The sequence below is a fragment of the Phragmites australis genome, chromosome 2 (genome assembly GCF_958298935.1).
Source record: "Phragmites australis chromosome 2, lpPhrAust1.1, whole genome shotgun sequence".
NCBI lineage: Eukaryota > Viridiplantae > Streptophyta > Magnoliopsida > Poales > Poaceae > Phragmites > Phragmites australis.
Genome location: NC_084922.1, coordinates 15,444,230 through 15,588,408, shown reverse-complemented (window position 1 = coordinate 15,588,408; position 144,179 = coordinate 15,444,230). Strand labels below are relative to the sequence as shown.

At 42.7% G+C, this 144,179-nt stretch overlaps 8 protein-coding genes, 1 long non-coding RNA gene and 1 pseudogene across 11 annotated transcripts; 5 read left to right on the top strand and 5 right to left on the bottom strand.

Annotated features, from left to right (window-relative positions):
- Window positions 1-17,633: 17,633 nt before the first annotated feature.
- Window positions 17,634-21,875, top strand: LOC133909901 (dnaJ protein ERDJ3B-like). Its single transcript, XM_062352438.1, has 10 exons — window positions 17,634-17,884; window positions 18,343-18,491; window positions 18,596-18,731; window positions 19,744-19,858; window positions 20,016-20,132; window positions 20,379-20,465; window positions 20,710-20,769; window positions 20,864-20,941; window positions 21,167-21,238; window positions 21,402-21,875. The coding sequence occupies exons 1-10, from the start codon at window positions 17,811-17,813 to the stop codon at window positions 21,558-21,560; spliced, it is 1,047 nt and encodes a 348-aa protein (XP_062208422.1). The 5' UTR covers window positions 17,634-17,810; the 3' UTR covers window positions 21,561-21,875.
- A 1,150-nt stretch (window positions 21,876-23,025) lies between these two features.
- Window positions 23,026-24,090, top strand: LOC133903236 (uncharacterized). The gene is made up of 2 exons (XM_062344548.1): window positions 23,026-23,080; window positions 23,183-24,090. The coding sequence occupies exons 1-2, from the start codon at window positions 23,026-23,028 to the stop codon at window positions 24,088-24,090; spliced, it is 963 nt and encodes a 320-aa protein (XP_062200532.1).
- A 4,422-nt stretch (window positions 24,091-28,512) lies between these two features.
- LOC133909900 (uncharacterized) lies at window positions 28,513-29,247 on the top strand. Its single transcript, XR_009908456.1, has 3 exons — window positions 28,513-28,626; window positions 28,711-28,884; window positions 29,012-29,247. It is a non-coding gene; the product is annotated as an uncharacterized LOC133909900 (long non-coding RNA).
- Window positions 29,248-29,951: 704 nt separating this feature from the next.
- On the bottom strand, window positions 29,952-32,231 carry LOC133909899 (transcription initiation factor TFIID subunit 13-like; annotated as a pseudogene).
- Window positions 32,232-56,106: 23,875 nt separating this feature from the next.
- On the bottom strand, window positions 56,107-56,855 carry LOC133903225 (uncharacterized). The gene is made up of 2 exons (XM_062344540.1): window positions 56,757-56,855; window positions 56,107-56,619 (listed from the first exon to the last, which is right to left on the bottom strand). Exons 1-2 carry the CDS (start codon window positions 56,853-56,855, stop codon window positions 56,107-56,109), a joined length of 612 nt encoding a protein of 203 aa, XP_062200524.1.
- Window positions 56,856-60,010: 3,155 nt separating this feature from the next.
- Window positions 60,011-62,564, bottom strand: LOC133900908 (GTP-binding protein SAR1A). The gene is made up of 3 exons (XM_062342194.1): window positions 62,202-62,564; window positions 61,955-62,086; window positions 60,011-60,594 (listed from the first exon to the last, which is right to left on the bottom strand). Exons 1-3 carry the CDS (start codon window positions 62,328-62,330, stop codon window positions 60,274-60,276), a joined length of 582 nt encoding a protein of 193 aa, XP_062198178.1. The 5' UTR covers window positions 62,331-62,564; the 3' UTR covers window positions 60,011-60,273.
- A 2,108-nt stretch (window positions 62,565-64,672) lies between these two features.
- On the bottom strand, window positions 64,673-78,388 carry LOC133900902 (dihydrolipoyl dehydrogenase 1, chloroplastic-like). The gene is made up of 15 exons (XM_062342184.1): window positions 77,934-78,388; window positions 76,120-76,266; window positions 70,091-70,225; window positions 69,459-69,576; window positions 68,753-68,877; window positions 67,301-67,426; window positions 67,129-67,209; window positions 66,358-66,420; window positions 66,215-66,289; window positions 66,025-66,103; window positions 65,836-65,936; window positions 65,482-65,595; window positions 65,220-65,333; window positions 65,066-65,137; window positions 64,673-64,976 (listed from the first exon to the last, which is right to left on the bottom strand). The coding sequence occupies exons 1-15, from the start codon at window positions 78,222-78,224 to the stop codon at window positions 64,929-64,931; spliced, it is 1,689 nt and encodes a 562-aa protein (XP_062198168.1). The 5' UTR covers window positions 78,225-78,388; the 3' UTR covers window positions 64,673-64,928.
- Window positions 78,389-93,558: 15,170 nt separating this feature from the next.
- LOC133900883 (uncharacterized) lies at window positions 93,559-114,949 on the top strand. Of its 3 annotated transcripts, none has more exons than XM_062342157.1 (25): window positions 93,559-93,879; window positions 98,070-98,150; window positions 98,876-98,975; window positions 99,059-99,143; window positions 99,237-99,286; window positions 99,365-99,430; window positions 100,093-100,172; window positions 100,830-100,889; window positions 102,101-102,200; window positions 102,277-102,354; window positions 102,476-102,558; window positions 102,638-102,706; window positions 102,818-102,895; window positions 102,981-103,076; window positions 103,729-103,799; window positions 110,289-110,366; window positions 110,457-110,550; window positions 111,026-111,124; window positions 111,752-111,945; window positions 112,031-112,145; window positions 112,793-112,924; window positions 113,051-113,158; window positions 113,345-113,454; window positions 113,598-113,693; window positions 113,891-114,949. In XM_062342157.1, the coding sequence occupies exons 1-25, from the start codon at window positions 93,799-93,801 to the stop codon at window positions 114,402-114,404; spliced, it is 2,718 nt and encodes a 905-aa protein (XP_062198141.1). In that variant the 5' UTR covers window positions 93,559-93,798; the 3' UTR covers window positions 114,405-114,949. The 3 variants fall into 3 exon arrangements, with proteins under 3 accessions (XP_062198141.1, XP_062198156.1, XP_062198148.1); XM_062342164.1 differs by having other exon boundaries at window positions 93,560-93,879; window positions 102,491-102,558; XM_062342172.1 differs by lacking the exon at window positions 111,026-111,124.
- A 353-nt stretch (window positions 114,950-115,302) lies between these two features.
- Window positions 115,303-120,236, bottom strand: LOC133900880 (pyrophosphate-energized vacuolar membrane proton pump-like). The gene is made up of 7 exons (XM_062342143.1): window positions 119,774-120,236; window positions 117,270-118,224; window positions 117,107-117,193; window positions 116,677-117,007; window positions 116,177-116,587; window positions 115,888-115,947; window positions 115,303-115,704 (listed from the first exon to the last, which is right to left on the bottom strand). The coding sequence occupies exons 1-7, from the start codon at window positions 120,051-120,053 to the stop codon at window positions 115,504-115,506; spliced, it is 2,325 nt and encodes a 774-aa protein (XP_062198127.1). The 5' UTR covers window positions 120,054-120,236; the 3' UTR covers window positions 115,303-115,503.
- Window positions 120,237-131,091: 10,855 nt separating this feature from the next.
- Window positions 131,092-134,018, top strand: LOC133900870 (disease resistance protein Pik-2-like). Its single transcript, XM_062342130.1, has 2 exons — window positions 131,092-132,067; window positions 132,183-134,018. The coding sequence occupies exons 1-2, from the start codon at window positions 131,253-131,255 to the stop codon at window positions 133,789-133,791; spliced, it is 2,424 nt and encodes an 807-aa protein (XP_062198114.1). The 5' UTR covers window positions 131,092-131,252; the 3' UTR covers window positions 133,792-134,018.
- Window positions 134,019-144,179: the final 10,161 nt, after the last annotated feature.

The window sequence follows — 144,179 nt, the reverse complement described above, 5'->3', positions numbered from 1 at the left end:
CATAAATGTTGTGTTTTATTTTTACCAAACAACTTATATCTTGCGTTTCGATGTCCTGCTATAGATGGAAAGAATAGTCTGTGTGCACTATGATGGTGAATTTTGCAAAATGATGATGGAAGTGCTAAGTTTAGCAGTAGTATGAGATTGAAGGTTGTAGATTTCAAGAATCGTCCCAAGTTTGTTGAGTTGGTAGAACGAGTGAAGGAGGCGGTGGGGTGGAATGAATCGGATATAGTTATTGAATTGCAAGGAAGGTATGATGTGGGTCATGGCTATAGTCACAAATTAATGCTTGAGTTGGAGGGTGATATAGAGTGGAAAATATATGTGGACACGGTGAAGGAATCTCAGTGGAAAACTCTTGAGGTGGTTGCTGCAAGGAAGGTGGTTCAAACGCATGCTAAGGTTGGATTGGATTTAAACCGGTCTCTATGTCTTGAAGCCATCGATGCAATGTGTTGGGCAGACGAGTGATTAGATACCGAGGTTGAAGTAGGTGCAAGCCAGCCTTTGCCCTGGGATGGTGATTCTCAACCTGCAATTGAATATGCTTGTGAAGAGGAGGTATTGAAGAGTGATTTAGTGCGTTTGGCACAAGAGGTTGGTATGATCAATGCATCAGCAGTTGGTGGTAGGGAACAAGCTGATTTAGAGGAATCAAATTGTGCATCCAAGAGGGAGTTGGTACGGCATGATTTTGATCTAGCAAGGGTATCCGATGAATTGGGCCCTCGTGTATTTGGCAACATGACAGCGGACGATGTCCCTTATGAGGCTGAATACGAGGAGGACTCCGATGATGATGGTCCCATTGGTGACATGAGGGAGGAGGATTGTTGTGTTTTCGAGTCGGTGATTGGCTGCCATCCTCGTGTCTCTGAATTTAGGGACCGTAGTGGGATCGAAGGTGACGTAGTACATGGAGGTCATACTACGGCCTTGGTACCTGATGTTTCTCAAAGACCAGTTGTGCAGAAAGGTAATGAATTCCCCACAATGTTATCCTTGAAGACATGTTTCCAAGAGTATTCAGTGAAGCACAACCGACCGTCTAAAGTAGCTCACTCTAATTGTAATGTGCGATACACTGTGTAATGTGAGAGAATTGGATGTGCATGGATGGTCTGGGCCCGCAAGACAAACCGCGGCACATGGAGAGTCACTAGTGTTGTGGAGCCCCACACATGTGTTGATGACGAATGTTCGGACAAGCATTTGCAGTTGAATGCCAGATTCATTGCATATCGACTATGCAGCACTGTGAAAGCGGAGCCTAACATTACTCCTAGAGCTTTGATTAAGATCGTGGATGAGCTATTTGACTACAAGATCAGCTATGGGAAGGATTGGAGGGCTAGGGAGATGGCAAGGATGATGATTTATGGTGATTGGAGAAGCGTATGTACGTCTTCCTACCTTGTTCGAAGCAATTAAGGAGTGGAACTCGAGCACGATGTACCACATAGAGCTGCATCAGGAGAAGTTCGTAATGGTTGATAGTGTTTGAAAGCCTATTTTCGATCATGCATTCTGGTGCTTCGGGCAGTGTGTGGAGGCGTTCAGGCATTGCAGGTCGCTCCTCTCGGTAGATGCCACATTCTTGACGGAAAAATACAAGCGCACTTTGATGACTGCGATAGGTGCAGATGGGGAGGATCAGCTGCTTGCTCTTTCTTTTGCTCTAGGAGGACAACAGGAATTGGGCATGGTTCCTGCACTTAGTTAGGATTAATGTAATCAGGCCACATTGTGAAGTTTGTATCATATCCGACATGCACCAAGGTATTCTGAATGCTATGGAGATGGACATCCCTGGTCATTGCAATGTGCACCATAGGTGGTGCATGTGGCACTTTGCGGCCAACTTCCACCGGCACAGCACTACAAAGGGTCAGACGGAGGATCTCAGATGTATTTGCATGCTTGAGGAGAATAAGTTGTTCTTTGAGGAGTTGAAGAAGTTGGTTGTGTTGCTTGATGAAGGTCCTCATAAGTGGTTGGAAGATCATATGGCCGAGAAGTATAAGTGGGCTAGGGCATTTGACAGGGAAGAATGCCGATATGGTATGATGACTAGCAACATGGCTGAGGTTTTCAACAAAGTGCTTAAGGGAATTAGGTCTTTTCCCGCTACAGCAATCGTGGCCTACACCTTCGAGAAGCTGAATGAGTACTTTGTTGACAGGCTAAGCAAAGCTAAGAAGTTGGAAAATGTGGACAAGCGAAAGTGGGGAAAAGTGGTTTTGAAGAAGTTAACCCAACAAAAGACTAAAGCGGCCCATCAACGTGCGGTGTGTTTTGATAAGAATTCACGAAAGTATGAGGTAACTGAGTGTGGTGGCACAAGTGTGGGTGGTGAGCAATATGACAGTCGAGCATTCATGGCCATTCTCTCTACAAATTAGTGTAGTTGCCAACGACCCTAAATATATCGCCTTCCATGTTGCCATTTGATAACACTTTGCCGTATCCATAAGTTGGACTATCAGTCGCCTTTACGTGTGCCATTCGAGTTCTCCTTAGATGCTGTCATTGAAACATGGTCACCTCGTTTTGAACCGTACCTTGATCCTACGCAGTGGCCCCAATACGAAGGTCGCACATACGCGGCCGATGATACTCTCTTGGTCAGCACTAGGGGAAGATGGAAAACTAAGCGGCTGTGGAACAACATGGATAGGATGGGGTCATCACGGAGACAAAAAAAAATATGGATAACTTTTTGTACGATGGCACCCAAGACGAATGCTCACATTGCCATAAGAAATGGTATAAAAAAACCAACATGCCCTGAACGTGAGAAGTCTAGGAGGGGAAGAGGGGGTAGTAGGCGTGGGGCACGCCACAACAGGACGTCTAGACAATCTTTGTGCTTCTCATCTACCGTAAGAGTTATAATTTGTAAAATGTCCTCCAATTATGTTTATTTCTTATGATTTTGTCATCTACCGAAGTAGAGGGTGCCCGAGTTGTAGACCAGGTGGTAAGGCTTACTAATCATCTCATTTGCACTTACATACTTTTTGTGTTACCTACATTACATATTTCATGTGAATTTGTAAATAGGCACACAAGCTGCTTAAGACTGTCAATGAGGCCGGGCTTGTATTAGGTACACCCATTGGAACTCCCAATGAGTCGATTACTCTTAGGCATTTCGTTGAGGTACGTCAACGAACACGTGTTTTTGACCATGTGTTCTATAATCATTATTTGTAGTTCTCACTCCATACATTTTGTGATTGCATCGTTTGCGTTCTAGGTGCCGCAAGATGGCTGCCCATCTTGGATGTCGTGGCCCCGTCAATGATGTTGTCCTTCCCCTACATCCAACAGCCAGCGGGTCGAGGTCACGAGGTCCTTCCCGTTCAGCAAGTGCCACCACCTCAGAAGGTTCACGCCACAAGGGACCCGCAACGAGTGAGTACGAGGAGGAGGAGGGAGAAGTCAACGTGTCCGAGCATGAAGAGACTGAGGAGGAACAAGATGTAGAAGGCCCTGAGAAGATAGGACCATCCCAGATTGTCGATGCACCATCGGGCTCTCAGGTGTCGTAGGCACGTCCTCGCAAAAAGCCCCATGACCGTTACATCGATCTGTCTCTAGTGATTCAAGGGGAGCGTCGTCATAAGCAGCCCAAGAAGTACACTCCTGGTACACATGCTCTGGGACGCTGCCGCAGGCAATAGGTGAAATGCATGTGCTATGTGTATGAATATGTCACTATGGCTATGTATGAAGTATATGTGCATGACTCTGTCGGAATGTGTATGACTCTGTATGAACTCTGTGTATGACTCTGTATGAACTCTGTTAAAACTCTGTGAACAATCCACTATGTATGAACTATGGACTTGAATTTGTATGAAGTCAGTATGAAATCTGTTAAAATAATGAGCTATGTAACTATGCAATGTTTTGGCTTGAGAAACTATGTCTGTGACTCTGCTGCTGCTTCCAGAATTCTGTGTGACAAGTGCCCGGAATGTGCCTTTGCCACGAATGCAAACTAGCGAGGATTTGTCTGGAATACAGGAATTCTGCGCCAAAGAAATTGGCGTGGTTCTGCGGATGCTCTGCGCCAAATACTCTGGCGTGAACAAATCGACCAGGCTACCCCCCCCCCCACCAAACTCTATGTATCGCTGGTGCTGGACTGTGAATACTCCACGCCAAAGAATTTGGCGCGGAAGTGCTACTGTACCCAGGCGTGTGCATGAGGTTCCATGGTATTTGCGCGGGTTATGAGCAGTCCAGGGCCAAAGGTATTGGCGTAGGCTATGAGTAGTCCAGCGTCAACGATACAGAGAGTTTGGTGGGGGCTGGACAGACGACCTATACGCGCCAACGATACAGAGAGTTTGGTGGGTAGCAGGGCGGGCGACCTCTCCGTGCCAAAGTTTTTGGCGTTGAGATTCCATTGTTCCGCGCTAAGGAGATCGGCACAGAGGAACCAACTCAACCAGCTCAGCATGCGCCAACCCCACGACCACAGGATACAAGGAGTTCGTAGGCTGGTGATTACTCAAGGGAGCAGAAGTAGTGGCCAAGGTGTAGCAGGGAGTGCACAAGAACCATTCTAGGAATCAACCAAATTAGCCACATTGATCAATCAAACTCGTCATGCAAATTAGGGATAATAGATTAAGCTCACAAATCGTCGATGATATGGTTAACATATGTTTCACATAGTACAATCATCGACGATTACATATTAAGCTCACCAAATAGTTTACAACATTACGCCTAACAAATAATAGATAGGTTCAACGCAACCACATACCCCAACGAACCCATAATACTAATCACCCGCCCCATTATAGATCAACTCATCATCAGCGTCATCATCATCATTGTCCGAGATAAGCACAAGCAAATTAGCAACAAGTGCCTTCATTATCTCCATTTGCACCGCCTTAGCCACAGCCTCTTGACCCTCCATAGTTCTCTTTGGACAACATGGTTCTATCACCCTTTTGCCTTTCCCTTTATCCTCTTCCTCCTCCATCCATTCACCATCAGGACCGTACAACAAATCTCAAAAGTTACAAGTAGCATCATGGCGCTGCATTCAAATTCATGATACAAGGTACATGACATCTAATTATATCTCATTCAAATTGTAAACAACCAACCATGTCCAGTTTTTACCTTCGTTATCCCTTCACAATGGAAGTAAGGAGATCCCCTTGAAGGTTCACAAAGCACGCTTCGCTTCCCACAGTTACACAACGGAGGATCCGCTACACGTTTTCCCCTCAAATCCGATTTCTCTTTATAGGTCAGTTTTGGTGGATTTGGTGGAGGAGGAATCTAACGAACAAACTTGTCATATGGCTTCGAATACTGAGTAAATCGTTTCACCTTCAAAATCCTCAGGTCATACATCTCAGGCCCATCAATCCATTGGAAGAAGTAGAATATCTCCCACTCATGTAAATTATTAAAACATCATATCAGCGAAAGTAATGTCATATGCTTCTACCCTAACCCAAAACAAATATACACTCACATGATAATCCTTGCACATGTAGTACGCGCGGCCAACAGTATCTTTATGTAGGGACTGAAGGACCATGACAGGCTTACCACAGTCACAAGTCGAGACGGGAAGAGCGGGAGGAACGGGGGCATCCTTACAACTAACATCAGGATACTACTTGCCGATGTGTGCCCACTTTTGCTTACGCCACAAATGGTTAATCGTATCATACAACTGCATAAACACAAATCCATTATGAATTTGACATGCACCAAACATTTTTACATTCAACTCTACCAAATCATACGTAATAAACTTAGTTAACATCTTTAAAAAAATCATTGCACACAATTTCAACCCACAAATTCACTGTCCACTACTTCAACAAGCAAATTCATTGCACAAATTCATCAATTAGTTCTATGCCAACACTGTAACCCATCACAACATCATATTATACGGGCATTTAAAAATAGTATCAAATTTTGTTCCAGAACAAATATTCAATCATATGCAATCTACACTGCATTTCTAACCATTCCAAACCATAATTCATCAACTAGAACGACCAATTTCATACCACAAATTACATCTAGGGTTTCCACTCAAACCCACATGAATATGGTAGAATCGGAGGAGAAATTAAGGGAAGATGGACAAGTTTACCTTGACAATCCGATTCCAATGACAAATCATGGTTAAAACCAACAAAAATACGGATTTGAGAGGGGTGGTGAAGAGGGAGGGAGAGGGGAAACCGTCCTGTGTGCGGCTCGGTTCAGGGAAGAAGACTGGAGAATAGAAGGAGGACGGGCCCGCATGGGGCTTTATGTGTCGTGGGGGTCCGCGCCAGAGCTTGTGGCGTGGGATATGAAAGGACCGCGTCGGAGTTCTTGACGCAGAGTATGGGCCACGTTGGATCCCCGTCAGCATCGCTCCTCATAGCATGCCACGCTGGCACCGATATCTGTGCCATTACTACTGGCGCGGACATGGATAACATCCACGCTAGAGCCTCTAACGCTGAGCTGGAGGGTCAAAACTGAAAATAGTTTTGCAGCTGGTCCATCAAAACTGAAAATAGTTTTGCGGCCGATCCAATTTCCAAAATAGTTTACAAAAAGGGTCAAAATGGGGGGAAAACCTTGCTATGCAATAGACAATTTTGCAAACCCTGCCAAAGAATTGGCAAAGCCATCATGAATGTGGTAAAATATCAAACATTCTGACATCTCTAGGGTATCAGTTAGTGTTGTGTGTTATAGCGTCTCTAATAATATAGATAGTTTGCTAGCTATAAAAGTGTACATGTCATCTACAAACTATATTAAAGATAATTTCTCTAATAGGCTATCTATAAAGTTGTATCTTCATGTTTTTAATGTTCACATATTATGTCTTGTTTTTTGTTATACACTATCTCTTCATCAAGAGGTGGTTGTGTTCTATCTTCTCGCTCTTTTCCTGCACATAGGAGAAATGCTGGCATGGACCAACTTATAGCTAACTAATATATCCTTGTGGGAGATGCCCTTACAACTATAGATTCTTTGAAAATTGCCCCTTCTTTCATTTTTCCTTCCTCTTTCTCTATCTGGCTAGAGGCAACTACTCCCTCTAGTCTGATTTAAATGACATTTTAGCACTTGGAATAATGCCCAAAAATAATTGACGTTTGCCACTACTACCGCATGAGTTAATTCCCTAAGTGAGTTTTGAATGCATGTGCACGTTCCCGAAGCATTAAAGCTTGCATGTAGTAGTTAATGCCATGCATGAGTACTACTCCTACCCCCGCATAAATAGGAGAACATTGTGCATGCTCGCCGGCAGGAGCACGCTATACAGCCGGAGTCGCCATGGATTGTGAGGCAACCAAAGCCAAGACTTGTGCGATGGGTAGGAAGATGGAGGAAAAACACGGTGAATTTGATTAGTTTTGATTTCTTACTTGATTGATGTTCATAATTCTAGTCATTTAAATGTGTTTCTTTCACAACGTGTATAAGACTATAAGTGGCGCATCAATAGACGGAGAGGGGTGTTGTTCACAGAGAAATGGTGCTTTTCATAGTTGAACTAAGGAGAATTTGGTTTCCAGTTTGTGAATCAGGTCCCTCTTCGTTACTAGGATTTGGTTCAGAGGAAGCCGTGCCCTGTTCAATGGATAGTGAAGCCGTGCCTAATTCCATGGTGAGTGAAGTTATGCATGATTCCATGTTGAGTGAAGTTGTGCCTGATTCCATCGAGATCGAAGTAGTCCCTGACTCCATAGAAAACAAAATAGTGCCTGATTCAATGGAGGTCAATGCTAATGTCAACATATTTATCTCCAAAGAAGAAGAGGCAATGGGTCATATCACAGATGAACTACTAACAATTTGGTTTCCTATGTGTGATCTTGTTTTGAAAAAGAAGTGAGTCAAGATCTTCAACCCACAAGTACTCAATCCTTAAATCTTTTGGACGACAGATTATCACTACCTCAGAACATCATAATAGTAACATGTGATAAACGTCATTAGTGACGGATTTTATATCCATCACTGCGGACACGTCACTAATGATGACACATTAGTGACGAGTGTGAACCTATCATAACTAGTTATTAGTGACAGGTTATAGCTATCACCCGTTACTATGATTTAGTTATTAGTGATGGATGTAGCTATCATCTGTCACTAATTTTGTTATTTTTGTTATTTTTACGTATGCGATTTTGTTATTCTAGCCTGGGCAGAGCACGAAGGTTCAGATGACTACATTGATATGATGGCACTGCAAAGGACATGACAATATGACATTGCAAATTATAAGATTATGATGCAAAAAATTAACATCAGTAAGTGAGCTGTTAATAACATCCACTGCTGATCTGAAAATGATGTGCTGCAAATATCTCAATACTCCAAACTTCTGTTGTTGGGGTTACCGTTCTGCTAGAAGAAGATCTGATCTGTTTTCTTTTCATCTTATTCTCTTCATCTTGAAGTTCCTGCAATACGTATACATAAGCTAAAGAAAATGCAACAGACATTGCCAATACATAAACGGAATATGGTAGCATTAAAACATAAGACTTACAAACTGCTCTATGCTCCTTTCCTCCTTCGTCTTCACACCACGATACTCCACAACGTAATTGGGAGTTTTGCAAAATGGGCATCTTCAATGGTTAAGTACTTTTCAATTTTCATAACAAGGCCCGTGGATTAACAAAAGGTATGAAATAAGACAAGAAAGCACTCTGCAAAAAAGTGAAACGGGGTGTACAAGGATAATTGCAGCTGATGGATGACTGAATCACTATTAGGGTAGGTGTATTACTGGTACATATCCCCTTCGAGCAACATTTTGAACGGTTCAGGCTTGGGTAGTACTGCAACACATGAAAATATTTTTTAGAGATGTGGAAATCAGAGAATGGTTGCACAAAGCAACTGAATTTTTTATCTAACAAGCTCAAAGTTCAAACCCTGACAAACCAGAATGCTAAAATATTTTAAGAATGCAATAATCCATCTTATTGTTCGCTACCATTAACCAAATTCCTCAAGTGATATTGAAGCTCTAGATAGGATAATAGTCTAACAAACCAATAGATATTTTAACTAATCTATTTTAACATCCCTGATCTTGTGCAATCTCTGAGCAACATATCAGTACATTTTTCATAATGTATATACACAAGCATAGCAGCAGATACCAACACATGCGCACAGAACAAAATACGATGCCATTGTTACTGCACTTTGCAGAACAAGTTGACAAATTGTGCTATTAGTTTAGAAACATGCCTATGTGTACGAAAACTCTGGCCCTGAGAGCTTCCAGACCACCATCTAGGATCACATGTACACTCATCGTACTCTCCCGATGAGAGGATAATGATGTCGTTTAGAGAGGTGAATAGATGTTTTTTATAAAAAAATGTTCTTTTTTACAGTTAGTCTAAACTTGCAACGAAAAATAAACTAACGGATTTTTCATATTCTAAATATGCTAGGTTCAACTAGTGCATAATCACCCTAAATAAATATGAAAGTTACAATCCTAATGTGATAAAAATTATTCAATTCTAGTAAAGGATATGCAAAAAAAACTTTAGATGAATATCCTGAAAACACTATTCACCAGAGTCTCCGGGTTGACCCCGATACTCTGGGTTCAGAACTGATTGTATAATATTCGGAGTATCCGAGTTAAATTTAGAACCTCCAGGTTTAGCAAAAAATGAGCTCGAAACTGAAATTAAACAACGCTTAAAGAGTTCTAGCTCAGACCAAATGAAGTCGTGTGTTCCAAGTGATGATTTAAATAGATCCACGGAGAACCAACAATCAATTTCACATGAGCAAGTAGATCGAGCAATATGTATAAATATTGTGCAAAAACCAGACTTCCAAGATCCATCTCACTCAGACCCGAAGGTCCAAAGTCAGATGCTTAACCCATGCCATTCATCATTATTCTATTTATTCTGACCTCCATACCCCTCTAGAGGCGGAGGATGAGTGCCTGATGAACCTGCGGCAAGGGAAGATCATCCCGAAAAGGCAGGTGCCAAAAGCTCCAGTCCCCTTACGAAACTTTCGTTATTGGGGGCCTTGAGGTATCCACTTCAAAAGAAACTTCTCTCAAACTACCTATAGGTGACAAGCACTTGCTGCAATCGGCCGTGTAAACCAAAAGCCTATCCTCGACCTGGGAAATTCACAGCAGGAAAGACTGGCGCCGATCTGTTTACCGAAGTTCAGACACCTCCTCTAGAGGTTCCTACGCCTCTGTTGAGGGGCTTGGTCATACTTGAGTTAGGACTCTCTCAACACTTTTCCTATTCAAGCTCAGTCACACTTGAGTTTGGTTTCCATTCTTGATTTATTCCTTTACAAAGGCGAAATCAAAGCCTTCACAAATTTTTCACGGCACACCACAACCTTGGGTGCTCACCGGCGACGCCTAACCGCTTAGAAGCTTCAGGCTCCAAGAGTAATAAACGCTTCGCAAACTTCTTGCAAATGAACTCGAGTGCTAAAGAATGGATTTTAGCTCAATTACACTCAATCGTTCAATCTCTCAACCCAACTCACTTTTCTTCTCAAATCTCTTACTAAAATGGAGTGAAGAGTAATTCTTTTGGCTCTAGAATATTTTTCTTCCGTGCCCAAATAATAGCAACAAAGAATCAGGGTGGAAGGGTATATATATCCAACCACAAAAACTAGTCGTTACATACCTTTTTGTACCAATCCGGAGTATCTGGGTCAACCCGGAGTCTCCAGGTTGACACTAGAATGCGTAACCGAGAGCCTTGGTCAGAGTACAACTCGGAGGGTCTGTAACTCGAAGTCTCTGGATCAACTGGGGATATATAAGTGAAACACTTAGGCCCTAACAGACCACTCGACTCGGAACCTCACTCGGAGACTCTGGACAACCCGGAGTATCCGGGTCAACCCAGAATGTGCGAGTTTAGCACAGCTTACCCTCTGAAATAGTGATAACTTTTGATCATAAAGTCTGATTTTGATGATTTTGAACTCTACGGAAAGCTTATTCAGAGGGTTACATATCCCAACTGAAATTATGATATCAAACATATTGGATCAAACTAGAAACACTCCGAAACCTAATTCGGACACTTCCACACTTTTCGCATCGGGCTCCTTAAGCTAACGTACTCTCACTTTGGGTTGGTTACAAAACTCTTGAGCACTGAGACACGACAAATAGCTCACGGTGCATCCCTCTTAATAGTGCAGCATACCTATACTCAATTTCAAAGATAAAACACATTTGAATTACATTGAGCCTTTGAATACCTTCATGTATCGCTTCTTTCCTTCAAATTTAGAGGGTTGTCAACTTTTATATCATCGTCACTTCATCTATTCTTGATTCTTCATGTGATTTATGTGAATCACAGGTAGCTTCATATGACCTCGCACGGTATAGGCGCAAAGCCTTCACTCGCTCTTCACCACCACCTTGGTCCTTCGGCTTCAAGCCATTTGCTTGCCTTTCACCACATGATGGTCCATCGCAGTCGAATCTTGCTTGCCCTTCACCGTCTTGCCATAGACTACTTTGTATTCGGCATCTTCAATAATTCACTTTATCATATATGGAGTCCAATCTTATTCTTCACTCTTGTCATATAGAATATCTCAACTCAACGCATGCCTTCTTATGGATCCTAACCTCAACTCACTCTCAAGCATAAAGCACATGGGTTAGTCCATAAAACTCAATTGACAACTTTTATACCTTAAGTTACTTAATCTCCACAAGTAACTTATTAGCCTTCATGCATATTGTCAATCTTATTGAGCTTCTCCTTCTACTCATAAGCATCACCTAGCATCATTAAAAGCTCATTCATCTTGATGTACTTTCAATTTCTCCATTTACCTAGAGCTCATACATATCTCTCCTCCATGCATCACCTATGTAACAACCTACTGATAATTTTTCAACAACGTTGTTAGTCCATATGTATTATCATTAATTATCAAAAACCACATATAAGGACTAGATGCACTTTCACCTATAACAGAATCACAGCAACAGCACATGAAAATCCAAAAAAAGCAACTGCTAATCGACCAAATAATCCATACCCATTAGTGCACCAAGAGCTCCCCCTCCATCCAGACCACCTGCAAGCCACGACGCTCGGCACTTGCACCACAACAATAGCAAACGAAATTCGCATGAGGAGAAAGCGAGTGAGAGGGGGCATTGGGGAGATCTCCCCCAGCGTGGTTACCAGGAAGTAGATGGGGCACTCCTCAAGCTCCTCAAGCAGGGCGCGCTGCTCCCCATACCCGAGCCTAAAAGGGGAGAAGGGGTAGAGATGTCAGGAAGATTCCAGAATGGAAGGCACGAGGGGAGGAAGATACCTAGGCGCACCAGGCGTCAAGGAGGAGGAGGGGGCAGCGGCGTCGGGCATGCGGCGGGAGGAGGAGGGCGTGGCGGCGGGCATCAAGAAGATGAGGGCAGCGTCGTCGGGAGGAGGAGGGCACTTGGGAGTTAGGCAAAATCGAAAGAGGAGAGGTCATACGCTAAGGTTTGAGTTATATATATAGACTAGTCATTAGTAATGGGTTATAATTATCACCCGTCATTAATAATTTAATTATAAGTGACGAGTATAGTTATCACCCGTCACTGATAAGTGGGCTATCTTTTGTGATGTGTTCTGTCTCTACCCATCACTAATGACTCTGTGTCATTAGTGACGGGCTTTCACGTGAGCTGTCATTGAGGTCTTTAGTGATGGCTGATTTTCTCTCTCGTCACTAATAGTGTGTCATTAGTGATGAGTTTTAATCAGGTGATAGCCCGTGATCACATTAGTGATGGGTCGTTATTGGATCTGTCACTAATAGAACATTAGTGAGGATTTGTGAGCAGCCATTAATAATGTAGTGTTTCTTATATCGGTTTCGTAATAATGTAGTGTTTCTTATATCGGTTTCTTACGTAGTGTATGCACTATGTATCATTTTTATTAATGGAATAATATTTTTACTGTTTATTCAAGTTACCGTTTGAAGATGGCTGTTCGTGGCCAATAATATTTCCTTCGTGCTGTTCCAGCTTCAAATCTAGACCACGTAATGGTCTTCGGCACTCATGACCTGGCTCCATCTTTACTCTAGTGTCTAAACTCTAATGCTTTCTCACATCCGTTATGGTTGCTTTGTCGCATCCAAATGAGAGTGCAGCTCTCTCTCTCTCAAACTCTTTGCTTTTGACGCTTTATTTGTCTGCTTTGGCTCTACTGCCCACCAAAGGAAAAAAATTGTGGCACTGCTGCACATTAAAAAGAAAGAAATTTCGGGAGCTGCTGCCGCCAAATAGAAACTCAAAGTGCGTAGGATGTATGGTCGCATATAGCAACCAGGATGCATGGCCGCATGCAGCAACCATATAACGCTTTGAATGTTGTACCGGTGAAGTGCACCAAGCAAAGATAGTAAGGATAGCATGATCACAATATTTACCTCATCATGACACTTTGATCTTTGAGATGAAGGTTAAATGTCACTTACATTGGACAAGAGGGAATACCTCTCAACCACCTTCTTTATTGCTCCGGTATCAGAGGTGAAGTCAGGAATTAGATATAGAAGAGATCAATTAGATATGAAGGAGACTAATTAGATCAGAAAATAGACTGAACTGCAGTTAGCACATGCTGATTAGCACTTTATTAACTAGATGGTAACGTTATTGGGGTGTCAGGCCACCTCCAGCCATACCATGGTTTCGCCACTGTCCACCATGTCGCTTGCGTCAAGGTCAAACATTCATCTATCACACAAAATAAATTATTTTATCTGCCTATTTTATCTTTTCAAATCATATTAAATAGAACTCAATAATTTATAGTTATATAGAGAGAGAAGATGACGGATACCTATTACATGGTTTGAAATTGCTAGTCAAGTTCTACATGTTGATGATAGAAATCTCCGCTTACTTCAAGCGTGTGCCATTGAGGCCTTACTCAGTTATCTTGTTATTGTGTTTGTACAATAAAAAATTATATTATTCTAGGCATAGCTTATGCCGCAAGGAATCCTAGTCTGGTGTGTCTGAAGAGCTAAGGTACGTTGTAGACCGAGCGAAATTACTGAGTTGTGACTTTGGTGACCCAAAAATCAACAAACAAATCCTGTACAGTAATGTGGCGCCTCCTAGAAACAATTTCTGCATGCGGCCAGCTAACCTAAAAATTGATCTTTCACTACTATAGAATTAGACTTATATATTGGTTTATCACTGCTGGTTTCTTATGGACCGACAGTGATGGAGCATGACTACCAGTTCATAAGCCACACGGAAAGAATCAATTATCATGGCTTATGAACCGACAGTGATAAGGGTCATCACTGCCGAGTGATAGATTGAGCAGGCAGTGATACCCAACACCCTCGTTACTGCCGGCAGTGATATATGTACATCACTGTCGATAGATTATATAAGCCGGCAGTGATGTCCTTATCTTCCACACCTTCTTATACTTCGAGCTAACAGAGCTACCTCGGCGGATTATATGTCGGCCTATCACTGCCTTGTAATTTAAATAAATATGTATTAGAATTTTAGGTTAACATAATATTAATAAATATAGATAGTAAAAAATCAATCGAAAGCATTCGAGTAGTACAGCGGCTTATTCGATTTTACTTGGAGCAAGTCGTGGTTTCAAGTCTCAGCACACATGCAGCCAAATCAAATGTTTTTTTGCTCCCCGCACCTGCAGTGAAAGGGGTTTCGCTGCCGGTGCACATATCTGACTGGCAATGAAACCACTTTTACTACCGGTGGACTTTGGGCCGGTAGTGAAACCCCTTTCACTGCCAGTTGTCCTATTGAGCCGGCAGTAAATGTCACCTTACACTGTCGGTGGACTTCTTCAGCCGGCAGTGAAAGTCCCCCCTATAATACTGCTGGACACCTCGTGCCCTCTGACACTTACAAATTTTTTTCCCTTCCTCGCGCTCTCACCGACGCAGCCTTCCCCGTCCCAGAGCCCCAACGCCGTCATCCCCGTCCTGGAGCCTCGACCTCCCCATCTTGGAGCCCCACCGTCCTCTCCTTCTTTGCTCCTAAGGTTAGTGACGACATCTCCTGCCATCCTCCTCCTCTCCTCTCTTCTCCTCTCCTTTCCTCTCATCTTCTTGTTCATCAGTTTCCCACGACCTAATACTGATGTAGACTACATGTCGTTGCTTGTACAGATTTCCTGAATAAATGCTTTTGTGCACTTATGCATGTTCGATGGATGTTTTTCCATAGATAGGAAGATGAAAGTCATCTTTAATAGCACATCGAAATCATGAAGTCAACTGTATTTTCTTGCCTGTTGGGTGATGGATGTGTTCATGATATTCATTGTGTCTATTAGCCTAATGGACAACTATTTGCACTCAGAGTTAGATTTTGCGGCAATTTAAGAAGTAGGTAGAACCATAATTTGTAAAAGTAGTCCAATTTCAACTAAACATATGCATGTGTCCTATTCCAATGCTCCCCTATTCTTCATAAGTGGTGAACTTGAGTGTCAGACTATTACAATGTTTAGTCTACTTTTTAATTTCCTCCATATTTATTTTAACGCTCTATCAAACTAAGTCCTGCTTGTTAATGTAAAGGATGCATCAATGTTCTCAGTCAAAAAGAGCTATATGATCCGTTCAGCAATGAGAAAGTAAATATGGGATTACTTGCTTATATTATTGTATATCTCAAGTTATGCAGTTGCTTAGGACATGACAGGAAGAGAACTTCAATCAACTAGCTAACATGTTTTTTAAGTTCATTCAAAACTCAGCCATTAAAAACTGCACTGTTTTCTTACTTGTTTTAGTTTTTTGCAAATGATGAAATTGGAGAACTATTTACCATACATATGACTGCAATGCTCGATTAGAATGGTTATTACACATGCACTTTGCACGTCTTTTCACTATCCTAGTTGAGATTGTAGTCGTTATAATCTGATGCAGACCAATCAAATAATAATTTTTTTGTTGGATGGTGGTTGCATATGATGCTGGTGATTTTTTTTTTTGTATTTGTTTGTTGCTTTTCTTCTTTTGAAATATAATAAAATAGTGACGATGATGATGATACGGCTCGAGGCTGTATTTTTTTATTACTTCTAGGACTTCGGTACTGATTACCTGTTCGAAGAGGAAGCATTCTTCTCAAGTCAACATTTATATGCCAGTCCTACTAGTTCAGAGAGTAGCTTCTCTCAAGATGAGCTGGACGCCCTATCTGAGATTGACCTTAAGAGTTTTCTTTTAGCCCAACCTAAAAAAAAAACTCTTTAGGTCAACCTCAGATAGGGTGTCCAGCTCATCTTGAGAGAAACTAGTAGGACTGGCACATAAATGCTGACTTGAGAAGAATATTTTCTCTCTAAAAAGGTAATCAGTACTGAAGTTCTAATAAAGCTATTTGCTAGAGTCACTGTGCCTAATAGTTTTTTGCAAGAACATTCTTTGGTGTTTGTGTGGTTTGTGGTATATCATTTTTGCATATTCTCTGAAATTTAGGACTGCTATGATATGGTATGTTGTTCATCGTAGTTGGCAAAATGGAGTGTTCTTCAGTTGGGAGGAATGCCACATATAAGTTAATGGATTCAAATGAGCATGTTACAAAGGATATAAGTCCAAACATGAAGCTTTTGCGGTATACAATAGTCAAGTTATCCAAACCGAGCAAAAATTGGCTAACTTCGAAAATACGAAGAAGTGTGATTTCACGTGTAAAGATGTCATAATTCTAGTTCTGTTTGTAATCATCATTATTTTGCTATGTAAGATGATGTTACTTGTAAGATCAATGTGTCAATTGCCAGTACCTTTATGCCTATTTTGTTACGTAAGATGTAATTTTTTTTTGTTAAATGTGGTCGTAATGTACTCATTTACAATATTATATGTGAGAACTATTATGTATATATGTGTGACATGAATTACTATGTATTAATAAAGATGTCTTTATTATTGATCTACATTATATATATCTCATTGTATGCATGTATTGAGTGGAAGAGAGATGGAGAGATCGAGAAGAGAAAGGGAGGACAGAGAGGGAGGACAGGACCGGAGTAGAAGGGGGTGGCACAACACTGCCGGCTGAAACCACCAACCAGCAGTGATACCTAAGAAATCACTGCCGGTCGAATCCTTCAGCCAGCAGTGATAATCACTTTCACTGTTGGTCCACGGAGCCAATAGTGATAGTCCTCGACTATCACTGCCTGTTACCCACTGTCGGCTCCAAAACCGACAGTGAAGGGGATTTTAGAGCCGACAGTAATGTCCTGTTCTGTAGTAGTATTTGCACAAGATAGCATCTATATATCGATTATATAACAACAACAAATGCTATAAAAAGAAATTAATGGACCAACAACAACAAATGCTATAAAAAGAAATTAATGGACCAAGCTTGCTCTATTGGTAGAGGGTGTCGTGGAGCGTAAGGCTAAATCTCCTAGCATAATAATTTAAGAAAACGATAATAAAGCCTGTAAAAGATAAATTGGCGGCGTTCTATAGACGGAGGCCGAAGCCGCCGCCGAAAGCCGAAAAGTTCCTCCGGAGCCGCGTGGACTCTCTGCCATTGTCCCGGCCTTTGTCACGCCACACGTGCACACCAAAGGCGTTATTCTTTCTAGAAATTGCCGACGCGCGTGGCGAGTCGGCCTGGAGCAAGCGCTGCATCTACTACGCTCTCTCGTCTCGCCGTGCGACCTCTAGCCCAGCCAAGGCGGCGAGGCGCCTGGCGGGGGTCAATGGCGGCGCCGAGGAGAGCGGCGCTGCTCGTCGCCGTCCTCCTCCTGCACTACTCGGTGCCCACGCTTGGCGGGTACGGTCTTGGGTCCGTCACGGCTAGGTTTCCGATTTGTCCTTTTTTTTTCTCGTGTTCTTGGGGTCCATATGCACCGGGCTTGTTGCATAAGATCGGTTTATTCAAGAAAAATCTCATCTTGAGTCGATTTGCTGCGGATCGTCCTTCCCTGCGGATCACGTATACTGCTCAAAATCGCTTCTTTTCTCTGCGGCATGCTCAGAGTTGCTGCATTTGATCGTATATTTGCTTACAAGTTATTGCGGTTAATTAACTGCCAGTATTTTCTAGTTCTTCGAATCCTAATTGCTCAGATCAAAACCTTGTGTTCGAGAAAAAACTGTTTGCTCAAATCCTTGAGCAGTTTTTATCCCTTTTGTAACAATATTTCTCGGGATTATCTGTAAGCTAAGCATCGGATGAATTTGTAATGATCATACTGATAATCTCTTTGCATATGTAACCAAATGGATTAGGAAGAGCTACTACGACATCCTACAGGTGTCGAAAGGCGCAACGGAGGAGCAGATCAAGCGGGCGTACCGCAAGCTCGCGCTGAAATACCACCCTGATAAGAATCCCAACAATCTGGAGGCCAACAAGCGGTTTGCTGAGATCAACAATGGTATGCACCATGGAGAACAAAAAGGAAATATTTTTTAGTGCTCATGCTCGAGCTAAAAAAAAAATTTGGTGTAATTGAGTTGTGAAGTTATTGTCATCTTGCAGCGTACGAGGTCTTAACGGATCAGGAGAAGAGAAAGGTCTATGACTGGTACGGTGAGGATGGGTTGAACAACCAGTTCCAACGCGGGCATGGTGGTGGAGGTGGTCGTACAATGAACGTCGAGCACGTCTTTAGCAAGTGAGAAGAAACTTTTATCTTATGTGTGTTGTTTTGTTCATATCATCTTATCATGCGTTCACGCCCTACTACAGAAACTGCACGAGACTTTTCTATGAGAAGCATATATTATTGTTCACAACATAGAACGACGAACTTGCTGCAGGCTATAGTCCATATTATACAAATACCACTCTCTTTTTTAAATCAAAATGCAGGGTTCCATTACTTTACACGAGATCTATCTTGTTTGCAGAAGAAGTGGAACAATGTATTTTTATTTTTCCTAAGGCATTTGTTGAGAATGCATGGATCGGATTAGGTTAAAGTATGTGTGGTTGGTCAACAAAAAGTGAAGTAGGTAACGAATTTTTTTGGTTGGGTCCCTAGATATTTGAAACTGAGGATTGTAGAATCATAATCTTGATGCTCCTGACCAGCAACTCATTTTGTCTATATGTGAATTTTTAGATTTGGTATATAATGAGATATATCCCTTTAGGACGTGGATTCACGTGAGGCCTTTGATTCGTTCTTTAGCTGAGGGAATAGAAAAAAACTTTACCATGATTTGATTTGAAGATATTAAAAAAATTGTCTGTCAAGTCTATGTTGCAAGTTCTAGGCTGTTGGAATTTGGTGATGTGAAGAAAAGAACGGAGCCATATGATGTGGTACAGTGGTGGTGCATGTCTAGTTGTACCTGTCCTTTCTGGTTGTTGTCCTAACAATCAACAAACTCCGCATGCTAAAAACAAATTGTAATGCAGATGTACATTTGTGCATTCCGTCATGCACATTAAGGGAGTTATTCATTACAAAGAATTAATTATATTTATTGTGAATGGTTCACTGGTTAACATGTCATTGAGCAGATATCCCTTGTTATTGAAAAAAATTATGTCATTCAGCTTTAGCTGAATGCAACTCAATGTTGAAAAAAATATCTCATCATGTTCCTATTGCGCTAAAATATTTCAGTTATCTCCCACTGACAACGATCTTTTTGTACCCTTTCTCAATAAAACTTCAGTTTTTTTGGTGGTGGAGGGATGGAAGAGGAGGAAGAGCAAATTATAAAGGGTGATGATGTCATTGTTGAATTGGATGCTTCACTAGAGGACTTGTACATGGGTGGTTCCTTAAAGGTAACAACTGCTTGAAACTCGTGACGAAAAACATTAGAGTCCAGATAATATTCTTTAATGCATTCTTGAAGTACCTTCAGGTTTTAATGGAAATGATTTGCACTTATTGCAGCTGATAATTATTCACTTTGACTTGGTATTTCCTTGTTGCATATAGGTTTGGAGAGAGAGAAATGTGATGAAACCAGCTCCTGGCAAGAGGCGATGCAACTGCAGGAATGAAGTCCGTCAACGAGAAATTGCTCCTGGAATGTTTTATCAAATGAATGAGCAGGTAATTTATAATGTGTCAAATGTTATTCTGCAGTTGATATGATTTATCACCTAAATTTTTTTATATTAATATAATGGAATATGTGTTGATATATTTTCTTGTTTTTCTTTGGTCTTTTCATGGTTTTTCATGATGAAAAATACTGATCTTCCATTTCCATTTTAAAAGATGCTGGCATATGATTCAGGTACTAGATATGGTTTGCTAAACTCTGCAATGACATGAGGATACATTTTTGTATTCCAGGTTTGTAAGGAATGCCCAAATGTGAAGTACGCACGAGAAGGTGATTTCATCAATGTTGACATTGAAAAGGGAATGCAAGATGGACAGGTACAAAGCAACTGCATTATATTTTTCTTCCGGTGATTTATCTGTAGTTGTTGGCATACTGCAACTCTTTGGAACAACATGGCTGAACACCCTGGTTTCCACATTACTAAACCGACAACAGATTATGTACAGACTAAATAGCACCTTTGTACAAGCACCTGCAGTGACTGAACTAAACTGCTTCAGAATAAAAAGAACGAAGCATCTATGGGTGTTTTTAATAGATTGTCTTATCCGGTTTCAGGAAATTTTGTTTTGCGAGGACGGTGAACAAAAGATTGATAGAGTGCCTGGTGATTTGAAGGTTGTTATCTACCTAGTTCTTTTGATGCAAATTATCCGAGGGAATTGATCAGCTTGGCAACATTTATCATTGATAAATTTTCACTTCCTAGCAGTTTAGGATTCGGGCAGCACTGCATGAGCGCTTCAGAAGAGAAGGCAATGACCTACATACGACAGTAACAATCTCACTGGTACTGTTCGCTTCTTCAGTCTTATGCTCTCGTTAACAATGCTACCTAGACAGAAATTGAAGAGATCTTCCACAAAGGGCCTTCGATTGAAGACGATTTGGTTGCATTGTGAGAACCAAAAGAAAAATTTGTCCTTATTCCTGGATGAAGACTGAAGACAGTGCTAAATGTTAAGCTCTTTTATTAGTTCTCTTGTAGACCACTGAGCTCACATTTCTATTGCAGCTCGAAGCTCTTATTGGTTTTGAGAAGAACTTCAAGCATCTTGACAACCATCTGCTGGAAATCGGGGCCAAGGTAACTAGGCAGTAAATTTGAGTGCTATTTAGTCTGTACATATTATGCGTACATAATCTGACTAAATAGCACCTTTGTACAACAGATTATTTAGTCTGTACATATTATGCGTACATAATCTACGTCAATTTGTAATTAACTTTGCGTTGTCGTATTATTGTAGGGGGTCACCAAACCAAATGAGGTTAGGAGGTTCAAAGGTGAGGGCATGCCGCTGTACCAGAGCAACAAGAGAGGAGATTTGTACATCAAATTCGAAGTGACCTTCCCAAAAACCCTAACTGATGACCAGAAGGCCAAGCTGAAGAGCATTTTCACTTGACACTGTAAATTTTGGCTCCTGAGCTAATTGCTGGGTGCCTAAGCCTAGCTGTTTGAGGTGAACAACCCTAGAGGAAATTTTCCAACCATCTTTCAAGGGAACAGGAGAGCAGAAGATTGACTTACTTTTTTCCTTTTAATTATTGTTCCTCACAGGCAGATGTAGTCCTGAAAATTGGATGTATCAGGAGACCTGTATTATTCGCACTGTAATCTGTAGGCTGTAGGCTGTAGGCTGTGGGGAACATAGTGAGTGCATAGAACTTGTAGTTCCTTTTTTTTTTCCTGGCTGTAAATGAACGGGCAATTTTTCTCCGACCGGAAATAGAGCACTCAATTTCATCTATTATCTGATTCAACGCGAATAGAAATGCCTGTATTTCCGCATTGAGAATATGTTGAAAGCTCGGAAACACGAATACTGCAGTCCGGTCCTGTATCCGCACCGGATACTGTATCGGATACGGATACGTGGCCGATACGTATCCATGGAGTATCCGCTCGAAAATAATTACAAAAAATACGGATATGTGGGCCGGTACGTATTGGTGTTGTTGCGGATACGGCTCAGCCCATATGAAGGCCTAACCTAACCGGCTGACGCACGGGAGCAGCTTCGGCATAGAACTTGACCAGCGCGGTGTGGCGGCTCCTCCACGCACGGCAGTGGGCGGCTCCTCCACGCTCAGGCACTCAGCAGCTACTCCGCCTCCTCCACGCACGGGCGTGACTGCCGGCGCACTCACAGGCGTAGCTGCGGCGGACGGGTGCAGCCGCGCGGGAGCAGCCGCGGTGGGCGCAAGGGCGTAGGCGCGCGGGAGCAGCTGCGGCGGGCGCACAGGCGCAAGAGCGCACACGATTCCAGGCGGCAGTCACATGGGAGCAGCGTCGCGAACGGTGACCGGCGACGGCGAGGTTCAGCTCCACCGGTGAGTTCTCCTCCTTCTTCCCCTCCCCTTTTCCCCCTCCCGATTGCCTTAGGCGCTTAGCACTTAGCAGTAGTTGCCGGCTTGCCGTTGCCGACATGCTGTGGCTCAGTGGCTGTCTGTTTCAGTGTTATCACCGTGATGGTGACCGAAGGTTCAAGTAGTGATGCTGCTGGTGATGCTTCTGCAACATCGACAGACATTAGAGCTCCATTGTGGGATCATGTCCACATTTTAGAGAGACCTAGAGCGGGGAGGGGGGGCAATACTAGATGGAAGTGCAAGTATTGTCCATATGAAGGATTCAGTAGCTACACTCGAGTTGAAGCTCACTTGCTGCAGAAGAAGGGAAAGGGAGTGGGTATTTGTCCGAAGGTGTCAACAGATTTGCTTAGACAAATGAGGAGAGATGTTCAAAGGTGCAAAGAATTAGTAGAAAGGTCAAGACAGAGAACTGTGTCTTTGCCTACTACGGGTTCTTCATATGGTGGCAGCACGAACAAGAGGGGACTTGCAAGTGCATTGGAGAAATCTTGAGCAATGGAGGACCGCAAGCACTTGGATGCTCTAATTGCTAGATCATTCTATTCTGGAGGTATTCATTTTTATTGCATTGCACTGATCATTATAAAGTTGTAATTTTAAGTTTTCTTTACTTATGCAGTTGTGCTAATTCTGTTTTTTAATCGATTTATAGGGCTATCTTTCAATTTTGCAAGAAATCCATATTTTCAACAAGCAATTTCCTTTGCTTGTAACCGCAACTTGGCGGGTTATAAAATGCCTGAGTACAACAAGCTTAGAACTTCGCTTATGAAGCAAGAAAGAGGTCACATTGAGATGCTATTGCAGAGTTCAAAGAGCACATGGCAGGAGAAGGGAGTGACAATTTGCGCTGATGGATGGTCAGATCCGCAGAGGCAACCACTCATCAACTTTGTTGCTGTTTCTGAGAAGGCACCTATGTTCTTGAGGGCTGATAATTGTGAAGGGCAAGTGAAGACAAAAGAATACATTGCTGAGAAGCTGAAGTCTGTTATTGAAGAAGTGGATCGTCAAAATGTGGTACAAATCATCACAGACAATGCTGCAAATTGCAAAGGTGCGGGTCTCCTTATAGAAGCTGAATATGAGAATATATTCTGGACACCATGTGTTGTGCATACTCTCAATCTTGCTTTGAAAAGTATTTGTGAGCCAAAACTCCCAAAGAATGAAGAGGAGGAATTTGTTTGGAAACAACTTGAATTTATACATGTTATTAGAAGTGAAGCCCAAATCATCAAGAATTTTATAATGAACCATGGCATGCGGCTTTCTATGTTCAATGAGTTTAGCCATTTGAAGCTACTAGCTATTGCTGAAACACGGTTTGCATCAGTTGTGTGTATGTTGAAACAGATGGTGGAGGTAAAAATGCCTCTTAAGCAAATAGTAATTAGTGAGGCATGGGACATTTACAAAGATGATGCTCAAACAGCAGCTCTTGTCTATGATAAGGTATTGAGTGAGGTTTGGTGGAGGAATGTGGAGTGTATACTTAAGATTACTACTCTTATCTATGAGATGATATGTGTGGCGGACACTAACCATGTCTTCACTTGATTTATGAGATGTGGGATTCTATGATTGAGAAAATGAGGAAAGAGATATATCAATAGGAAGGAAAGCAACCAAATGAGGAGTCAGATTTGTACTTAGTTATTCATAAGATATTAGTTGATAGGTGGACAAAAGGCAATAATGCACTTCATTGTACGTCTCATTCACTCAACCCAAGGTAATAATCAACACTTGCTGTCTTGCTTATGTTTATAGCTCGATTGCTAATTCACTTGCCTATGTTTATATTGTAGATATTATAGCCAACAGTGGCTAGATGGAGGTGTTGGCCGTGTACCTCCACACAAGGACAAAGAGGTATAAAAAATGAGGATGACATGCTTCAAGAAGTACTTCCGCATACCAACAGAATTGTCTTAAGTGAAAGAAGAATACGCAAGGTTCTCTAGTTGTTCCGAAGAATTCAATGATCCTGACTCCCTCCATGATAGATGATTTGTTTCTCCCATGACTTGGTGGACAAATCATGGACAGTCTGTTCCTTTATTGATGAATTTGGCCATCAAATTGGTTAGCCAACCAGTCTCATCTTCATGCTGTGAGAGAAATTGGAGTACATATAGCTTCATTCACAGTGTCAAAAGAAATGCCATAACTCCAGAGCGTGCTGAAGATTTGGTCTATGTGCACTCAAATTTGAGACATCTCTCAAGAAGGACTGATGATTAAAAAAAAGGTAATCAAGGATGTGGGATGTGGGAGGAGATTCTTTTGAATCTCTAAGTGGTTTAGGAATTTTTGAAGTGGCTAACATTTCCCTTGATGAGCCTGAATTGCAAGCCGTGTCTTTTGGAGATGCGGAGGCTGATATTTGGGAAAATGAAGCTAAAGCAAATCCTGAACAAGCCTAGTTGGATGAACTTGCAAGCTACTATCCTAGCTATTATATTATGTAATAGAACTTAAGTAGAACCTGCTATCTGCTATGTTGAACTTCTATGTTTTAGTGTGAGCTACTGTCTACTAAACTTTCACTACCGGAGACGGCTTCTTTGCCGAGTGTCCCAGACTTTGCCGCGTGCTTTTTATCGGGCACTCGGCAAAGAGGCTATTTGCCGAGTGCCAGCGAGAAAGAACTCGGCAAACATCTGGCACTCGGCAAAGAGCCTATTTGCCGAGTGCCACAGAGAAAGAACTCGGCAAAGAGGCTATTTGCCGAGTGCTAGAGAGAAAGAACTCGGCAAACATCTGGCACTCGGCAAAGAGGCTCTTTTCCCGAGTATCATTTTTTGACACTCGGCAAACCCTATTTTTTTTCACTTTTGAGCAAGTTCGTGGAGGCTATTTGCCGAGTGCCAGAGAGAAAGAACTCGGCAAACATCTGGCACTCGGCAAAGAGGCTCCTTTCCCGAGTGTCATTTTTTGACACTCGGCAAACCCTAATTTTTTTTTCGCTTTTGACCTCCAAACTTTTCTGCTCCAAGTTCGTGGAGGCTATTTGCCGAGTGCCAGAGAGAAAGAACTCGGCAAACACGTGGCACTCGGCAAAGAGGCTCCTTTCCCGAGTGTCATTTTTTGACACTCGGCAAACCCTAATTTTTTTCACTTTTGACCTCCAAACTTTTTCTGCAGTCCTCATACAATACCTGGTACTCCATGTTCCAATGTGGCACATTTCTCGGACTTTTTCTATATTTCTTTAATTTATTTCAATTAATTGAATTTTCTTGGATAATTCAAATTATAACTGCTAGTCATTCGAATAATGAAAAAAAATGAATGGAAGAATCTCCGAAGAAACCTGGGTAAACTTCTTCGGTTTGCAACAGATTGCAAGCATCGTACGTGACAACTTGCGCAAAACCTTCTCAAATTTTTATCACAGCCTCCACATATGATATCATGACATCTTGACAAGTTTCATGATTTTCGGACTTCGTTTGCTTTTTATACAATTTAAAAACAACTCGACCGCAAGTTCGTGGTCATGTTTCGTGAACAAGATGTTCGAAATTTATGGTCTGTTCCTGGATACGGCCTCACATTATACTAAATAACATGAATATCATTTTTCCATTCATTTTTTTTCATTATTCGAATGACTAGCAGTTATAATTTGAATTATCCAAGAAAATTCAATTAATTGAAATAAATTAAAGAAATATAGAAAAAGTCCGAGAAATGTGCCACATTGGAACATGGAGTACCAGGTATTGTATGAGGACTGCAGAAAAAGTTTGGAGGTCAAAAGTGAAAAAAAAATTAGGGTTTGCCGAGTGTCAAAAAATGACACTCGGGAAAGGAGCCTCTTTGCCGAGTGCCAGGACGTCTGGCACTCGGCAAAGAATTTCAAATTTTTTTAAAAAAACCCCTCTTTGCCGAGGGCTAGATCGGGGGCACTCGGCAAAGATTTTTAATTTTTTTTTTAAAAAACCCCCTTTGCCGAGTGCCCACTCGGCAAAGGGGGGATTTAACCCCCGGTCCACACACACCGCACACACGCACACACGCACCCGCCAGCGCCAGCGCCGCCGCCGCCGCCGCCGCCCGCGCCCGCGCCAGCCGCCCCCGGGCCAACGCCGCCCGCGCCCGCGCCGCCCCCAGCGTCGCGCCGCCGGAGCAGGAGGAGAAAGAGAGGAGGAGGAGGAGAGGAGGAAGAAGGAGGAAGAGAAGGAGGAGGAGGAAGAAGGAGGAAGGAGGAAGAAGAAGGAGGAGGAGGAGGAGGCGCCCCGGCCACCGTTGCCACGTCCCCGACGCTTCCCCAGCCGTCGTCTTGTCCACCGGCGCCCTGGCCCCTTCACCACCGCCGCCCTACGACGCCCACTAGGTATGTCATACCGTCGTCGTCGTCGTAGTATTACTAGTAGTTGCGGTAGTAGTAGTGGTGGTAGTCTAAGTAGTCGTAGGAGTGGTTGTGACATTGTTATATATATGTGGTTGGATATAATCTTGTGCATGTCGGCCATCGTGCCGTTCATATATATGTGCATGTCGGCCATCGTGCCGTTGGTTTTCTTGCAGGTTTTGGAAACCTCACCGTGCAGGGGAGGTGCTGCCAAAATTTTGTATTGACAGTTTTATGTTTCTTTTTTTGCAGAGAAGAGCCAGTCGGAGCGGCGCCGGAGTACCTCGGCAACCCCGATCGCCTTCCTTGCCGCTGCGGGTCTGCCTGCACCGCGTCGCCTCGCCACTGCACCGACCCGCCACGGCCCCGCTAGCCTGACTCCACCGCCACCCTAGGTATAACCCCTCTTTCCGTATCATGGTCGTAGATCACGTAACCCAGTTAGGCGTCTCCCGTTCGAAAGAGATACGGTTGGAAATATGCAGATATTTCCATATCTAAAACCGTATCTGTTTCGAATTGTCCACATTTTTTGGACAGCCCGCGGATGCGTAGGTGGGGTTAGTTTCCATGGTCTGCTCCGATCCGAGACAGAGTTTCGGCATCATCTCCCTGTTGTTCTCCGGATACACACTCTCCCTAGCAGGACGTGTATTTGGAGAACAGCGGGGAGGTGCTGCCGAAATTCTGTCTCGAATAGGAGTAGAGCATGGAAACTAACCTCATCTACGGATCCTCGCGTGGGATTAGGACCTATCCTCACCTATTAGATAGTAGGAACGTCGTGTAGATGCAATTGATGTTTATATTACTCGCCGCTATATATGTTAGAGGATGGAGGACCGTGAGTGGATGTACACGGGCCGCGCAAGTCAGGGTCAGGTCACCAATGAATGGATCGACAAGACCGATGCTTTCTTGGAACGGGCATTTGGCGTGGCTGCTAAAGGAGTGAGTAAAATTTGCTGTCCCTGCAGCAAATGTGCAAACAGGAAAAGACAAACGAAGAAGGTCATGGGGGAACATCTTTGGAAGAATGGATTTACGGCAGACTATACCCGGTGGGTCTACCATGGTGAAGCCGATCGTATGAGAGAGGAGGTGGTGAGACCACGCGTCGAGGATTATGATGCTGATGCCGGGGTAGCAAACATGTTAAATGACTATCACGAGGCACAGTTCGCTGAAGGACGTACGGAGGAGGAGCCAGAGGCAACCGCAAAGGCGTTCTACGACATGTTTGCCGCGGCACAGAAACCCCTTCACGGCCAGACAAAGGTTTCTCAACTGGATGCCATTGGACGCATAATGGCGTTAAAGTCCCAGTATAGCCTGAGTCGAGACGCCTTCGATGGTATGTTGACAGTTATTGGCAGCCTGCTTCCGGAGGGTCACCTTCTGCCAAAGAGCATGCACGAGTCACAGAAACTCCTTCGTGCACTTAGAGGGTATCGCCACACGGTAAAGTGCCTGTCCCAAACGATGAAGATTACAACTTAGACCCAAACACATATGACGGAGAGTTCTTTCAAGAAGAGGGACTAGAAGGGAGGTTTGAGATAGACTTAACCGAAGCGATCAGAATGGAAGTAGACAATGAAACGGTTATTGAAACGGCAATCGACTCGGCCGCTACTCCCAGTCTCTCCCAGATTCGAGCAAGCAGCACGAGCACGAGCCCGGCCATACGACCTCGGAAGGACACTTCACACCACCGGGTGGAGGCACTCGAGGTTATTCCTGGTTTATTCGTCGTTCATTGGTTTTTTCATACCTTTCCTTTGCATTATTGTAACATTAGGGTGAATATATTGTAGGCCCAGCTGGAACAAGAGAGGAGGATACGGGAGCAAATGCAGGCGACGATGGAGGCCGAGCAGCGGAGAATGGTGGAGATTCTTCAGTACATGCAAAGTATTGGCGCCGCTACGGGTGTAGCTCCGCCACCTTCGCTATTCGCTCCACCTCCACCTCCTCACTATTCTACTCCTGTGAGTATAAATGTTTTAGTTTGTATGTTCATGCTTACGGTCAAACCTAGTGGAGTATGAAAGTTTTATTCATGTATGGTATATATTTATCTTGTCTCACACATGCAATCTCTTCTCCTTTGTGCAGAATCAATCGGCGGCATCGAACGATCCTCATGCTTCAGCGAATCCTTCACCAAATCAGTTTCATTGACCATCTTGGTGATGATACTTGTGGTTGTTAATGGTACTTCTATTTGCAATTATGGTTGTAGATGATGGAGCACTTGGATTACTTGTGAACTTATTTGTGATATATTGTGAGACATGTGACGTTTGTGATATATATGTGGTGTTGGTGATATATATGTGATGTTGATGATATATATGTGATGTTGGTGATGTTTGTTATATATATATATATATCTGTTTGTTTGGATGGGATGTCAAAAACAAATAAAAAAGGCTGTTTTCAGTCACTTTGCCGAGTGCAATGGCCATGACACTCGGCAAAGTGACAACATGCTTTGCCGAGTGCAAAGGCCATTGCAGTCGGCAAACATCACAGATTTGCCGAGAGCCACGGTCCAGGCACTCGGCAAAGATGGCCTGTTTGCCGAGTGTCCTCCCGGTGGCACTCGGCACAGACGCCACCTTTGCCGAGTGTTTGATTCACTGGCGCTCGGCAAAGCGGAGACCTTTGCCGAGTGTCAGATTAGCACTCGGCAAAGCCTTTACCGAGTGCCCGATAAAGTGCACTCGGCAAAGAGGTCTTTGCCGACAAACTGTTTACCGAGCGCCCTTTGCCGAGTGTAGCACTCGGCAAAGCCTTTGCCGAGTGTATATCGTCCTTTGCCGAGTGCCTGAGGCACTCGGCAAAGAAGCTGTCTCCGGTAGTGTTTCCAATTTGCTATCGTGAGATTGTGTTTCTTATATGTTCTTATGTATTATTCGGTCAATAAAAGAAGAAGGGAAGAGTTGTAGATCGGCTGGAAGTAACTCCTTAAGGGTGATGACCTAAATGGCAACTACTTATTTTTAATAAAATATTATTGAAACGTATCCACGTATCAGGTTTTCTGGAAAAAAGATGTATCCGCGTATCAGTATCGATCCGATACCGGTACACGTATCTGTATCCGTGCAACCTTTCCTCTTACTGAGCAAAGCATACAGCCATTCAAGCATCAGTTGTCAGGAAACTACGTTACTGAGATTTCACCAGTACAATTACAAATTGACGTAGACTATTGCCCGGCAGTGCATTGTACGACCAGTTGCTGCAATATGCTGATTGTATGATGGTTTCTGAGGCTTCTGCAAAGACGTGTCACGCATTATTTGTTGCCAGTGTCTCTTCATCCACGTCAAAAGCTTTCCTTGCTTGCTTGAGCTCTTCATTCATGGAGAGTAGTTCAGTAGCACGGTGCAGTTTCCGTAAATCCTGGAAACAAGATTAGAAGGTGTGAGCCGCATTGCAAAGAAACAAGATGATCATATGTGGAGTTCAGAAAATGTACCTTGCGTATTAGGTACAGAAAATCCTCTGTCAGGAGCTTCCCCCTCTTCGATGCAACATTTGTGCCTTGTGCACCTGAGGAAAGGCACATTATGCAGCCACTCGATGATGAAATTGCAAACGGTAGTAAAGCATATATATGCCAAATGTGTCTGCAATTTTATCCATCTATCAAGATGCAGAAACACTTGCACCCAGTAATTATCTAAATTGTTGTTTTCAATGTGCAAACGAAAGATGATTGCTCACACAACTACAGTATACATATTTGATATATCCACCACATTCACTGTAGTACACACTAGAGTAGATTCAATACAAATGAACTTTCCTACCAAACTGTGGAGTGTGCGGCTGTCAACAAACAGCCCCATAACTTTCACACCTTCAAATCATGCATTAATAAACATAATACATATCCAGATAATTCAGTAGCCCAATGACCAAATCATCATCCCACAAGACAGAAGTATATTTCCATTCACTAACAAGTAGGAATTCATGATAGTAATCTAACCAAACGGAGTCCAATATCATGCAACGAAGTAGCCTGATGCCAATCCTCTACTATGAGTTCCATTTAAGCAATTCACAACCACCAGAAAATCCCAAATTTTATAATTAAAAATATAATAGGTGGCACAAAATAGAGTATTAAGCGCAGCAAAGATTAGTCGATACTCGATACCCAGCCACACACTGAGGAACTAACAAAGTATGTTTACATTAGCAAAAGAAGCTGAATAATGGGCATAATGCGTATCACCAAAAAATATCAAAAATATTAGATAGTAGTCCCTAGTCTTTCTTTCTAGAACACCAGGACGTGGTGTTCAAAGGGGCATAGACTTGACAAAGCTTCATTCGAATCTTTCCTTTCATGCACATAACTTTACTAATAACGGTAAATATACCATCCGAGCAAGACAAGCTTACCAGGTCAGTGACATATTCTACGACAATGTCCTCCACAAGTGCCACGGTTTCTGGAAGAGGCTGCAAAGTCAACAAGAACACATGTCACGTGAGTCTTAGAGCTAAAAGATTTTAACTTTCAAATGGTTACCATGTTCTTCTTTCTTTACATGAAAGATATTTCATACGTTAGCATTGAAAATTCATGCGTTGGCGCAGATTATCATCATTCTCACAAACTGCCTCTTATAATCAATTGCTACATAAATTCATACTCTCAACTACGCTAATTGTATTCTACTCTACAGAATGCCTAACCAAAAAAGTTAATAAAAAAAAAGAAGCTAAAGAGATAATTGCTGAAGTGTGAACTTACATTTGGGTCGTCCCCAAATCCATACATCATGTGCTGCACTGCAAGAACGGCAGTACAACAAAAATCACAACACAAGAACTCAAACGAATGAGGTGGAAAAATAACTGAGTTGAACTGAATTGAAAAACCGTAACAATACTAGAATTGACCAAACAGGACGGGTGCATTACGGTCTTTCTGGAACATGCCGCGCTTGCGCTTGAGCGTTGAGGCTGACGCGTCGGCGCCGCCGCCGGAGTGGTGGTGGGAGAACGAGGACGCCTGTCCAGCCGACGCGGCCTGCGCCGACGACTTGACCTTGGACGGCGTTCCCCCCGAGGCGGGCGCAGCGGGGTGGTGGCCGCTAGGGTTCTGCGCCGAAGACTTGGACTTGGACGGCGTCGCCGCCGGGGTGGGCGTCGCGAGGTGGTGGCCGCTAGGGTACTGCATCTCGCGGCCGGGGTTTGGCGGAGAACGAGGCAAGCAGGGGAGGCGTGAGGTCCGATCAACAGCACGAGGCGATCGGGAAGTGGGGGGAAAATCGCAAGAAATACTAGGAAGATTCTAGGAATTACTGGAAGTCTTGCACTTTCCATTGAGATAGGGCTTATAAATCCACCCAGATTATTACATTGTGAATTAACAAAAGTAAGCGCGGATTAGCGCGGGAACCAAGTTCAAATTCTAGCAATTTGAGTAGCAATTTATGTTGAATACCATCCATAAGCCTTTGTGAAGTAATATATTTGAGACTTTTTTGATGAGTTCTAATAATGTCTCAATTTTTCAACAAAATGCTTCTATTTTTAAGAGATTTCAAGATAACCATAGCTTCCTTATCATAAATAGATTGGGTTTGAGATCTTACCCCAATGACTTGCTGAAAAATGCAATAGGCCTGCCCTCGTGGATGAGTACAGCTCCTAACCCTGTGTTGCATGCATCAGTCTCTAAAACAAAGGGTTTAGAAAAATCTACGAGGATAAGCACTGGACAACTAGTCATCACCCTTTTGAGTTGTTCAAGAGCCATAGTCTGCTCTTCTCTCCATGTAAATGAATCTTTTTCAGTAAGTCAAAAAGGAGCCTGTAGATATGTCCATATCCTTTTACAAGTCTCCTGTAGTAACTAGTGAGGCCAAGAAATCCTCTCAGTTTTGTTATCTCGTTAGGCTTAGGCCATTGGAGTATGTCTGAAAAAAATTTAGGATCAATGGTCACCCTCTCTTTGCTGATAATATGGTCAAGATACTCCACCTGCAGAATAGCAAAATGGCATTTGTTCCTTTTTGCAGATAGATGATTACTCCTTAAAATCTCCAATGCAGTCCTTAAAAGTGTTAAATGATTTTCCAAGGCTCTACTAAACACCAAGATGTCATTAAAGAAAACTATTATAAAATTTTCCCAAATACTCAGCAAAGACAGTGTTCATTAAAGCCTGAAATGTAGCTGGGGCATTTATTAAACCAAAAGACATCACAACATATTCATAATGTCCCAAATGGGTTCTAAATGTAGTCTTGATAATATCTTTCGCTTGCATTCTTATATGATGATACCCTGATCTCAAATCAATTTTGCTAAAATACTTGCCCCATTCAACACATCTAACAAATCCTCAATGATTGGGAACTTGTTTTTAATAGTTAGTGAGTTTAATTCCCTATAGTCCATATATAGTCGCTAAGATCCATCCTTTTTTCTAACTAGGACAGCTAGTGAGGAGTATAGGCTTAAATTGGATCTTATTGCTTTGGAATCTAGTAACTGTCTAATGAGAGTTTCCATGGCTTCTCTCTTGTAGTCATGAACTCTATACGAGCTGATGTTTGGAGGTTCTGCCCTATCTTTCAATACAATAGCATGGTCACAGCTTCTTGGAGGTGAAAGCCCCTTAGGTTCACTGAAAACATCATCATATTCAATCAACAAACTTTCAAGTTTAGGTGGTGTGTTGGTCTGTTCTACTACCCCCTCTTCCTGTAATAATTAAATTTGTATAACACACCCCCACAACTTTCTTGTTCAGCATGTGTTCTAATTTAGCAGCATGTATCAGAAATTTGACCCTAATGTAGTGTGATCACTGTACTTCACAACGGTACCATCTTTGTGTATAGTTAAGTACCTTTGCTGCAAATCCAGTCTTATGGGGTTGTGCTTATAAATCCAATCTTCTCCAAGGATAAGGTTATAACCACCTAGCTTGAGTTTCTTGAAAGGGTCTTTGAAGTGAACCCCTTGAATAATATATGACATATTTTTCACCATGGCATCAGTTTGTAACTCACCCCCACCAGCCACAGTTACTATGCTAGGTTTAAATAAGTTATCTTGCAATCAGTTTGAATGGCAAACTCATAATCTATAAAGGAGTTAGTGCTCCCACTGTCAACTAATGCCACTGCTTTCCTTCCATTGACATATGTGATTAGAGAAAAAGTTGTTGGCCCTACAATTCCACTGATAGCCTGGGCTGAAATAGACATCAACTGCTCCTATTCCTCTCTAGCCTTTGGTTCATTGTGATCTGGGGTGCCTGGGGCTATTTTATACCCTGACTCAATAGTGTCCCCACTCTCTTCTCCCATAGAATTTGCCTGATCTCCCTCAACAAGTATAGCATGTAGCCTATCTTTCTCTTGACACTTATGTTGAGGATTCCAAGGCTCGTAGCAATACCAACATTTCTCTCTTTCTCTGACATTCTTGCCTAGCACTTGAGGACTGTCCTTTACTTCTTGTACACATTTGCTTGTTCAATGTGATTTGCATACTAATATGCTTTTGTAGGATTGAATATGCGCAAAATACCCAATCAGAGAGGGGGTGAATGATTGCGGAAACTAAATTCAAAGATTAACTCACCCAAATTGAAAATCGATTTAAATTCGGTATTTCACTTGAAATAGATTATACACGCTATAGTAAAAATGATGTAGAGAAAGATTCGTTGATCCGATTGCCCTCACATTTGGACAGTAGAAACTAGATTTAAATATAAACTATTACAATAAAAATCAAGTCAATCGGATATGTGGATTAAGAATTACGTCTAGTCGAAGCATACTGTATCAACTAGAATTGAGTGGATCAAAACCTAGCCGAGTTGACCAAAAAACTACTCGATATCAAACCAAAACCACTCAAAATTTTCTCAGATTCAATACTAGATATTCTAGCAAGGTTTTGGATAGATTAAACCAAGATGAAACTCACAAAAAACACAAAATTAATTGAAAACCAAAACAAAGCACGTAGAATATAGAACATAGAGAAAATTTTGAATAAGCAACTCATCAACTTACGAAACTTGATTTTCATTGCATAGATGAGTTTACAAGATGTCTCTCCAAAGCATCCAATAAGTATTTTAATAAAATCCCAAAACAACCCTCTTTAAGGTTTCTCTTTCTCTCTGCTGCGTTTTCTACCCAATACAACAGACATCTCTATTTATTGGATAACCACAAGCACAAAAGTGACGGAATCGATTTACAACTCTAAGCCGTATTCAACCTAGTCTCTATTCTCCTCTAATCACAAGAGGAAAAACAACTTTCACTAATTAAGCTAATTAGCTAACAACATCCACATAATCATGCATGCATGCATGTACGTAACTAACTCAGAGTCCATCTCTGACACTAACTCTTATCTCAAATCCAGCCACCACACGACTCCCTCATGCCTGCTCTGACTCGAACATGAATTAGTCTTCACGTCCTCTGATGATCAGATCATCTCATGTGTCCGTTGCGAAACCTTATCTTTATATGTATTGTTCTCTCAGCTCGAACATCCCACATGATATCCTCAATCACCATGACCTTAGTTCCTCCTAAACCTAGTCATCGAATCTCAGTTCTTCCCTAAACTTAGTTTGTCGATCCGTCATCGATCACGTTCATCTTTGAGCAACATCTACATATGAATCAAATGAGTATGAGCACAAGTCCTTCCCGACTTGACTCAAGATCAGGTCACACAACACTACTCATACAAGTATATTGCATCATTTCTATGCTAACACTAGCGTATAAGCATATCTAAGCAGCATCTTAGCAACTCATGAACATTATGCTAATGTCATTATGCTAAATCACTTTGCTCCACCAATTTCATTATTTAAACTATTTTTTCATCACATCATCTCACAATCTCCCCCTTGATGAAAACATTGGCAACCCTCATGTGAACATTGGCAACCTGTTAACAGACATGATTTGATTTTAAAATCAAACATTGATTTTAAAATCAAACACAAAGTGAAACCAAAAGACAAAAAAAAAACTCCGACATAGAAAATCTCTCCCTTTGAGAAAAACCAAAAATAATTCCTTCCGAAATAAGCAACTCTCTCCCCCTTTGGCAATGATTTCATCAAAAAATCAAAAGAGAGAGTCAAATCTTTTTGTTGTTTTTATCATAATGAGCATCATAGATTAGCAACATATATAACAGATACTCGACCAAGCCACACTATCAAGAATATCTACACCAACCCATCTACATATGTAAAAATATAGTGTTAGCATAACTTATCAAGTATAATTAATGATTTATTTGCAAAGCATGATCTCACAATCTCAACTACTCGAATCCTCAATTTATATGCTATCAAAAACATAGATACTAAAAGTATGTCATCGTTTTGATTTAAAAAAATAGCAAGATGTCAATTGTGTTGTCAAGAACTTCTCATATTTTTTTGCAAGAAATTATATACATCATTAGTCTTATTCTATCCAACCATGCCAAGCCTATGTCAAAAAGACAATCTGAAGCTTAGGACAATGATTATGGTCATACATGACGTCTTCTAAGTTCAAATCAAAGTGCAATAATAAGCAGTCTCGTAAAGAAGAAGTGTGACAATGCATACTATATTACATGGGCAGAATATATGTTGAATACCATATATTGCTAGAATTGCATACTAGATTAGCAAGAGTGGAACAAATACTACAAGAATGAAGCATGAATTCTATATTACAAGGGCAGAATATATGTTGGGAACGATGGAGAGTTGAGAACCAAATTGATTGACAGTTTTCACTCATCTGCATTTGGAGACCATTCTGGGATAAGAGCTACCTACCATATCATTAAGGGATTATTTTATTGGCCAAGGATGAAAAAAGAGGTAGAATAGTGCATATCAGAATGCCCATTTTGCCAAGTGACTAAATCAGATTATGTTGCTAACCCAGGCTTATTGGATCCTTTGGAAGTTCCAAACATGGCGTGGGCTCAAAGTGAATGTGATATTGGTAGTGGTTGACAGAATAACCAAATATGCTCACTTTATTGCTCTTGCTCACCTATACACAATATCTCAAGTAGTCCAACTCTTCATGCATGGATCATGTGTATAAACTGCATGAGATGCCTGTCTCAATCATTAGTGACAGGGATAGGGTGTTTACTAGCAAGGTGTTCACTGCAATTTTTAAGGCTCTCAAGGTTAAGTTAAAGTTCAGCACAGTCTATCATCCACAGTCTGATGGACAATCAGAGAGAGTGAACCAATGTGTGGAGGCTTACTTAACAAGCATGGTATTTTTAGAACCTAAGGAGCGGTACATTTGGTTACCTACTACAAAATGGTGATGCAATACCTCATACCACACTTCCCTCAAGATTTCACCATTCCAAGCACTATATAGATACCCTCCTCCTCAAATTGGGGAGCTATCTCTACCATGTAACATTTCAGAAGAGGCAAGGGTGACTCTCAAGCAAAAGGAAGACATGATTCAGAAACTTGATCAAAATTTATCACAAGCTCAAGAAAAAATCAAGAAATATGCAGATAAGAAAATGACTTAAAGAAGCTTTGAAGTTGGTGAATTGGTGTACTTAAAGATGCAACCATATAGGCAAAATGCTTTTGGATTGAGGGGATCACTCAAGTTGAGATCAAAATTCTATGGTCCATTCAAGATATTGGAGAACATAGGGAGAATAGCCTATAAACTGCTAATACCTAAAGAAGCTGAGATACATCGTATTTTTCATGTGGGACAATTAAAATGACATTTGGGCAAACGTGCAGTTCCATTGCTTGCATTACCTCTGGTGGGAGCAGATGGCAAAGTCAGAACTGAACCAGAAGCTATTCTTGACAAAAGAATTGTGCCCAAGAAAGGGGAAGCAGTGGCACAATGGCTTGTAAAATGGATCAATTTGCCAGTTGAGGATGCCACAATGGAAGATGTTTCTTTCCCACACAAGGCGTTAAAGAGTTTCAAACCTTGGGGATAAGGTTAATATCAAAAGGAGTCATCGTTAGGACTTCAATCTTCAGTTAGCTCAAGTTCAGAGAAGTTCAGAGTTTAGATTCTGAATTTTCTTCAGTTCAGTCCAAAAACTGAGAAGTCGTCAGCTGATGTACTGGTTCACCGACTTCAGTCAGAGGCACGAAGGAGAAGAGCTGAGGCGTAGGTTCCTGATCCGACGATTCTCCTTAACTTTAATTACCTGCTTATGCAATTTGAGTAGCAATTTGTGGATGGTATTCTCATTTTTATGGGAGTTTTTGCACCTTCATATCTTATTATTTTCTCATTTGTAAACTCCAACAAGCTCTAAGATATAACCCCTCAAAATAATCCTATAGGATGAATAACGCCAAGTTCTCCCTAAAGAAAAATAAAGCGAGAAGAATCCAAAGGTTTTGTGAAAATATCTGTCAATTGGTGTTCAATATCCACACGGAGAAGTTCAATGTTCCCTTTTTTAACATTGTCTCAAAAAAAATAAAATCTGATGTCAATATCTTTAGTCCGAGAATGTTGCACAGGGTTTTTAGCAATACTTATAGAATTAGTGTTATCACAGAAAAGTAGAACACTCTCTAAATTAACTCATAATCTTTAAGTGTAGCAACTATCCAAAGAGTTTGTAATTAACAACTAGCAGTAGCTATATATTCAGATTCAGCAATAGATTGTACAACAATGGACTATTTCCTAGATGACCATGCAACAAGAGAATTACACAAGAAATAACATGTACCAGATGTATTTTTTCTATAAATTTTACAACTTCTAAAATCAGCATTAGAAAAAGCTCTTAACCTAATATATGAAGAAGCAGAAAGCCAAATGCCAAAATCTTGAGTGCCATGAAGATACCTGAGAATCCGTTTGATAGCTTGTCGATGTGAAGCACATGGAGAAACTTGAAGTCGTGCACACAAACATTCAACAAATTATATGTATGGCCTTGAAGCGATGAGATACAAAAGAATCTGATCATACTTCTATACTATTTTTGATCAACTGGCTCACCATCTTCATCAGGATCAAGTGTCGTTCTCGCTCCAATGGGTGTCATGATTGGCTTGCTATTTTCCATCTCAAAATGTTGTAGCATTCTTCTGCATACTTACTTTGATGAAAAAAAACTTTCTTTCGTTTGTTTGACTTAAAGACCCAAAAAGTACGTTAGTTCACCCATCATTCATCTCATATTCTCTGTTCATCGTTTCTAAAAACTGGGACACTAAAGCATGAGAAGAACAACCAAAGATGATATCATTTATATAAATCTGAATAAATAGTTGATCATTACCATTTTTGAGCACAAATAACATCTTATCAACATTTTCCATTACAAAACCTTTTTCAGGCAAGAAGTTTTTAACCTATCATACCACGCTCTAGGAGCATGTTTTAAACCATACAATGCTTTAGATATCTTATATACATAATCTGGATATTTAGGATTTTCAAAACCAGGTGGTTACTTAACATAAATCTCTCCATTAATATAGATATTCAGAAAAGCGCTTTTTACACCTATTTGATATAATCTAAAGCCTTTAGATACAACAAAAGCTAAAAGAATTTAATGGCTTCTAGTTTAGCAACTAGAGCAAAATTTTTCTTAAAATCTAGTCCTTCTACTTGCGTAAAACTCTAAGCTACAAGTATAGGTTTGTTTCTAACAACAACACCATCCTCACTTTGTTTATTTTTGAAAACACATCTAGTACCGATAAGGGTATGATCTGGAGGAGGTGCGACTAGCTTCCAGACTTTATTGCGTTCAAAATTTTCAAGTTCCTCATGCATGACATTGATCCAAGATTTATCAGTTAATGCATGTGAAACACCTTTGAGTTCAAAAGAATCAACAAAAGCTAAATAAGCATGAGAATTAGAATCAATAAACCTAGACCGTGTGACACGTTCATGCAAATCTTCAATCATCTGATCAAGTGGATGACTCAGTTGAATGTGCAAATGAGCATTGACTTCAGAAAAAATCTCTTCTTCTTCTTCAACATACACAAATGATTAGTAGTTTGAGAATGTCCAACGGTAGCTGAAGTAATCGAAGGTGTCAAGGGATCTGCAACTGATTGTGTCATATGAATTAACATCTCATCCTCCTTCTCCTCATCATCCACAAATATACTCTCAGACTCCCCCTAAATATGTGTACTTATACCTATATCATTTAGTCTAGTTCCAGGACTAGCCTCATCGAAAGTAACCTCACAGGTTTTAACAATTTTGTTAGTCTCCAAAACAAGCACACAATAGCCACGAGTATGAGAGGGATATCCAAGAAAAATACAATCAGTTGATCTGGACTCAAACATCTAATTTTTCAGATTTTAGCATAAAGTACTTACTGCCAAAAACTCTAAAATGAGATACACTAGGCTTATGTTCAAATCGCAGCTCATATGAAGTTTTACCCAATTTATATCGTATGAAAACACAGTTTGAAACATAACAAGCAGTAGATATAGTTTCAACATAAAATTTTCTAGAAATAAAAAGTTCATCTAACATGATCCTAGTTATCTCAACAAGAATTCTATTATTCCTTTCAACTACACCATTTTGTTAAGGTACTCCATGTGACAAAAATTAATGTTCAATCCTTTTTTCAGCACAAAAGTTATCAAAAGAAGAATTCTTAAATTCAATTTGTCGGGGGTAAATTCCTGACAATGATTTCGGGGTATGCTGGATAGTGGGTGCGTGATCGGCGTTCCGGATGTGCCTGTCGAATGTGCATGTTTGTTGTTCAAGAACACCAGAGTTATCCAGGTTTAGACCCCCCATGTGGGATAATAGCCCTACATCCTGTCTATTCTTCTTTTCAGAGAGTCCCCCTGTTGTTACAAAAGACATCCCCTTTATAATCCAGAGGGGTAGAAAGTCTTACATGCGGACCCAACAAAAAGACCCATGCCTGCCTAGATGATCAGGATAGGCCGCCAGTACATGATATGCTTGCACTGTGCCTACCCTGGAGCACTGAGATACCTGTCCCATCCGTCGCCTGCGTCCCCGCTTATCACGTACGAGTCGTCTGGCCTGCCCTGTCCTATCGACGTTTTCCCACACGCACTTTCCATGCCCTCTACTACGATGCGAGACAGGACACGGTAACTCTGCGCTGGCCATGCCGCCTCAGCTGGAGAGAAAACACCTGGGGAAGGAAAATGGCATGAGTAGCGGCATTAAATGAGGTTTGACGGGTTAGACGAGTACCTGCCCCGTTACCAGTGAGGACTGGTCATGGGGACTCCCGCGAAGGCCAGGGTTGTGGTCGTGTTGGCGCTGACTGGTCGCGCGGTGGGCCTGGGCCAAAGAACGAAAGCGGATACTACCAGAACTGGTCGTTGTTGGCCATCTCGGTGGGGCACCCCTCTATTCTTTACATTGACATAGTTCCATTATCACTTCTAATCGCTCTCAATGATCCTGCGAGATCAATAGACAATCTAAAAACTAAACTTCTAAAATAACCAAAATCTTCATCCTTAGATGCCATAAAGTAAAGATTTTTGAGAATTTATTTGAGGCATTAAATATTTCTAGAATTTATAAAAGTTTACTTATTCAAAGAATTTTAATTAAATATTGGCTCAGGCTTTTTGGGTCAAACCAATTAAATTAGGTTGCTAGTGATCTCTAGTTTGCTCATGAAAATGTTTAGAATTTTTTACTATTTTTATACTAAAAAAATCATGATTTAAATAAAAAAAACTTGCACTTTTTTTACTTCTTAGCTTCTACTATAGCTTCATAGCTTTTCACGAGCACAGCGCACAGCAGAGGCCATGGCACTGTTCACCATTTTCGGCATCTCAGATGCTGAATACTGTGAACAGTTCCGTATTCAGCCCCTCAAGTGTCGAATACAGTGGGGTCGGCCTTTTTCGATGTTTGAGGTATCGAATTTGGGTTTTCGGATTTTGAGATGCCGAATACAAATGCTAGATTTATAAATACGTCGATATGTTATCTATTTTGATAAATACGTCGATGTATATTATCTATTTTGCATTTTTGTCCCCTTCTACATAACGGCGTTACATCATTTTTTCCGTTTCTTCTTTCTCCAGCAAGCTTCTACCATCTTACCACAGTCTCTCTGATGGTTGTAAAATCATAGGGCAAAGATAAGGATGGGACTATGCCCTTTGGTAAAACGCAGACGATGGATACGGATCCTCTGTTGCATGCTGCAGTAGAGAGCTAATGCAGAGGATGAATAATTCTCTATATTAGCTCTCACTTAGAGATTTTCGCGATGAACAGATGTGACCATTGCTACAGTCAAAAACTACAGTACCAGAGTTACCGCACATTATGTTAGAATAATGTTTCTACAGTAATTGATGATTAATTAATGCGGAGGAATGTAGCAATAGACTCGTTTTACTATATGAGGAGTGATCTCTCTGTATTAATTGTTATTAATACAGATGATTCATGTCCGTAAAGGACACTTTCTTCCTTTCACTTGATTCCCCAATCCCCAGTGCAAACCTTTGGTGTGTGTCATCTCTGCTCAAACCGTTGTGGTACCACTAGCAATGCTAATGGCAGAGGATGCCGGCGACGGCACGCACTGTTGGATCGACAGGGTCGAAGAAGCAGAGGAGGAGGCCAGGAGATAAAGTCGTGGCCATGGAGGAGCAGGCCTCCTCGACTCAACTGCATTGCGACGGCACGGTCTCCTCGTTCTAGAGTTTGATGATGTAGTATAATCGAGCTCGACAACTGTGACTTCATTGTCGTAGCATGCTGCATCTACCGAGTGGGAGCATGGAAGATGTTGCGAACTAACATCATTTGGAATTGTAAACATGTGATCAATTAGCTAAATAACTGCCATAAGTGGTTATCATCCAAAGGGCACCCGTTCGATGCTAAATGGACATGTTTTTGTCTTTTGAACATGTATATATATGTAAACTCAACAATCACTAATTAATTGTTCTTATTCTCTCAATCTCTCTATCTACTGTCTACTCAAAACACGTCATCAGCACTTAGAATCAACCACTGAGCATTCGGCCACATCACAGAAGCAACAAGAAAGGGCCAATCGGTCACCACCACAAGAACCAGAGAAGACTCAAAGGTCCCTCTCAGATCAAGGTAAAGAAAGAGATGGATCATTCACCTTCAACCACCAGTGAAGTTCTTTGTTGCTTGATGGACTTGGAGGCGGCAATTCTTCGTCACATCTCGCTGCTCGGCCACACCAGGAGCATTGGCCCTTCATGTGCTAGTCACCGCGCTCGTGCACGTGGTCGTCACTGTTGTGGCCGCCACCACGGACCTCCAGGGGCTCTACCCGCCCCTGCAGTGGCTCTTGCAGCCGCTATTCCAGCCAGACCACTGCCCACAATGGCAGCGCGCACAGGCGCTACCCCTTTCTTCAACAGCACACCGGCAACAGTGTCCGGGGAGGAGGAGGAATCGGAGGAGCGTGAGTGGTTGTACTCCCCTGAGTATACTCCATTGTCTCCTCCAATGGCCGACGCAGCTCCCTCTACTACGATGGCAGAACCGACTCTAGAGATCCACCGCCGCAATTGGATCTTCTGGATTCACCGTGGCAGAAGCTTTCTAGGAGCAATGGCAGACTATGGTCCCACTTCTTCTTCCTGGGGCATCAACCTCAACTTGCCAGTCGAATCATCTTCCACTGTGCCGGCCTTCATCGACTCCAATGTTGAAATCGTGGAAGTACTCTCCGATGACCCATCAACTACTGTCTCCATGGCCGCCGCGCCGCCCGTTCTAGCCGATGGCTCCCCGACCTCGACTGTTGGCTCCACCGTGGCTACCCCCACTGCATCAGCTCACTGCACCCTCCGCCGATTTGCCACAGTGGTGGCCAACCGCCGTCTGGGCCTCCGCTCAGGGTCGTGGGCCCCTGCGGCCTCCTGCTTCCCCTCTGAAGTCGCCTAAGCGCGCCCGGACGTGTGCGCGTGCTTGGGGATGGAGCTCCATGGCTCCTTCATGCACGCGTGTGACGTGATGAGGGCGGAGCTCCACCGGATTGACTCCGGCACACTCCACCGGTGGCTCGACGTCCACCATCGCCGACTCAGATCCGGCCTCCTCTTCGGCGGTGTGGCCCGATGCGGCCACCCCCATCTCCAACAAGACGCCACCCCTCCACCTTCCCCCTTCCAGTGGATCGATTCGGCAAAGTCCATGCGGCTCCAGCCTTCCCCCCTCCGACGGCTCGGCTCTGGCCGCCCCCCTCTGGCGGATCGACTCAGTAGAGCCCATGTGGCTCCGACCTTCCCCCCTCCGATGGCTTGGCTCTGGCCTCCCCCCTCCAGCGTCGCGGCGGCAACCCCCCCCCCACCCCCCCCCCCCCCGAATTGGCGGCGACGGCAAACGGCCTGTCTCCGGCAAGGGGCGCGGGAACCTCACAGCGACGGCGGCGCTATGGCATAAGGGGCGCGGGAACCTCACAGCGACGGCGGCGCTATGGCATAAGGGCGGTTAGGGTTGTAACCCTAACCGCTCCCTCTTATATGGAGCGGGGGGAGAGGGGGAGCCCGAATGGGCCTAGGCCGAAAGGCCTAAAAGGCTTGAGCCCAGGTTATTTTGGCCCACAGACTGGAAAATTGTTGTGTAATTGGTTATTTTCCAGAAAACACCCTAGGTTTCATCTTATTCATAGCAAATTCTAGTATTTAATGTTTACAGCACTGTAAATCATGTTATAGCCCCTATTTTTATCTATAATTGTGATTCGTACTGTTTTATGTTGTAAATATATGTTTCCAAACTCTGTTTTATCTGAAAATTTGTTATGTCCCATATATTTGCCCTTGTGCATTCCCTATGATATATCATTATGTTTACAACTTTGTTTTTGCAATTGAAATTCTATTTCTTGCAATAATACTTATTAATGCAAATTAGTGATTACCTCTTCCACTTGATATAACACAATGTTTCAAATCTTTGCATATTGGCCATACACTATGTAGTACTCTAGTACTACTGCAGGATCTACACTATGTCTAACGCATAGTGATTATCCTTTAAGTGCGTACCTAATGTCAAATTTGGAATAAAGGTCTACATCTTTTCAGGTGATTACCTAAATTCATATCTCATATTGGCCATACACAAGGTAGTATCTATGTACTACTACTAGATCTACACTATATTTGACACATAGTGACTATCCTCAATGTGCGTACCCAATTTGAGTATGAATTAAAAGAAGGTCTACACCAATTTTGGTGATTACCTTCAAAGTGTTAACACAAGATTTGCATAACACAAGTTAGTGGGATTCAAGGCATTTACTGAATAGTTATAGATTATGCCCACACTACTGAAAGGTCTACACCATCTCGGTGACTACCTTCAATGTGTTACCAATATAATCTGAGGTCTGCACTATGTAATTCAAGTATCAACTTGACTTTATAATTTGCACTATTACAACATTACCATGATCCTTTAATTTACCCAAAGTGTAAATTCATTCAATCATTGGTCAATTTGTAGGACAAAATGTCCAACATCGAGTTCGAAAGACTCGAGTTAGATGGCAAAAACTATCTAACATGGGAAATGGATATGAAGATAGGTCTATCGTCTCGCGGACTCATAATGGTGATTAATCCTCCTCAAGAGGGAGATCCGCCACTTCAAGATCAATCAAGTATGGGGCTTTATACTATATAAGGCATCATTTACATCTAGATATAAAATCTGAATACTTGATGGATGAAAATTCACATGACCTATGGAACTCGCTCAAAGAGCGATATGAACAGCAAAAGGCAGTAATACTACCTGAAGCACAACGCGAGTGGTCCAACATTTGCCTCTAGTACTTTAAGTCCATTGGAGAATACAACCATGTTGTTCACAAGATCTGCTCTAGATTGTTATTTTGTGACAAAGCTCCCACAGATGCGGAGAAAATTGAAAAAAACTTTGTCTACGATGGTTCCTGCCCATAGGGTATTGCAACAACAATATCATGCTAGGAACTATCAGCACTATTCTGAATTAATTCATACTTTACTTCAGGTTGAAAAGCATGATGAACTTCTTTTGAAGAATCATCACCAGCGTCCTACAGGCACTGCCCCTTTACCTGAAGTAAACTCTAATATTCAAAATACTAAGAGGTTTGACGGCAACAAACGCCGCCCAAAGAACTTCAAAGGCAAGAAGAACCACAACAAGAAACAAAAATTCCATAGAAACAACAAGGGGAAGGGCATTTTCAAGAACAACAAAGACAAATTTGACATTTATCGTAAATGTGGTTGCTACAGCCACACAACTAAGAAATGCCGCATCCCAAAATATTTGGTTGATCTCTACCTAAAATCCGTCTAACAAAGCCGATCATCTCAAGGCAAAAGATATGAAGCTCATTTCAATCTTCAACCTGACCCCACCAGGACGACAAGTTATTCCCAAAGAATTCATCCAAAACCGAACAACGACATCACTCTTCAGCATCAAGAGGACCTTGAGAGCATGGACAATATGCTCGTTGAATTTGCTTCTAACGACTTATTTGCAGACCTCAATTAGGCTCCCAATCAATTAGATATTGTTATATCTATGTCCTACATAACGTTGTAATAGGTTGTTGTCATCTTATATTGTATTGTATAATGTATCAGCACATTGATACTCAATAAAGTTTTATGTATTCTATATATATCTATGAAGAATTTTATTTCAAATTCTCCATTCCTATATATAGATATCTACGGGGGACAATCCGATGGAAGAGCAGATGTGCTTAATGGATAGTTGTACCACTAACTCTATACTAAGGGAGACTAAATATTTCCAAACACTGAAAAAGATCCAAGAAAATGTTTTGACAATTGCGGGATGCGATGCTATGATTGTTAGCTCTGGTCGCACCATAATCACTCTCCCTATGGATACTCAAATTACAATCTACGATGCACTCTTGTATCCCGATTCAACACGTACCATACTAGTTATAGAAATATTCGTCAAAATGGTTTCCATATTGAAACCCATAATGACAACAAAGAGGACTATCTCCTCATTACCAAAAATAACGGATATGCCAAACAAATACTATAGAAAATTCCCTCTTTATCTTCAGGATTGTACTATACATACATCAAACCCGTACCACATGTTGTGTATAAGGTAATTTTTCAGAATATTGATACATTCCAAATATGGCATGATCGCCTTGGTCATCCCAGTGTCGGGATGATGTGAAAAATTATCATCAATTCAATGGGTCATAGCATAAATACTGTCAAATTTCCACGATTTTCGATTTTGTGTGCACCGTATGTGCCACAGGGAAATAATTTTAAGACCCTCTTATCTTAAAATCCGAGCTGAACCACTCAAATTCCTTGAACGCATTCAAAGTGATATATGTGGTTCTATCCAACCATTAACTGGACCATTCAAGTACTTCATGGTTCTCATTGATGCATCTACACGATGGTCACATGTGTGTCTTTTGTCCACACGAAATCGTGCTTTTTCCAAAATAATTGCTCAAATTATTAAATTGCAAGCACGTTATCCTGAACATAGGATACAATCCATTCGAATGGACAATGCAGCTGAATTCACCTCATGTGCATTCAATGATTATTGTATGACCCTAGAAATTCAAGTCCAGCATTTAGTACAATACGTCCATACTCAAAATAGTTTGGCTGAAACTCTCATCAAGAGAGTCAAGCTCATTCCACGACCATTATTACATAACTGCAACCTACCAACTTCATGTTGGGGTCATGCAGTCTTACACGCTACTGACTTAATTCAATTACGACCAACTGCATATTACACTACTTCCCCATTGCAGTTAATACGTGGAAATCCTCCAAGCATTTTCCATCTCCAAAAGTTCAGTTGAGTTGTATACGTACCAATCTCACCACCGCATCATACATCAATGGGCCCACACAGGAAATTAGGGATTTGCGTGAGGTATAACTCTCCGTCGATCATAAAATACCTCGAGCCCTTCACATGGGACCTATTTACAGCCTGGTACGCTAACTGTATATTTGATGAGGAGCATTTCCCGGTATTAGGGGGAGATTTCAAGTACCAGAAAGAATGCTAGAAAATTAATTGGAATGCCTCAGACATTTCCTCCTCAGATCCATGTACTCAAGTATCTGAACTCCAAGTTCAGAGAATCATACATTTACAAAATATTGTAAATAATCTGCCAAATGCATTTACTGACAGCAAAGGTGTCACTAAATCCTATATTCCTGCTAGGAATGTGCCAAAAACAGTGGAGATACCAAACAAAACCACTCAACTCCCAAATCAAAATAAGAGAGGGAGAAGTACAGTCACAAAGGATAAAGCTTCTTGCAAGCTACCGCGAAAACAAATGAATCTCTCCTCTAAAATAGTAAATACAAATCAACATCAAGTTGAAAGACACCCAAGGCCTGTGGATGATATACATCCAGTGGATGTTCAACATCCACATCCCAGCATAACTATGCACACAAATACTAATATTAGGACATCGGAACACCCAGACTCTATTGTAATGGGAAAGCACGATGAGTCAGAAAAGGTAGATGAAATTTCTATAAATTATACTGATTCTGGAGAATCATTTGATAGAAAGACTACAATTGTCGACACATACTTCTCCTCAAAGATTGCAAACGACCTTCTAAATGATCTAGATCCCAAGACTATGGCAGAGTGCCGCAAGCGCTCGGACTGGACATAATGGAAGGATGTAATCCAGGTAGAATTGAACTCGCTCTCCAAAAGAGAGGTATTCACATCAGTAATACCTACTCCTCGTAACATTTTTCCTGTGGGATACAAGTGGGTTTTCATCCGCAAACGGAATGAAAACAACGATGTGGTGAGATATAAAGCAAGGCTCATAGCACAAGGGTTCACGCAGAGACCCGGCATTGATTTCAATGAGATTTATTCTCCAGTGATGAATGAAATCACGTTCCAATATCTAATTTCATTGGCAGTACAAAATCATCTATCTATGCAGTTGATGAATGTAGTGACCGCATACCTATAAGGGTCACTTCATTCGGATATATATATATATATATGAAAGTCCTCGAATGACTAGACATTCCGAATCCAAACGTAAATCGCAACATGTATTGTGTAAAGCTTAAAAAGTCATTATATGGCTTAAAGCAGTCGGGAAGAATGTGGTACAACCGACTAAAAGAGTTCCTTCTAAAAAAGGATACTCCAACAATGATGATTGCTCATGTGTCTTCGTAAAGAAATCATCAACATGATTTTATATTATCTCTGTGTATATTGATGATCTGAATATCATCGGAAATACAGAAGATATAGATGAAGCACACAATCATCTAAAGACGGAATTTGAAATGAAGGATTTGGGTAAAACCAAATTTTGCTTGGGAATACAATTCGAGCATCTTCCTTTAGGTATACACCAAGCCGCATATACCCAAAAAATATTGGAGAAATTCAATATGGAAAAATCATATCATTCCAAGACTCCCATGGTTACTCAATCTCTTGATATGGAGAAAGATCCATTTAGACCACGAGAGGAAGGAGAAGAGATACTGGGACCCGAGGTTCCTTATCTCAGTGACATTGGAGCGCTTATGTATCTTGCAAATTGCACCAAGCCCGATATCGTATTTGCAGTGAACTTATTAGCTAGGCATAGCGCTGCTTGAACTAAACGTCATTGAGCGGGAGTCAAGAATATCTTACGATATCTCCAAGGCACTATAGATCTTGGTCTTTTCTTTCAAAGAAATCAAGATATGAATATTATTGGATACAATGACGATGGCTACTTATCAGATCCCCATAATGCCAGGTCACAGACAGGCTTCGTGTTCTTAAATGGTGGAACAGTCATTTCATTGAAGTCTTCAAAACATACTCTAGTGGCTACATCCACAAATAATTATGAAATAATTGCATTCTATGAAGCATCACGTGAATACGTATGGCTTCGCAGAATGATCAACCACATATAACAATCATGTGGTATTGGTTCCAAACATGTTACAAAAAGAGCAATATAACCAAACATATTGCTCATAAAATGTTCTATCCTCATGAATTGCAAAATAATGGGGAAATAGAATCTTACAAATTAAATCATGTGATAATCTTGCTGATTTGTTCACTAAGTCCTTACCAACTTCTAAATTCCAAAAATATGTTCATGGAATTGGTATGCGACGACTATGAGATTTGCAAGATTCAGGGGGAGTTGATCCCTGAATAATAACCTGTTCATATTATATTTCACTCTTTTCCTTTATGAGTTTTTCCTATACGGTTTCTCATATAAGGTTTTTAACGAGGTAATATCTACTTTATTCCTCCTATTTTCCTAAATGGTTTTCGAAGGTTTTAATATGATCCAAAGATCATAATTATTACTCTCTAAGCTCACCAATGAGTTTTCGCATATGAGCTTACAATAAGACAATAACTGACATATATCATATCATTTTCTCCTTATATTTTTCTATTAGATTTTAAAGGAGTTTTAATGGTATATTAACGTATAACATATTATTTCTCCTCATATGTTTCCCACAGGGTTTTAGAGGAGTTTTCAACAAAAAGTTTACATACAAGATAATTGATCAAGGGAGAGTGTTGCGAATTGACATCCTTTGGAATTGTAAATATGTGATCAATTAGCTAAATAACTGCCATAAGTAGTTATCATCCAAAGGGCACCCGTTCGGTGCTGAATGGATATGTTTGTGTCCTTTGAGAACACACACACACATATATATGTGTGTGTAAACTCATCAATCACTAATTAATAGTTCTTATTCTCTCAATCTCTCTATCTACTGTCTACTCAAAACAGAAGAGACGACAGACATGGACTTATTGCTATCTCCAAATAGAGTCATTTAAGGTCTGTTTGGTTAGGCTTAGGTTTTTAGTTTTTGTCTTTTCTGGTTTCTGACTGATGACTAATGATTTTTTACTATTGATTTTTTAATAAATTTTTAGCTTCTCAGTACACCAAAAGTCATAAAACTCATCTTAATCGGCTTCTCAGCTTTTAATTTATTTTCTCATAAACCAGCTTTCTAGTTTTTCAAAAACCAACTTACAATTAAATTGTTTAATTCAGCTTCTGACTTTTGATAAACAAAAACCAAAAAACAAACCAAAGAGGCCCTTACTTGGGGACGTGAGAAGCAAATGACGTTACTCATAGAGGGGGCAACCAAATAAACTAGTAGAACCGATAGAAAAGAAAAGAGCCACGTAGCCAGGAATAGGGAAGGGATCAGAGAAGCCTCCTGAAATCGTGTACTCTGTTTCTAATGGTTTAATATATATTGAGTCTTAAAAAATCTACCAGAGAGACTCAGGTCTCCTTTAGATATGTTTTTTAGTTGGTTTTTAGCTCTAGTTTCGGATGGTTTTTGATTGGTTGAGAAAGTAGTTTTGGTTAAAATAAATTAGAAGCTGACTTTTGATGTGTTAAAAGTTAAAAATTTATTGTAACAATCAATAATTAAAATTTAACACTCATATCTGTTTTCTCCGACAGGCATAAACTCTAGAGTCACGACAACCTTAGCATCTTAAGTTACCTTCTATAGCCATAAAATCGAAGTTGAGTCAGCCAAATAGGCCCTTAGTTTGAGAGTAGAGTGGCTTCTTAGTAAGCAAGCTTCTCAAGAAGTAGGCTTCAAAGAAGCTAAGAACTTCAAATCATACGTTTTTCTCACATAGCTATCTTTTTAAGGGACACATAGTTTATTTTAGTACCGATGTACAATTGAGAAATCTATCCGTGTCGTCCGAGGTTCAGGGCGAGGCTCTGCATTCCTGTTGAGAGTGATTTGAGAGAGTTTTAGAGTAATGAATGTTGATCTATTGATTGCTATGTCACACATATATATACATGTTCAAAGGGCATGAACATGTCCATTCAGTAGTGAATGGTTGCCCTTTGGTTCAATAACTGAAAGCAGTTAGTGTGCTAATTGATCACATGCTAAATGTCTACTTGTAACACTCCCCCTTGATCAATTATCTTGTGTGTAAACTTTTTGTTGAAAACTCCTCTAAAAACCCTGTGGGAAAAATATGAGGAGAAATAATATGTTATGTGTAGATATACCATTAAAAACTCCTTTAAATCCAATGGGAAAATATAAGGAGAAAATGATATGGTATATTTCAGTTATTGCTTCATTGTAAGTTCAAATGAGAAAACTCATTGATGAATTTAGAGAGCAATGATTATGATCTTTAGACCATATTTAAAACCTCCGAAAACATTTTGGAAAATTAGGAGGAACAAAGTAGATATTGCCTCATTAAAAACCTTATATGAGAAACCGTAAAGGGAAAAACTCATAAAGGAAAAGAGTGCAATAGAACAGGTTATTTATTCAGGGATCAATCTCCCCCTGAACCTTGCAAATCCCGTAGTCGTCGCATACCAATTCTATTAACATATTTTTGGAATATAGAAGTTGGTAAAGACTTGGTGAACAAATCAGCGAGGTTATCACATGATTTGACTTGCAAGATTTCTATTTCCCCATTATTTTGTAATTCATGAGGGTAGAACATTTTAGGAGCAATATGTTTAGTCAAATTGCTCTTTATGTAACCTGTTTGCATTTGAGCAATGCATGCAGAATTATCTTCATAGATAATTGTTGGTGATTGAATAGATCCAATACCACATGATTGTTGTATGTGATTAACCATTCTGCGAAGCCATACGCATTCACGTGATGCTTCATATAATGCGATTATTTCAGAATGATTAGTGGATGTAGCCACTAGAGTCTGTTTTGAAGATTTCCATGAAATGGCTGTTCCGCTATTTAAGAACACAAAACCTGTTTGTGACTTGGCATTATGGGGATCTGATAAGTAACCAGCGTCAGTGTATCCAATCATATCCGTATCTTGATTTCTTTTAAAGAGAAGACCAAGATCTATAGTGCCTTGGAGATATCGTAAGATATTCTTGACTCCTGTCCAATGACGTTTAGTTGGAGTAGCGCTATACCTAGCTAGTAAGTTAACTACAAATGCGATATCAGGCCTGGTGCAATTTGCAAGATACATAAGTGCTCCAATAGCACTGAGATAAGGAACTTCTGGTCCCAGTATCTCTTCTCCTTCCATCCTTGGTCTAAATGGATCCTTTTCCATATCAAGAGATCGAATAACCATGGGAGTCTTTGAAGGGTATGATTTTTCCATATTGAATTTTTCCAATATTTTCTGGGTATATGCGGCTTGGTGTAGTAAAACACCTGAAGGATAATGCTCGAGTTGTATTCCCAAGCAAAATTTGGTTTTACCCAAATCTTTCATTTCAAATTCCGTCTTTAGATGATTGCGTGCTTCATTTATATCTTCTGTATTTCCAATGATATTTAGATCATCAACATATACAGAGATAATACAAAATCCTGCTGAGGATTTCTTTATGAAGACACATGGGCAATCATCATTGTTGGAATATCCCTTTTGTAAAAGGAATTCTTTTAGTCGGTTGTACCACATTCTTCCCGACTGTTTTAAACCATATAATGATTTTTTAAGTTTTACACAGTACATGTTGCGGTTTGCGTTTGGATTCGGAATGTTAAGTCCTTCTGGAACTTTCATGTATATATCCGAATCAAGTGACCCATAAAGATATGCGGTCACCACATCCATCAATTGCATAGATAGATTATTTTGAACTGCCAATGAAATTAAATATCGGAACGTGATTCCATTCATTACTGGAGAATATGTCTCATTGAAATCAATGCCAGGTCTCTGCGTGAACCCTTGTGCTACAAGCCTCGCTTTATATCTCACCACCTCGTTGTTTTCATTCCGTTTGCGGACGAAAACCCACTTGTATCCCACAGGAAAAATGTTACGAGGAGTAGGTATCACTGATGTGAATACCTCTCTTTTGGAGAGCGAGTATAATTCTTCCTGGATTGCGTTCTTCCATTGTGTCCAGTCCGAGCGCTTACGGCACTCTGCCATGGTCTTTGGATCTGGATTATTGAGAAGATCGTTTGCAATCTTTGAGGAGAAGTATGTGTCGACAATTGTAGTCTTTCTGTCAAATGATTCTCCAGAATCAATATAGTTGATGGAAATTTCATCTACCCTTTCCGACTCATTGTGATTTCCCATTGTTATTGAGTCTGGGTGTTCCGATTTCCTAGCATGAGTATTTGTGTGCACCGTTGAGCTAGGATCTGGATGTTGAGCATCCAATGGATGTTTACTATCCTTGGGTTTTGGGTGTCTTTCAACTTGACGTTGATTTGCATTTACTGATTTGGAGGAAGGATTCCTCTGTTTCCGCGGTAGCTTGCAAGAAGCTTTATCTTTTGTGTCCGTACTTCTCCCTCTCTTATTTTGATTTGGGGGTTGAGTGGTTTTATTTGGTACCTCCACTCTTTCCGGCACATTCCTAGCAGGAATATAAGATTTAGTGACACCTTTATTGTTAGTAAATGCATCTGGCAGGGTATTTGCAATATTTTGCAAATTTATTATTCTCTGAACTTGGAGTTCAGATTCTTGAGTACGTGGATCTGTGTAGGAAATGTCCGTGGCATTCCAATTGATTTCCTGGCATTCTTTCTGGTACTTGAAATCTCCCCCTAATGCTGGGAAATGTCTCTCATCAAATATACAGTCAGCGTAACGGGCTGTAAGAAGGTCCCCTGTTAGGGGTTCTAGGTATTTTATGATCGACGGAGAGTTATACCCTATATAGATCCCTAATTTCCTGTGTGGGCCCATTGATGTACGCTGTGGTGGTGAGATCGGTACGTATACAGCGCAACCGAACTTTCGCAGATGGGAAATGCTTGGGGGATTTCCACGTACTAACTGCAGTGGGGAAGTAGTGTGATATGCAGTTGGTCGCAATTGAATTAAGTCAGCAGCGTGTAAGACTGCGTGACCCCAACATGAAGTTGGTAGGTTGCAATTGTGTAATAGTGGTCTTGCAATGAGCTTGATTCTCTTGATAAGAGATTCGGCCAAACCATTTTGAGTATGGACGTAAGGTACTGAATGCTGGACTTGAATTCCTAGGGCCATACAATAATCATTGAAGGCATGTGAGGTAAATTCAGCCGCATTGTCCATTCGAATGGATTGTATCCTATGTTCAGGATAATATGCTCGTAATTTAATAATTTGAGCAATAATTTTGGAAAAGGCATGGTTTCGTGTGGACAATAGACACACATGTGACCATCGTGTAGATGCATCAATGAGAACCATGAAGTACCTGAATGGTCCAGTTAATGGTTGGATAGGGCCACATATATCACCTTGAATTCGTTCAAGGAATTTGAGTGGTTCAGCTCTAATTTTAAGATAAGAGGGTCTTAAAATTAATTTCCCTGTGGCACATGCGGTGCACACAAAATCCGATGGTTGTGGAAATTTGGCAGTATTTATGCCATGACCAATTGAATTGCAGATAATTTTTCGCATCATTCCAACACCGGGATGACCTAGGCGATCATGCCATATTTGAAATGTGTCAACATTCTGAAAAATTACCTTATATGCAACATGTGGTACGGGCTTGATGTATGTATAATACAATCCTGAGGATAAAGAGGGAATTTTTTCTAGTATTTGTTTTGCATATCCGTTATTTTTGGTAATGAGGAGATATTCCTCTTTGTTGTCATCGTGAGTTTCAATATGGAAACTATTTTGACGGATATCTCTATAACTCAGTAGGGTACGTGTTGAATCGGGATACAGGAGTGCATCTTCGATTGTAATTTGAGTACCCATAGGGAGAGTGATTATGGCGCGACCAGAGCCAACAATCATAGCATCGTGTCCTGCGATCGTCAAAACATTTCCTTGACTCTTTTTCAGAGTTTGGAAATATTTAGTTTCCCTTAGTATAGAGTTAGTGGTACAACTATCCACTAAGCACATCTCTTCTTCATTTGGATTGTCTCCCGTAATCATCTATATATATAAAAATAGAGAATGTGAAATTCTTCATAGATATATATAGAATACATACAACTTTATTGAGTATCAATGTGTTGATACAATAGTATGACAACAACCTATTACAACACTATGTAGGACATAGATATTAATAATATCTAATGAATTAAGAGCCTAATCGAAGTCTCCAAATAAGTCATTGGAAGCAAAATCCACTAGCATATTGTCCATGCCCTCAAGGTCCTCTTGCTCTTTAAGAGTGATGTCGTTGTTCAGTTCTGGATGAACATTTTGGGAACAACTTGTCGTCCTGGTGGTGTCAGATTGAAGATTGAAATGAGCTTCAAATCTTTTGCCTTGAGTTGGTCGGCTTCGTCCAACGGACTTTAGGTAAAGATCAACCAAGTGTTTTGGGGTGTGGCATTTCTTAGGTGTGTGGCTGTAGCAACCACATTTACGACAAATATCAGATTTGTCTTTGTTATTGAAAATGCTCTTCCCCTTGTTATTTCTATGAAATTTCTGCTTCTTTATGTGGTTGTTCCTGCCTTTGAAGTTCTTTGGACGACGTTTGTTGCTGTCGAACCTCTTTGTATTCTGAACATTTGAATTTACTTCAGGTAAAGGGGCAGTGCCTGTAGGGCGCTGGTGATGATTCTTTAAAAGAAGTTCATCATGCTTTTCAGCCTGAAGTAAAGTATGAATTAATTCAGAATAGTGCTGATAGTTTCTAGCACGGTATTGTTGTTGCAATACCCTATGGGCAGGAAGCATTGTAGACAAAGTTTTTTCTATTTTCTCCGCATCAGTGGGAGCTTTGTCACAGAAAAGCAATCTTGAGCAGATTTTGTGAACAGCATGATTGTATTCTCCAATGGACTTAAAGTCCTGAAGGCGAATGTTGGACCATTCGCGTTGTGCATCAGGTAGTATTACTGCCTTTTGCTGTTCATATCGCTCTTTGAGCGAGTTCCATAGGTCATGTGGATTTTCATCCATCAAGTATTCAGATTTTAAATCTGGATGTAAATGGTGCCTTATGTAGTATAAAGCCCCATACTTGATTTGATCTTGGAGTGGCGGATCTCCCTCTTGAGGGGGATTAATTGCCGTCATAAGTCCGCGGGATGATAGACTTATCTTCATGTCTATTGCCCATGTTAGATAGTTTTTACCATCTATCTCGAGTCTTTCGAACTCAATATTGGACATTTTGTCCTACAAATTGACCAATGATTAAATGAATTTACATTTTGGGTAAATTAAAGAATCATGGTAATGTTGTAATAGTGCAAAAAAAAAATTGTACAATCAAGTTAATACTTGAGTTGGATAGTGTAGACCTCAAATTATATTGGTAACACATTGAAGGTAGTCACCAAAATGATGAAAACCTTTTAGTAGTGGAGGCATAATCTGTAATTATTCAGTAGATGCCATGAATTCCACTAACTTGTGTTATTCAAATCTTGTGTTAACACTATGTAGGTAATCACCAAAATTGGTGTAGACCTTCTTTAATTCATAAACACATTGGGTACGCACGTTGAGGATATTCACTATATGTAAATATAGTGTAGATCCCTCAGTAGTTTATAGATACTACCTTGTGTATGGCCAATATGAAGTATGAATTAGGGTAATTACCTAAAAAAAGGTGTATAGTGTTATATCAAGTGAAGAGGTAATCACATATTTTGCAATAATATTAATTTTATATGAAAATTAATTGCTATTGCAAATTAATTTGAATGCATTATCGTAAAATGCTTGTAACATATAAGATTTTCAGAGAATACAAGGACTGGAACATATATATTTACAACATAAACAGAACGAAATACAATTATAGTTAAAGACAGGGGCTATTACGTAATTTTACAGGACTGTAAAATTAAATACTGAAATTGGCTATAAAATGATGAAAACCCGAGGGGTTTTTGTGAAAAAGCCAATTATTTCAATTTTTTTTTTTTTGACTGATGGGCTGAACAAACTTGGGCTGAGGCCTTTTTAGCCTTTCGGCCCAGCCCGGAGCACCCCCTCCCACCTTTCCTGTTGCTCAGTATATATAGTGGCCGGCTAGGGTTTTCCAAACCCTAACCAGCTTTGGAGCCGCCGCCGCCGCCTGGTCTCTCGGGAGCTGGGCCGGCTATCACGTGGGGGGGTGGGGCCGCCAGCCGAGGAAAACAGGCGCTGGTGGGGCGCGCCGGCCGGACCGCCGGTCGGCTTCGGCGGTGAAGCAGTGGTGGGGCGCGCCGGCCGGACGTCGGTGGCGGTCGGCCGAGGGGCCTTCGGGCTGCTGGCCTTGGAGTGCGTCAGCCGAGCCACCGGGCGGAGCAGCGGCCGGACGAGCCACCGGAGTAGAGGGTCGGGCGGAGCATGGGCCGGCCGAGCCGCCTGAGCGGAGGGTCGGGCGGTCTGCCGGCCTTCACGGGTGGTCAAGTCGCCGGCGAAGCAGTGGCCGGCCGTCGGAGCAGAGGGGCCGGGCCGTCGGGGGGGTTGCAGAGCCGAAAGCTAGTCGGACCGAGTCACCGGGAGGGTCGCCAAGCCGCCAGAGTTCGGGCCGCCGGCTGAGGAGTCGGCACGGCGGGGTGTCGCCGAGCAGAGTGGGCCGGTCTGCCGGTTCGCCGGCCGTTCATCGTGCAGAGGGGGGCGCCAGCCGAGGGGTGCTACACCCCTTTCCCCCTTGCACATGCACGCGCCTTGGCGCGTTTAGAACCCCCCGGAGGGGAGGTTGGAGGCCGCAGGGGCCCATGACCCCGGGCGGAGGCCCGAACGGCGGTTGGCCGCTGCAGTGGCGAAGCGACGAAGGGTGCGGCCGAGCGGCGCAGTTGGTGTAGCCACTGTGGAGCCGGCGGTTGATGAAGAGGAGTCGGTTATCTGGATGAACGGCGCAGCGGCCATCGAGACCGTGGTGGATGGGTCCTCCGAGATGACTTCCATAACTTCAATGCTGGAGTCGATGAAGGCAGGTGTGTTCAAATCGAAGCCCTGGGAAGGAGAGGCAGGATGGTAGTCCGCCATTGTTCCCGGGAGGCTTCTGCCGCGTCGAACACGGAAAATCCAGTCGCGGCGGTGGCCTTCCGTGGTTTCTGCCACTGTAGTAGGAGGAACCACGTTGGCCATGTCCGTGGAAGTGCCAGTGGGTGGCACTGGAATAGAGGAAGACAGCGGAGTGTACTCCGGAGAGTACAACACGCGTTCCTCTGGATCTTCTTCCTCCTCGGATGCCATCTCCAGTGTGGTGTTGAAGAGAGGTGCAGCACCGCTGCGTGCTGCCATGGTTGGTGGAGGGCCGGTGGGGGCAGGGGCTGCTTGAGCCCTCATAAGGTCGTGGTTGTAGCCATGACGGCGAGGACGACGTGAGCGGCGACGGCGATGGCGACGGCGACGGGCACGCTGTTGGCCAAACGGCGAGATGTGCCGTAAAACTGCCGCCTCCAAGTCCATCAAACAGCGAAGAATGTCTCCAGTGGTGGATGAAGGTGAGGCCATCTCTTATCTTGTACCTTGTTCTGGGAGAGGCCTTCGTGCCTTCTCTGTTGGTGAGGCCGGTTGGCCCTTCTTCTTCTTTTTTCTTGCTGTTGTGTAATGGCCAAAATGCTCTTTTGGGTGATTCTAAGTGCTGATGACGTGTTGAGAGTGATTTGAGAGAGTTTTAGAGTAATGAATGTTGATCTATTGATTGCTATGTCATACATATATATACATGTTCAAAGGGCATGAACATGTCCATTCAGTAGTGAATGGTTGCACTTTGGTTTAATAACTGAAAGCAGTTAGTGTGCTAATTGATCACATGCTAAATATCTACTTGTAACAATTCCTTCGGGTCGATTATAATTCAATTCAGCAAGCTGTCCTTCCGTGTTTACCACAATTTTTTAATCACGTAATCACACGAATGTATTGCAGAAAACATGAGTTGGGCTAACATTCTCTCGAGGAAGACTGGATGCGATTCCCAGCATCAGACAATAATCACGAATGTATTGCAGAAAATTAACCAAAAGGAGTACACATGCATTGAAAATGCAACAACTATTTAGCAGCAGCAACCCATGAGCCAAAGACATAATTTAAGAAACCAATAATCTTAATCCATATCCATTAAGTCCTTAATAAACACCCTATGGAAAAGCAAAAGAATTTTAGGAGTTTGACATAGCAAATTGTTTGAGGCTAAAGATTCAACATGTTCCCCAATGTTAAACACTGTTTTTCTGTTGATACCCTCGATACCGTCGTGATGATCACTGTTGTCATGACGAACAACCAACCAGAACAAATGACAAGGCAAAAAAAATCACTGGGCTGAGCGCATGCGAGACAAGGGCCCTACTTGATGTACTGGGAGACCCACTTGAAGCCGTCACCGTAGCCCATCTTGCGGACAACACTGCACATGAACACCTCAAGAGGTCGGACATTGGAGTCGACTAGGTTGACCTTGCCCTTCCCAGTTGTGAAGTTGCTAAGGCCTAGGTGATACCGCAGCTCCTCTTCAGAGGCAGCATATGGGATATCAATCTTGTTGCCAAGGATAAGAAATGGAACATTGGCCAAGGAATCGTCAGAGAGAAGAGCATCGAGCTCCTTTTTTGATTCTGCAAAACGCTCCTTATCGTATGCATCTACCAGGTATACTACAGCATCAACCTGTTGCAATAAGAAAAATTAATCAGGCAAACATATGAAAAGCTGCTGCACAATGAACAATAGTACAGAACTACTGATAAGAATGAATGCATATGCAGAATTAAATGGTTTAATTTGCAGAGAACTGCAGATGGAACACAGGACACCACAGCTATCGGCAGCTAAAGCATATATTCCCACATTTGGTACGAAGAATAAGGAAAGCACTGAAACCAAAGACGATAAACAAAAATATGATTAACATTAGCATGGGCAACTAGATGTTATGAACCAAAATACATATTTAATCCAATGTGCAACACAAAAGGATGGATGAGTTTTATCTTAAAATTGACTAGCTTGAGAAGATGAACCACAAAAACAAAATTTTGGTGTCTCCTTTTAATGAATCGAGGCAACCAAAAGATCCATACACCATGAATTGCAGAATAAACATATATATAATAACACAAAAGAAAAACTGCCAGCTCAGAACAACGGTGTATGCTAACACATTGCAAAATAACTAACGTCTAAAGTGCACCTTAAAGGTATGATGGCACGAAATAAATTATTTTATGAAGTCTCAACTACCTTGCGCTAACCAAGCATGAGAATGAACAATGAAAATTTTAAAAAAAAAATCAGAGGAAGCTTAAAAGTTGAAGTAACAAAAGTAACCAGAATAACATGGTATGCAAGCAAAGGTGTAACCCTAAAGAACACAAGCTACAGACGTCAAGTACTCAAGGTGGACACATGTGCTACGCATAAAAATGATATTGAAAGAAATACAGTATTAAACTATTCATTTATGTTGAAGCAAAAACTAACAATACACGAAATGATCCATTCATAAGCATCCCCCTAGACACGCAACAAATGGCCTTAAGGCTACCCTCGAAAGTAGGATACAACATGTCAACATGCATGGTTAAGCAACCAATCTTCTAAACAATAGTTCTTCTATAGAATATGTATATGCAACTCAGCCCGTATCACAGGCAACAAATCATCAGATTCTTGTGTCCAACTTTACTTTACACCCATCTGCCTAATGAACAATAACTGGCCAGGAATTTTTGTCAGAAAATCTGATATATTACACACATTTCCATATCGGTGGCTTGGTGCCAAAAATTCTTGTAGTCGTTTCATGCAGAACTCCTAAACCGAATTCTATTACGACAATTCAGCAATTTCATGGAAATCTTCGATAGCACCCAGAAAGGCACAACTTTTGTAGCGTATTATTATGCATAGAAACTCAAGCAGCTGTTGTTTCCAATTAAGCACGATAAACAACAAACGTAGCACGCGAAACCTGTCATCGTCAACTAGATCTGACCGCACTAAGATGGATGGATAAATAGAGCGAGACCTTGGCGTAGTAATCCTTCCAGACGCGGCGCGCGATCTGGTGGCCGCCGAGGTCGAAGGCCTTGAACTTGATCTTGCCGATGCTGAGCTCCTCCGACGTCGGGTGCTGCGTCGGCTGGTGCTGCACCAACCGCTGCATCCAGACACAGACACGGATCAGACAGATCTACGGGAACCCAAGAAATAGATAGGGTCGGATCGGATGGTATCAGATCCGGGGCGACGAGATGAGATCCGGGGGCACGCACCTCGTCCTTGAGCATGTGGAGCAGCGTGGTCTTGCCGGCGTTGTCGAGGCCGAGGAAGAGGATCTTGGCCTCCTTCTGCCACAGCCCCAGCGAGGCGAGCACCCCGTAGAACCAGTCCCACAGGAACATCTTCTCCCCCTCCTCTTCTCCTGCCGCACCTTCCTCCTCCTACCACTCGGGCCTCCCTGCGTCGCCTCCCGGGAACGGCCGCTGAGATCGACGGGATCTGGTGGGTGGTGGGAGAGGAAACCGAGGAGGAGGACCTGGGTGGATGGATCTCTCTTTGTCTCTTTTGTTGTTTGGTTGGGGTTGGGGAGAGGAGGGAAAGGAAGGGAAGGGTCATTAAGACAATTAACTGCTGGCCTCGGTGTGAGGAATGAAGGGGGAAGGTGCGTGCTGCACGTGGGCCCCGCCCTCCGCCTAATTCCGATCGACCCTTCTCAGCCAAAACACTGGAAATTGGAGGGGACAGCGCTAATCCGCGTGCGCGATTTCCCAACACGCGGCGGTTTCGGACAGTAAAATGACAAGCTCGTTCGTCACCTCTCCGACGGCGTTTTTCCACCCTGTCATCCTTTTATTATCCTCGATACCGTCTTTCAAAAATCCTTCACTATTCCGTCAGTCGATATCGTCTATCAAAAATCCTTCACTATTCGACCAGCAGCACTCTCGGTGCCCACCCTCCATCTCACCAGTCATCTCCCCCAAACCTCCTCTAGACCCACTGAAACCCTAACCCAAACCTCCCTCGCCGGCCGTCGCCCATGATCGACTCGGACACAAATAAGCACATCGCAACTTCTCAAGTCACGCGTACGCTCGTATCAGGATTTTCGAATTGGAGGAGCAGAAACAGAGAAATAGCTGGTATATCACTTTATCTCTACCTTTGCTAAAATATTATTCTATTCCAAAACTAATATAGGCACCAGATTTATCATTTTGTGCCAATTTGCTCTATATCTTCCCTCTTTTTGCGTAGTTGAATGTAAATTTCGATTTGCGAATTCGAGGGCCACTGTATGTCCATTTGAAATATCAATAAGGATTAATATCTAGTTCTGACACTATAGGAGGTGTGTGACAACAGAAGGTGGAGCAAGCTATCGTGTGAATAGTGGTAGAAGATAGTTATTGTTCCAAAAGATGGATAGATTATTTCACCATTCAAAATGGTGAAAAAAAGTACAGTAGCGACGGAAGTACAATGGCTCTTTTGTTGCAACGTGAACTTTAACGTTAAAAGTGTCACCTTTTCACATGGTGACTAACTCTTATCAACACTTCAAATAGAGATTAGCTATATCACAACACAACTACTCATGTCACCGATGGTGGTAAAATTGAGAGTCTAATATGGTTCATTTGGTGACATGAACCTATTGTCAAACCATTTGGCAACTTTTGGAAAACTAGCCAAATGGTTTTGACAATAAGTTGATGGTGCCATTTCATTTTATAATAACTCTCGTAAACCTTTCATCAATCATCTTTTTTTCTCAAAATTGATAACTAAAAATTAGTATATTTTTAAAAACTGTCACTAACGCTCATGCGGCCATGCCAATACCATAAACATTACAAAATTTCATATAGTGCAGTATCTTTTAAGAGGACATTGAGCCATGTTTGGTAGCTATAGTTCAGCTTTTTTGAACCATTGGAAAGCATCCTACATAAATGACATGCTAAAAGATTAAGTACATAGTAAATGGCCAGCCTAACCTGTTCCAAGGCTGCATATGCCTTCTTATTGTTACTACCTATAGTCACGAACGCGTTGACCATTTTTTTATTAAAATATATTTACAAATTTATAATGTTATAAAAATACTTCTCAAGAAAATTTACACATGATATTCATGTTTCCAACTTGATATTTTAAAAGTTATTAATAGACAATGTTTAAAAACAATTTGTTCAAGCAATCGCCCAAACAGAGAAGTTAGGGCACTGCTATATTCCAATCGTCTAAGAACAATGTTAATTTCGGTTGATAGTTTTCCACGGTATGATCAAGGTCCAACATATGTGGTTCTTCCTCCAAATGTCACTCTCCCACCCTGCTACCCTACCCTCTCAAGTCTCTAACAGCCATCACCTCTACCACACTAACACAGCTTTGCCTAGCAATCATCGCGCCTCTCCTACTCTAACACCACCAACTAGCAATCCTCCACCTCCCAAAGCCCACGGCCTTACCCCTCTCTAACGGCCACTACCCCTACCACGCTAACACAGTTTTGCCAAACGGTCATCGTGCCTCTCTTACCCTGGCACCGCCAACCGGCAGTCCTCCATCTTCCACAGCTCACCACCTCACCCCTACATCAGCCACTACGGCAAGGCCAGTCTGCTACCCTGAACCCTGAGGAGCATGCCGGGAGCGCCGAAACCCAGCCAACAAGGTAGCAGCCGTTGGCTAAACAATCTGTGGTTGTCTTTCTCAGACGACCAGAAATTAGGTGTGGAGAAGTTAACAAGATGTCACTGTACGGATAAACTCTACACGTGCTACAAAATTTATAGTTATTTCATACATAGTACGGAGCTGTAGATCTCTCATTCCCTAAATAAATAGAACAAGTTTGGCACTAATCCGTGGAGCTCAATACGAATTACGGCTGGCAATAGCTACAAATCACTTTCTGTAAATAGCAACCTCGTATGGTACTAAGGACATCTAACAGGGTTTGTGGCAGATGATTTGGCCTCCACTCTTCTCTACGCTGCAACTGGCTCATTTACAGAATGCGGAATACCCACGTTAACCTGTATAAAAAGAACATGACATGTAGTTCATAATTTCAGCCAAAAGAATTATATGCATGACAATAACAAGGGTACATAGACATAAATACCTTGGCAGCTTTGAAGAGCTCATCCAGAACTTCAGACAAGGTTGGGTGTGCATGAACTGCAAACTTGATGTCCTGCAGGGCGCAAAAGGTTATGCGCAAATTACAGACGACAATTATGTGTTTTGATAACCAAAAGAATGCATGCCAAACTCACTTGCACACGTGTTCCAAGGGCAATGGCATTCGATGCCTCATGGATGAGGTCAGCAGCATGCAAACCCAGAATGTGAACTCCAAGAATTTCTCCAGTGTCAGGTCGGTAAATCATCTACGCGAAAAGAAAATTCATGTCTTGTCACTTTGAAGATACAAGGTTACCAACCATTACTAACTCCATAGCTCATCTTGTTGTTATGTCCATTGCAAGTCTCCAATGCATAAATTTAGAATGCGACAGGGTGGAAAAGCACGATTACCTTAGCAAGTCCATCTCCTTCATTCTCTGCCAGAGCCTTTGTGTTAGCCTTAAAGCTTGTCTTAACAACACTTATTTCAAATCCTTCCTTATCAGCCTTTTCCCTAGCTTGTGGCTGTAGAAAAGTAGGGGGAACTTGATTAGGAATTATAAAAGTTCTGTTTGCAATCCCCAAAAAAGTATCAAATTGATTGATAATTGCGATTTTTATTGCTTGTTCTGATGCAACTAAAACATAGAATTATGATCGATTAGCTACAACACATTCATTGGCCTATTCATAACACATTTACCCAGCAGGTTTCTACTACGTTGAGCAGAGGATGTTAGGATTGGCGAAAGAGATCTGACTTGCCTCTGTCAACCCAACCATACTGATCTCAGGGTGAGTGAAACAGGCAGCCGGGATGCTTAGATGATTTAGGATGTTGTCCTTCCCACATATTTGCTCCACAACTATATTCAAATAAATACTTGCTTGTAAAACAACTACAGTAATTAGCAGCAGAAAACGCATAAAAGAGAAAATAAACAAATTGTTTACCTGAGATTCCTTGTGCGCTGGCTGCATGAGCAAGCATGAGTTTACCATTGGCATCTCCAATGCAATACAAATTGGGAACCTACACATAAATCGATGTTTCTGTTGAAAACTTGCATGAAACATGCTCTAGAGATATTCATGTTGCAAAGGAAGAAAATAGTAATAGTGATACATGATATATTTAGCATACCGCATTGCCATCTGCATCCATAACTTGCATTCTCTCGTCAACAGGAACAAAACCACGTTGTGTTACAATGTTGATCTGAAGAAAAAGGCATCGTTTATATACTACCATGCTTAAAATTAGCAAATTTGATGGCAAATATTTACATTTTCCAAGCCGAGTCCTTTGGTGAATGGTGCCCTTCCAGTAGCTATGAGTGCTGCATCCACCTGTGGACACAAAATCCCAGTTTTCAGATGAAAACAAATCACCAATGTAAACAGCAGAAATGCTGTTTCTTTTCCATTTATTTTTACCATCAATGACATACATGAGAAAACTTGATTCTAACTAATAAAAGGTCAACTGAAATAAATAATGCAAATGCCTGATTATCTTATTTTAAAAACAGCACTGGCTCACCAAAATATGACACTAAGAGCGGCAAACTAGCACATAGTACACACAGCTCACATTATTCTGAAAAAATGCCTTGGCCTACCAGTTTGGATAATCTGTAAATAGCATGTCTACTAAAACAGTTTGACCTAGGCTGGCAATAATAATACTCCCTCAGATTGCAAATATAAGTCGTTTAGGACATTGACATGGTCTTCAATGTGACACTTTGACTAGTGAATACAAAATATGTTATTTCAAATAAAAAATATATATTTTAATGATGAATCTAGTAATATCAAATTTATGTTCGCAATCTAAATGATTATTTTTATATTGTTGGTCAAAATAAAAATTGGCCAACAACTTATAATTGCAATCGGAGGGAGTATTTGATAATGGCATGGAATACACAGCTATCTTCCATCATAACTCATTCATCTCAAGACAGACAAGGTGGTGCAAGTAGCAAAGATTTTGTAAAAACCATCTACAGTAAGAACTGAAGGGGACAAAAGAAAATATTGAATATCTTTCACCTCAAGTGTTTCCTTGTGTTCTTTCGTCTTAGCATCAATCAATTCAATCAAAACAGGCTTACCATCCTTCGCTGGCGTAATCTAGAGACATGAATACTTCAAGGTGTAAATTATACAATTGTGTCCGGAAAAAAAACATTATTGAAAAAGCTTGAGTTGAGCTTAAGTTTACCTTGCTTGCAAAGACACCAGTGTGATAGTCAATTTTCCGAGGATTGATAAGAATCCTCTGGGCCAATTTTGCAATCTCAGGATCAAAACCAGGCATTAATTGATCCAGAGCTTCAACAAAAGTAACCTGCTCGATCAAAATTTGTATAAATGCAGATGAAACTTCATCTGATTACAACAAAGATTAATTGCACAACCATGGATAATGAATATTGAAGTTCATTCTAACATTATAATTCTGTTATAATGTAAACTCAATACCACGCCTTTGAACTTAATGTATCACCATCAAATTCAGGAAACATGGAAGAGGCCTACTATACACAAAGGCAAAGTACAGCAGATTCACTTCGCTACATGGTTGTTATGGCGCCCCAGTGAGCCAAGTGCCTATGCCATTGATATTTTTTTACAATGTCCACACACAAATATATATAGAATATCTGGTACAAAATCATGACGAGAGAGAGAGAGAGAGAGGGAGAGAGAGAGAGAGAGAGATGGCTCATGGGTAACCCTCTCTCCCAGTGCTAAATCGCACTGTTGTTGGCATTACTCAACCACATCACCTGACCCTATATCTGGATAAACTGACCCTGTACTTCTCCGGAAACGTGTGAGGCTAGATGGAGAGGGCTGAGGGTCCATTGCGAATATGGCTAGCCACTCGGAGGCTTATTTGGTGACTAGGAGATACCATGAAGACACTGGGATAGTACTAAAATATGCCCATGGTTGATGACTAGATGCTCTGGGCCTTGCCATTATTTAGATATTAAGAAAGAATAATGTATGTATTAACATTATGATAATGTTATCACTAGGATACAAGTTTTAAATCATTTGTACTCAACATCAGAAATATCAAGCAGGGCTGTTGTTATGGCACATTCCATTAAAGAAACAAATTACTACAGCACACAAGAAATTTTACTTAGGTCAACATCTATATAATGCATATAATGTACACTACTCTGTTTTGCTATATCTGTCCAGTCCGCATACCTAGGCTGCATAATATTTGAGTGATGTTTAGTAGAATTGTATCAAACATGTAACTATTAGATAGATCGATACGGCATCAATCTTATAAGTGCAAGAACGATCCAATTCCATATAAAATTACTTAGCTTTTGCGCCTCCTATGTATGTGGACCGGACGAATATTGTGCAACAGCAGTAGTATTACATTAACACTATGCGCTGATGAAATAGAAATGAATCAAAATAGGCAGTTCGATGGTTAAACAGAAAGAATATCAGATTAATTGTTCATGGACACTAAATGCCCTCCGAATACACTATTCATGTGCATACCCTTTTTTACTACACTGCATGAAACCAAGTCTCCATGATGCACGATAAAGTAATACTTGCTAAAGTAACAACCAAGGCAAGCTTGCCCCTAAGCCTGTATTTAGATAATCATGTGTTGCAACAATTGTTTATGTACCTCACTTCCCAGAGCTGTGTATACATCACTGAATTCAAGTCCAATGTAACCACTTCCAACAATAGCTATCCAGTCAGGGACTGACTCAAGTTTTAGTGCATGATCACTAGTGAATACAGTTTTACCTGCATAAAATCATCCAGCAAGGTTTTATAAGAACTGTAAAAAGATGGAAACAGAGGGATCGACCAGTAAGACATTGCAGCTGCAATACACAACATATATGATGGAGCATTGAAACTCTGAGGTACACTTGCTTTGTATATAATCAACTACCTTCTAGTGTCAAGATATAGCACCAACAGCAGCAGCAGGACACTTAGATCTAGTTTCTCCTGTGATTATTCTGATATTCCTTGGTTCATTGATCGAAAGGGCATCGAACAAAAAAGAAAGACCACTAATCATACAAAAAAGACAAGTGGTAGTTTCTGTTTCATTTCTAGCCACTGGTAATTCCGACATAACAGAGAGTGTCCAGGGATTGACTTTCATGTTTTTCTACAAATAATTTTTCAAGCTTAGCATTGGCATGTTTGTCTACCTTTTAGCATGCAGTTCAACATTACGTAAATTAATACAAATGTAAAATGTGAAGCTCAAATTATCTGAACCATGCAAGGTTTGAAGTTTGAACAGCTTTGTTTGTTATTTCGCTAGGCCAACTGTATTAAAGACATAAAATTCCAAAGAAAACAGTAGTTACCATCTATTTCAATACCCTTGGGAACAAAAGGAACAGACCCGGTGGCAATTATGATGTTTCTGGCAGTGATTTCTTTGTCTGGAAAACCAACTTTACCATATCTCACTTTTTGCTTCTCCTGCAGATATCAGAAACAGAAACATTTTATTACAAGTGATACTCAACTGCATGTGAACACACTATAAAACATACATAGCTCATTCCAATGTTTATACCTGACATCTTATATAGCAGAGATAGATATTTTTTAGCTTTAGTGTAAAGAATACCTAGGATATTTGACACAACGTTCCAATTCAGGGAGATGTACATTGTACTCCTGTAACACTCTTTTAGATGGCTGATATAACTACATAACAATGTGATAAAAACTGTGTATGACTCCTTAAGTAGCCCAGATGCAAAGGAGGTTGACCAATTTTAGTTATCTTGGGAAGGCTTATATTTAGGATACAGGTCAATCCCTGCAATTAAGTCAAGTATGATCCTTTGATAGCTAAAAATCGCAAGTGAAAGTGAAGTGTATACCCAGATCAGAAGATGTGAACACTACTTCTTGCATGAAACACTACACTCAATAGGAAAACATAGCTGTTTTTAAGCCAAGCTAAGGGAAAGATTAGATGACCTACCACAATTGTACCAACACCAGTCAGTATATCCACACCCAGAGCTTTCATTGAATTAGTCAAGTTGCTGCGGATTTTAGAGGCAAGGTTGTTTGCATGATCAGCAACAGCCTGTCTGTCATATCCAGGTGATGAGACCTGTTACAAGCATGACAAAAGATTAGCAGGGTTAGGGCAAAAATAACTCGACACCAAACAATGTATGCACTACATAGTTAGTGATCCATGAGAAAAAAGTACATTCCTAGTTGATTTCTTTTCAAAATCATATTCAGTATAGGACAACATATATTTAGAGCAAGGACAAGGCATCATAACTATGTTAAAGTGTTAGACAGGCATGTTTGGCTCAGTGCCCTGAGCCCCTTCTCCTGCTGCATGCGCCAGCCCTTTGGGCCCATGCCGATTGTGTGGATCACGTGTTTCCTTTGGTTGTGACCGGATATCCCTCCCGAATATATTGTTTCTATTAATCGTGTGTAGAGGATATCCGGACCGGCCTATATATGTAACCTCATGATGATTATTCAATTAATCCAATTACGCGTGAATACTTTCCGCTCATGGTATCATGATCCGTGTGCGATCACGCGCTTCCGCACAAACCCTAGCCACCGCCTTATCCTCACCGTGCCATGGCTGACGACGACACCACCCACGTTGTTGTTGCGGCATACGCTGCTACTTGTGAGCGCGAGGCAAATGCCCGTGCACGGGAGGAAGCCGCCCACACGCGTGAGGAGGCCACCGCCGCCCACGATGACGTTATCACCCAGGCGTTGGTTCTCCACGAAGCCGCCGCCATCGCCAATCTACATGCCCAGGCGATCGCCGTCCAAAATATACACGCTCTGGTGCCTGTCATCCTCAACCTCGGCTCGCCGAACTACAAGTGACGCGGTCGGTTCCTCATCACATTGGGTAAGTACTCACTAACCGCCCACGTCCTCTCCGACGTTGCCGTGACTCCATCGATGGATTGCGTCGTCCTCAAATGGTTGTACGGCACCATCACGCACGAACTCTGCAAGATCGTCATGGAGCACAGCATTACCACGCACGACCTTTGGCAAGCGCTCGAGGGGCAATTCATCAGCAAGCGGGAGACGGGCACTGCATCTCGACGCCGAGTTCCGCACTTTCGTCCAAGGTGACATCAATATCTCTGACTACTGTTGCCGCCTCAAGAGCATGGCCGACGCCCTTGGCACCCTCGGCGAGCCTGTTCCCAATCGAACTCTCATCCTCGCCGTCTTACGCGGTCTGAACAAGAAGTTTGGGTACATGGCAGCTCTCTCAAGCGGCAGTGGCCATTCCCGACGTTCCTCGAGGTGCGCTCCGATCTCCTTGACGAACTCGAGATGACGTCACGCCCCACCCAGCCGTCGATTGCCCTCCTCGCCAACACCTCTTCTGGCGCCAAGGGGGGCGCTCAGTCCTCTAGTGGCCAGGCCGCCGCCTCAGGCGGTCACTCCACAGCACCCACCGCCGTGGCGCAGGGCAACAGTGGCTCCTCCGGTGGGTCGAGCAGCGCTAATCGTCGTCGGCACCGCGACAACGGGGGCGCCCATGGCAACGACGGCAACAAATCCGGTAACGAGGGCGCTCCGTCCGGATGGCCGTCCTTCTACAATCCGTGGGCAGGCACCATCCAAATGTGGCCCGGACCACAGCAGGGCATCGGCGCTCGCCCCCGGGAACCAGTGTGCCACAGCCGCGCCCCGACGGCGTGCCGCACGCTATGGTAGCCTACCCGCCTGTGCCACCCATACATATGCCCATGCAGTCCGCTCCTCAACCGGCGACTGAGACCCCCAACTGGCCTCCCATGTCCGGGTTCGGGCACTTGGACCAGAACGCGTTCAACACCGTGACGCTAACGCAACCGCCGACCACGAACTGGCACATGGACTCCAGGGCCTCCTCGCACATGACTTCTGACGCCGGTAACCTGTCATTCTCCTTCCCGCCTCGGTCCTTTACTCCATCTATCTTTGTCGGTAATGGGTCTTTGCTGCCCGCCACCTCCACTGGCTCTACTAATCTTTATGGTCATCTTCGCCTAAAAATCTTACATCTGTTCGCCAGTTCACTACTAACAACAATTGCTCTGTTGAGTTTGACCCATTTGGCCTTTCTGTGAAGGATCTCAGGTCCCAGAACCTGATCATCAGGTGCAATAGCTCAGGTTCCCTCTATCATTTGCACCTGCCGCGGTCCGTCACCCCGCCATGTGCTTTTGTTGTTGGTGTCCCTGCTACCCTCAGGCATCGCCATCTCGGCCACCCAGTCACGACGCGCTCAACAATATTGTGTCTGTCTTCGCCATCTCGTGTAATAAAACTGCCAGTGATACTATATGTCATGCTTGCCAACTTGGTCATCATGTACGCCTACCTTTTGCCCCATCTCAGTCTAGAGCTCAAAACATTTTTTACTTATTGCATTGTGATCTTTGGACTTCTCCTGTCCTCAATGTGTCAGACTACAAATACTATCTTGTTATACTTGATGATCACTCGCATTTCCTTTGGACTTTTCTTTTGTCTCAAGTTCGACACTTTTAGCACTATTTCTATTTTTTTCCTCTTATGTGGCAATGCAATTCAGCTAAACCATCAAGATGGTATAGTGTGACAATGGTCGAGAATTTGACAACTCGTTCACTTGTTCTTTTTCCTTACACGTGGCGTTCACCTTTGAATGTCATGTTTGTACACCTCTCAACAGAACGGTAAGACTGAACGCATTATTCGTACCATCAATAACATTATGCGCTCACTCTTATTTCAGGCGTTGTTCCCTCCCTCCTTTTGGGTTGAGGCTCTCCACACCGCCACCCTCCTCCTCAACCGGCTTCCCACTAAGACGCTTGATTCTTCCACCCCCGTTCTTTGCCTTGTACAATGTCCATCCCTCCTACAACCACCTCCATGTTTTTGGTTGCAAGTGTTATCCTAATTTGTCCGCCACGGCCCCCCACAAACTTGCTCCTCGCTCCATGATGTGTCTTCCTTTGCTACTCTTCCAATCACAAAGGTTACCGGTGTCTTGATCTATCGACAAATCGGGTCATTATTTCTCGTCATGTCATCTTTGATGAGGCATCTTTTCCCTTCCCCGAGTCGAATTCACCCACCGCTAATGGTTTTGATTTTTTGTCTGAATTTGAGTACGCGTCGGCTCCCATTGGGCCGTCATGCTTGCTCTCTCGTGCAGGTACTCCCACGACCCCTGCTGTTGCGTCGTCTGGCACCGCATCTGGTGATACGCCCCCACATGCCCCGTTGTGCACCCCCTCTGGTGCCGCGGCCCCTGTGGACGTGTGCACTGTCCCAGCGCCCGCACTCGGCCAAGTAGCACCACGCACGGCCTCCCCAGCTGCAGCCTCCCCGATCGTGCCCCGAAGGATCGAGCCCGCGCCACGCGCGGCCACGCCCGACCCCACCCCTGGCTCCCCCACGCCACACGCGGTTGGCCCAGCTAGTCCTCCTGCGCCATGCACGGCCGCCCCGGCACCACGTGTGGTCCTGCTCGTGCCCGTGCCACGCGCGGCCACAACTCCCACCTCCCGGTGTTGTGTCAATCCATTCGGTCATCAATAGCCACAGCATGGTGACTCGTGACAAACAAGGCTATCGACAACCTGTGACCCGCCTCAATCTGCAGGCCCGTGCTCTCGCCGATTCCGAAGACGTACCGGTCCGCACTTGCCGATCCGAATTGGCGTCGCACTATGAAGGAAGAGTACGCTACTCTTTAGGCCAGCACCACCTGGGATCTCGTTCCACGCCCCTCCAAGGCAAACGTGGTCACTGGTAAATGGATTTTTCGGCACAAATTCAAGGCTGATGGCACTCTTGACAGATATAAAGTGCGTTGAGTTCTTCGTGGTTTCACACAGCACCCAAGTGTCGATTATGATGAGACCTTCAGTCCAGTTGTCAAGCCAGCCACAGTCCGCACAGTTTTGTCACTAGCTCTTGCTCGACAATGGCCAATTCATCAACTAGACGTCAAGAACGCTTTTCTTCATGGCACTCTGACTGAGGTAGTATACTGTTCCCAGCTTACTGGCTTCGTTGATTCCTCCCACCTCGATTTTGTCTGCCATCTAAACAAATCACTTTATGGACTCAAACAGGCGCCCCGTGCATGGTACAATCGCTTTGCCTCCCATCTTTTGACTCTTGGATTTACTAAGGCTAAGTCCGACACTTCCCTTTTCGTTTATCATCGAGGCGCAGACACTGTTTATTTACTCCTCTACGCCAATGATATTGTTCTAACTGCATCTTCAGTTCTTGTTCTTCGTCGCACTATTGATGCTCTACAGCGGGAGTTTTCCATGAAGAACATGGGCACCCTTCATCATTTTCTGGGGATTTCAGTTCAACGCCATGGTAGCAGCCTATTTCTATCTCAGCATCAGTACACGTTGGATATTTTGGAACATGCTGGTATGTCGAATTGCAAGCCTTGCAGTATACCTATTGATACTCATCCCAAGGTCGCCTTTGATGTTGGTCCTCCTGTCAGTGATCCGACACAGTACCGCAGTCTTGCAGGCACGCTTCAGTACCTCACCTTCACTCGCCCAGATATTTCCTATATTGTACAGCAAGTCTGTCTTCATATGCATGACCCGCGGGAACCGCATCTCCTGGTAGTGAAGCATATTCTTCGATATCTTCATGGCGCCGTTGATATGGGCATATTCTTCGTCGCTCTGCACCAACGGATCTCGTTGTTTATTATGACGCTGACTCGGCCGGTTGCCCAAACACACGAAAGTCCACATCGGGCTATGTTGTGTTCCTTAGTGACAATCTTGTCTCCCAGGCACGCTTCAGTACCTCACCTTCACTCGCCCAGATATTTCCTATACTGTACAGCAAGTCTGTCTTCATATGCATGACCCGCGGGAACCGCATCTCACGGCAGTGAAGCATATTCTTTGATATCTTCATGGCACCATTGATCATGGGCTTATTCTTCGTCCCTCTGCACCAACGAATCTCATTGTTTATTCTGACGCTGACTGGGCTGGTTGCCCAAACACACAGAAATCCACATCGGGCTATGTTGTGTTCCTTAGTGACAATCTTGTGTCCTAGTCCTCCAAGCGCCAAAACATGGTCTCCCGCTCCAGTGCCGAGGCTGAATATCAAGTTGTTGCCAATGCTGTTACCGAAGTATCCTGGTTACTTAGGAGCTTCATGAGCTTCGTAGCCCTCTTCACCGCACCACCTTGGTCTATTGTGACAATGTCAATGCAATCTATCTCTCGACCAACCCGGTGCAACATCAGCGCACCAAGCACGTCGAGATTGATCTCCACTTTGTCCGGAAGCGTGTCGCTGCTGGTGATGTTCGTGTGCTCCATGTTCCGACATCTTCACAGTACACCGACATCTTCACCAAGGGACTATCTACTTTTGTCTTTACTGAGTTCAAATCCAGTCTGAATGTCCGCCTTGCCGACGCTCAGACTGTGGGGGCGTGTTAGACAAGCATCTTAGGCTCGGTGCCATGCGCCCCTTCTCCTGCTGCATGCGCCAGCCCTTCAAGCCTGTGCCAATTGCGTGGATCACGCGTTTCCTTTGGTTGTGACCGGATATCCCTCCCGAATATATTGTTTATGTTAATCGTGTGTAGAGGATATCCGGACCGGCCTATATATGTAACCTCCTGATGATTATTCAATTAATCCAATTACGCGTGAATATTTTCCACTCACATAAAGAACCAAAGATGGATAAAATAAATCCAACAAAGTAAGTTGAGCTCAACATGGATTATCTATAAACTACATTTACCATGATACAAGCATCCTTTGCTATTTATTCTTCCTATTAAGTACAGAACAGTACCTACCAAATCCTTCTTGATTGGTGGATAAAATAGATGTGCCAAAGTAAACAATTAGCACAGCACAGATTCAACATGGCTGTAAATTGAGATTCCATGCATTTTGCAAACCATTGTTCAATCATGCACAACAATTAGCTGTTCCCGTTTGAAAATAACACCTGTAGTCCCAATGATTTCATGTGGTGTTCATCTTGAAGTTCCCGCATCCGACCACTGACAGCAAGGAGCGCCTTTGATGGAACACAACCTCTGTTCACGCAAGTCCCACCCACAACATCTCCCTCAATTATGGCAGTTTTCAGACCCTGCACGAGTCAGTTTTCACAAATCATTAGCAACACTTCTTGAAATATTCAATAGTTCAATTGCTGGAAGTACAGATTAAGCTCTGTGTCCATAAAAGGTGGACATTTGTAACATTTCAAGGATCTATCACCCATTCATTCACAGGATAACTCCCAAAATAGAGCACAATTGATAGGTATAGGTGCCTACGGTCACGAGGACAAGTTTAGCATTTAATTGGAAAAGTACATGCTAAGCCAGACTTCCTGCTGCCACCATCAGAACTAGCAAAGCAATACTATTCTCGAAAGAAAAGAAAATTAATAGAATGCCACACTTTCCAATATATTCAAATCAAACTCGAACTCTGGACTGGTGATGATGACAGTAAAATTTCCATAGAAAATAACCAGACTATCATTTCTTGCCAGAGTTAGATCATCAGATAACAACTACAATAGTCAAAAGAACCAACTAATATAGAGGAGTCAAACACAGAGACTCTAAATTATAAAAGGAAACATAATATAAGAATTGCAACAAGTCACACATGAATGAATCCTAATTCTCTATAAGAAAAGAAGCAAATTTTCCTCACCCTTTTAGCAGTACGCCGGTACATATAGAAAGAGTTTACCGATCCAATAGCCCCAAAAAAGCTAGTACTAAATTACCGACAGGAAAACTCGAATTGTACTAATTTATGGTCATCAAAAGACAATAACCATATCTCCATCGATAAGATATCGCAAGGAAGCTCAGCATCACAATGCCTTATTGATTGAAACAAATTCCAAGGTCCAATTAAGGGCATCCTAAGACAGGCTGATATTGGGAGATTAGTGCTTTACTGGAGTTAAATTATTGCAGTAGCTATGAAAAGTGACATTGTTGACTACATTTTACATGCTTCTAGCTGAAAATATATCAATGCAACATTTGTTCAAGTCACTTGATGCAACTGCTTGTTTATATATGATTTTCTTCTGAGTATTTTCCCATGTTACAGTATGGACTTGTAGTACTATAGCATTTCTGCTTTAACTATTGAAACTCCTTAAAACAATATAATTGTACGATCTCTTAAAATTAGCAATTCAAGAAACTGGTTCCAAGCTACAGAGCTCTAGCACCATGTCACAGAACCAAAGCACATATCACTACATTCCTGCCAAGTTTCGGGATACCTGCAACTCATAATTTACTAAAAACGACTATCCAGATTTAGTGCCAGCACAGCACCCAGTGTCTGTGATTTTTCCTTTCCTTATCCTAAACTTGAACACAAAGTAAGCCCCGTCCAGTTGGAACATGTTTCTTAAAACGATCCATAAGTACTATCTCCGAAAATAAGTAATTCAAGATACTATTCCAAGCTACTGAGCTCTACAACAAGCCACTGAACCGACGCATATATTTGGCTACATTGCTACCGAGGTTTAGCAGAACTGTAACTCCTACCATACTTCAACACATTCCCAGCTTTAGCATCAGCATAGCAACCAACGCCTATGACTTTTCCGTTCCTTGTCTAAACCCAGCCAATCCAAACAAGTTTCGAGCGCTGGCACCAACATCTCTCGATTCACATTTGACCAGATCACGACGACAGTGGAAGCAGCGCCCACCATGGACAGTTGGACACACACCCCAAAGCAGACCGGAAAGCAGCGAAAGCGAAACTGACATTCTCAACGGCGTGGAGGGCGGCGCCGTGGCCTCCGACGCCGGCTCCGATGATCACGAGGTCGTAGTCGAATCCGCCGCTCCCGGCCTCGCCATTCTCCGCCGCCGCAGACGCAGCCGGCACGCTCCGCCTGGCGGACACCTGCGGTGAGCAACGGAGCGAACGGAGCCCGAGTGCCTCGCGCCGAAGGCCGCAGAAGCGGAGCCCGGCCGGCCGGATCGCGTCGGGCCTGGAGGAGGCGCCGCCGGCGACCGCAGCCGTCGCGGAGAGGGACATGGCCGTGGAGTACATGGCGGCAGCGCGTGGGGGTGGGAACTAGGGCGACAGGCGGTGGGGGACGAGGCGTATAAGAGGAGGCGAGGGAGGCGGAGGCGGCGAGGCTGGGGAGGGTGTGGGTTTTGGAGACGGGCGGAGGATTCGAAGCAGGGGAAGGAAGGGGATGATGGTTTTGATGATGCGGATGACAGGTATAAAATAAGTAATTTTTTTAACTTTTTAGCAAAAAGAAACATGTTTTAAGGCTTAGAGCAACCAAAAATATATGCAAATGCATAGATATTTTTTCCCTGGTAAATTAAGAACAAGCTTCGGGGAAAAGCACAACCCCTGGTCACCTAGACCACGGACAGCATTTTGCTTGTACTAATTAAATGCTTGTGTGTTGTAATAGGAGGTAAAATTCTATACGAGATTATAATATTGATTGGGTGAAAATGTGCAAAAACGACTGAATCTAGAACAACATCATAAATACAGCGACACACACAACACGACAATGATATAAGCCTAGACATATAACGGAAGTGCTTTATATACGACTATGTTACGGCCAATGACTGATCTAATGTTCTGGTGTGGCCCCATGTGAATATCTGATCTCACAGTTTGGATCTGACATGTACTCAGCCTATGGCCAAGCCGTACATATAGTAGATTTCAAACATCTAAATATCTAAATATTAAAGAGATATAACACTTTGTGCTTAAATACCTGGATCTCTACATCAGGATGTAAGTTGTTTCTGATGACGCATGAAAAATGATAAATTAACTTTGGATAACAGTGGCTAATGATGCATGAAAAATGGATAGTTAATAGTCCATCACAAAGAAGTTTGGTCATGAGACTTCTGCTAAGAACGAAATAAGAGATAATTTATAATTATGTGAAAATAACAATTGTACTTAAATAACTACTACCTCCAGTCACTTTTACATGACATCATATAATAGTGACAGGAGGAAATACAACAATAAATGCATATATAGACTTCTTTCAAATCTACTACTGAAAATCTTATAGACATGGAATGACAAAATGCGAAAGCAAACAACTCATCCAATGAATGCATGTAGTTTAGCATTGCTTTTCCTTTTTACATGCATTTGTAGTTCAGTAATGTATCTAACAACTGATCCAAGTTCATTTTCTATTCCCTTTTTTTTTGCAAATGATTAGCTCGTGTGATTTTCGATAGTATAGATAACTGTACTTTCCAAATGCAATATAAGACATCAGTTTATCCTACCACTAACTGGTCATAGATGGTAAATTACAAAAGAAATTTAAGAGAACATTTCAACAAACAGATGGTGAGCAAAAAGGTGAGATGGGAATACAAAAAGATATGTCATGTCATTTACCTTGCGTTGCCTCCACAGGATTGATTTAGAATGGAGTGTTTTCATTGTATAGTACTGATAAACATAACTCGAGGATGGATCATAGGTGTTGTTGCTTGGTTCTAGTTGAGAATGCATGCACCAGGCGATGGAGGCGAATGAAGGATGTTCTTTGTTGATCAGCCATTCATCTTCATGTTTATCCTCTCTGCTCTCAGAGGTTCATGTACCGAGGACGCACGTCCTCTACTTGAACAGTAGAGCCAAGAATCAGTAGTTTGATTGGGGGGAAATTGTACAATTGTGTTGATTCGATCACAATAATGCATGAGGGAAGAATGATGCCTTACCGCGGTGACTAGAGGGTAAGAACTTGAGGGTGGCGACGTGCCAATGTCGATGTCGTAGTCTTCCAGATAGAGCGTTTGCAGGTCAGATCAGAACCAACTACCTCTAATCGAGGGGTCTAGGGTCTGGAGACTCTGGTGTCATGCAGCAGCTTGGTCGGGGTCCATCCACGACCGTTGCAATAGAGGGTGAGAGGCCGAACTATCGGTGCTAGTGGGGGAGGACGGGAGGGTCGTGATGAGGAGGAGGGTTGTGCATGGTACCCTCGGTGGCGAGCTATCCAACAGTGACCTCCCTGTATTTGGTGGATGAGGCGAGGTGCTCGCTGGAGGATGCTGCAGCTGAGGCAAATAGTAAGGGAGGGGGCGCTAGGGTTGGGGGTGAACGGCGATAGAAGGTGTACGGGAACGGGTCGTAGGCGTCGACAGGCTGTGGGGAGAGCTGCAGTCAGCACGTCAAAATCTATGCGCGATGGAGCGGCACTGCAACCATGAGCCATGCGAGTGGCGATGGGCATCGTCGAAGTTAGGATCTGGGGGCGGCGACCGGGAATAGAGACTTGCGACACTGGGATTTCGATGCATGTGGGAGGTTGGGCAATCCGGATTGAGGGGGCAGCAGACGCGGAAGGCGAGTAGGGCAGAATGTAGGGCCCACCTGTCAGCACATGGCAAACAAAAGGAACAACGAGCAGAGCGGGGGCGAAGGGAGATGCAGAACGATGGGATGAATGTGGGATAATATGAGGCACTACGTATTTTAAGTAGGAGAGATAAAAATAATTCTAAAAATAGGAAAATAGAAAATTGGTGTGATACCACCCAAAAACCACGCCTAAAGAAAAATATCTCTCATTTTGCACGCATTTAAATATAGAGGGCTTTAAGGAGTCCAAGCGCATTCCTATTGATTCTTAAGGTTTCTTGGTCGTTTTGCCTTATCAAGATATAATCTAAATTGTTGTCCAAACTACGGATCCTTCGCAAAAATATGCGAACACTCTGGATAATTTTGCGGACACTCAGAACCTTTGAACATGCACTTTTTCTTAGTATGTGATGGCTTAGTGTGCATCACTTGCCTTTGATATCCAACTAGTACGTTTTTCCATGGCCCTGTATCGCTATGTCAGAATTTGATCTCTTCCTTCTCCATCCATCCTAGCAGGATGAGGACCCGTGGCAATTCGGGTGATATTCCTAAGGGGTCAAATGAGAATAATCTTGTGCTGCCTCCATCGCCGAGCATGACGAATGTGCTCATGCAAATCGAGCAAAATCACCACGCGTAGATCACTCTGCTCGAGGTGCCCGTGCGTAATACGACTCCTCAAGGAGGAGAAGGAGCCGGTTGCCGTGACAACTACTCGAGCTTCCTCCGTACTAGTCCTTCTACCTTCAAGTGCACCGAGGATCCTCTCAACATGGACCACTAGCTGCGCACCATCGAGCAGAGGCTTGCTCCTCTTCAGTGCGAGGACCACGAGAAGGCCCTCTTTGCCGCACATCAACTCCAAGGGGCGACCGGCACCTGTGGATGAACTATCTCACCATGCACGCTGTCGATCATCGTATCTCATGGATGGAGTTCCGTCAAGCCTTCCGCGATTATCATATCTCTAAGGGGATAATGATATCAAGTGAAGGGAATTTCTAGACCTCAAGCAAGAAGGAAAGTTGGTCATGTAATATGTGCAAGTGTTCAACCATTTAGCACAATATGCAACGAAAGAAATTGGTACCGATGCTCGGAAGCAAGATCATTTTGTAAATGGTCTCTCCACCAAGATACAAGACTGTTTATCCGCTCACGAGTTTGCTGACTTCAACAAGTTGGTGGGTACCTCTCTCAACGTCGAGCACAAGTTGAAGAAGCATCAGGAGGAGGAGAAGCGTAAGAGGGTCCCATCATCCTCTGTGGACGGGAGCTATCAATGTCAGCGAATGGAGGAATCAACTTCCTTCATCTTCCATGTCGACATCGTTTGCTGTAGTCCTATGTGGGTGGTGCAACGTTCATACTCCTTATCGCCAGGACAAACTCTAAGGCCTGCAGGGTCACAAGGAAGTGTGACTGGTGGTCCAAACGGCCCATGCTACAATTGTGGGTGTGTCGGGCACCTTGCGCGAGAGTGTTATTTTTCGAAGATGGGAGTCATTGTGACTGCTCCAAGGCCGCCACTACAAGAACAACCATGTCAGCAGGCATCCAAGGCTACGCAAGTTCCCAAGCGTGACCGGGTGAACCACATCACCGCCGAAAGGGCTTAGGAGGATGAAAGTGCATCTAGGCCCCCAAGTGGATTTTGGTGATAATGACAAAATAATTAAAGAACTAATGAGTTTTATGAGTTATGGACAGGTGTTAGTTCCATCAAGTAAAAAATGTGACGCGTTGTGAACCCCCCAAAAATGGATAAAGGAAAGCGCTAGGCTCCTATGCTTTTTAAATTCTTTTATGCTTTATATTTGAGTTTAGAATGCCGTACTATAAAAGGGGACATGGAATCTACTTGGTTGTACACAGACAATGCTCAAAAGTCCAAACAAACCCATGAGAGTCATAGAAAGTTAACCCTAAAATTTTTGTTTCAGAAAAATGCCGAAGCCGCACTTTTCTGCGGAGTATCCGCACTTGTGCAGAAGGTCCGCACTTTTGTGCGGAGGGTCCGCACTTTAGTGAGTTCCCGGTTAAATGTGGAAGGTTCGCACTTTTCTGCGGAAGGTCCGCATAAGTGCGGAGGTTCCGGACTTGTGAGGAGGGTCCGCACTTTTCAGAGTATAACGACTAGTTTTTGAGTGTGGAGTATAAAAACCCCCACACCCTTCAATGCAATAGCACCTGAGCCCTTTAATTCCGACCAGCTTTGAGACAAAAGGCTTCTAGCACATTAAAAGCTCCTTTCCACTCCCCTTTTGTGATTCTTGTTGAGATCTTTGCTAGGGTTGAGTGAATTTAAGTAAGAGTGCTAGTGAAGTACAAAGGCATCTTTTGAGGACTCGTTTCTTCATCAAGCCGGTGGTTTCAAGTTCTTTACTCTTGGTGGTTCGTCCACCTAGATAGCAAGGCGTTGTCTGTTGAGCTCCCAAGTTTGTGGTGAGCCTCGGGACGTTTGTATCACCCCAACAAGTTGAGTAAGAAATTCGAAGCTCGATCTTTGTGATCGCTTTGGTGAGGATAGGGTTAGAAAAGACCTGGTTCTTTGTGAGCTCCTCAACGGAGACGTAGACACTTCTTTGTGGAGTGGCCGAACTCCGGTAAACAATTCTTGTGTCAACTTTGTTCAATTTCTAGCATTTATTTATAATCTTTCATTTTAATAGATTTCTAGGGTTTAAACCCGATCTATCTCGTTGCAAAGTTTGAGCTGCAGGTATTTGGTTTTATAGGCTGGCATACATCTACTGATGCTTGGTAACTTATAAATTTGTCACACCTTATCTCAGTTTTTGCTCCAATTCAAGCTTTCTTAAAAAGTCCGGAGTATCCGCACTTTTCTTCGGAACCTCCGGACAAGTGCGGAGGTTTCGGACAAAAGTGCGGAAGGTCTGAACTTTTTTAATCTGCTGTTTTAAGTTTATAGAATTTTTAGATTTCGCCTATTCACCCCCTCTAGGCGATATTTTAGAGGATGACATCAGGCTCGTTGGTAAGATACTCGTAAATTCCCACCCTGCAGTTGCATTTTTTGATTCCAGAGCATCTCATTCATTCATTAAGGAGGATTATGTCTTGTGTCACAATATGGTCACCAAGACTCTACCTTCTTCCTATTATATTGATGCACTTGATACCCAGTTGCAAACCAATCACGTCGTTCCTTTGGCCGAGATCCTCATTCAAGAAATTTCATTTTCTGCAAACTTTATCATTCTTGATACTAGGGGAGTTGATGTCATCTTAGGGATGAATTAGATGACAAAAAATAGTGCTCTCATCGACTGCGCTCAGTGAATCATCTCTCTCAAAAATTCGACTGGTGTCCGGATCCCCCTCCACTTCGGAGAGGGTGGTCCCCATCTCTATACTTTGGAGTGTGCCACAACCACGAACATTTGGAATGTCCTAGTGGTGTTCGAGTACCCGGATGTTTTTCCTAAAGAATTACCAGAGATGCTGCCCAACTGGAATGTTGAATTTGTCATTGAACTCGCACCCAGAACAGTTGCGGTGTCTAAAAGATCTTATCGTATGCCTCCGAATGAGTTAATGAAATTGAAGAAACAATTGAAGAAATTACTTGAGAAGGGTTTCATTTATCCGAGCTTCTCACCTTGTGGATGCCCAGCTATCTTCGTCAAGAAGAAGGATAATACCTTGAGGATGTGTGTTGATTATCGTCCTCTCAACGCGGTCACTATCAAAAATAAATATTCCCTTCTCCGCATTAACATCTTTTTCAATCAATTGATCGGTGCTCGTTTCTTCTCTAAGATTGATCACTAAATAAAGATTCAATCGGAGGATGTTCTTAAAACAGCTTTCTCCACTTGTTATGGACTCTATGAGTACATAGTTATGTCCTTTAGCCTAACCAATGCACCAGCTTACTTCATATATCTAATGAACACAATGTTCATGAAAGAGCTAGATTCTTTCGTCGTAATCTTTATCAACAATATCCTTGTTTATTCTAATATCGAAGAAGAACATGTCCAACATCTCCGAATCGCTCTTGAAAGGCTCCGTGAACATCGTCTCTATACCAAGTTCAGCAAATGCAAATTCTTGCTCAAGTCGTGTGGGTAATGGAGTACTCCATGCAGGGTGTAAAACGATTCAAATTGTCACGCTCTCGGTTATGAATACGCTTCTATCTATTTGCATCAATCGTAGAATTCCAGTTGTGGTTGTGGTGGTATATCGGGAAATGTATGGTAATGTTGTTGAAGTTTTGATACGGTTCAAGTTATAATTATGGTATGGTAGTGATATTAGGATAGAAGGTTGTTTATGGTTAGGTGTAGATGCTTACAGTTCAGTCAAAATTGCTCTTGCATATAAAATTCACTTAACTTTGTGGTTAAGTCCTTGCTAATTATCCAAATTGTATTTTCCTTAGAGTCGGGTTTTTATAAGTGCACATTATGGATTTAGTCTTGCGAGTACCTTCGTACTCACGTGCCTTATTTGCTTTTCAGGTGAGGAAGATTTCGTTTTTAGCTACTTAATGCCTGTCGATGTTGACAACGGGTAAGAGTAGTGTCATTCTACTAGTGTGTTGTTATTTTGGGGATGGCACCGTAGGGCAAATGGTGTTACCTATCTTTTACCGTCATGTAACTTATTCTGCTCCGTAGCTACTCTAGCAAATGTTCAAGTTATATATTTTGTTGTAAAGTTTAATCTACTTAAAGATTTGTAACTTAATTTAACTACTTGATCTTTATTATGTCTTGTGGTGATATGCTTGTTGTAAAGGCGTGTATTCCGATCATGTAAGTAAACACATGCCGGGACTACTGGGGTGATATTTTGGTTAATCATTGTAGTCGTGATTACATAAATGATCGATTTAATGATTAATAAGAATATATCTGGATGGTTCCCCACATATTTGCAGCCCCTCCATTCCCAAAATAAGTTTAAATGTCTTTTCCCCGAATCAATGTTCTATTGGAGGGTTGCTGAAATTTGTTAATGAGAATTAGTGAAAAAGATTGATCTAATAGAATTGTGAAAGCACGTGCTTTAGTAGACATTTTAACAAACATGTAGAGGGCAAAATGAACAGATGGGAAAAAGACTCAAATAGAATACTAATCAGTGTCAGGATAACGGCTTGCTAGCCCTCAGAACGAGCTCCTCCCCACACCCAGTCTAGTTCCACGTTGCCCATGTATCGAAATCTTCCCTGCTTCGATCGAGCTCCATCTTGCCCAATCGAATTTCTCAGCTCAAATCGACCTTGTCTCTCCTGGCAACCAAGTCAACCTCAACAGCCTCAAATCAAGCTCCCATAGTTGTACCGAGGGCCTCCCAACCCAAATCATACTCCTTGATACCGGATCGGGGGTCTCCCATGGACAAGCTCATGGTTTGGGAAAAGAGGGGAGGACAAAGAGTTGAGTGCAGGAGTACCAGGGTGTCGATGACATAGGAACCAAGGGTCCCCGAGTCCCGAGGCCAGGTCAGCAGGTTGCCACGTGGCACCCTCCCGCGGGGATCATCTCCCCGAGGTGCGAGAAGACTAAGTCCCGGGAGAGAGCGCTTGGGGCCATGAACAGTGGTCCCCGAGTACCCGAGTTCCCCGATGACCCAAGCAGAGCAAGTGCCAGGAAGAGAGTGCTCGGGGCTGCGAATAATGGCCCCCGAACACTCAAGTCCCCCGACGACCAGAAAAGTCAAGTATCGGGAAGGGGGTGCTCGGGGCTGCGAACAGTGGCCCCCGAGCACCCGAGTCCCCCGAGGACCAAGGGAAATCAGTTCTGGGAGAGAGTACTCGGGGCTATGAATAGTGGCTCCCGAGCACCCGAGTCCCCCGAGGACCAAGGGAAATCAGTTCCGGGAGAGAGTACTCGAACAGCCAATTCCGGGAGAGAGTGCTCGGGGCCGTGAATAGTGGCCCCCGAGCACTCGGTTCTCCGAGGACCAAGAAAGGGCATATCCGGGAGAGAGTTCTTGGGGATGCGAACAGTGGCCCTCGAGCACTCAGTTCCCTGCCACGGCCTGGCATTTAATGCCCGAGTCCCATCGCGGGACATCCGGCGTGCCTCGGGATAACATCGCGAAGCCCAAGGCACCCCGCCTGCCGCCCTGTTGTGTCAAACTCGCTCTAACCGAGCGGGCACGCCGGGCTGCTCGGTGGCTGCCCAGTGGGCCCTCCTCGCGGCGCCCGTTGAAGAACGGTATGATGACGAACAAGACTGGACGGGGGCGCGTTTTCAACCCTCCCCGTCACTTCGCGCAGCAACCCGTGATGGTTGCTTTCCATTTATGGCACCTCGGAACTCGCGCCCTCCTTTTCTGGGCACGCTACCGCCCTGGTGGGTATTTAAGGCGGGGCAGGCTCCCCGGAGAAGGCAAGTTAAGACTAGTGGAGACAAGTTAGTTGAAGTACAGCTGAAGACCTGATTGAACCTTCGGCAGCCGGCGACAAGCATAGAAGCTCAGATCACTGAAGAATAAGGAGCCCGAAGCTCTAGACTAGACAAATATTCTTGTAACCCAACAGAACCTTTGAGAAACATTTGAGTGAACAATATCAAATGACGTTTAGACACTAATTCACTATAAGAATAAGGAAGTTGAATCTGTTTATCAAGCTTACAACCATGACAATCTAAAGACACATATCTTGATACAAACCCTAAAAGACCACGACGAACTAATAAAGATAGACACAACCCACAAATATGACCAAGACAATGATGCCACTGCTAGAAGTAGACAATAGTCAAGGAAGCAGAAAGACCAACGACGGTAGTGGAATAAAGACGAAGCCAATCAAGCTCTCATAGAAACTGAGAATCATGGTATTAGGGGCTAGTACCAACTAGAGCAGCGGCGTGATGATCTTGGACACAACAAGAGTTGGAGGTTGCAACCAGGCGATGAAGCAGTGTTAGAATCTCTTGCTGAGTGTCAGTCGAAGAGGGAGTTGAGGTAGAAACACCAAAGGAATGTCGAATATGCTTCTCCTTCCAGTAGCAATTTACCTCAACATGGCCCTCTTTGTTGTAGTAGGTGCAGCAAGGGCAACCATCACTACCTGAAGAGGCCGCAGAAGGCGAAGGAGTCGAACAAGGAGAAGACGGTGGTGTAGACTAAGACGTAGGCACAACAGGTGGACGAGAAGCCAACACTAAGGGAAATGACAATAATCCAGAACCGCGCAGATGAGTCTCCTTTGAGCGCTGTAGGGAACTCAATATTCTTACAAGAAATCCTGAGATCCACACTAGCAACCAGAATAGACACGGCAAGAGCATCATCATCTATCCACAGAGCACAATCAGAAAACCGATGACGGTACAGCTCCAAAGCTTCCTGATAGGTAGAGACAACCTTCTCATAGCAGTGGTGGCAACATCAATAGCTCCTTTGTCTCCTTTATCGATAGATTGTTGCACGAGCTCCGTCAGAAGCACAAGGGAAGACAGACAAGGAACGTCGCCAAAGAGAACACCCTAAAGACAAAGGCCACACATATGAATGCACATATGCTGCGCGAAGTCTTGGTAGTTGGCACCATCAAAGATCACAAAGTACCGATGAACTGAAATGGTGCTCGATGATATCTTAAAGAAGTGACGAATGATGGTGAGAGTGCAAAGGAGAAGCGGCGGTTGACGGCAAGAGCACAAAGATAGTGGCGAGTGTCAATGAGAGCGCAAATAAAGTAACGAATTGCTACAATTTTTTCTTTTTTTAATATCCGATGCTGGCTCAATTACAAATAGTCTAGTACAGAGCGACCAGATTAGAGGAGACGTGTGAATCAGAGCAATCGGAGGGGCGGAGCGTAGGCCGGATCGGGAGAGGCTGAATCTCGACTGGATCTGGTGGCACCAGGAGGAGCAAGCGGGGTCAGGTGGAGGCGTGCGAGGCCAGGCCGGGTGGCGCAAGGTGGAGGCGGGGAAGTAGCGGACGGAGGTGGGCAGGGGCGGACGGAGATGAGGCCGCGTCGGGGCAGACGACATCGGGACACGGCGAAGACCGGCGGATCCTGGAGCAATTATATGTTGAGAGATAGTGGCGGGAGACAACGATGAACAATATTATGCTACTATAGCAGATCGATTGTGATCCGGCAAGAGGAAGCCGACGAGCACAGACTAGATCTAGATCGAGATGAGTTGGTGCATCCCTAAAGAAAACCTAGCTCTAATACCATGTTAGGAATAGAAACTTATATTTCCTAGAAGCCTCCGGGGTGCAGTGTTTTCGTTAATAGCTACTAGGCATGCCTTGCACAATGATGCCACTACACCCCGCACACATTCCCCTCGTATGCATTTTCATTGGTTTACGTCGATTTAGAAGAGAAGACGATGTTATGTTTTGAAGTTGCAAAATGTACGATAAATTGTTGTTGCAATCTTTTTTAAATGTTGCGGTACAACACCCTCATGTATTACAAGTGTTTTGATGTTTCTAGTTTTTGTTGGTTTTTTGGGATTGCTCGACAAAGTTGTAGCTCCAAACATCATTGGAGCTAGGTATCCCTTGCTATAATAATTCTTGGAGCCAGAGTTGGGGTAGGGTGAGGTTGTTTGTGTGAAGCGCCTCGCTCTAAATTTAGTCTACAAACAAAAACTTAAACCATTTGAAGATTTGACCGTGATGACATTTAGTTTATTTAAGTCCTCAAGATGTTTGTCGCATATGATGTTTGTGGACGTTGTGTATGGGTGCCCGAATGGATGCTTCTCTTGGGATGTAGTGAAGCTAATTGCTCTCAAACATCAATATCCAAATGTCAACTTGATGCTAGTTAAATCATTAGAGATATATGGATTATATACTATAAATAGTTTAGAAAGTATATCGTGAAGTATAATACAATATTTTTTTTAAGTCTTGACATTTTTATCTTGACAAAAGATGCTGGCGTGCCTTTGCTGCTAATGTATGTTACATTTTGCCTTAGGGAAATAAATATGATCAAGTTATTATCGACTAATTGAGACATGGGCTTAAGTATTTAACATGTTTTTAGTTGGTTTTACCTTCAATAACAAGAACAATAAGTAATTTATCAAATGGATCTTTGTACATGCGGTCATTAAAAGTGCAAGCTTTCTACAAACAAGATATGATAGGTGCCTTTTTCATACATTGCTTGCATTGTTATGACCACACCCACTATGATGCTAATTGGTATGAATGGTCTCAAATCTATGTTGAGCTTGGATCCTAAAACTGCACATACATACTTTCCTCCAAAATTTGTTGTACCTCACTATCCACGTGCGCCTTTCTCATTTATTGTCATCTCGCTAGCCTCAATTTGGCATCATCATGCCTTTTCTGTCCCTCCCTTCTTCTATAAAATAGGGGCTCCAATAATGAACCCGAATAATAGACTGGATGAACGTAAACCCCTACTCGTAGATAATTGTAGATAGCATATACTTATAAGCGTGATCTTTAGCAAATCCATAAAAGGAACACTTGCCATATCTTTGGATTTGGTAAAATAAAAAAAAACATCTATCATCTATCATGTATTCTTAGTAAGTTCGAGTTGGTGACAATAGCGATGATTTATTCACCTTAATTTCTCTCTCTCATCTCCAGTCGCCCTAAACACAAAACATATATAAGAAAATCACTTCCCAAACAAAGTATTTCTTTCACCAAGTTATCTCAACAACCTCTTTATCCCCTATTTTCTTTTCCCTTGGCTTCTCGTTAAACATTCCTGGTCTCACCATTGAATAAGGCTGCATGAAACCTCACTCTTTGGCTCTATATGTATTTTCATGGCTACATGCTCAATCTAGTAGTTGCCCAATTTTGCCACGACCCATGTGACAAAGTGTTCCAATGGCGGTCTGCGCGCCAAATGTGCAACTTATACCATAATGAAGTTCAGCTGGGGCCAAATGACATGACTCAGTTAAGCAAAATGGTGGATGCATGGTTCTTGCGAAGGTGACCTCCGTTGACCTAAAGCTGAAATGTTTCGAGCAGATTCGATTCAACAGTGATTTCACTTTTGTAATTAGCTATAGGACCGAGATTGACAACTAGATGGGTGAATAGACGTCTCACCGAATTCTTTCAAATCGTATGGTCTTCTCATTTGTTTCATCAAACACATCTAAAAAATTCAAGTGGAAGCAAATGAAGAGCACAGAGAAAAGAACTGATACCATTGACTCCATAGATGATATATGAACACAAGATTTCATTTAAGACCATTTCATGACCTTAGTCGCAAAAGCTCGTAACTTCGAAAGAAACTCAAGAAGATGATCACTAGGTGAAGAAACTCTACAAGTTGATGACTTAGAGGCAAGGGGATGCAAGATCCAAATTTATTCTATTGTACGCGCATTTTATGCCTTTAGTAACAAAGAGATCAACTTTACAAGAGTGGAAAAACTACAGCTGAAAAAGGAAAACAAAAATCACAACCGAAAACGAAAATCTTGTAAGAGAAGCAAGAGAACTAAAAGAAAAAGTATAGAAGGAGATGAACACAAGCCTGTGCGAGAAAATCAACTTTATTAAGCACATAGGTCAGCTCTATTTTAGGCAATTAGAAAGTATTTTCCTCTCGAAAAACTCTAACCTATTATAAAGGCTAAGCATATCCTCTCATCTTCTTCAAAACCTATCACTAGACTCTAAAATAGCTAGCTCCAGGCTCCGCTATAGCTGTACCCTGTATTTATAGACCTAGGGAGATGTCTTAACCCTTAAGTTTCTTTATTTCTAAAATACGTTTTTTCTTGCAATGACCTCCTACCTACCACTTAGATATCTTGGTTCATTTTTCGCTCCATCTATCGAACGACCGCGACACCTTCACGACTTAGCTTTGCCTTTGACACTTACTTCGTGATGATGCCGCATACACTTCATCCCTCAACGGTTTTGAGGTCAAACTGCGAAATCGCTTTGCACGCTTATCAAAATATGACTCATTACTGCTTGCTTTGACTCTAAGTAATCATTCTGATGTCGATACGTGTACTCCGTCTTGCGATCTTGACTATCGTCATGTTTCTCACGTTACTGATCCATCAGATTGCATTATCACTTGCACTGATATCCCCTTGACTTTGTCACCACATCATCTTCATCCTTCCTTTCATGCTTTTCTAGACCTCCATGTACACAGTTAGGATCAGTATTGACTCCGCCCAGCCTCCTTGATCATCCGATACCAAACTCACTGTTTGGCCTAATAATCCCGCCATCGACCTCCAAGTTACATCCATCACCGACACAATATTAGACAAGTAAACATGATTATCTGATTCTATTATGGGTTAGTCCAAAATCAAAATGCTCAATGAAAAGCATATTTCGTAGAAAATGTGAACACCAGATATTCTGATGTGTTCACCCTCTGAACACCGGACCATCCGATGAAAGTAATACTTTTTGCGCTCTGAAAATTTTGCTCTCTATAAGAAATAGTCCGATGCAATGCTCCGGTGTTTACTTCTGCATTCGTCGGACCATCTGATGCATTGTATTTCATTTTTCCTCAGATGCAACCTTCTTTGATAAATAGTCCGGTGTATCCTTCGGTGTTCACTTTGCTCATCACAAGATTGTTCGCTGAGCATTTTCTCTCTTGCACAAAAATAGACCTTTCTGAAAATGCTCCAGTGTTCATATTTCCTGAACAACGGATCATCCGGTGCATAGTCCAAGTTTCGTCTCTGTATAGAAAAAGTTCTAGTATCTACTGCCTCTGACCACTGGACTATCCAGTGTGTACAATTTCCTACACATCGTATCATTCAGTGAGTATAATTTCACTGTACTCAGAGGCAAAAATATAAACTCTATTTTCTTTTCACCTTTTTGTTAGATATGATTATATTTGCAATATATGGCATGCTTATGTAAGCTAAAACTCATCAAACAAGAGTACAAACTTATCAATCACTCATCACAAATAAACTAAGATTTATTTTCACTTAGTTGGTCGTCAGCGAAGCAAATATAGTGCGCTTGGGCTCCGCCTCTAGTGTATAGAGTAAATCCATGTTCATCATTAAAATATTTTTCCTGCATGATAGATAAAGCTCTTCCTTCTATCTTGAAAAATTAGGTATTAAACTTACATGCGGTGTCTAAACACAATGTTTTATTTTCCCAGGGAGTACCGACGACCAATATCCGGCCGTGACGCACTGGAATGCTCATCGTCGTCGCATCACACATTCACGCTCCCTTGTAGGGATGAAAATAGATGTGATAAATTTCGTTCCGTTCCGATCCGTTTTCTATATTTTTTTTATCCATTTTCGAGAGAAAATGTGAAAATAAAAACAGTTAAGGGGTTTTTCCGACCATTTTCGGATTTCCCGTCTTTAATCTAGAATTTCCCGTTTTTCTAATTGAGATCAAACTTCACAAAACACAATTTAGCCTACATGCCAAGCCCAGCCGGCTAGTCTAAACATAACCTCTATCCCAAAGTTCAACCAGATCCCAGTGGTCCAATCTCAGTCAGCTGCTGACCTACCGATGTTGTTCAAGCTCTTGCACCACCTCCAATTCTAGTCTTTGTGTGGTTGTATATTATGTCGAGTACTAGAGTTACGACATAGTAATTGTTTTTTAGTTGATACTTATATCATTACGTGGTTCATCTGTGTATGATATAAATTACTTTTGTTGGTATGAATTAATTATGTGTCGCGTCGATGCTTAAAATCATTGTTCTACGGATCGATGTTTTCATTTTTAAATTATCGGTTCTCGACTGATATCCGCATATTTATGTTCGGATTGGTTCGTTTTTGATATCCTAATATTCCCGAATTTATATCCGTTTCTAACTTTTTTGTTTAAAATAAAAATAAAAATAAAAATAATTAAAAGTTTTTCCGACCGTTCCCATTCATATTTATCCTACTTCCTTGCGTCCATCCACACCGTGTTCCTTTCAGGCTTCCGCTGCTCTATATTTTTTTTCTAGCACGGCATTTCCTTTGTCTGTTGCGGGGTTGTAAACATAACAAACACGCGCAACAAAATATTGACGAAAACCGGAGGGGTAAAAGAGGAAAGGCGACGCCGAGCCGAGGCCGCCAGGAGCGAGGCCGGGCGGAGAGGAGAGGGGAGCGGAGCGGAGCTCGTTGATGGTGGCTAGGGTTTCGCCGCCCGCGCCCTCGACTCACTGAAGAAGCGCCCGGCGGCAGCGCCCCTCCCTCCCCCTAAAGGCTCCGGGAAAGAGAACGCCTGCGACCGCGGCGCGGGGATGGCGGAGCAGGAGCGGAGGGAGGCGGAGGCGGGGGGCGAGGCCGCGGCCGCGGTGGCGTCGCACGCCATCAGGATGCAGGTGAGGGATTTTCTCTCTTCTCGGTTGCTGTTTACGGTCCCGGAAGCTCCAGGATAGGTGGATCCGCTCGCGGCTATCTGGTAGGCTAGCCTGCGTGCGTCGCGTGTGCGGACTTTCGATTGCTAGGCTACGGTGGGCTCTGGAAGGGAGCTGTTGGGATTCCGCATGGGGGAGGTGGGGAGTTTGTGGAAGCCGCCCCTGCCTTAGATCCGAGTTTGCTGCTCCTGGAGTTGGCAATTTGGAGTTTCATCGAGGGGGATTGGGTATCCTTATTTCTTGCTGAACTGTGATATTGAGCGAGTTGTTGCAAAAATTGTTCCTTGATGAGGTCTAGTTGGGAATGGGTGTAGGTGTTTTGCGAATTCCACGAGCTGCTGTACCTGCAGCTGCAGTTTTGGAACTAACTGGACATGCTAAACTGCAGAGTTGGTCCGGATCAACTAGTTTATTTCAGTGAACTTATTGGTGCTAGCTGCTAACTGAGTAGTTTGGACAGTACGTAATTAGCCTAATCTTTACTTTCTAGCATAATGTTGCGTATTTAAACAAAAAGAAAATGTGCCTTGAGAGTCAATACTAATTAGTACTTATCATATCATTACGTTAACATGTGGAATGCATGATTCAATCATATCGATACAAAATGCCGTATAAGCCAGGGGCGAAGCCAGCCGAGAACAGCGCTGGGGTCTTCACCATTGTAGGCCGGGGTCTTCACCGTAGCAGAATAGTGCAGAACAATGATTTCTCACTGATTTTGCAAAAAACCGCCGGGATCAGCTGACCCTGACAAAATAGCCTGGCTCCGCCCCTGATATAAGCTATCTGCTGCCTTTTTGGCTAGTTTAGCGCCTATAGCACTACCCTATTATTTTGATTAGGAACAAGCATGGAGACTGCAGAGCTTGCCCAGCGGAAACTTTATTACAAAGTTCAAAATCATGCAAAAATGATTATGAAAATGGAAGAAAAAGGGGATATAATTTGAACCGATGCACTTAGAGATCGCGTCCATCTTAGGTGGATGTGATCTAACTTTTGTAAGCTCAACATCTTGGAGCAGAAGCTTCTTTCATCTTAATTTATTTGGATGTTCTATTGTATCTACTTGTGATTTTGTTTCTTTGAAGCCAAATATGCCTGCATCACTTAGCATCCAATTGATTGAAGAAAGATTGACTTAGTACTAGCTGCACTCCCTGCATCCAATATTTAAAGCAGCATTGAAGAAAGGCCAATGAAGCTCCATCATCCTTACTAAAAGCATATTAGGACCATGTTGGGGGAATGGCCCGACAACTTAGGTAAAGGCCCATATGAGAAAACGACCCAATAATGTATCATGGCAAAATTGTAATTCATGTATCACACCAGGGGCAAGAGGGGGATTAACCCTTCTCCCCACTCCCATATATATGAGATCTCAAGGGGTCATGAGCCCTCAAGCTCATTCATTTGCTCCACTTCCACTCTCTCTCTCTCTCTCTCTCTCTCTCTCTCTCTCTGTGCCTGGACTCTCTGTGCTTGGGTCCACTATCCTTAGCCTTGCGAGCACCTCCGGGTGAAGCCCCAAAGCCCATTTTGTTCGGGGCAAATAACTCTTCCCCAACACAGCATATGCCACCAGTGTTCCAGGGTTTTAGGCTATTAGTAGAAAGAGCACATGATTTAGGTTCAACAAAGAAGTGTTTCCTCCTCATCATACTTTTAGTATTATGTTTTTATTGGAAAATAATTGACAAGGACCTTTTTATGGTCTATACCTTATATATATGCATTCTTCGAAACTAGGTATAAGTAGGTTCTATTTGCATATATCCTGATAATTTTTTAAGCCCGTCAGGCCCGACTAACTAACCAGGCCGTGTTGTGCCAGCCCTTGTGCCGGAGGCTCGGCCCACGGCACGGCCCGAGAGAGACCGTGCCGTGCCAGGCGGTAGGGCGCAGGGGCAGGCGGGGCTGTGGCACGGTGGGGGCGGTGCGGGGTGTGGAGGCAGGGGCGAGGTGAGGCTTAGCTGGGCCGGTGCGGCGGTCGGCGGGGCGAGGCTTACCCGGGCCGTGCCGTGCCGACATGTTCTGTCGTGGCCTCAGCCCAGACACGGTCCGACACCTCATGCTGTGCCGGCCCAACCCTGCTAACTTCAAGCCGTGCCGTGCCTGGGCCACACTTATAGTGTTGGGCCTCGGGCCGACCCAGTATGCATGGCCAAGTTAGCTAGCTTTATTAATTCAAATGAGTAGCCTTCATCAGGGACAGTCTATTGAAACTGACCAAGGGTAACTTCGGATAATGGAAAGATGCATGCTTGATCGCTATACTTCAGTAGAAAGTAGCTGAAAACCAAAAGATGCTTGTTGGTGGCTTATCAAAACAATTAGGGATATTCTAATTGCAAACAATAGTCATTATAAAGTTCGCCAAAAAAGAAGATTTGCTGCCTACCATTGCCCAAGTGAGGTCTGACAGTTGATTTGAGCAAGTCTAATAGCTTCTGAAATCTGAACAGCTTTAGAACATTGTTGTACAACAAACCTTTGCTACTTGAAGCATGTGAAATGGTATTGTAATTCCTTTTCTAGAGAAAACTCATGCAGGACATTAATGCTTGTGGCACTAGCCTTATATTGGCTCAAGTACCTTGAAAAGATGGTACCCTCTCCATTTCTTTTAATAAGACATATTTTGGTTGGACATGGGGATTAAGGACCGTATGAAACCAAGAGAATGGTAGATGGAAATGATCCATGGGCCATGGGGCTCATGGTGCTAATGTCTTGGGAATGAAAGGGAGATGAGTTGTTTGGTGTTTACTCATTGCTGTTTGATAATCCAGTTACTTCAATCACCATATGATGCTTGCCATGATGGTTGCCCAACACTGCATATCAGCCTGGTATTGTAATACCTAGCAACAGCAAACAATCGAACTGGATGCTAGCTTGGAGATTCTCAAATCCAACTAGTGGAATACCCGTGTGTTGCAGTGGGAGTTCGGAGAACTAGTGTGTAGGCTTGCAGAATACGAGGAAGAGGAAGAAGAAAAGGGATACATACATATCTAGAGAGTGCTTAAGCAAACTCTGAAATAATTTGTTCCTAAATCAGATCTAACGTCTAGCATTTATGTGATGATGTAAGCCAAGTTTCAGTCACTTCACTCTTAAGCAAACACTGATGGTCATGATTCATTCATCATCACATCCCACGGGCTAGAGCATATCAGATGATATGGTTCAGTGACATCCAAGTTTTGTTGTGGACAGAGGCCCCAACATCAGAATGTCAGGGAAATTCTATTTCTATCATATGCGACGTTGGGCTGCAGTAGAGGTACAGCAAGGTGCTGCAGCAGCTGTGCACACTACGGCAGAGTTCAGTGGGCGAAAGCACTGCAGCTGAGATACAGTAGCAGGGCAGCGGTCTAATCACATCGAGAGCCACAGTTGAAGTCGGTAGCATTGATAGGATTAGAGTTCAAATCCTTATCTTTAGGAATTCAAAATCGGAGTCCTGACAATGTTAGTTATTGGTCTGTCTTAAGAGTCTGAACTGATCAAGAGTAGAGTTTTGGTCTTATTAATTAACATCTTTTGTTAGGGACACCTCTATATATCGTATTGTTCAAGCAATAGAAGAAATAATTCTCCTTTATTTGCTATCTCTCAGCCCCTCTAGTTCGCTAATCCCAGTTTATATCTATCCCTCTCACTGGAAACCCAAATCCCACTCAGCCATGCCTTCTGACCAACTTCCTCATGATAGTTACCCCATTGCAAACTGAATTTTGTACCAAGTTTTGTGCATTTTATTCCTGATGCCATCATCTAGTAGTTGATCATGAATCATCACAATTCTTGGGTTAAAGAAATATGAGATACGGAATTGAATACTACATTAAAATAACACATATGTAGTTTGTTGCTTTGTTTTTGCAGCAGTAACAAGCTGTAAACTGACACCCGGCCACTATCAAAGTCCAGCCCTTTTGGTTGCACTGTTTACCTTTCACGCTTTCAGCTCTAGTTGAGCAGTATAAGTTCATTGTAGTTTGCCATTTTCAACCGAAATGTTCCTTTCCTGCTTGTATCTATTAAGAAATTTTATTTATATCATTTCTGTTTCCGTATATTATTTTATCCCTTGACTCCATACTATAGATGATGGTAACAACATCTGGTAACTGTTCCAGCGTGTCAAAGTATACCGTTTGACTGATGGAGGGAAGTGGGATGATCAAGGAACAGGGCATGTTTCTATTGAGTACATTGAGGTATGTTTCTGTGCCAATACGGTTTATATGACCCTATGAAGCTGACTCAACTCCTTATTTTCTTCAATAGCATCCAGTAAATTTGTTTGCCCATTAATCTGCTTACAGATCCGCTATCTTATGACAACATGCTTTGTGCTGGTCAAAGTTTTAAATTGAAACTAATTACACCAGTATCATGGACTTTAGGCCAATAAATGTGTTGCTTTGTGGGACCATGTGAGCAAGAATATTACATTTAGCTGCCTCTTATGGTAATACTGTTCACAGGGCCGAAAATTTATAAAAGCCAATCCCTCAGGCTATAGCAACTCAGTTGGACTTCTGTGCTCACTTTGCCATAAAGGGTTAACTTGAGTTGCTACCTTGATTCCTTTACGTGTATATGCTATCCAGAATTCCAAACTCATGTGAACTCCCAACATGTGAAAAAACTCACATACGAGATGTGCTGCATGGGCCATTGTAATTTAGGTCTGTGTGTTACAATCACCTTGTCAAGGAAACTATAAAAGAACCTTGTCAAGGTATCAAGTCCATACTTCATACTGCGTTGCTGATTTGTGGAACAGTATGCCGTAGTACAAAGACATCAGTATAGATGAAAACCAACAGAAACTACTCATAGTATATGGCACCATGATATTCTGTTGATGTGCTATCGATTTCTAATTTGTGGGCTTACCTTTTGGACCTTACATGATTCACTTTTGGGTTGATTCTAGGGTTCAAAAGAACTTGGTTTGACTGTTTTGGATGAAGAGGACAATGAGACACTACTTGTCCACAACATCACACCTGACGATATATACAGGAAGCAAGAAGGTGTACTCACGCATCATCCTTCTATCCTCCAGCAAATATTTGATATCTCTTACTTGGCTTGCTAACCCATTTTCTTTCATTAGAAACAATCATTTCATGGAGGGATCATGAGGCAGCAACGGAATTAGCACTGAGCTTCCAGGAAGCTACAGGATGTTCCTACATATGGTAGTTGAAGAAAAAGAGCTATGGTGTGATTATCACTTTTTTCTTCAATTACCCCCTTTATTTTATTTTTGTTCTCTTGGTGCTGCTATGCAGGGACAACATATGTGACATTCAGAGAAACCTGCAGTTCAGTAACCTTGGTGGTCAGTTGTTTAAAATCTGCTGCTCTATTTGTTTATTCATACCATGCACACTTTTCTCATTTTGACTATGTCCTGCAGCTCTTGAAGTTGGTCCTCGTCAAGTGTCAGAATCTCTAGAAACCTCTAGAGTATTGCATTCAAATGGTAAATCCCACTTTGCTTTATTTATGTTGCGCTGCTTAAGTTTTTAACCAGGTGAGTCTCCATTTGGGATCGTGGTGGCTTTACAAAAGCGTTTTCCCCCAATTATCTTAAATTTTTTGTTGAAAGTATCTATTTTGGAGCCACAATGGCAAAATCTTACTTGAGTAGTATTTAAATACTTCCATAACAAAGTAGATTCCGCAGCGCAGCATAAAAACCACAACCTGACCCTTAAACCATTACTGCTTGGTGTTATGTGGTTGAAAAAGGGTCTTGTTACTTATAGAATATTAATCTGTCCTACATTACCAGAGTTTAGTAACCAGCTGCTACTCTGTTTTGCACTGTTAGTTTGATAATTAAAACAATGCTTCCATTGTCCTTAAATAAATATTCTCATGGACTCATGATGGCCTTATATCGGAAGTTCTGAATATATGATTCATGGCTTACACTTTTTTTATGCTGAGACATGCGCACAATGCCTCGAGCCTTTCTGTAAAGGCACGCAAATCACTTCGGGTGCTGCACCTTGTGCATCTCGAGCACTGCTTCCTCTCATGTGGTTCAACTTGCTGTCTAGCCTACATGTGTGCATTGTTTACTTCATTTAGCGTTGGTCTCAGTAGCGCTATGTTTATTAATCATTCATTCCCCTGCAGATGATTCATTCCACTCTGCTAATGGTGAATTGAGGGAGCTTCCTCCTGTTGAATTATCTAACCTTCCTTTGATTTTAAAGGTTTGAATTGTTTGTGTTCTTCTCATGGAACTACTATTATTTTGCCCATCACGCTCAGTTGCAACATTTATTTACTTTCTTTTACGTTTTGGTTCAATGTTTACTCTTTTTATCAATACATTGTGACTCTAGTAATTTGCTTTCTGTCTTGGCTGAGGGTTGTGGTTTGTGCCTTGCTTGATCATGTTTCTGAAGTCCCATCTCCTCACTGATGAATACGTGTGAAAATTTGGGAGTCTCGTATCTAACTTTTTAGTGTTTCCTTGTTCTTCTGGCTATATAGTCTTGCCCATTAGTGTAAAGGAAAAGGCTCTTTTTTTTATTTGTCTTCAGATGTAATAGTTGATATATAGGGGTAAAGGGGAAATATGGAATCACATGAAATGGTTCTGCAACCAAGCCAGTCTGTCTGCCTATTGAAAAACACTGTTGATATTGCTACCCTCATATTTATCTATTTCATAGAAATGTTGAGCTTGTATACCTTTTCCTTTCGCTTTGGGAGGACTCAGTAGCAACCAAGAACGCTGAAGTAGTTTCAGGCCTATCTTTATAAATAGGGAAACTATCATATGTGCTTTGGAGCTTAAGTGCTTTACAATTTAAAGTTTGACTTAGTTGTAACTAATTTCGGAATACTGATGTAAAAATCTGCAGACTATATTGGAGGGCGGCATTACAGATCAGATCCGTGTGGCAGAGTTGATAACACAAGATGTAAGCCTTTGCCATGGCATGTTCTCATGTACTAAACTTATTTACGCTATTAGCTTTTGTGCTAGTTCTCAGGTAAGATAGGAATTTCATTTAATCATCAAAACCGAACACACCCTTACTCCCTAAGGATGGAATGTTGGCTGGGAGCAGTGTTTCAATTCTGATAAAATCCCTTAGAGAGATCTGCTTGGTCCTCCTTATTAGTGAAAACAAAAAATAAGAATTTTGGCTTCTTTCTGTCTATTAAGTGACTTCTTGGGGAGATGCCTTATAATGTTGCAGCATTCACTTGTTTCTTTGTTGAAAAATGGTCTAGATGTTTTATCATATGCTGCATTCATGATCGACATGCTCTCAGCTGGTTGTTTTTTAGGTTGGTTACCTCTGGGCAATTTAAACTCTTGCTTAAGATGAAATAATTCAGCTAGAGTTTTTGTTTGTAAATAATACTTAAACACAATTATTTTCCACATATGATGCTAGTATTTTGGGATATCTAGCAGTCTCCTTAGGGACTGTTTCTTTTCTTGATCGAATAATTGTAGTATTGCCTACACAATGTCTTACTCGTCTAGTGTACAGTTATCTTGACATAAGGTTTTGGATTTGTCTCTTTTCATTCGAATACAGATGTCTCCTAGGGTTGTTGAACGTTCATCTAACAGAAGATCAAATGTTGTCTAGTGGGTAATTTAAGAAAGTAGACCGGTGATGGAGATTTATGCTTTTTATTGCCTCACATATTTATCATTCTCACTTAAGCTTAGGATTGGAATCGAATAGTTGCAATGCGGCTACATGACTTCCATTTTATGATATGATATCATGTTCTGGTCGGTGAAATATGATATCCATTAATGGAATGACTAATATTACATATAGCTCCACAATGGTGGCTGGACATTCTCTGCTAAATCTACTTTATAGTCTTGTAATAAGAGTGGTTTTAATCAATTAACTGATGATGCTTTCCTGCTGAAGTTCCTTCTTGACACTCTTTTTGTTGGTTTCCTGTGAATCAACATCCGAGTTCGGTTCACATGTGAAAGTGCTTCGAAAGGCACCGGCTCCCAATGGCGAAATTCTTGCTGAAAACACAGCTACATGCTGGCATTTAATCAAGTAGTAGCGCCTGAAGTTTGACTACTTAGGGTATGATTATTCTCGTCTGACGTGAAGTCTTGAACTACTCTCCTTGCAAATTTTTGCAGCGTGATTTTTTTCCGAAGCTAGTGGACATTTTCAGAATGTGCGAGGATTTAGAGAACTTAGATGATCTTCACTTGATTTTCAAACTAGTCAAGGGAATCCGTAAGTACATATCTGTATGAAAGTCTGCTTGCTAGAGTTTTTAGACAGCTACTTACTGTCGATTTTCGTTCTGCAGTATTATTGAACAGTCCATCGATCTTCGACAAGATTTTCTCTGATGAGTTTATTCTTGACATAATAGGCGCCCTTGAATGTATGCTATCTCCATTGTTTCTTCTTGTTTCTCATATACCTTTATCATAGCATGCAATTATGTATGATCTGATTATAACTGGAATGCCTGAGAGGATGCTGTTTCTTTTTTTTTTAACGAGATATACTCTGTACAGATGACCCAGAGGTTCCAAGAGTGCAAAAGCATCGTACTTTTCTAAAGGATCATGTAGTTTTCAAAGAGGTATTCTGATTTCTCTTGCACATGTTATCCTGCTTGAGAAGAAATGGTTATTTAATGTAAAACCATGTTTTTCCCGCAGGCAATACCTATTAAAAATGATTCTGTGGTTTCAAAGATTCATCAGACATACAGAATAGGCTATCTTAAGGTCAGTGTCTCTACAGAATTGCTGACTAACTTTTTCTGCTTCATTGGTATATGTCAATATTCTTTTTATTTAGTCTGTTCTACAGTTTGACCTTTTTTTTTGGCATTCCAGGATGTTATATTACCACGAATATTGGATGATGCCACTCTAGCAAGTTTGAACACAATGATACATACAAATAATGCATCTGTTAGTGTTTCAGCCCTCCCCCAGTGTTGGTATTGTTATAATTTTTCTCCCTTTTGTCACTTATGACAAATTGATCTGCTTGCAGATTATTTCCTTACTAAAGGACGATACTTGCTTTATCAGAGAACTATTTGCTAAAATGAGATCAGCAGATATTTCTATGGAATCAAAACGAGAGTTGGTGAGAAAATATTCTTACTTTTGCTAATGATGAGCAGATGTCTTCGCCTTGAACTGTTTTGTGTTACCCATTATCGTAAATTCCTTAGCATCGCTATGACAAAGTTGAGTTAGATAATGCAGGACAGACAAGATTTTCCCCTTGCATTTTTAGAGAAGTTTCCGATTTAGCGTAGTTGGCATTGATGTGTATGATAATTAACTAAAACTGGGATTGTCTAATGATTTACTGGTGTTTCTTAACAATGGGTAGTTGGATGAGCTGGGCTTTGCTAGATTAACTCTTCTTGAAGTATATGATTTGCTGAATTTGATAATCGCCTGAGTTTAATTGTTCTCTGTAGGACATTGGACTATTAGGTTTCACATTGTCTTTAGGGAATTTGGATTGATGCAATGCCAAATTTCTTGGTTTCTGGATGCCTCCCACATGCTAGGTTCACCCTCGTGTCTAATAACATCTTTCAAAACCTCATCACTTGCATTCATTATTACAGTACTCGCCTTTTCTTTATGTTTAGATGATCTGGAGCAAGCTAGCTTGCTTTACCTACCTATCTGCTACAATTACTGGAAACTGGATTGAAAATTGAAGTATTTAATGCTTTGCCTCTTGTTTGGTGACAGTGCTGATACTGTTTCTGTATTTGCAGGTTTTATTTTTGCACGAGTTTTGCACTCTCAGTAAGAGTTTGCCACTTGTTCAACAGTTGCGACTATTTCGGTATGTCCTTCGATTTAGTTCTTTTTCCTTGTACTGTGCCTCTCTGGTTAGACTGCGAAGGCATAACAGAACACTGCCACGGTGTTGTGTTATTTCTCCAAAAATGCCAATATAGGCACATGGCTATAGGCTGTGTATTGCAAAATCAAAAAGAAATATTGCAGAAATATTGTTTTTAGAAGCTCTTTTGGTTCAGCAACTTATACACACACATTGTATATCTATTATGTGCCTAGCTGCACTGTAGTTCATTGTTGCGTCACGCTCCAGTTACTACAGGCCAGTTACTATACATATATGGTCGTAACTCGGTACCTTCTCTAGTCGTAATTATGTATTTTTTTTGTCATGTGATCGTAACTTGTTCACCTCTATGCACACTCCCAGTTACGATCTAAAAAACAGTATAGTTGCGATCCACAAGATATGTCAGTTACTACAAATATATATGGTTGTAACTCGGTACCTAATCTAGTCATAACTATTTTCTTTCTGTCATGTGATTATAACTCAACTATCTGTGCTGTTGTAACTGACTATTTTTCTTAGTCGTAACTTGGGGGTGACGCAAAGTTGACTGCAATTGTGCTAGGCCCAAGTTGTAACTGCAGTATAGCACAAATCACAACGGAATGTCTACCATATTGTAACTGTATAACGATCCTGCCCGTCCGAATTAAACAACAATACGAGGTAGTAGAGTACTGATCTCATGTGGAGATACTTGCAATCTAGCATTAGAGATTAATTTATGTACTTATTAAACAACAATATAAGGTGGTTGAGTAGATGCCATTGTCGAAACGAAGATTGATACCTTGTGGTCAATGGAGAGTGGCACTGCGACGCCGTCGCGGGAGAGCACGACACGTGAGTTGCCACAGTTGGCGATGACGATGCGACGGTGCCCCACGAACGGCCACCACGACGGTGGAGCCCACGATCAGGAAGGGCGACTCGGCGTCGACGTCGGCCTTGGCCTAGGCGAAGCCGCCGGTGACCTCGTCGTCCACCCTGGCGAAGTTGGCCGCCATCGCCTCCTTCCAGCGCACGTCGCTCCCGACGCGCTGGCGCATGCCCAGCTCCTCCGCGAGCACCATGTGCATCCGCTCCTTGCACGCCTTCGGTGCCCTACCGTGGCCGTCGTACACCGCAAAGAAGCTGGGCGCGCGTGGGAAGATTTTGGCTTGGTCGGCCGTAGTGGCGCGACACAAGTCTGTTCTGCTCCTAGGCGTAGAATAGACTTGCCGTGTGTGTGTATATATATAATTCTTTTAGTTACTGATTTTTTTTGTTGGATTTCACTTCACCTGCAGTTGGGAACTACTAATTCATTGGGTCTACAATGATCTTGGATGGGCTCTTAATGAGCTAATTTTCACAATTTTTGTTTGTAGTTTTCTTGTGATTCTAGGCACGTGCTTGAAATTTTAGGTCTTTTTTTTGTTTTAACCGTTATCTCCTTCGCTTGTAGTTATTTATCATTCAATTAGTGAAGCATAAACTCACTCATTTGATTTCCTAATATTAATCAAATTGACATCTTTCTTCCTTTAGAATGAGAACCCTTTTCCTTTTTAGCAAAATTCTTTCTATTTCTACTTGCTCAAGGTATTCATCATTCTAGTACAACTGTTGCAGTAGAATGACATAAGACTCGTGTATAGAGAACTAAATTAGCTTAACCACTATACACACACACACGCACACACGAGGATGATATTCTACACTCAGGGTGTATATTCTACACCCATGCCCCTCTCTATATATACCCCTCCCCTGGCTGCTGCCGCCGCCCAGACACGAACCGTTGCATGGGCGAGCTCGCGGAGGTGTCTGACAACGTGTCCGCAAAGTGGGTCATGTTCCCTATGTGCTCGTTGTCGTACGGTGAGCCCCCCGCACTCCAGTAGGAGCACGTGGAAGCGCTCCGACAGCCTGGCAGCGAGGGGGCACCCGGCTGTGCCACCTCCCACGATGATGCAGTCGTAGTACAACATGTTCCACGCTCGTGCGTGTCGTTCACGAACGTGTAGTTCATTCCTCGTGCTACTTGTTTGGATGCATGCACGCTCGTGCCGTGTCGTTCATGAACGTGTAGTTAATTCCTTGTGCTACTTGTTTGGATGCATGCACGCATCGAGCAATGAGTAATTGTCATAGATTAAAACTATGAACTTGAGAAGAAACTAAATGCTACTGAATACTTAATATTGAATGCTACCGAATGAAACTGAATGCTACTTAATATCACCCTACTATGCTTGAAACTACTGAAGAACTACTGGACAAAACTATTGACAGCTACCGAACAAATTACTAAACATTAACTACTAATATTGCTGAACAAACTACTGATACTACTGACAACTACTGACACTAATGACATAAACTACTGAACAATTTTACTATGACTTGAAATTAGTGAACAACTACTGAATAAAAAACTACTGATACTACTGACAACTATTGGTAATCACTAACACTACTAAATAGCTACTGACATAACTATTGAACAAAACTATTGACAACTACTGAAGCATCCAAATCATAGTAAATTTTCCTGCATGACAGGAACGTATGCATCGGCTCACAGTCGAAATTGCCAATCGACCAACTGCACTCGCCGATTGTAGCACGTGGCCGATGACCGACCTGCAGTCTGAGCCCTTTGACCGATTCCACACCAGACTACACCTGGATCACAACCGAACTCGACACAACTGAACAGACCGAAACCAGCTGCCACAGACTCCAAGCGCCTGGCCCACGTGACTGAGCCCTCCATGGCCTGACCGAGCGCATGCATACAAAAAATCAGCTCGCATGCATGCATGCAAGAGCATGTCGGCTTGCTTGCTTCTGCCATGCAAAAAACATCCATGCATCGTGTCCACGTGTAGCCTGGGGCCCATCGGAGCAGACCCAAACTCGGCACTAGTACCGTGTAGCTTGGGACTCCTGGAATCCAGGTGCAGGGCGTGTGGGTGCGCGGGGCTAGGGATTGTGTCAGCTGAGTTGGGCCAGTAATCTACACCTAGGGTGTACAATAGCACATGCATATATGTATATATATAGGAAAACTAGTCTCTACTCCTGGGAATACGTACTCCCGGCTCGATCCATAGTTGATCCTGTTATAACTAAAGTATATACTACTTTCTGAGATTTATATTTTACTTTCTGATATGTATATACTTCTTTATAAGTGAAATATATATATTTTCTGAAAGTTATATATTACTTTTTAAGATGTACATACTTCTTTTTGAAAACCCATTAGAAAGGGGAGTATGTACACTCAAGAGTACAGAAGGTGCTTCATATATATATTGAGGAGGGGGGCTGGGTAGTCATGGAATAATGGAAATATCAAATGGACCTGATCCCTAATTGAGCTAGTTCAAAGCTTCTAGTATTCTTACACCGTTTTATTGGACCAAATATATGCCAAGATTTCCTTGTGATTGGACACGATTCATGACACTTTTGAGTGATGTTGCATGTTAGATGGATAATTGTGACATGGTGCAATACTCCCTGCAATCTAGCCTCTTGTTTCTCTTTGTCTATTTTCCGTGAACTAGTGTGTTATCAGCCTATACCTTAAGCTGCGCTCTCTTCATTCATTTTATAGACCATTTCCTTTCGAAAAAGTTTATTTTTGTTCCACTTAGCTCTTCCCTCTTTCATTATATAAACCAGGTAAGACATGTCCCCTTGTTCAAAAAACCGGTGCAAATTACGTCCTAGGTAGGTTTTGTGCTTAGTTCTTGGTGATATTGTAGCCACATTATCCATTTTTTTGTCATGCGGTGGCCACATTCTCTCTCTCCATCCTCTCTATCTTGCTGTTGCTCTCTAGTTCCAGAGCGAGGTTATAAACGAGTACTAGTGCAACCTCGCTTGATTCTTAGTGTGCGAGATGAAGAAGAACGACACCTTGTTCCTCTCTTTCCTTGACCGGAGCCTACTGTTTGGGACCCCCACCCAAAAAAATCACTAATCCACAATCACCCTAAACAACCCACGTGGAACCATGTTCCAAAGGCATAGATCAATACATTAATACCATAGAAAATCTAAATATGTAATCGACACATCCATCGGTCCAATCGGTTTGCAACAGAGAAATTGGCCTGATAATGGACTAAGATGGACTAAGGCCCAACTTAATTCACTGCTTTCATGGTGCCAAAACCACCACCACATAACTCGCGGAGCCCCTTTGGTCCTACAAAGTCATGGCCACGCCTCCCACCGTGCTATTTGCCGCAGACGGGTGCTGCCTAAGGAGCACCGAGGCGAGGCTGCCCAGGAGGACCGAGCTTGCTCTATTCCTCCCTCTGTATCACCTTTTTTTTCCATGTATTTGGGGGCAGTGATAGTCTGTGAAGATGCAAGGTTGGCATGCTATGGAAAGCATGCCAATGGGAAGAAGCAAAGACTATGGAGAGATGGATAACTAGCCCTTGTATTGAGTGTGAGTGGGTCTTACTTGCCTCTTACTCATGCTCTCTTATTCTCTTCCTCCCTATGACAAGTGGGACCTGCTGCCAACTTAGTATGAGGGCCAGATGGAATTCGAGTGAGATGTCCACTTGGTTCAAAACCAAAGTCAGTCACATTGAGGGATGATATCTACCAGGTTTTGAGCGTGAGCGGCCAGCTACATATGGTATTCAAGATGAGGGACTAGTTTTAAGAGGAAAGAGTTGAGGGATGACAATAGACTTCTTCCTTTCCTTTCTTCAAAAAACAACAGTGGTGGGTTCTTCTGTCACTAAGTACAAGTCGTGTATTTTAGCTGGGGTGCACTAATCATCCGGTACCAAGGTTCTTTTGTGTTATATACCGTGTGATTTTGTGGAATGGCCCCCTTATCAATTTTAGTATGGTACCCTTGCATATCGTTGAAGTGTAAGGGAATTGCTGCCTACCTTTCCCCATCAACTTGGGCTTTTGGGGTCAACTGGTTGGTGCATCCGAGCTACAAGTCTCAAATTTGAGTCCTATTCCATGCAAATTTAAGTAAAAAAATGGAGTCTGTGCTTATTCCACGTTTGAGGCATGAGAGAGCGTACAGGTGAAGGGAGTGTTGAAGTATTAAGTGAATTGCCCACCTTCCCTCATCAGTTTTTGGTTTTGGGGTCAATTTTCTAGTGCATACTAGCTCCATAGATGTCATGATAGAAAATTCAGTTGTTATATGAGCTGTGAATCCAATCTTCATTTGCTCGGGTGCATTTGGTAGTCTGGAAGTAGCTGTATTAATGTGCAAAGGGGATTCCAGATGAAAAATTGGATCTATTGGACTTCTTTACTAGTTTTCAATTAAGGTCAGATGTCTAGGTCCACGAATTATGTTTGCGAAGGTTAAGTAAGCAAGCACATCATGCAACAGAGGTAATAACTGATCAACTCATGTTCATACATGATTAGAAGATCAAGAGTGGACCGGCAGCTAAATTCAAATGCTTTGTAGACATCGAGTTTGAGGATGAGAGCAAGAGCTTTTCTCTTATGTCAAGCTCGAATGATTTCAGCTGCATACACAAAATTCTTCAAAATGCGTGCTCCTACAGGAAGCCAATTTTATCTGTGTGGACAATGGAAACGATCAGTCAATCATCAACTGCAGTTTGATTCTGGTTGTGCTGTTTTTAAGGGAGATGGGTCTAAAGTTTTCAGGTCTTGTCATGCCCATCTCTTTATGAAGTAAGACAATGTAAGGTGTTTGATTAAGACAGTAGTGGAAATCATTAAGATGTTTGGTTCTACAACTGCTGCCTTGTGTGCCTTGAAAAAGGGTGGGCCCAAGCACAATTTCAAGGATATATGCAATAGAGCTTTCTTTGTTTGCCATAGGCATATGCAAAATTCTTAGCATATGCAATAGGGTTACTACACCAACTCATGGAACTTCCTGTGTCTGATTGTCACTCTCTAGGACAATAACAAATTAATAGTCCCAGAGAATTTTCTCTGAAACTCGAGATTATTATTTTCTAAAATATGCTATTAATATGCATTTTTGACTGCATGGTCTTCGTCAACACTTCGGCTTAATTCTTGAGTAAAATACCCTTCTAAGCAATGCACTTTCACTGCAACTTAGCTGTTTGTGTTTTAACCCTCTTGTCCTGTCTTATTTTGAAGTGGAACCTATGATACCGGTGTGCTTGAAGTGGTGGTGCGATTGTTTCACTGCCTGGCTGTCCCAGTCCCATGCTTTGCCTCACTATCACTTAACTTCAGATTCGCTAAGGATATTATGTCTTAGGTATATAGGGGGTTATCGTTTTCAATTGTTTATTGCCTGTAACTTTGTCTTGTCCTGCGCGGGTCATGCTCTAATAGAATGCACACAACTGATCCAATGTACTCTATGATTTCGAAGACAAATCTGCTGCTGTTTTTCAGATAACTGTGAACTCCGATTGTAGAACTTAGTAACACGTCGTGAGCTAACCACATATTTTTCATCAGGGATCTTTCAGGTGAAGGCGTTCTCGAAATAATTTCTGATGTGTTGCAGAGTCAAGATAGAAAAATTGTTTCAGCTGGGTACTTATCCAAGAGTGCTGTAAAATTACTGCCTTTGTTGTCAGCACAGTTTGTTTTGACTTCTAACTGTACTTTATTTGATGAATGCAGGACAGATATCCTTATACTTTTTCTTAATCAGGATCCTAACCTATTGAGGTCATATATTGTCCAGCAAGAAGGAAATTCTCTTCTTGGACATCTGGTAAGTTAGCAGAGGTTTGCTAAGCCTGCAGTAAGCTTTGCATCCAGTAGTTTTGTTCCCTTTGTAGCATTTTGAGTATCTGCATTTGCTCACAGTTTAGCTGAAGTGGAGTGCAAACTGTGCATGTCTTATCACATTTGATATAAAAAAGAACTAACTATAGGGCTTGGGATATGACTAAAATACATTTTATTAAGTACAACTTGCTGTGTTCTTTTAGTGATGTACTAATTAAATGCAAGATTGTGCTTATCTGTTCCCAGGGAATTCCTTTACACATGGCTGTAATTGACTGAAGATTGAAAGACGACCGATTTTGCACATTTTTTTCTCAACGCCACCATAATGTTTTTCTTTTCCTAGCCATGTTTCATCTCATAATTTCGATGCTAAATATATATTCTAATATCACTGTGTTATGGTTCATGTAACAACTATCATATGAAATGTATGCTTACGATCACTAAAATTTCAGGTTAAAGGCATGGTAACTGACTTTGGTGAGGAAATGCATTGTCAGTTTCTAGAAATCCTACGTATACTGATGGATTATTTTACCATGTCTGGCGTACATGTATGTTGTCTTTACTACTTAAATAAGTTGGAAAATTATATGTTGTCTTCCATTGATGAGCTATGTTAGAGTATAGGGGTGAATTTTTTCTGAAATTACCAATAGCCCTTTTGAGTTTTGATTCAGTCTTACAAATTTGGGCTACATTGCTAGTGTTTTGTACTCTTTAATTAATTATATAAATTATTTGCAAGTCCTCCACTACTATACAATCTTGGTTCTAGGGTGTCTTATGGTAATTCACATCTCTAAGTTTCCAACTTTTAATAGAAGTATTATGACGTGGACTCTTTTTATAGTTTTGCACATCTGCATTGATTATTTCCGCATCTACCTCTTCTGTCTTCTCACCAGATGTAAAATATGTCGATTATGTCAATTAGTAATAATGCTATCGGAACTATGAAACATTATCCTTTGATTGTCTCTGTTCTAGGCATAATCATTTATCGTTGCTGCCACTCTATTTTTGATGGATACTTTGCCATAATTTTTTTATTCTTCTGAGTGGTAGATCGTGGTCATCCTACTGTATCTCGCTGCGTTGAAGTCGGTTCAAAATATGCGAAATTTCACACCTGTTTTGATAAGATTCAGCCCTACTAACTTTTCTTTCCCCTGCTGCAGAGAGATGCCATCATTGAGATTTTCTACGAAAGGCATCTTGACTATTTGGTTGATGTAATAGCATCCTCTTGTTCTCCGAGGAGCATTTCCCGAAAAACATCTAATGCTGAAGTGCACCGAATGAAGCCCGAGATTTTGTTAAACATTTGTGAACTGCTGTGCTTTTGTGTAGTTCATCATCCCCACAAAATTAAGTACTGCTCCATGCAAATTTCTTCCGTATCAGATTTCTGTTCTCTTTCTATGGATGTGCTAAATGTTCATCATATGATCTTGTAGATGCAACTTTCTTATGAACAATGCTATAGAGAAAATCCTTACATTGACTCGATGGAGGGAGAAATTTTTGGTTGTGGCAGCTGTTAGGTTTATGCGTACTATTATCTCCAGAAATGTAAGGCACTATTTAATTTAAAAGTTTTTTTTTTATATTATTGGAAACTTGGAAGTCCCCTTAAAAGTCATGCATTACTGGCACAGTTGAAATCCATGACATAGTGGAAGGCTTTTGATAGTATTCAGTTACTTCTGTTTTGTTTCCTTAACCAATCCTTCTCTTATGGTTTGTGAGAGATCTCATTTTGATGTCTCAATGTTCCTCAATGTACCATAAATCTGGCTGATCTCATTTTATACTTTAAAATTATACCAATGATGTGCTATTACATGTTTCCAATCCGTGGAGATGCTATTATCAGGTGTTACATTTTGGCTTTATGCATAACTGTTCTCTGCGCATACCTGCTGATAGGTGGTATCTGCAGCATTCCAGCTCTTCTGCTTTAATCTGGGCATGCCACCTTAGCCTGAACTCACAACTCATTCCTGAATCAAACCAAATCCAAGTATTTGTCATTGTTTCATAACTTTATCTGCTGGATTCTCAGCAAAATTGACCGGGCATATAATTCTCCACTTTTGGTTGCTACCAGCCAGAGAAATGGCCAGTAAACTAATGCTCATTACAATTTACAAGTGATGAATTAAGCATGAGCACATCTTCATATTTGGATCCCAGTTGATATTTTGTATGTTTTTTAGGATGAGCATCTTATTCGCCATGTTGTCAAGTTCAACCTGTTGAAACCAATAATTGATGCCTTTGTTGAAAATGGGGATAGATACAACATGCTACACTCAGGAGTACTCGAATTGTTGGAATACATACGGAAGGTATATATGTTCAGAATGACTTGGTTACTACAATGAATTGTCTTTTACTTGGTTACTACTACGAATTCCGGCTTTTACTTGGTTACTACTATGAATTCTGCCTTACTCATTGGATACTTCCTGCAGGAAAATCTAAAATCTCTTGTCATCTATGTAATTGAGTCCTTCTGGGATCCACTTTTAAAGTTTGAACACTTCGGGAGTATTCAGGCCTTCAAACTCAAGTATCAACAGGTTGGACCTTTTCTTGTGTACTGTTGCATCCTGTTTTAATATCTTTGGAGTGGAGCTTGTGATGAAGAAAGATAATAATACCGTTTATGCTACTAACATAGAATCTTAATTTGTACCTACCATTTTGCCATTATTATGCATATTACTGAGTTAGCTTCTCTTTTGTTTCTTCCTTCTTCTGGCAAGTACTTGGAGAGTGCTGAAACAAGGCCAAGTGCTAGTGCGCCTGACACAAGAAAGAAGGCAGAAGAAAGAGGTCTTGAGAAGGAAGAGGAAGATTATTTCAACAAGGACAGGTTTGCTATTTTTTTGGTGATTGATTACTTCACTGTATTTACAATATAGGATGGTGACCCTGTCCACTAGACTTTCTAGGGTGCTTTTGTGTTCAGAAGTTGTACTGTGAGCTTGCAAGTGATGTGCCATTTGTTCTTTTTAGTGATGAAGAAGATTCAGGCTCTGGCCGGCGGGCTAAACATGCACAGAACGAACATAGTAAGGCTAAGGTAGCCAATGGAAGTGAAGCTGATGATAGGTATTCTTTTTTCATATAGAATTTCAGATCATTTTGAGTACCCACAGTGTATTTATGATACATCTGATTGTTCTTTTGCTTTCCCTTGTTACATTTAATGGCAAACTCGAAAATCTTATCATTCAGAATTCCAAAAGTTATAGTTTAATTTGTTTATGTTGCTTGCTTCACGAATGTTTTGATCCCCACCTTTTCAGGTCTCAATTTTTTGATCCCCGGCTTTTGAGGCCCAAATCAGCTGGACTTGTAGACTATGACGATGATGACGATGAGGATTTCAATCCGCCACAGAAGGAGCCTGATAGGCCATCAGAGGATGATGAGCCCTTAAAGATATCCACCGTGAAGCAGAAGTTAGTGAATTCGGTGGATGGAAAACATGCAGATGGGGAGGTTCGCAAGAGGCAAAAGATAGAAACCAGAATTAGTTGTGCTAAAATTGCTGCTGTCACTAGTATGGCTAGTAAACACACAGATTCACAGAACAAGCATGCCCCACTCTCGCCTACCTCAAGCACGCCAAGTACTGAAGCCAATGGTGTTTTGGGGGAGCATGGCACAAATTCTGAGGAGCATCAACATTCCCCAGAGAACACAGAAACTTCGCGGCAAACTGGAGGTGATTGTATAAAAGATGTGGGCAGTATGTCTACCGAGAAGGCTGTAAATACCACAAAAACAAGCGATTCAGAGCCTTATTCAGTCCGATAACAACACCTTTTCCACAACTGGTTTATCCCTGTACCCAATCCATCACCAATGCTTGCCAACAGATAGGAATCGGAACCTGTTTGGCTCCAAAGGCCGAATCCTTTTATCTCAAGCTGGAAGCATGATTGGAGGTGACATAGGTCGTGCCTCCCTTTATATCTTGAGTAAAATTCCAGCTACGACTTGTGAGCCTGTAAAGTTAATTTTCCGCAAGGGAAGATGAAAAAAACTGAGAATTTGGATGCCGGTCACGTCAGCATTGAATGGGCCTCGCTCCTGCTGCTGCGCTAGCTTATTGTACCTGTTTAGGAGCTTCTGAAGGAGCAGTGAATATGTGCCCTTTTTGCCATTATTTCTCACTACATTATTGACTGGGATGTTACGGTTGTAAAACAAGTAGGAAAGGATAGTTTCAGGTGAGCAGCGTTTCGCAAGAGTTTGTGCTAACTTACCCTATAAAATTGTAATTTGTTGATTCATGTTTTGGCTGGACACGGTGTCTTGGATAAATAATCAATTCACGTGATAAAGTAATTTATGCGGAATGGCTCAATTTTCTAAAAGAAATTTTGCTTGTGCGCGTCTGGCATTGTTTGGCATCTCTAGTAGGGTAACATTTCAAAAGTGAATCGAGTGCCATGTCCTGGGATCTGGGTTATGGATACGATGTTTGTTTGGGATTATTCTGTTTTAGACTCAGTCTTGGATCTGGGTTATGGCTCGCTGATTCTGTGCGAGAATTGCAATGATATCCTGCTGCTTGAGATACAGCTCCAGATTGAGCGAATGCTGTGATCCAATGGAGTGGCCAGTGGTATAACTTGTGGCCAACCTTCTCAAACTTGGAGGGCTCATCTGCAGCAATTGTTTCTTTTTACTCCAGGAATGCTATTATCGTAATCTCTTGGGCTATTTGTGTTAGTACCATGGTGCAAATCTGGGAGATAAACACTAATACAGCAGGAATATGCAAATAAGGCAGGAAAAAGCTTGTAGTTTACAATGAGAGAACTGAGGACCCAAATAAGTGACATCGAACCCTATGCTCTATCTGCGAAGTTCCTGTTACAGAATCATGTATTCAGGCAGTGCCAACACTCTACTTAAATATCAGGCCTCCGTGGGCGGCAAAGAATGGCGCGAACACAAGGGACTCCACGGCCATGAGCTTGATCAAGATGTTGAGGGACGGCCCAGATGTGTCCTTGAGTGGGTCGCCAATGGTGTCGCCAATCACAGCTGCCTTGTGAGCGTCCGATCCCTTGGGGCCCAGGGACTTGGCGTGGTCGGATGCACCTGCCTGTGGGAACAAAATGCACCTCAATCGTCAGACGACCATTCAACAACTGCATCACACACCAATAAGTTCAAAACTAATCTTGAAAATTCCAGGAGCAATCTTTCGTCAAAACCAGGTAATGGAGATTCCGGTACTGGCGAGATTGTGATCCCTACAATGCAAGAGAGTAAAGGCAATGTTTACCTCAATATATTTCTTGGCATTGTCCCATGCTCCACCACTGTTCGAAGCAGATATGGCGATCTACACGAGGGAAGAAAGTTAATGACGCAACAAAACTACAAAAGCAACTTACATAGTGTTTGGTTAGGGCATTTGTAACGTAAACAGATTAGTTATTTTTTGTTTGTTTCAGTATCCACTGTAATCACATCCTGTGTAATCAGATATCAGCGTGTAGAAACTCGATACATCCCATGAAAACGATACATCGGAGCCGTAACCTTAGTGTCATCACGAAACACTGTCATACCTGCACACCAGAAACGAGTGCGCCGGCGAGCAGTCCGGCGAGCGTCCGGACGCCGAAGAATGTGCCGGCGACAAGCGGCGCGAGCAGGACGAGCGCGCCGGGCGGCATCATCTCCCTGAGCGACGCGTCCGTGGAGATCTTGACGCAGCGCGCGTAGTCGGGTGCGGCGCGCCCCTCCATGAGCCCCGGGATGGTGTTGAACTGCCGGCGCACCTCCTCCACCATCTTGAGCGCCGCGCTGCCCACGCTCTTCATCGTCATCGCCGAGAACCAGTAGGGCAGCATCGCGCCGACGAGCAGCCCCACGAACACCTTGGGGTTCAGCACGTTGACGTCCGCGATGCCCGCGCGGCTCACGAACGCGCCGAACAGCGCCAGCGACACGAGCGCCGCCGACCCGATGGCGAAGCCCTGCAACAAAAATTTCATGGTCTAACAAACACATTTTGGACGCAGTAATCACGCGGTGTTGATACGTGAGGCCAGATGATCATATGTACCTTGCCAATTGCGGCGGTGGTGTTGCCGGCAGCGTCGAGGGCATCGGTTCTTTGCCGGATCCTGCGGCTCATGCCGGCCATCTCAGCAATCCCGCCGGCGTTGTCGCTAATGGGGCCGTAGGCGTCGATGGCCAGCCCGGTGGCGACCGTGCTGAGCATCCCAAGCGCCGCGATCGCAATGCCGTAGATGGAGGCCAGCGTGAAGCCGACGTAGATGGACACGGCGATGGCGAAGACGGGCACGATGACGGACTTGTATCCGAGGGCGAGCCCGAAGATGACGTTGGTCGCCGCACCAGTCCTGCAGGAGTCAGCGACGTCCCGGACAGGGCTGCAGATTTCGGGCAATGTTAGCCAAAATCTTTGCAATTTGCACACAAGGTTACTTCAACTGTAGGAAATCGGGGACGATTGGTGCAAACGAAATCACCTGTAAGCGTTGCTAGTGAAGTACTCGGTGGTGAACCCGATTGCGAGACCGGCCCAAAGCCCGATGGCGACGCAGAAGAACAGGTGCCTGCCATTGCCATTGCCATTTCTTAAGTTGCTTCATGAGCGGAAATGGACGTGGCGAGGAGGATGGGCGCTCTTACCAGTTCTTGACTAGCTTCACCTCTCCGAAATCAAACATGGTGAACCTGGCAGGAAGCGCGGCGAAGGTGACGACGAGGGCGGCCACGGTCATCAGCGCGGTGGAGATGATTAATTGCAGCTTCAGCGCCGGCGCGACGCCGCGGATGGTCTTGACCTTGAACAGGTCCGTGGCGAAGAGCGTGGTGACAAGGCAGACGAGGAGCCCCGCCGAGCTGATCAGCAGCGGGTAGCACACCGCCGCGAAGTTGTGGTCGGCGCCGAACGACGAGATGGACGCGACGAACAGCGCCGCGCAGGTGGACTCGGCGTAGGACCCGAACAGGTCGGACCCCATCCCGGCGATGTCGCCGACGTTGTCGCCCACGTTGTCGGCGATCACCGCGGGGTTCCTCGGGTCGTCCTCGGGGATGTTCCGCTCCACCTTCCCTACGAGGTCCGCGCCGACGTCCGCCGCCTTGGTGTAGATGCCACCGCCGACGCGGCCAAACAGCGCCATCGACGAGCCGCCCAGGCCGTAGCCGGTGATCGACTCGTACAGGCCTTCCCAGTCGTCGCCGTAGTAGAGGCCGAACAGCTTGATGGCGACGTAGAGCACGAGGAGTCCGAGGGAGGCGAGGAGGAAGCCCATGACGGCGCCAGACCGGAACGCCGTGGCGAAGGCAGCGCCAACTCCCCTCCGAGCCTCCAATGTGGTCCTGGCGTTCGCGAACGTGGCGATCCGCATGCCGAGGTACCCGGACACGACGGAAGTGGCGGCGCCGAGGAGGAAGGCGAGGGCGCTGAATGCCGCGTTGGCCAGCGCAGGCTTGCAAGTCCGGCCCTTGGTGTATTGGCATGGCCGGCTCTCGGTGCTGAACCGGTGGACGGAGCCCAGGAAGAGGAAGATCACCACGGCGAAGATCGCCGTGAAGGCCACCAGGTACTTGTATTGCGTGAAAAGGAACGAATTTGCTCCTGTATACATGATGATTTCGTCGAATTCTCGTAAAAAATTTCAGACATGAACCGCGAAAGATATGTTTGGAGCGCTGGGTTAGCAGAAACTTCAAATCAAACATTTAATTGCTACAGGAATAGTAAAAAAATTCGTTCGTTCCAAACGTAGCTGAAAGGCTTAGAGCAGAACTACAAATGCGCCTACCAAGATTTTTTTATGTTCAGAAACGTCTTTACTTTACAAAATCGACGATACATTTTTCAAGAATGCATAGATAGGCGAGAACAATAAAATAAAACAATTCCTACTTACGACATGAAGAGTCTCTATATGAGGAGTGTTGAAGTAAGTGAATTGCTATCTTTTTCATCGTCTCAGTCTTTTAGGTGAATTTTAGATGATGTAAATTAGAGAGAGGGGTAAGAAATAGGTGGTTGTTTGTCAAAGCAACGGCCTCGTAAGTCTCGTAGCCAAACTTGAAGTGTTTCTGCACCTAATTAACAAGCAAACATTGAATTTTCTTTTCAAATTACGTACGATAATTTAGTGACTGCAGGTTATTGACCAAGCACTAACAGCAGGTCATGCAGGGCATCGATTAAGGTCAAATGCAAGAACGAGTATTATACTGCTTGGTGAAGAAAACAAAAAGATCTCTCCTATGAAACCGGGAATAAACGTGCATAGAGAACCAAGTCTAGGCTTACGTGGTTAGTGATGGTGATTTACTTCTTATCTATTAGGGATTAACCCTACATTTGCTACTTGTGTGTCTCGTTAAGATGAAATTTTATTTTATTCTCGTTGATTACAAGGTATTTATGACAATCTTTAGACTGTGCATCTCTTATAGGTGCATACGTGTAGTGGTGTGAATGTGCGTGTGCGTTTGTGAGTTGTACCGGTGTTTTAAAAAAGAGAAGAAAAGAGTAGGAACGCATACAGCCTTGTGCTAATATCTATACCGGGTCAACCCTTCTACCGGCCCAAGCGCATTTTCTTAAGTTTGGAGCAAGTTTAATTATAATAGAACACAGCTTGGATGCAGTGCCCTAGATTACATCATGGTTGACTTGAAGCATGGAGATTATATGGGCAACATATGATTAATTAGCTTGTGCTTGGAGAAAACAAACGCAGGGGTTAGGTTCTGAACTAATTACAATATGATATTCGGTGGTAAAATCACTGGAAAAAAGAAATTTCGATGAACCAGAAATGGAGTGGGGATACTATCTGCTATGAATATTATGGAACGGAGGAGGAAAAAAATTGTATCACCTCCTGTCTCAGAATTTCACTAAGGTTTATTCTCCTACGTACTGAATAAATTGGGCCAGAAATGTTTCCAGAATTTAAAATTTCACTTCATATATACTTGTTAGCACAGGGAAAAAAGAGCAAGGAAAAGGGAAAAAGATGCGAAGGAAATAAATTTAATTTTGCACCAACGCAGACAGCAAGAAATGATTAACAGGATCATCAGAATCAAACCAAATTAACAGAAGAATAAAGAATCGATGAACCGACAGACAAGTAAAAGATGTGCACGTAGATTAAACTCACCAACCGAAATGGCGTTCTGGATCTCCGCGCAGCGCGCCACGGCCACCGTGCCGTCGCCCGCGCCCTCCTCCTCGTCGTCGTCTCCGCGGTCGCCACCGATGCCGACGTCCTCGTCATCACCGCCCACCCGGAAGACGGGCCCCCCGCTGTGGCCGTTGCCGGGCGCCGCGTAGGCGGAGACCTTCACCTTGGAGACGAGGAACCACTGCCACAGCGCGAAGGCGATGCCCACCGCCGCGCACGCCGGGATGACCACGTCCGCCGCCGCCGCGGAGCCCATCGGCGACACCCAACGCCGAAAACTGGCAAGCACAGAAGGGCGAGAGCGAGAGCGAGAGAGAGAGAGAGGACGCGCGCGCAACTGCCCTATTGAGGGACGAGGGCGCGTTGAAACGGAACGACCAGTTGTTTCAAACGGATCGGATCAAAATGAACCAATACAACTCGTAGACGCACACACTCCCACGTAGTCACGTAGTACTGGTTTTGCATGCGCCGGTATGTGCACGCGAATGATCCCGATCGCCGTGGATCCGGCATTCTGGTTAATACTTACATATACAAGTGAACGTTGACCAGATCGGAGCAGGCATGCGAATTAGCTTAGCAGGGAGGTAATGAGGGTAGGCTGGCTTTGGTACCAAGGTACGGTATTAACCTGTGCTAGAAGCAGTCGTACCAACTTTCGACGTCAAGTTTCAAACTCGCGTGTTTCAGCGAAGTTTCGTCCAAGTTGTTCCATGTCTGGTTTCCGGTGGATCCATGTTCCGGCAATATAATGCAAGTCCTCAGTCTCGATCATCAAATGTCCGGTTTGATGTTGCCTGTGTTCTCGATTTCTGTCGAATTTCAGGACACATACATGACATCGAGGATTCGATCCGCGTTTCCCGATGGCTTTGTTTTTTGTTTTTTTTTGGCATTCGATCCCGCGTTTTCCCAAATCAAACGTTGCATCTTGCACGCGAACAGCAGCAAGTCAAAACGAATCTCAAAATTAGAAAAAAAAAATAATTCAACGCATGAAATCAAGCCAAACCAAGTCCAGCGTCGAAATTAAATCATCCAACTATGCTACTAGTACGGGTTATTACAGATAAATTTTGAACCTTTTCATAGACAGTTATAGGTTATATCTTTGCAAAAGTGTATGTGATATCGACTTTATTACAGACGATTTTAGAACTGTCTACAATACACTTACACACAGATGTATTTTTTAAAAATATCATCTGTGTCTCTTACTAAAGTCACATATAGTGTTTATTTAAACCTATATGTGAGTAGTAACGATCACATGCGATGTTTGTTTAAACTCGTCTGTGTTAATTGTTATACACAAAGTTTTTAAAAATTCCATCTATGTCTCCCTTTCACACATATAAGCAAATTTGCTTATAGGAAGAAAGTAAGACACAAACACATTTTATGATTAACAAATTAAATATATTGACATATCATTCAGAACATCAATCACATATTGTTTATAACACAAAACACATGCATTTATATATCATAAATGTTAAGAACATCACATAGATGCACATCACACATTATTCAAAACAAATAAACCTAGCTAGCTAAACACAATCCTTAGCTATACATCATTTGTCAATCGAAAGGATGAAATGATTGACATCATGCCGATGTTGTCTACCAAAAAAACGAAAAGTGATCGACAAACTTAGGTCAATCGATGCCGTCTTTCAAAAAGATGGCATATCATTTCATCCTCCTGCGTTTTAGCATAATGTTAACTCAAGCATCATCTTCAATGAGTAGATCGTAGTCATCCGAATATGGCTGCAACTTGACTATATCACGCGTGAGTCAAAACCAAACTGCGTTACTACCAAACCGCTAGCCATGATTCAGCAAGAAATGAGCATTCAAGGTTATCTTGCAGTTGATGAAAACATTTTCATTGTGACAAACAACAATGGAGAAATTTTCATCCGGTAGAATAGAATGGAGAACGTGGTTGACAGCATACACAGGGTCGACGGAGGGGGCCTTCATAACAGTGAAGAAGATGAATTCCACCCGACCGAAGTCAACACCAAGCATCTGTGCCATCGAAGCCGTCATAGGGACAACCCCATCCTGCCACCTCCTGATTACCGTGAACTGCGCCATTGCAGATCTAAGATAGAAATTAGTTTGTGCCATCAGTTACATAGATCAAAGCAATGAAAACCTAATAAACTCTAACTAAACTGTGAAGGAAGCCGTATGAACTCATGTCGATGTAGTGAAAGGGATTCGGCCCCACCGAGATCTCGCTTCTCCAACATTGATGGCAAGTGATGACGCTTCTCAGTATAGTGGAACACTTGGATATAACGAGTGAGGAAGAAGAACAATCCTCGTCGCTTTATATCAAGAGGAGACAAGAGGTTATGTGTGTAGGAAGCCAAAAGACCCTGGGAAGATGAGCAGGTTGTGTGTATAGGAAGTCAAGAGCTAGGAGAGAAGAGCGATCAAATTTGAAAACATTCATAGATCTTTAAATACACACGAGTATTAATAAAATTCATTTGTATCTATCGAATAGATACAAACAAATCTTACAAGAAAACAGATGATTTTTTATTTAAAAAAAAATATCTGTATCTGTATGATAAAACAAACATATATATAAAAATGTATGTGAGTTCATTCACATCTAGATGCTTATCTTGTTACATATACGCCTATTTTAACAACCGTTTAAGGATATTTTGTTTTTGACGAGTTTAAAAAACCGTCCATGATATATAGTCTGTTTTTAATGATTTCATGCTATACCAACTACTAGTTATGACAATATTGTAGATAATACAAACATCCTGCTCATTCAAACCCAACTTGCATTGTGTTATTGAGTTTACCTCGTCAAATGTGATATCTAATCTGATCCTATGTTGGGACTCAACTCGGTAAAAGCTCAGTAACCTTATAGTAACATAGGAACATATTAGCCTGCCACAATATTTTTTTTTCAAATGAAGGTGAGGATTTTACTCATCAAATTGCTACAATTGATGAATAGAATCGCTATATACCTTCCTCTAAAAAAAACTAATATGTGGAATGCTAATATAAATAAAGTTTCTACCTTCATCTTAAAGTATACCGCAGAAAGGCCAATATGTTCCTATGTTACCTAAGAGCAACTCCAACAATCTAGTTAAATTTCACCTTTTATATCTTCATTTGGCTATTCACTCCAAAAAATTATCTCTCCATATTTCTACACATTCCAACAGACTAGCCAAATCCCACCCTTCACATTCCATTTCATTGCTGGGACCACACGTTAGCCTCTCTCTCTCCTCTTTCTTTTCCTCCCCTACCTATATCGATTCCTCTCTCTCTCTCCGTCATTTCCAACCGAACAGAGAAAGAGAGAGAACAAGTGGGTAGGGAGCCGCGCGGTGGAAGACGGTTGCTGCCGCAACTGCGGAGGCAGCGGGCCAGCCTCTTGCTGTGGCAGTGGGCCAGCAGAGGAAGGGCGTCGGAAGCCATGCATCAGAGGCAGGCCGGCCTCCTATGGCGACGACGTTGGCAGAGGACGCTGGAGATGGCGCACGTCAACAGCGGGCTGGCCTCCTATGGTGGTGGCGGGCCAGTGGAGGCGGGCCGACCTCTTGTAGTGATGACGTTGGTGGAGGAGGTCAGGGACGGTGCATGTCGGAGGTGGGCTGGCCTCCTGTGGTGCGATAGGCTGGCAGAGGCGAGGTGTCGTAGGCTGTGTGCAGCGGCTGGCTGAGTCGGAGGAGGGGAAGGGAGATGGTGGGAGGACAATGACAGTTGCTCGATGGTGGCCAGGGAGCACACGCTATATTTGGCGTGTGGGGAGGATGATTTGGAGGGTCTCTAAAAATGACGTGTGCGATAGCGCCTCTATTGGAGCATGATTTTTGTGCTGCTCACGCTATTTTGACGATGGCATGGGTGATAGAGTTTCTTTTGGAGATGCTCAAGTTACTCAAACTTTTACCGAGTTAACCTTGGGCCTAGCTCCAAACTCGAATCCCAACCGAGGAACGTTCAATCTCACTTCCTAAACAGCCCCAATGAAGCGGTGGTTGTACAATGCGGTATGGTTGAGGAGGTTGGGCCGAAGGAGGGATGTATTAGGTTTTGCAAATTTATTATAGAGCAAATTTTAGAAAATCCTAGATATATTGGCTTGTGACACATAACTCCACTATTTTTTGATCCAATTGTATCTAAACCCATTAGCTTTTCACATGTGGGTCTCATTTGCATTCAAGTCCATTTGGCCACTCTTGACGCCATTAGTCTGAGCATCTCCATTCGTCTTTGAGATCAAGGTCATCACTCCCCCCTATTTGTTGCTCCCTAGTTGCTTTCCTCGCGTGCACATTCGTGGGGCTATGGCCCTGAGCATAGATGCCGCTGCAACTTGGAAAATTGTCTGAAATTTTGTATAAAGTCATGTATGTGAAACTTTGCATCTTATTAGCTTGTTGTAATTAAAGAATATTGCAAATGTAGAGTGGTTGCAGATCCAGCGGAGTGTACATCATGCAAAAGTATAAATAGTAACTACGGTGTTGTAGTTGTACTTTTTTTTACAATGGATACAAAGAGTAAAACCTTTCCAATTAACAGTTTGTTCTGATTAAAAAAAATTTGGAAATGTAGAGTAGTGGTAGATGCAGCAGAGCAGATATCAATCTTGGTTTTAGAAGTGACAGAATGTGGTGATGTGGGAACGTAATGACAAATACTAATCTCAAGAGATGATGTTCGTTTAGTTCATGTACATATATTTTTTTGACAATGGCTAGGAAGAGTAAAACCTTGCAAATTAACAGTTTGTTCTAATTATTAATGTCAGGTTTAGAGGTGATAGAATGTGGTCATGTGAGAATGTAATGACACATATTAATCTCAAGAGATGACGTTCGTTTCAGTTTTTTGGCATCCATATATTAGACTAAACATTTGAATACAAGAAGGTAAAATGATAGTGATAAAGACTAAACCATTATAAAGCTTATCGGACTATAGGTAAGGCATTTTGTCAAAAAATATGCAGCCATGGTGGTGCTTAAGCCGATAAGAAGGATGCATGTCACTGGGATGTAGGCATGTTGGATACCACCCATGGGAAGGTGCAGTGTTTGGCAGGCAGACTTAGTTGGGAAGACTTATCGTGAAATAGCAGACTTTGCCGGATGTTTGAGCTACTACCGAGTTATGGAGTAAGTTGGGAGATCGGACTCATAAGTCACTATAACGTTATGGAGTTAGCCCAAGCCACAACAAAATTCTAGACTTATCCAGAATGTTGATATCTAAGTTGTAGTTAAATTCCAGACTTGAAAAAATTCTTGGGCTCCCAAACCAAAGTAAAATTTCAAATTTAAGAAAATTCTTGGGCTTCCAATCCATAGTAAAAAAACGATCAAAAGTAAATATGAATTATGAATTTATGATTTAATTTTGCTGGACATTTACACAATTTTGTAGAAGTTCCGGGGGAGGGGGGGGGGGAGGTTCTATAAAAGTTTCATGGCCTTTTTGTAATAAGGGCTGAAGCCTGTAATTGCCGGCCTTATGGGCCGTGTCAACTTGGGCTTCAACCTTTTAGACAACCGGCGCAGGCGGGTGGCGCCTAAGGCTGAGACAACCTGGGCTTTGGCCCAGGCAGCCTTTTTAGCCCGTCCAACCTAGGCAAGGAGGGGAGCCCCATATAAAGGCGAGAGGGCGAAGGTGGTTAGGGTTAGGGTTCCATCTCCCTTCCTTTTAGCTCGCCTCCATTGCCTTTGAGCCAATTGCCGTAGGCTTGTAGTCGTCGCAACAACACACCACCGTAGGTGGTCATTGTCGCCACTCCACCTGCGAGTCCATTTGGCAAGGCTGAGTGTCGCGGCAGCCAGCAACGCGCATGGCACGATATATCTCATCAAATGGGAGGTCGAGCATCGCGATCGCTGTTTCAGGAGCAGGCGTCAGCATGATGGAGGGGAAGGTGGTGCCATGGTCGCCGTCCTGGTAGCAGAAGATGGAGATGACATCGCCCCTTGTTGGTGTGCCTCGGTGAGGAGGGTGGTGGGGGCGTCGACCGGATGTAGGCGACACCGCATGTGGGAGGTGATTCTCCGCCCGCCACCACCGTAGGGGCCTTGCCCTCCTTGGATTTGCCAGCTTCTTGGTGGTATCCATTCGGAAGTCAATTTTAGTGAAAATTATAGAACCACTCAACTCATCAAGTATATCATCTAACCTAGAGATAGGGTGACGATATCTTATAGTAATATTATTGATGGCTCTACAATCAACACACATACACCAACTACCGTCCTTCTTAAAAACCAAAAGAACGAGAACAACACAAGGGCTAAGACTTTCTCGTACATACCCGCGGTCCAAAAGGTCTTGGACTTATCGTTGAATTTTCTTAGTCTCTTCCGGGTTGGTCCTATATGCAGTACGGTTTGGCGAAGTTGCGCCTGGAATCAAATCAATTTGATGTTCAATCCCTCGAATAGGTGATAATCTCGGGGTTAACTCAGATGGAAATACAACCACAAACTCCTGCAAAAGGTTGGCAATAGCAGGAGACAAAGAGCTAGATATCAAACTAAAGCATCTTTGCATATCAAAGCATAGCATGGCAGCTGTAGGATCAAGGATACCGACTAGCGGGGGGTGAATAGGTGGTTTTAAAACTAATTGCTAAGCAATTAAGAAAACTACCGAAAATAAACTAAGAATCACTAGAGCAATATGAAAAACAACTAAGACCTAAGTTGAGGTTCGCAAACCCAGGGTGACATGCAACAATTTATAATCTAGAAAGATAAATTATTTGAAGTAAATTGCATGAAAGTAAATAACTCAATGATAAGGTAAAATGCTCAAAGATGACACATGAGATTTTTTCCCGTGATCTCAGTGATTTGCCGATCACCCCTAATCCACGTTGAGGTGAGTTCAAGCTTCAAACCGTTTCTCTATCAAGTATTCAATTCTCACACGAGAATGGGCTCATTTGAGCAACTTGACCTTAAGCCGGAAATGAACAAGAACTATTCAAAACCTCGATTTCACTAGTGAAGCGCTTTACCACTCCAGCAAGGCATGCTCAAACCTCTCACAATCACCACCGCGGCTCCTTCACAATCTTCCTTGAAGGGCTCATTGGTGCCACAACCTCTAAGCCGTCTAGGAGGCGGCAACCTCCAAGAGTAATAAGTTGATGATGCTTGCTTGAAGGATCACAAGTGCAAAATTACTCAAACTCTTTGAAAATTATGCACTAGTTACTCTCAACCTCTCAAAGATGCAATCACCGAGCTAATGGAGAGGGAGAGTGAAGGGCTAGAGCTCAAAGTGTTGTATTTATATTTTAGAGTCAAGAGATGCATTCAATGAGCCAGCCAACCCCATATTTATACCCATCTTCACAAAATCTAACTGTTACTGCCATTCTGACATCTCTGCGTAAGTGGCGGTCAGACCGTAGCACCAGTGGCGATCAGACCGTAGCCGTACAATGGCTACAGGCAACGATCGAAATAAACTCTGACACATCTAGGCGGTCAAACCTCCATCCACCTCGGTCAGACCGAAACAGTCTGGGTGGTCAGACTGACGGACCCTGTGGTCAGACCGTAGGAACAAAAACTCTCTGTGTGATTCTCGGTCAGACCGGCAAGGCTCACGGTCAGACCGAGATTTAGATTTGCTCAGAATTTTAGAGGAATTTATATAGCGATCAGACCGCCCGAAGGGCCGGTCAGATCGCCACTCTCAAAGAGGCAAGACTGCCCTGGTTTGTTATACAGCGGTCAGACCACCGCCTGGCTTGGTCAGACCGCCAGCACACAAGATCACACAAAAGCAGTCTTTTCGATAGTTTTTCTCAAACTATAAACTTCAACTCTATATGATATGCAAGTTTGAGCAATTTGGTACCATAGAAACCTTAAGCAATCATTTTAACCCCTCTTAATAGTACGGCACTTATCCTATCAATCTGGTCAATTTTTCTTCTCTAATCTCCGTTGATCAGTAAAAGAAAATGCCCTACAATTATACCTTTGCCTTGAGCTAGCCATTCTTCATGCTTTTCACTCATGCAACTTCTAGCTCCGTAACACCTTTGTGACTAACCTTTTCATAACTCATTCAAACATATTAGTCCACAAAGATATATTGTCATTAATTACCAAAACTTGAATTAGAGGCCTAAATGCTTCAACAGCTCATTATCACAAATTTCAGTAAGGTCAGATTTAGTAGCAAGCATAACACACCCTTTTAGTCTAATTCCATTAAACTTAGAAGTTGTTGTTGCTTTCTTTTTTCTGTTTCGGCTATGGTGGTCAAATCCGGTAAGGTGGGCGATTCCGACTAGGTGGTCAGAGTGACTGGTCGGGACCTCGAGTGGGTGATCGGAGTGACTAGTCGGGACCCCGAGTGGGTGGTCGGAGTGCCTGGTCGAACCCCGAGGGGGTGGTCGGAGTGACTGGTCGGGACCCCGAGTGGATGGTCGGAGTGCCTTGCGGATCCCGAGTGGGTGGTCAGAATGACTGGTCGGGACCCCGAGTGGGTGGTCGGAGTGACTGGTCAGATCTCGAGCAAGTGGTTGAAGTGACTAGTGGTCGAACCCGAGTAGATGGTCGACTCGACTAGTGGTCAAACTCGAGTAGATGGTTGAAGCGACTAGTGGTTGAACCTAAGTAGATAGTCGACTTGACTAGTGGTCAAACTCGAGTAGATGGTTAAAGCGACTGTTCGACTCTAGTGGTCGAACACGACTTGATGGTCGACTCGACTAGTGGTCGAACTCGAGTAGATGGTTAAAGCGACTAGTGGTTGCGCACGAGTTGATGGTCGACTCGACTAGAGACACAATCTCGACTATTGCAGACAAGGGTAGGCTGAGATACACGATGACTAAACAGCAAGACTCGACACTAGAAACTAGATCACGATACTCGACCAACAACAAAGACACTAATGATGGACTCAAGCTCAACAACGCAAATACTGAAAATAAAATTGCGAAGGCGCAAAGTGGTTTGGACAGCAGAAAAACTAAGATCTAAATATTTTTGTGGGGCAATTTTCTGGACTCTAGGTAATGAAAAACGACGAAACAAAAGGGATAACTGAAATTATCTAACGGGCAACCGAGGCTCTGATACCATTTGATGCGCGTTTGCCTGATATTCTGAAAGGTAATATGATAAGTCGATTGGTGGAGTTTCGACGTTGATGATCCAAAGACTCCGAACAGAACAGATCGAGAACCCTCGTAACTACTACACCACTACTCCGTGGTTATCAACTGTGCCAAGACACGATTGGCCTTGCTAAGAAGGCATTTCTTGTAAGCGAATCGAGAACACAAGTAAGAACAGGTAGATGCAATCTGAATGTTGCTAATTACCAATGAAATGCTTGAGTTGGGATTCCACAAACTAAACAAGCGGCGAAACTGTATAAAACAGAATAATCTAAGTAAAATCTAAGTCTAAACTACGACAGCTACTGTATATATAGGGGGATGTGAGGAGGTCATCCTAGGGTTGTGCAGCCGTGGAAAGAGGCGTACACAACCTGGACTTCAACATCGACACAATTACAAGACCCAACTAGGTCCAATACGGTGGTGTATCACCTTATTTCTTTGACTCTGACTAAACTATAAGGAATATTTGGTTGAGCTCATATCCATTGTAAAAGGCTCGTCGTAAGTTTTCCAGAATATCCAAGATTTCCTAAAAAGGACTTCGTATGAGAGAGTTATGCCCATTTTACTGACGTGCTGTCGTGTGACTCGAAGACGACGACGACAACTAGAGCTCAGCCTTGAGTCCGAGTAGACTTGACCTTCGATGGGTGACGTCTTGGTAAGGTTGTGATGCTTCTTCCACGTTTCTAAGCAATAAAATATCACAAGAATTTAGTAGTAATCCATCCAAGGAAGCATGAACAACGGGAAACGAGTTCATTTGGTGATCTAATTGTCGTGCATGTGCTCTTGTAATTGGATCTTGTATAATTTAAGGATTATTGGCGGTATTGATCATATCCGAAGGAGCCATGGACTCATCAAGCATCGCAGAGGCCACCTCCTCCATGACGCGATGGGGTTGAGCGCTACCAGCGCAGGGCGAGCTCCTACACGGTGGCGAACTTCTCCAGCGTGGTCACCGGATCGACGTGGATGCAGCGACGACATCAGAGGGGATGCAAGCGGCCTGGTGCTTTTTTCCCCTTCTTTTTTTCCTCCGGCATTTGCATGTAAATTGCATGTGTGCTCCGCCCCGCGTGAGGTATGTGCCACAACCATGCGCTGCCTTCTTCTATCGCTGTCCCAGAGCGTGCGCACAAATATCACGGATTATCCTAGGGACCACCGCCGTCCTACGGCGTAGCGAGGCGACGAAGAGGAGGTAGGCCAAGAGAAAGAGAAATCTAAAGAAATACAGGAAAGATTAAATCAAACATTATATCAAAAATATATTAGAAAAGAGAACTGTGTACTGTACTTGTAGGGATGAAAACGAACGGGAACGGTCGAGAAAACCCCCTAACCATTTTCATTTTCACATTTTCTCTCGAAAACGGAATCGAAAACGGGAAAGCCGGAAACAGGTACGAACTCGGGAATATCGGGATATCAAAAACGAACCAATCCGAACATAAATATGCGGGTATCAGTCAGGAACCGATAATTTAAAATGAGAACACCAATCTATAGAACAATAATTTCAAGCATCGGCGCGACACATAATTAATTCACACCAACAAAAGTAATTTATATCATACACAGATGAACCATATAATAACATAAGTATCAACTGAAAAATAACTACCATGTCGTAACTCGAGTACTCGACATAACATACAATCACACAAAGACTAGGATTGGAGGTGGTGCAAGAGTTTGAACAACATCGGTAGGTCAGCAACCGACTGAGACTGGACCACTAAGATCTAGTTGAACTTTGAAATATGGGTTATGTTTGGACTGACCGGCTGGGCTTGGCATATGGGCTACATTATGATTTGTGACGTTTAATCTCAATTAGAAAAACGGAAAATTTTAAATTAAAAATGAGAAATCCGAAAACAGTCGGAAAAACCACATAACCGTTTTCATTTTCACATTTTCTCTTGAAAATAAAATCGAAAATGGATGAGAAAATATAAAAAACGGATCGGATCGAAACGAAATTTATCCAGTCAGTTTTCATCCCTATGTACTTGGTAATTTGCTTCCTTTTGTCTTATATTTTCTTTTGTCCGAGAAAGCCGCCTGCCTGCATCTACTGTATAACCGGAAAATATTACGCGCACCCCGTCAGCACCACCATTCCACCAAGATCAAGCGACCAAGACTTGGGAGCTCTGCAAGTCCACGCCCATCCTTCCTCCCCGGCGCTCGATCGCGGCGAATCCCGCAGATCGAGATCTGTCAGGAGACCGGGGTCGGGGACGCGGCAAGATGGACATCGTGGTGGGCGCGCTGTCGGACATGGTGGACGCGCTGCCGGAGAAGCTCGGCGAGCTGCTGGAGCAGGAGTGCGCGCTGCTCGCCGGCGTCCGCGGCGACGTAGGCTTCCTCCAGAGCGAGCTTAAATCTATGCGCGCCGCCATCCACCACTGCGAATCCCTGGACCACCCCGACACCCAGACCAGCGCCTGGGTCGGCCGCGTCCGCGAGCTCGCCTACGACATAGAGGACTGGGTGGACCTCTTCGCCATCCGCGTCGACGACAGCGGCACCCAATCCTCTTCCGGGTTTCGTGCCTGGATTCGCCGCGGTTGGGACAAGGTCACGAAACTCCCCGATCGCCATGTCATCGCCAACGAGCTCCAAGAACTCAAGAAACGCGTTGTTGAGCTGAGCGAGCAGCGGAACCGCTACAGCTGCGCGCTGCCCTTCCCCGCCGAGGCACGGCCCACCGACCCCAGGCTAACCGCGCTCTTCGTCGACCCAGGCAGCCTCGTCGGCCTCGACGGGCCGGTGGAGGAGGTGTCCAAGCTTGTCATGGACGACGGTGGGAGGACTGAGCTCAAGATCGTCTCCATTGTCGGGATGGCCGGCGCCGGGAAGACGACGCTTGCCAATGCGGTGTACCGGCGTCCCGAAGCGCAGAACACCTTCCCGTGCCGCGCTTTCGTCTCCGTCGGACAGAAACCGAACATGCTCGGTAAGACCCTCACGGACATGCTTGCGCAAATCAGCGGCAGGCACTGCCGAGGCGAGGACATTAACCAACTCATCGTGAGGGTCAGAGAAATACTGGACAAGAAGAGGTGGGCCTAGTTTGGCTTGCTGAATTCTGACAATTTCCATGGTTCATACTTCATAATCGCACACCGATTTGGTAAATTGCTTCATCTGGGCATTCTTTTTCAATTATGCAAACAGGTACCTCATTGTGGTTGATGATCTATGGAGTAGCCAACAATGGGGAACAATAAGGTGTTGTTTTCCAGAGAACAATCTTGGTAGTAGGATACTCACCACAACAAGGAATGATGCATTGCCAACGGATTATTATTCGAGCAAATTTGTACACAAGGTTGGCCTCCTTAGCGATGCCGACGCCAAGGAATTGTTTCTGAAGAAAGCTTTCGGTAATGGGCACGGTTGTCCTCAACATCTGGAGGATGTTTTTGCCCAAGTCATGAGAAGATGCGGTGGCCTGCCACTTGCTGTAGTTAGCAGAGCTGGCATGTTGGCTCACAAGCAATCAAGGAATGAATGGGAGAGGCTTGAATTGGACTCGCTATGCAGTTCACATCCAGATGGATCAGATGGGGTGAAGCAAATACTCAATCTTAGCTACAACGATCTAGCACCACATCTCAGGACATGTCTGTTGTATCTAAGCATATTTCCTGAGAACTCTGAGGTTGACACGGAGCGCCTAGTGAGGCGATGGATTGCTGAAGGATTCATTGCTGAAGCGCGGGGTGGAAGCACAGAGGAAACAGCAAGAAGCTACCTCATTGAGCTCATCGGCAGAAACTTGGTACAACCATTGGATCTGAACCGTGATGGTGTCCCAAGGCGTTGCAGAGTTCACCCAGTGATACACGATTTCATTGTTTGCAAGTCCATGGAAGAGAACTTTTCCACTCTGGTGGATGCTCAGCACCATAATGCCCCAACCAGTAATGGCACTGTCCGCCGGATGTCTCTGCAGAACAGTATCAAGCAAGATAAATCTGTGGCGAGAAATGAACCTACAGACTTGTCTCATGCTCGCTCAGTCACCGTCTTTGGTCAAGGCAGCGGTGCGCCTCGCTTGACTGATCTGAAGGTGGTGCGTGTGCTGGACCTTGAAGACTGCAGCGGTCCAGTATGCCTCGACGGCCTATGCGATCTGCTGCTGCTGAGGTACCTGAGCCTCAGAGGCACTGGTGTCAGTGAGCTCCCGGAACAAATTGGCGAGCTAAGATGCCTCGGGACACTAGATGTGAGGTCCACACAGGTGAAAGAGCTGCCTCGCAGCATTCTCAGGCTCGAAAAGCTGATCCATTTGCTCGCTGGGAGTGCCAAGCTGCCTGACGGGATAGCTAAGATGAAGGCCCTGCAGACATTGTCAAGCGCTGGTACCACGAACAGCTCTGTGAATGTCAACGAAGAGATCAGTGAACTTGCTAGCTTGAGGGAACTGGAATTGTTTTGTGATTTAACTGAAATGCTGGGTTCCGGAGTCACGTTTCCCCGTGCTGGGTTCCGGAGTCTTATGAAGCTGTGCATCAGGTGCAGCTCCCCGTCGGTGACCTTTGAGCCCGATGCACTGCCAATGGTCCAAGAGCTTGAACTGAGGTTTGAGAAAGGCCTCGCCGATGAATCAAGTGGTGTGTCCGGCATTGAGCATCTGTCTAGCCTGAAGCATGTGCTCCTTGAGTTTTCGCAGCACGATGCGGGCGCCATGGCAACTGTCAGCGCAGTGAGGAACGCCACCAACACGGTCCACCCAAATCGTCCAGAAGTCACTGTCAACGTGGATGGGAAGAGTTACTAATACGGCGTGGAGCATTGTGCAAATTTGCCTCCGAGCAAGAGAGGTGCAACACAGTTCATCACAAGACAGTGGAAGGTGTCTGTTCATTTCATTTCTAAGCACTTCCTTAACAGGTGATGCTTTCGTGGTTTCTTGAATTGTTGTGTGTTTGAGCTTTGTGTAAGTGATGTACATTTTCGATTTGCTTCTGTGTCATCGTTTATTCATCAAAAGTGTGATGTTTCTGCTGTTGTTCCTTGCTTTCAGGACCCTGGGCTTGTTCTATAACGTATTTCACAACAGCGCAAAACTGCATATCCAATTGGAAACCAAATAAATAAATAAATGAAAACTTGAAAATAAGTTTGCATTTGACAACAAATCAAAATACACATAAAATTGTCGATGTAGTCCGTGAAATTTTAAAGCAAACCTTAAAATTTTACTTCAAACACAAATCTTGAAAAACATAGAAGGGGGGAAATTGCACAAATCTTAACACTCCAAGGGGAAAGTGGTTGAAACATGGAACTTGAATTCACCTTTGGTTCCTGCTTTGACACTTGTGCAACTCTCAAGTCACTTTTTCTTTTGTTTTTTCCCTTTTGATTGATTTATTGAATACATACATTAAGTTAAAGGTTCAAGTATGTTAATTATATAACAATATAAAAAATGAAAGTAGACATAGATCACTGTATAACTATTTAGACACTCTTGAATTTGAGGAAAGTATTTTATCTTTTCCATATGAATAACCATGGAAAAAACTCCCTTGAAGTTAGTCCTCCAAGTCTAAAACAGGGAGAGACCCCATCAACGACCAACCTTTTGATTAATAAGCATGATTTTCTTTTATTACTCTAAGCATGGATTGATTCGAATTTGAAATTCTATTAATAGATAGAGTAAATTGGGAAGTACATCTAAAGCCATTTTTTAAAAACTCTTCATGTTTATTTTGTGCACAAATCGAAAGAGTTTTCGAATTTCCACCAAATTTGTGGTTTCCACATTATATATTTACCTTCTTTACAATGCAACATCCCATACGAGGGACAATTGCATATTCGCCATCAAACTTTACTGGTTTTGACTGATGTGGCACTAAAGGTACTAAATAGAACAATAGCAGCCCCTATAGTATCTGTAATAGCGGATTGACAATAATGGTTCAAAATAGCGTTTTGGAATCTTTATACAATTATCGTTGCCAATTATATGCCAAAATTTATTTCATTTTAGTTTCCTATAAGAAATAAATTCTACATACACGTGACATTTGAAGCTTTGAATATCTATTTGGTATTCTGGTTTACGAAAGAAAGATATAGCATTCACTGCACCAAAGCCAATCCATTCTGCACCCGCCATCCGCAGTTTATTCCACACTATCAAAAAGATCAACATTTTTTTTTCGAAAAGTATATTAGTAGGGTTTTATCAGGGTTATAAATAGCTATTCTGATTTTTGCCATCGCCCCCAAAAAAGGAGAATAAGGAACTTTCATGGTTGTGGCATTTTAACAAACAGTTGACGAGTGAAGACAAGGCGGCAATGAGCCCTGAGGCCTCCGCGAGCACGGGTGCAAGAAACTAGAACTGAAAAAAAAAATTAATCGCATGTGCAAGCAGACTCGTAGAAATGACGAATCATGGATGGATGATTGTCGCCAAGGTCACTCCAACCCGCTCACCAGCGCTGCCGACGGTATTCGTCGCCCCTGCAAGCGCAGCTCCCATAAGAGCGTAGCCTGAGGAGATCGCTCAAACCTCAGGGCCTCTATGTTAGACTAGATGTATGCACGCTTGCCTTTTGGGTTGCCTCCCTTCCTATTCTTCCGGTCATTGTTTCTATAAACCGGCTCTAGAGATAAGGATGGGCTGGCCTATATATGTAACACTTTATTCTCAGATCAATGCATTGCATATTACCCAAACATCCAATGCTTTCATGGTATCATGAGTCTCCGCTCCTATGGCCTCTTGATCCCGCTTTCACTAAACCTAGTTCTATCGCCGCAGTCGGTTGTTTTCCAAGCCCGCCGCCATTGCAGTCCTTCCTCTCTTCCCTGCCGCTAGCTACAACCCAGCCGCTGTCGACCCTCCCTGCTTGGCTGCCGCGAACCCGAGCCCATTGCAACTCCTTTCTCGGTCGCGAATAACCCTAGCTCTCCGCCATACCCTGTTTGACCGCCAGCTACCCTAGCCCGCCACCCTCTCCTCCTCATGGCTCGTCTCCTGACCGAGGCGGAGAACGATGCCAAGATTGAACGTCTTCTCAAGGCCACCGTCGATCAAAAGGCGAAGCTCTAGCGTCTCCATCAGGCTGATAGCGATCGTCAGCACGCTGAGGCCACACACCAACGGCAGGAGGCTGAGCGCGCCGAGCAACCTACGGTTGACGCTCAGGCCTTGGCTCTTACTGAGGCCGCCACCATCGCCTCGCTCCACGAGTAGGCGGTCACCATCCTCAACATCAAGTCCCTCGTCCTCGTCATCCTTGACTTGCACTCGCCCCACTAAGTCAATCGCCCCACTACTCCAAGTGGCGTGGGCTCTTCCTCCTCGTCGTGGGCAAGTAGCCCACGAGCAGTAGTTTCTCAGGAACCGGGAGACCCGCGCCTTGCACCTTGATGCGGAATTCTGTAACTTTGCTCAAGGCGATCTCTCTGTCTCCGACTATTGCCGTAAGATGAAAGGCATGGCCGATGCTCTCAGTGACCAAGGCGAGGCCATCCAAGATCGCACCCTTGTCCTTGCTATTTTGCGTGGGTTAAACAAGAAATTCTCGTACATGACTGCGCTCCTCAAGCGACAACGCCCGTTCCCCACGTTCCTCGAGGTTTTCTCAGACCTTCATCTTGAGGAGCTCACCATGGTGTTGAAGCCTAGTTCCACATCTAATGCCCTTATCGCCTCCTCCAGCAATAGAGACCGACCACGGGTGGTAGCTCCTCCACCGATGGTCAGTAAGGCATCGCTCCATAGTCCGGCAACGACCATGTGGCCAAGAAACAAATGGCATAGACTCTTTGCTTCTCCAACCAACACACCAATTGCCGTACGATCAAAGGAGTCACTCTTTAGTGCTACAACCAGATTTGACGAATCGGATTTCAAAATTACTTTGCTTATACCCAGATTTTGCACCATAGTAATCACCTTGATGATCAATGACTTTGTAGGTGTTCTTGGTCGCTGTTGCAGGTTTCCACTACACCGTCTATAGTCCTATAGTCCGCGTTTGCCCACGTCCGCCTACCTCCGAGACTGCAAACAGTGTGGCCCAAGTCTGGCTCCTGCATTTGCCCTTGCTGACCCACGGCTTTTTGTTGGTGTCCCTTGTCGTTTGTCACGGTCACTGTCGCAAGTTGTCGCTCCACCATATTTTTACCCCATGCTGGTTGTGCATTACCTCGCACGTGCTTAACATGATTACGTTGAGCTGCGGGGCTCAAGCTCAGCATGGCGGCACTTGTGTCGTCCCTCCCTATCCTTTTCTTCGTCATTACCACTGAGCTTGGACGAACGGAGAAATAAAGGTATGATTGATTGCCCGTATGAGAGCAACCTAGTCCGATGGATGCGTATAATTTTAGAAAAAAGTATGTTTGTTTGTCCATATGTAATGCTCCAGTCTAGCCTAGTCCGCAAATGTACGCCCGCAGCTTGGGTCAGCGAATGCAGGCTTTTGCATCCGCTCATGCAGGTGGGCCCATGTGTCAGTGTCAAAAAATCACATTCATATGAGTGATCAATCCTAATCTCAACTCTTGCATCCATTCATACGGCCTCAGATTCGGTCAACCAAATAGAAACTCAACTCAGCCTGTCCAAACATGTATAACCAACCAAATACATTTTTTTTTAACAAATGTAACTCCGCTCAGCCTACATATACAGTCCATATGAGCAAAATCCATACAGATAACCAATCACATGATAAATAGTGTTGTCGCTCAGCTTGAACGAACGTAGAAATAAAGAGCGAGTTTATGGGGAGAGTCGAGGTTGTGTTCTTTTTTCGATGCGTCCTTCTACAAATCCCTCCTTTCTCGCTTAATCACTATAACAAAACAAGTCATCCATGCCGGATCATCAGTGTCGGCTAAACTAGAACTGACGACACTGATGAAGTATCAGTGCCGGTTCGTAACATCCCGTGCTCGATCATTGATTGAACCGAGTTGATACTATCATCACCGTTTATAATTCGAGCCGGCACTGATACTGAGCATGGACCCAAAATTTTGATGAACTTTGATTTTGGCTGGTGCCCCTCAGGTCCGAATTGATTCTCTCTCCCTTATCTCTTACCGCACGCCTCTCTCTCTCCCCCCCTCATTGGCCTCTCTCTCTCTCTCATTGCCCTCCTCTCACCGGCCTCTGTCTCGATTCACTAAGTCTCAGCCTCTCTCACATGTCTATCATCGACGCGTGCGTATGCCCAACTGCGTGCGCAGACCCATCGATGGATCTGTGGTGGCGCCCAGACTCGAGCGATGAAAATGGAGACCACATAGTGAGAAGCTTATGTGCACACAAGAGGTGGCGGTGGCGTCATGAAGGCACATGAGACAAAAGGATCCATATGCGACCAAGCGCTAGGAGACGAACACGTCGAAGAAGAAGGATCCAGGAGCTCCAGCGGCCGCAACAGCGGCCGAAAATCGTAAGTACACCTCCTCCTTTAGGTATAGGGTTTGGGATTTTGGGGATTTGCACTTTAGGGTTTTTGGATTTAGGGCAAAAATGATATTAGGGTTTCAGATTGGGGACACATCTTTGGGTTTGACTTTAGGTTCTAGAAATTCCCCAAAATTGGGTTCTAGAGTTTCAGATTTGGGGATAAATATTAGGATTTGACTTTAGTGTTCTTGAAAATTCCTCAATCCCCTCCTTCTAGTTGATGTCTGAGCCCCATTCATCCCGATCCGAGCGCAAATTGTCCCCAATCCGAGCCCATAAGCACACAAACACACATATATATGTAAAAGGATTAGTTTGTGTTCAATACAAGGCCAATTAGGACATGAAAAAAGTAAATAGTTGTCCTATATACATGCCCAAGTCTCATCTATTGTGATAAAGCATTTTGCACTTCTCTAGATGTGAATACATATTTGGTGATTGTTAGAAAAAAAAACCTTGTTTATTTCCATTGTCAATAACATTAACTCAGTAAGTTATATTACTTCTCTGCAAAGATAACAACTACAACCTAACTTTTGATTCATTGACAAATAACACTCCAACAGTTCATCGCTAGAAGAAAATTTTCTTGTCAATTTGGTGCAGGTGCATGTTGATGGAGCATCTATGGGCTGCTTAAGTGCTAATTCCCTAATTGATTAATCAAAGAGATCGAGTTGAGGATAATGCCAACACTGAAGTTCAGTAGAGCACAAAACACTTTATTATTTATGCCACTTCAGTTTTCAAACATGTATTGTAACATATCTGTTATATTTGTTCAGTTGAGACCATATCTATTGTATCTACTAAGTGCATGAATGCTTTTGTTTGATTTGCATATGTGAGATGATTGTAAAATGATATGATTACTGAATGCTTCCGATTGGTTTGCTCTATGTTCGTGCTCTGTGAGATGATTGTAATATTCACTGTTGTGAGATAATTGGAATGAAGGTGGCTCCGGCTCGATGCATTGAGCCAGCTCGTTTCCGGTAGATTTTTTTTTTTTTGGAAAACATCAACATTACTCTGAGTATTAGTACCAACTCTTAGTTATGGATCAGTATTGATACTCATTATCAGCGTCGGTTCATAAACCGGCACTGATAGTCCATACCTATCAGTGCCGAGTAATCAATGTCAGTTTAAACACCAACACTGATAGCGTTTTTGAGCCAGCAGTAATGACCATTTCTATAGTAGTGAATGTCTCTCACTTTTACCCCATATTTTATTCAATATAGACTCTTTATTTTTTATTTTTAATCCGCAGTTATTATGAATTGTATATTACGTGAACTCTTTACTTAGGTATATTTTCTTCCCAATTCAGATATTTATCTTCAAATTCAGATATTTATTTCTTGTTTTAACATAGATTCTTTATATAGGTATTTTGCTTCCCAATTAGTATGAAAATCAAATTTTATTTAATTTTTATTCCGAAATCAATATATTTATTTATTTTATTTGACATGGACCATTTGTATAGGTATTTTTTGTCCCCTTTCTTATGGAAATAAAGTTGCTAATTATATTTTATTTTTATTCTGAAACTTTGCTATTTACTAGTTGTATTTGACATAGACTCTTTGGTTTAATGTGTAAGTTGTCAAAGAATCATAACAATCAATAGTCTAGATCTTTTCTTTTTTTCTTCAATTAACATGGTAATTTCTAGCCCTTGAGAACGAATATTCCCCGGAATAACTAGATTGAATAGCGCAAGCTAGTATCTCAACCATGAATAGTGCCATAACCCTAGATTTCATGTGCTATGCGTGGGAGGCGGCGGGTGGCAATAGTGGTTTTGCAGTGGCGCACGGGGCTAGAGTCAGAAAAAGGGCATGGAGGCCTAGGGTAGCTATTTATAGGCCACGTTATAGGGTTTTAGGTAGGGTGTCTTGGCATGCAAGGCAAGGAGACAGAGGGAACATGCGATTCTACGGTGGCCACGATGTGCCCCACGCGTCGGCACGAGCTAGCGGGTCGGGTTCGGGCTCGGCCTCGAACCTGTCACTACAATAAAATCAATGAAAGCAGACAGCGTGTCACAGATGGTTTCTTACAACCCGTCACTAACAAAAATGCTCTCGGACACCTACTAAGACAGATGTGTCTGTAACAAGACCATCGTCTGGGTGGGCCTGAACTCACAGATAGTTTTTACAAATTTGTCTGTTACTATCATACATATACAAATGGAATTTAGAAAAACCCATATGTGATATTGTAACAAACGATTTCTTATAAGATCCGTCTGTATCTATATGATGGACACGTTTGTACTTAAAAGCCTAGGTACTGTTTTAAATTTGATCGCTCATCTCCCCTGTCTCTTTTGGCTTCTCACACACACACACAGCTCGCTTGTTTCCCTTTAATATAAAGCGACGAGGAGTGTTCATATTTCTCACTCTACTCATTGCCATCCGAGAGTCCATTCTGCGACAGTTAGCTAGGATTTTTTACCATGTTGGAGGAGCGAGATCTGGGCGCCGAATCCCTTTCCCTGTAGTGAGGTGAGTATCATAGAGTTTTAATCATAGTTTTGTTAGGATTTCTTAGGGTTTGCTTCGATATGTGTAACCGAGGGTAATGTGGTGTTTCCATCGCAGATCTGCAATGTCTCTCTTCACTGCTATCAGGCACTGGCCGTATGGGGTTGTCCCTATCCCTGCTTTCACGGTACGGATTCTTGGTGTCGATTTTGGTCGTGTGGACTTTGTGTTCTTCGTTGCTGTGAAGGGCCCCACCATGGACTTTTTTTTTATTGTGAATCGCGTTCTACATTCTGTTCTTGCAGATGAAAATTTGTCTATTGATATTCATCATAATGGAGACATTTTCATGAACTGTAAGACTGGTTTGAACGTGTATTTCTTGCTTAACCATAGCTGGCGGTTTGGTAGCAATACAGTTTGGTTCTGGCATATGAGTGAGTTAGTTAGGATGGAGCCTGATTCGGATGATAGTGAGATGATCATTGAAGATAATGCTTGGGTTGATATTGTGTTGAAACACATGAGACTGAGATGATGTGAATCATTTCATCCTTCTAGAAGACAACATTGACCGATGATGTAAATCATCTCGTCCTTCTGGAAGACTGTGTCTCCAATGATGCCAAGCATCTCAATCTTCTGAAAGACAGCGTTAATGATGTCAAACATCTTGTCTTTCTGGAAGCAAAATGTGTATAGCTAGCTAGGTTTATGTGTTCTGAACCACGTGTGATGTGCATATGTGTGATGTTCTTAACCTTTGTGATATGTAAATGCCTATGTTTAATTTCTAAACAATGCATGATCAATATTTTAAACAATATATCAATGTGTGAAATGTAAATAATGTCTGTAACATTGTTTCATTTGTGAATCATGAAGTGTGTATGTCATATCATGAGCGCAACCAGGAAGCAAAATGGTTTCTCAGGGAGAAAAGCTCACACAGACAATTTTTCAAAAAAATCTGTCTGTGACATTTTATAGAGGTTGGTTTCAACAAAAACCGTCTGTGGCCCTTACTACTCACAGATAGTTTTATAGAAAATCTATCTATGTGTATCTTTGTAACAGCCAGAGTTGTAACTGTCTGTAATAAGGTCGATATTATAGATATTTTTGTAAAGACAAAACATATAACTATCTATGATAGAATTTAAAATTCATCTATAATAACCCTTATGAGGTAGTGTGCTAAGGGAAGAGAGAGAGAGAGAGAGAGAGAGAGAGAGAGAGAGAGAGAGAGAGAGAGAGAGAGGAGTGAGCATGGGTCAGGCAGCTCATGGGTTCGGATTGGACCCAGAACCGTTAGGGAATGATTTATCTATTTTTGGGATGATTTATCTATAGAAGGAAAATTCTAGAAAAATCTGGAGAGTGAATTTATAAATTAGCGATTTTTAGGATGTTACACGTAGCCGTTGGCACATGCACGACCTTCTATCACAGAAAGGGAGCCTCTGACTTGACCAACCGGTGAAGTCAGGTGACTTCAAATTGATGTGGACCTTTGGATCCTAGATGGATGGATCGGATTCTATGCTACAGTATTTAAAGTCACAGTACTGTTCACCATCTCATATTTTACTATTCCTCTCTGACTTCACCGCGGTGAAGTCAAAGGATTCCGATCCTTCTATCACATGCATGGTCCATTGATGATAAGCTTGCCGCTCTCCACCACCACTAATTCGATCTAAGCTTTCATTTGAATGTTTCTTCCAATTTCAATTTGAAAACTCAGCTTTCAACTCAGGAAGTGCAGCCAACTCATAACTCAACTGTCAACCTAAAACTCTAATTCTCATTTTGAAACCACACTTTTTTATTCGATGTTTAATTTGGAGTTTTAACAATGGATTTCATCTCTTTTCAACCAACAAGACACTATAGCCGTTGGTGAGCAACGGCTGAAGGAGGATGTCATCGGTTGGGGGGAGAGGATAGGGGAGTGAAGGATATGGTCCTCGTCAGGGTCAAAGGTGGTCCTTGTCGACAGCAGTAGTAGGGTTCGACTGAATAGAGGGTTTAGGCTTGTTAAACTTGTTTCTAGTGTTTTGCTCTCACAGTCTTTTGATGCTTGGTTTTCACGTTTTAAATAAGCTGTCCATAGTCTTCCTGTCCCGAGTTTCAGGAGAGCACTTGTGTGGGGACAGTTTGAATGCGCCAATTTACCCTTCTTGTTACGGTTTTTTTAATAATATGATTTTATTGGAAAATTATAAAAATAGTAGCAAAATTCATAAAATTATAAGAATAGATTTCTGTCGGCACGCGGAGTACCGACTAGTCACCTATCAGCACTCCGTGTGCCGACATCCTACATGACAGTGGGCTCGGAGTCCTGTCGGCACTCCAAGTGGTGACAGGTGGAGGGCCTAGACCTGGGTTTGTACCAAGTCAGATGTTAGTCCAGGCCGAAGACTTGTCGACACTCCGAGTGCCGACAGCGGACACGTAGCATCTGTCGGTATTCCGCGTGCCAATAGGTGATAGCTTAGGCCTATCACCATACGGAGTGCCGACATGCCTATAATAATTAGGTGGCTGCTGATTTTCCTCCCGGCCTTTCGTCTTCCACATACACGGGTGCAAGAGGCTGTGGCAGGCGAGGCTCGGGGAGCCGGCGACGGGTGGCATTGCAACTAGTGAGGTAATTTTTTTAGGATTACAAAGTGTAGGTAGAAAAATACGTAGAGAGAAATTAGAGAATTTAGGATTAGAGATAGAAAATTATGGATTATAGATATTTGATTAGAAATATAGGTAGAAAAATTTAGAATATTAGTGAGAATTTATGATCAGAGACATAAATATTTAGATTAGGAAATATAGATAGAAAATTTAGGATTAGAGAAATTTAGATACAAACATAGGAATAGAGACATAGACTTAGAGTAGAGAAAGAAATATAGAAAATTGAGAGATATAGGAATTTAAATATAGGAATTAGAGTATAAATGTAGAATATGTAAAGTAGAAAATTGCAATGGAGTATGTTCAAAAATTTGAAATTAGAGGATAATTTTTAGAGTATGATCTTTTTAAGAAGTTGTGCAAACAGAACCAAATGAGTAAGTTTGATGCGATGTGGTAAGAGCTGGATAGACTAACTGGTAGCCACATGGAATAAGTTTTGATGAAGCCAGTTGTACTAAGGGAGGAGGAGCCTGAGGGCTTAGAGACTTTACCACTTGAGCTGCATAG

Excerpts from the sequence above, each read along its gene's own strand:
- LOC133909901 (XM_062352438.1), top strand. The coding sequence starts at position 17,811 with ATGGCGGCGCCGAGGAGAGCGGCGCTGCTCGTCGCCGTCCTCCTCCTG. Across the intron at positions 18,732-19,743 it reads GTCGAGCACGTCTTTAGCAA|TTTTTTTGGTGGTGGAGGGA; the intron begins GTGAGAAGAAAC and ends ATAAAACTTCAG. Across the intron at positions 20,770-20,863 it reads GAGTGCCTGGTGATTTGAAG|TTTAGGATTCGGGCAGCACT; the intron begins GTTGTTATCTAC and ends ACTTCCTAGCAG.
- LOC133903236 (XM_062344548.1), top strand. The coding sequence starts at position 23,026 with ATGGAGGACCGCAAGCACTTGGATGCTCTAATTGCTAGATCATTCTAT. Across the intron at positions 23,081-23,182 it reads TAGATCATTCTATTCTGGAG|GGCTATCTTTCAATTTTGCA; the intron begins GTATTCATTTTT and ends ATCGATTTATAG.
- LOC133903225 (XM_062344540.1), bottom strand. The coding sequence starts at position 56,855 with ATGCACAACGCGAATGGTCCAACATTCGCCTTCAGGACTTTAAGTCCA. Across the intron at positions 56,620-56,756 it reads CTGCTCAAGATTGCTTTTCT|GCTGAAAAGCATGATGAACT; the intron begins GTGACAAAGCTC and ends ACTTTACTTCAG.
- LOC133900908 (XM_062342194.1), bottom strand. The coding sequence starts at position 62,330 with ATGTTCCTGTGGGACTGGTTCTACGGGGTGCTCGCCTCGCTGGGGCTG. Across the intron at positions 62,087-62,201 it reads TCCACATGCTCAAGGACGAG|CGGTTGGTGCAGCACCAGCC; the intron begins GTGCGTGCCCCC and ends GTCTGGATGCAG. Across the intron at positions 60,595-61,954 it reads GGAAGGATTACTACGCCAAG|GTTGATGCTGTAGTATACCT; the intron begins GTCTCGCTCTAT and ends TTATTGCAACAG.
- LOC133900902 (XM_062342184.1), bottom strand. The coding sequence starts at position 78,224 with ATGTACTCCACGGCCATGTCCCTCTCCGCGACGGCTGCGGTCGCCGGC. Across the intron at positions 68,878-69,458 it reads CAAGGGTATTGAAATAGATG|GTAAAACTGTATTCACTAGT; the intron begins GTAACTACTGTT and ends GATTTTATGCAG. Across the intron at positions 65,334-65,481 it reads AAGGAGATGGACTTGCTAAG|ATGATTTACCGACCTGACAC; the intron begins GTAATCGTGCTT and ends CTTTTCGCGTAG.
- LOC133900883 (XM_062342157.1), top strand. The coding sequence starts at position 93,799 with ATGGCGGAGCAGGAGCGGAGGGAGGCGGAGGCGGGGGGCGAGGCCGCG. Across the intron at positions 99,144-99,236 it reads ACAGGATGTTCCTACATATG|GGACAACATATGTGACATTC; the intron begins GTAGTTGAAGAA and ends GCTGCTATGCAG. Across the intron at positions 99,431-100,092 it reads TAGAGTATTGCATTCAAATG|ATGATTCATTCCACTCTGCT; the intron begins GTAAATCCCACT and ends ATTCCCCTGCAG.
- LOC133900880 (XM_062342143.1), bottom strand. The coding sequence starts at position 120,053 with ATGGGCTCCGCGGCGGCGGCGGACGTGGTCATCCCGGCGTGCGCGGCG. Across the intron at positions 118,225-119,773 it reads CCAGAACGCCATTTCGGTTG|GAGCAAATTCGTTCCTTTTC; the intron begins GTGAGTTTAATC and ends TCATGTATACAG. Across the intron at positions 117,194-117,269 it reads GTGAAGCTAGTCAAGAACTG|GCACCTGTTCTTCTGCGTCG; the intron begins GTAAGAGCGCCC and ends TGGCAATGGCAG.
- LOC133900870 (XM_062342130.1), top strand. The coding sequence starts at position 131,253 with ATGGACATCGTGGTGGGCGCGCTGTCGGACATGGTGGACGCGCTGCCG. Across the intron at positions 132,068-132,182 it reads GAAATACTGGACAAGAAGAG|GTACCTCATTGTGGTTGATG; the intron begins GTGGGCCTAGTT and ends TTATGCAAACAG.